At 44.9% G+C, this 144,179-nt stretch overlaps 1 protein-coding gene across 1 annotated transcript; it reads right to left on the bottom strand.

Moving 5' to 3' along the window:
- Positions 1-29,408: 29,408 nt before the first annotated feature.
- LOC144753601 (uncharacterized) lies at positions 29,409-143,282 on the bottom strand. Its single transcript, XM_078641242.1, has 8 exons — positions 143,184-143,282; positions 139,236-139,335; positions 118,590-118,697; positions 106,010-106,121; positions 95,320-95,457; positions 69,039-69,154; positions 32,680-32,847; positions 29,409-30,739 (listed from the first exon to the last, which is right to left on the bottom strand). The coding sequence occupies exons 2-8, from the start codon at positions 139,303-139,305 to the stop codon at positions 29,700-29,702; spliced, it is 1,752 nt and encodes a 583-aa protein (XP_078497368.1). The 5' UTR covers positions 139,306-139,335; positions 143,184-143,282; the 3' UTR covers positions 29,409-29,699.
- Between the last annotated feature and the right edge of the window lie 897 nt (positions 143,283-144,179).

Below are 144,179 nucleotides of genomic sequence, written 5' to 3'. Positions count from 1 at the left end.
TCACCAAAGGTTGAAGAAAATGGTCGCAAAACCTCGACAGTGGTTCGAGGATAGACCCGATCCATGAAACAATAGGTCTACCGGGGACCAAGGGGACCCCCTTATGCATTTTAGGCAAGGTGTAAAAGTATGGGGTCTTAGGATCTTTCGTAATGAGGAAATCTGCCTCCTTTTTGGTGATCCAACCTTCAGTCTCAGCAGAAACAACCATGGTGGAAATAATGGTGGTGAGTCACGGAGTAGGGTCATCTCCTATGGGTGTGTAATACCTCCGTGTTGGACTTGGCCCTTTTGGCAAGTTCACCCCTGAACTTTTTGCCTTAAGTTCTGACATGGTGGTAGTGATTTTAGGCCTCTGGGCACTTTAGCACTGTGGCCCAGTGTAAAGTGCGCTCACGCTTTGAGTGCTTGTAGTGAGATTGGCCTGCCCTCCCATAGGAACGCATAGGGGATATGTGTGTCCATGGTTACAGGAGACAGGGGGAGCCAGCCCAGTGGTGAATAGAGAGATCTGCATGTAGATGGGAGGGAGGAGTTGCACCTTCGAACTGAATAGGGCTGTGCCTTCCCTCCACAATGCTGGCTCCACCCCCTGTAGTGCGTCTAATCCCTGAGCCCCCACCTGACAAAGGAGAGTGGAGCCGAGCAAAACAAAGTGCTCCAAATCCCCCCTAACCCAGTTCTGACTAGTATCCCCCAAGACCTGTGCTGTGACACAAAGAAATTTACTAGTATAAATATAGGGGCTGTGAACCCATGAAAATGTTCAGTGTTCCTGACGGAGGGGGCTAGCTGCTGCTGGGGCCCAGGAGGAACCGCCATGGGGGCTGCCTCCCTGCTGGAGGGCCCTGTGAGCTGGCCCCTGGGCCCAGCTCTGCCCTGGAGACCTCTCATGGACTTTTCCTAGGGAGACCTCCAGGACCTTTACTGCAGGGCTTTTTGCCTACTCCTGGCACTTGGTGAGCCCTTTTTCTCTTTCCCCAGAGCGCTTCTATTTTTAGACTGGCAGCGCCAAGCTGCGATTGTTCCTTTTGAGCTGGCAGCCTGGAGCTGCGTCATCCTGGAGGGAATCCACGGCGTAGGGATTCCCTTGCATCGCTGCATTTAATTGTTCCCTAGCGGGTGCCTTCCCCGCTTTCTGTTTTTACCTTGAGAGGGAACCAACCCTCATTGCCGCATTGTTTATTATTTGCTGGCGGGTGCCCACCCCACTTACTTTTATAATGAAGACCGGAGCGGGAGCCCACCCCGCCGGTCTGTGACGCCCTGCATGAGGCCGCCGCCACCAAAGAACACTGACGGCCGCCACACTGCACACGGCGACCCGGAAGTCAGGCAGTCAAAGCCTGGTTGCAGGCGGGGCTTTGCGGCATCATTTCCGCTTCTCCTGCGCTGCCCAGGAAAGAAGCGAGGCACGAGGAGAAGCCAGCGGTAGCCCTCTGTAGCCTTGCGGGCTCCACATCCAAGCCGTGGGTCCCAGGAGGGGGCCCGGGTGAAGAAAGAAGTGCTGGCCGGATTCAAGGCAGGGTTCTCATGAGCAGAGAGAGCCCCACCAGTTCCTGCCCTGACCCGAAGACCTGCGAGACCCCAAAGGAAGCTACGGTGAGTATTAGGGGCTTGTACGGGAGTCTGAGCGGTCCCTCCAGGAGAGCGGGCCGCTCCACCGCTGTTGGCCTAAGTGCCTATCAGGGCCCAGAGGGGCCCATGCTTTTATTGTTTGAGGGCATTTCTGGCCATTTTGCTACAGCTGCCCCGTTTAGCTAGAGGGCAGCTGCAATTCTTATCGGGGCATATTTGGTTAAGGATAGCCCTTGTGATCCAACGCTTGGGGGACAGGTGGTGGCACCAGAAGAGCTCCCCGATGCACATTGTCGGTGTCTGGAGCAGTGTAGGGGTCATATGGTTTTTAGAGCCCCAGTGGGACTTGAGATGCACGTTTAGTGCAAGTGCTTGTTTTTGCTAGCCATCTTTCCCAGCTGCCCTGCGAGAGCGCAGGCAGCTGCAACGTTTGGGGGGTATTTGTGGACTATAATGAAAAGAGAAAGGAGTGAGGTACACTCCTGTCCTGCCCCAGCACTTTGCACACTGTTGCTCTGCTGCAGTGGCAGCTTTAGCCCTGACTTTATGGACAGAGGGCACAGAGAATGCCCAGGTCTACGATTCCTTCAGCTGCGCAGCACTTAGTGCCAGCTGCACCGTTTAGGTTTGCGCAATGGCACAATTGGATTTCGCTGCATAGGCAGCAGCCCTGACATTCAGGACACCGGGCATTTGAGCCCCTTTGAGATGGGCATGTGGCCAGGGGGACTGGGAGGTAAATCGGTATTCCAGGCAATTAACGTGATTACTGCATCTACTATGGTTTTTATTAGGATACTATGCGCTAAATGTGATTTATGTGGTGCTAGGAAATGTGATTCATGGAGTATGATTTATGCATCCTGCTTTATACCTCTAAATGTGTTTTTTATGATTATGAGGTTGTTCTGCATATTATGGTTTATGCTAGTGAGATTATGTTCTACTGTGAGATGTATGCCCGTAATGTGAGTTATGCTTAGGAGGTTAGGGTCTAATGCCTTTAGACTTATGAGAGGATTGCATAATGTGTTTATGCTGGTGAGGTTGGTGCAGAATGTAATTTGCGCCTAATGTGATACTGTGCATAATGTAGTTTATGTTACAGGATGATTCTAAGTACAGTGATTACCAATGATTACTGGTTGTACGTTTATGATATGTTTTACTTTTACTAAGTTCACTTTGTGATCGTTCTGACAGTGGTCCAGTGGGCTCTGTCAGGTGTATATAATCCCTTGTAAATATGACCAAGTGCCAGGTTGCCCCATGTATATTATGTGTTTACAATTCTAATGTGTTATGAGAATACAAAGGCTATTTTGTATATAACCTTGTGTGGAGTTCCTTTTGTAGGGTGCCTGGGATGTTGTTGCTGTGTGCGTGTGCAAATGCTTTACACATGGCCTCCGGGATAAGCCTGACTGCTCTTGCCAAGCTACCAAGGGGGTGAGCAGGGGTGAACTTTGGGGTGTAACTCTCTTGGCCTGACTAGAGTGGTGGTCTCTGCCTGGCTTTGGCGCAAGCCTTAGCCAACCAGAGATCCCATTTCCAACACTCCGGTTGTTCAATTGTCGTAGGCACTCCGCATCATAGTCAACAGTAGACATAATTACTGTCACCTCACCCTTATCAGCCTGCTAAATGGTGATTGTTGGGTCATCCGCCAGAGCCCTGAAGGCTGACAGTTTGTTTGAGGATAGATTGTGGAAAGATGCAGGTGTGGTCTTACTGTTAAGATCTTTTAGCACAGCCTGCTCAAAGGTCAGAACCTCATGTGGTACCATCCCACTATTGGGTGTAAAAGTGGAAGGTTTGTGTAGTCCAGAGTCACCCTCTGGTATAGTCGTTTTTTGTTGAAAAAAGGCTTTTAGATCTATTTTCGGCAGAAGCCTTGGATCTCACAGGTGCCGCAAAATTTGTCAGTCTTGGGGTGGGTACAAAGCCCAGCCCCTTCTGTAATACAAGCACTGCACACGGCGACCCGGAAGTCAGGCAGTCAAAGCCTGGTTGCAGGCGGGGCTTTGCGGCATCATTTCCGCTTCTCCTGCGCTGCCCAGGAAAGAAGCGAGGCACGAGGAGAAGCCAGCGGTAGCCCTCTGTAGCCTTGCGGGCTCCACATCCAAGCCCCGGGTCCCAGGAGGGGGCCCGGGTGAAGAAAGAAGTGCTGGCCGGATTCAAGGCAGGGTTCTCATGAGCAGAGAGAGCCCCACCAGTTTCTGACCTGACCCGAAGACCTGCGAGACCCCAAAGGAAGCTACGGTGAGTATTAGGGGCTTGTACGGGAGTCTGAGCGGTCCCTCCAGGAGAGCGGCCCGCTCCACCGCTGTTGGCCTAAGTGCCTATCAGGGCCCAGAGGGGCCCATGCTTTTATTGTTTGAGGGCATTTCTGGCCATTTTGCTACAGCTGCCCCGTTTAGCTAGAGGGCAGCTGCAATTCTTATCGGGCATATTTGGTTAAGGATAGCCCTTGTGATCCAACGCTTGGGGGACTGGTGGTGGCACCAGAAGAGCTCCCCGATGCACATTGTCGGTGTCTGGAGCAGTGTAGGGGTCATATGGTTTTTAGAGCCCCAGTGGGACTTGAGATGCACGTTTAGTGCAAGTGCTTGTTTTTGCTAGCCATCTTTCCCAGCTGCCCTGCGAGAGCGCGGGCAGCTGCAACGTTTGGGGGGTATTTGTGGACTATAATGAAAAGAGAAAGGAGTGAGGTACACTCCTGTCCTGCCCCAACACTTTGCACACTGTTGCTCTGCTGCAGTGGCAGCTTTAGCCCTGACTTTATGGACAGAGGGCACAGAGAATGCCCAGGTCTACGATTCCTTCAGCTGCGCAGCACTTAGTGCCAGCTGCACCGTTTAGGTTTGCGCAATGGCACAATTGGATTTCGCTGCATAGGCAGCAGCCCTGACATTCAGGACACCGGGCATTTGAGCCCCTTTGAGATGGGCAGTTGGCCAGGGGGACTGGGAGGTAAATCGGTATTCCAGGCAATTAATGTGATTACTGCATCTACTATGGTTTTTATTAGGATACTATGCGCTAAATGTGATTTATGTGGTGCTAGGAAATGTGATTCATGGAGTATGATTTATGCATCCTGCTTTATACCTCTAAATGTGTTTTTTATGATTATGAGGTTGTTTTGCATATTATGGTTTATGCTAGTGAGATTATGTTCTACTGTGAGATGTATGCCCGTAATGTGAGTTATGCTTAGGAGGTTAGGGTCTAATGCCTTTAGACTTATGAGAGGATTGCATAATGTGTTTATGCTGGTGAGGTTGGTGCAGAATGTAATTTGCGCCTAATGTGATACTGTGCATAATGTAGTTTATGTTACAGGATGATTCTAAGTACAGTGATTACCAGTGATTACTGGTTGTACGTTTATGATATGTTTTACTTTTACTAAGTTCACTTTGTGATCGTTCTGACAGTGGTCCAGTGGGCTCTGTCAGGTGTATATAATCCCTTGTTAATATGACCAAGTGCCAGGTTGCCCCATGTATATTATGTGTTTACAATTCTAATGTGTTATGAGAATACAAAGGCTATTTTGTATATAACCTTGTGTGGAGTTCCTTTTGTAGGGTGCCTGGGATGTTGTTGCTGTATGCGTGTGCAAATGCTTTACACATGGCCTCCGGGATAAGCCTGACTGCTCTTGCCAAGCTACCAAGGGGGTGAGCAGGGGTGAACTTTGGGGTGTAACTCTCTTGGCCTGACTAGAGTGGTGGTCTCTGCCTGGCTTTGGCGCAAGCCTTAGCCAACCAGAGATCCCATTTCTAACACTCCGGTTGTTCAATTTTCGTAGGCACTCCGCATCATAGTCAACAGTAGACATAATTACTGTCACCTCACCCTTATCAGCCTGCTAAATGGTGATTGTTGGGTCATCCGCCAGAGCCCTGAAGGCTGACAGTTTGTTTGAGGATAGATTGTGGAAAGATGCAGGTGTGGTCTTACTGTTAAGATCTTTTAGCACAGCCTGCTCAAAGGTCAGAACCTCATGTGGTACCATCCCACTATTGGGTGTAAAAGTGGAAGGTTTGTGTAGTCCAGAGTCACCCTCTGGTATAGTCGTTTTTTGTTGAAAAAAGGCTTTTAGATCTATTTTCGGCAGAAGCCTTGGATCTCACAGGTGCCGCAAAATTTGTCAGTCTTGGGGTGGGTACAAAGCCCAGCCCCTTCTGTAATACAAGCACTGCACACGGCGACCCGGAAGTCAGGCAGTCAAAGCCTGGTTGCAGGCGGGGCTTTGCGGCATCATTTCCGCTTCTCCTGCGCTGCCCAGGAAAGAAGCGAGGCACGAGGAGAAGCCAGCGGTAGCCCTCTGTAGCCTTGCGGGCTCCACATCCAAGCCCCGGGTCCCAGGAGGGGGCCCGGGTGAAGAAAGAAGTGCTGGCCGGATTCAAGGCAGGGTTCTCCTGAGCAGAGAGAGCCCCACCAGTTTCTGACCTGACCCGAAGACCTGCGAGACCCCAAAGGAAGCTACGGTGAGTATTAGGGGCTTGTACGGGAGTCTGAGCGGTCCCTCCAGGAGAGCGGCCCGCTCCACCGCTGTTGGCCTAAGTGCCTATCAGGGCCCAGAGGGGCCCATGCTTTTATTGTTTGAGGGCATTTCTGGCCATTTTGCTACAGCTGCCCCGTTTAGCTAGAGGGCAGCTGCAATTCTTATCGGGCATATTTGGTTAAGGATAGCCCTTGTGATCCAACGCTTGGGGGACTGGTGGTGGCACCAGAAGAGCTCCCCGATGCACATTGTCGGTGTCTGGAGCAGTGTAGGGGTCATATGGTTTTTAGAGCCCCAGTGGGACTTGAGATGCACGTTTAGTGCAAGTGCTTGTTTTTGCTAGCCATCTTTCCCAGCTGCCCTGCGAGAGCGCAGGCAGCTGCAACGTTTGGGGGGTATTTGTGGACTATAATGAAAAGAGAAAGGAGTGAGGTACACTCCTGTCCTGCCCCAACACTTTGCACACTGTTGCTCTGCTGCAGTGGCAGCTTTAGCCCTGACTTTATGGACAGAGGGCACAGAGAATGCCCAGGTCTACGATTCCTTCAGCTGCGCAGCACTTAGTGCCAGCTGCACCGTTTAGGTTTGCGCAATGGCACAATTGGATTTCGCTGCATAGGCAGCAGCCCTGACATTCAGGACACCGGGCATTTGAGCCCCTTTGAGATGGGCAGTTGGCCAGGGGGACTGGGAGGTAAATCGGTATTCCAGGCAATTAATGTGATTACTGCATCTACTATGGTTTTTATTAGGATACTATGCGCTAAATGTGATTTATGTGGTGCTAGGAAATGTGATTCATGGAGTATGATTTATGCATCCTGCTTTATACCTCTAAATGTGTTTTTTATGATTATGAGGTTGTTTTGCATATTATGGTTTATGCTAGTGAGATTATGTTCTACTGTGAGATGTATGCCCGTAATGTGAGTTATGCTTAGGAGGTTAGGGTCTAATGCCTTTAGACTTATGAGAGGATTGCATAATGTGTTTATGCTGGTGAGGTTGGTGCAGAATGTAATTTGCGCCTAATGTGATACTGTGCATAATGTAGTTTATGTTACAGGATGATTCTAAGTACAGTGATTACCAGTGATTACTGGTTGTACGTTTATGATATGTTTTACTTTTACTAAGTTCACTTTGTGATCGTTCTGACAGTGGTCCAGTGGGCTCTGTCAGGTGTATATAATCCCTTGTTAATATGACCAAGTGCCAGGTTGCCCCATGTATATTATGTGTTTACAATTCTAATGTGTTATGAGAATACAAAGGCTATTTTGTATATAACCTTGTGTGGAGTTCCTTTTGTAGGGTGCCTGGGATGTTGTTGCTGTATGCGTGTGCAAATGCTTTACACATGGCCTCCGGGATAAGCCTGACTGCTCTTGCCAAGCTACCAAGGGGGTGAGCAGGGGTGAACTTTGGGGTGTAACTCTCTTGGCCTGACTAGAGTGGTGGTCTCTGCCTGGCTTTGGCGCAAGCCTTAGCCAACCAGAGATCCCATTTCTAACACTCCGGTTGTTCAATTTTCGTAGGCACTCCGCATCATAGTCAACAGTAGACATAATTACTGTCACCTCACCCTTATCAGCCTGCTAAATGATGATTGTTGGGTCATCCGCCAGAGCCCTGAAGGCTGACAGTTTGTTTGAGGATAGATTGTGGAAAGATGCAGGTGTTGTCTTACTGTTAAGATCTTTTAGCACAGCCTGCTCAAAGTTCAGAACCTCATGTGGTACCATCCCACTATTGGGTGTAAAAGTGGAAGGTTTGTGTAGTCCAGAGTCTCCCTCTGGTATAGGCGTTTTTTGTTGAAAAAAGGCTTTTAGATCTATTTTCGGCAGAAGCCTTGGATCTCACAGGTGCCGCAAAATTTGTCAGTCTTGGGGTGGGTACAAAGCCCAGCCCCTTCTGTAATACAATCTCTTCTATGGGTGTTAAAATCCTAGAGGAGAGATTGAGGATCAATTTCTCTTGCCTCTTGTCTGGCTCCTCGTCTCCACTCAGTGTGTCATTTGTTCCTGCCACTGTATTTTCTCTTGATGACCTCTTCTGCGCCCTTTTCCTTTGCCTCAACCTCTGTCTAAAAAAGGGGGTTCGTTACCTTGTTGGAAGAAGGGCGGAGGCCCCTGATGGTATATCTGGTATTGCGAAATTTGGAGTCCCTGGTATGATGGCATGTTATAATTGGGATACATTGGGCGTGTATTATATCTCAAGTTTTTGCTGTTCCAGCTCCCTTTTTTGGAGTTGCTATTAAATGAGGAACCTCTTTTTGATGGGTTAGAGCTCTCATCAGATGAGTAGCTCGCACCTTGTGCGGTATAGTCTGCCTTCAAATAGGGATAAACCTTCTCCTTGTCGAACTTTTGTATGTCTTTCTAGAGTTTGGATATTTTCTGTTACATCAGGTACTCCCTATTATCTGCAATCTCGGCATTAATTTATGCTAGTTTGGTCTTGAACGCAGTCGTTTGGACAGTCACTTTAATTGCCCCTTCTGCTGTCTGAATTCTTATCAGCAAGGCATCTGCAATACTTTTAGCAGTATTAATGATGAGGATGCGCCAGTCACTAGTGCATTTCCATGCTACTAGGGACCACTCTTTCCTAAAAATAGCATCCTCTAAAAACAGACGTGGGAAATTATTAACCATCAAGCCATTCAGGGCTATATTAGCCCGCAGATTCTCTGTCATCATGTCACCATGTAGAGCTATTTTGAGCCACTCGCGTTTCATGGTTGAGAGGGAAGTCCAGTCATCAGACTGGTTGCCAGAAGCTGAACTGCCATCAGTCCGCAGCAATGATGGAGTTCTAAGAATCTCTGTTGCTATATCATTGCCAAAACTGAGCCCCTGGTACTCATCCATCTTGGTAATATGGAGGTACCAGTTGCCTCAACACAGACCTAGGAAAATATTATTTCCTCTGTCTTGGAGTGGGCCAGGAGAACCAATGGTATCTTCCTGGAACCTTGAAATAATGAGTCCCACCGGGTCAAACACAGATATTAGGTCAAGTAGGATATGAACAGCTAGCTCTGCCGCCCCTGTCAATTTGCCATCGGATTTCCTCCATGGCCATGACTAATGCAGACTCAGTGAAATGGCCAGAGAGAAAGCCATGTTGAGTGCTGTCAGGTAGATTATTAGAGTCCAGGTAATCGCTAAGTTCTGAGTTTATAGCTTTCTCAAGAATCTTAGCAACCAGAGGCAGGCATGAAATAGGTTAGTAACTTAATACGCCACATAGGTCGAGGGAGGGTTACTTTAGAAAAGGTCTAATGCAAGCTTTCATCCAAGATAACGGGAAGACTCCTGACCTCATAATAATGTTTAAGAGGGGGGCGAGTAGCAAGCTGATTTGGTTTGAGATACCATGGATGATGTCGGCAGGCATGGATTTTCCCGGGAGCCTGACTTGATGGTTAGTAGGAGATCATAAACTGAGTCCGCTATTTGGGTGCTTTTTGGACAATTAGGGGAAAAGATTTGGACCTGGGAGATCAGGTGTAACTTGTGCTTGGCCAAGGGAGGGCTGTGGTTCTTGAGGTATTCACTTTTGTCCGCAAACTATTGTTATTATCTTTGTTCCGGAGCCAATGTTGACAGACTATAAGGCTCACTTAGTCATATGTACCCCTAGTCCCATGTACCTCGCAGAGCTTCCCCTGGTCACTGGATAGCATGTGCTAGGAGCAGGATAAGGGATTTTTGACAAAGTCATAATTTTCCCTCTATCATTTTTTTCTAAAAGGGTTTCTCAGTGCCACCGGTTTCTTAACACCATTGGTATCTGAAAGGTTGGCCGCTTGGACCGCTGGGCATGATACAAAAGGTACGCTTGGCTATTCTTGTGATGATGTGGTGCTGTTAATTACTGAAAACTTTGTTTTGTCTTAAGGACTGTGCTTTTGTCGATGATCCAATGTTTCATATGAGGGTGCTGCTATTTCTAACAAACTGTATTTGATGCCAAGAGTCACTATCATTCAGATACTGTGTTTACTGACAATTGCACTTTTTCTATATTGCAACCCTTCTTATGCATAATTTGTGTTGATGAAATTTTCACGTTGAATTGTTGATACATGTGTAGATAGCGCTGAGCTCATAGTAACTTAATTCTAAGCAGTAGCCTTGTGTATATTTGCCCCATGATTAGATCAAAACCAAAGATTCCCTAAAACAAAGAAGCTGAGGTACTTTGTCCACTAAAACTACCAAAGCTATCATGGAGTCACCATTAAAACACATGCCAACCAGGTTTCCCACACAGGCTAAAACATGAAATATGTTTTTCTAAGAATGACACTCACATTAATTTCCCTGGCCAAAGGAGGGAACTTTTGAGACTAATGCAAATAAACACATGAGAATGCACATTCAAACCAAATACAGTGGTCAAAAGAAATACAGGAGAGAGGCATTCTTAGACCTATAGGCCCTCTTCAAGGAAGCCCAGACCGACAGTACTACCCTATAGATAACAAGCAAGGCATCAGATCCTTCCATACCATATGCAAATAGAAGGTGCTCTTGCTGGCTCTCACCAAATTGGGATATTCAAATCCATCAGTAGCAGAAACCGGTGGGCCCCATACTCACCAACAAACAGTGAGGCCCAGGCATGAGAGACTAACAGGCCAACAGGCCCAGAAAATCCCAGCGCAACCACAGTCCAGTGCGAGGACGCCCAGATGTTAAACCCTCCGTCAGTCGCATCCGACACATAGAATCCCAGCGGCACGTAGAACACGCAATTCCACTGGTTCATACAAACACACATGAGTGACAGGGAAATTTGAGGTGGTTCTAGACAGTGATACAGCTAGCAAGAGTGAGGAAGGGGGCCTCAGTCCCTCGGGATCTAACGGTGAGGGTAGGGCTACAGAATTTGCTCACATAGCCGTGGAAACAACAGAGAGTGGATTTGAGTGCAAAAAAAATCACCTGAAAAGAACAGCGCATAGCTCAGAGCAAAGGCGTTAATCTAGACAGGATGTTGAAGAAAGACATGAGTTAAGGAGGGAGGGAAAAAAGAGCTTGCACCCAGGAAGGACAGTGAGAAAACAGAGCAGTGCGCCCCACACCTGAGGAGAGCGGGATTAGTGCAGGGCACTGATCGGGGAAGGATGAGAGGTAGAAGTAGATGAGAGCCTTCTGGCTGGGATTTGCACCTCAACACATTTTCAATGTAAGAGAGGGCTGACCAGGAAATAAGAGACCTAGATAGCCTGTTGCTGACCGAACCAAGACGTAGGAAGAAAAAGAAGGCACCTTTGTGCGCACACATGGGGAGCAGCGACGAAGACGTACACTGCTTCACCCAAATGCACGGGATAAATAGACTGACGGCAAGGGAGGTAGTGGCCACTGAGGCAGGCGAGATCTTTTCACGGGCATTCTGCCACCTGCTGGCCTGCTGGACCGAGGGAAAAGAGCATAATGATAGACTTTGGCCACAGGAGGGATCCTTGGAACCATAAGAGATGGCCATAGTGGAAGATTGCATCTGAAATGGAGCAGAAGATCTCAAGTTGAACTTCTGCTACATGCAGAAATGCCTAAAGAAGATGGGAACGTCATGTTAGGGAGAAACCAGTAGAGCTACACAAAGTGAGAATGTACCCACTACTACAGAATGGCACTTCAGGGACCATCTATGTGCCATGGGCTTAGATGGATAAAGAAATGCTAAGGACAAAGTTACCCCCATTAATGGATGAAGCGGGAAAATGGATCTCATGTTTTGAAAAGAACACAGTGGAAATCAACCTAGCAGTAGGCGATATCAAAATTCTTCTAAGTAGTCTTATCGGAGAGCAGACTAACATGGTATTCACCCAAGCTCGCATCCCAGCAACAGAGATCGATGGGCCAGGGCCAGCCACCATAAAATCCTCATCCACAAAACCAAGCTCAGGGAAACCTGAATGCACCTTACATCCAGCTACAAAGAGATAAGTCAGCCGCCCCATCACCGCAACAGGGATGAGGTAGTTGGACAATCACGTGGCAACTGCAACCTCAGACAGGGAACTTGGTCCACCAGGGACCAGGGCCACAGCCCCAGAGGGGGGAAAGAGACACTGGGGAGGTAATGCCCTCACACAAACTCAGAGCCCAAATGTGCAATAAGATAAACCCCCAGAGTAAATACCACCCATTCACCCACAATCCCATAAAATTAACTGCATAAAAACAAAAAGAAGGACCAATAAGACAACGCTGGGAATACAAACTTTTACTTGCATCTGGGGAGTAGGTCTGCTGAATGTGTTCTTTCAATCAGGTATTCTTACTAAATATCACCATTAAGGGCACCTTCCGGAACCAAGGCCACACTGTACTGCTGATACCCCAGGGTGGAGTTGGCTGGTCACACCCCAGGTGGAAGGCAGCCTGACGAGGGTGTGGGGTGGCTCCATGACAAAGTACTTAAAAACAGGCACCCTGGTCCCCGCATCCAAAATCAAATCAAAAGGGGTTCCAATAACCAAATCGAAAGGCCCCCATTCTTGGACATCCAGCCTGGGACCTAAATTCCTTCATGTCTTGGAGTCCCAACACCGTTCCCAAAAACTAGAAGGCTCCAACCCAATGGAGGCCCCCTTTCAGTTCTAAAATGATGCTGTCCTCAAGTGATGAGAGCCAGGATTCCTGCGCGGTTGGGATAGTGAAGGCTCCACAACGTCCACAGCACACTCACAAGAGCCAATAAGTTGCAAGGTGCCTGTATTGTGTCAAATCAGACAGGAAGTTTGCCGGGTTAGCCAGACATCCCAGAATCGCGAGGCAGACCCGGTTTGACCAGGGTTCTGGGCTTTGGCCCCGGGTTCCCCATCTTCCTATGATTCCAGTGGTGCTTTCTTTTCTTTCCTTCTGGTTTTTCAAATCTCCAAAGTCTAGTCACCGTTCCATGCCCCTCCAAAATAACGACTAGCGCATGGCTGCAAGTTAGAAGTCCAGAGCCTCAAGCCATGAACAGCAGATCCAAATTCAGTGTAAGATGTGATCCAAGGGAGAGGGGGGTGCCTGGGAGAGGGGAGTATCGAAATTCCATCACAGCGCCAGGTGAGAGTAGAATGCAAAATGCGCTTACCCTCTTATCAGGCCTAGCAATTAACCATTCTACCAGGCCTCACATACACCATCCAGAGAAAGCAGTAAGCCCTGACCTGGAACACCACAAGATGGAATGATCAGGGATATATTGTGGCCATGAAACAACTTTCTGACCCCCTTTGCCTCATGATAAGTGAGATAGCAGAACATCTGAGATCTAGGGAAGCGGCCAGAAACCAGCAAAAGGAGCACAAAGGAACTGCATCATTAACTTTTTGATTGAACTGGTAAATGAGAAAACCTAATCATTAGAGGGTCGTAGACACCTTCCCATGATTCATATCCAAGATCTGCAATGTTCAATAACAAGTTATGTATTATTGCACTTTTATGAACCCTCTCTCTATTTTGTGTGATCATGGTGTGTACTGTGTGTGCTGTGCAATCAATCTGACATGGGTCTTTATACAATTCAGTGAACGCCATAGACAGTTCCAGCAATCTTTTTTTGGTAAGGAATGTAAACTTCTGTCTTTGGAGCCATAAATTAATGTATTTGATGAGGAATCCAGGTGGGCCTCGACCATACATAGACACAATATGGCCAGTGGGTAACCAGGGGAGGCTCTAGGCTCATGGCGGCCCTGGGCAGGGAGCGTAGGTAGGGGGCCCCGGAAGAGGAGGCCATGGAAGAGGTGCGGAGGCCAGTGAACTCTCTTCCCCTCCAGATAAGGACAGAGTCCGATTACCTTAGGTTTCGTAGACAACTAAAAACCTGGCTTTTTTAGCCCTGCCTATCTGCTATGTGGGTCTCCAGCTGGGAGCTTTTTCTTTCCGCAAGCGCTCTGAGACCTTTGGGTGATTTATGCGCTATACAAATGCAAATAAACTAAACTAAACTAAACACTAAAATTAGCAACCAAATAGCCTTTCATACATACGAAAAAGCTATTTTGTCGCTAACCAGTTAGATTGAGATTGTCGAAAAGCTAAACCTATGTACATCTGGCCCTAAATTTGGAGACCAATGGTAATTTCACCAAAAATTGAGTGATACACTTTGTCACACATACAGAAGTATAGACAGTGTAAAATACCCATAGTTATGTTTTTAGGCAATCCCTCAAATATGCTTATCTCCTGGGATTTTTCTCTGGGGTTGTCTTGCTGGGAAAGTCAAAGTGACAAAGTCAGGTTCTGCACAGACAGCACTATTTCATCCTTGTGAGTTTGATCCTGGTCAATGGTTTGGGTGGCATTTGCCTTGCCGTTTTGTATTACTGGATGAATGGTTAACACAAAATCATAGGAGATAAAAAAGGTAATAGATATCAGTGGTCAGTTATAATTGTAATCTTAAGTTGAGCCTCTTAGACATAGTGGCACCATTCTGTGAAGGCCGCTTGTTCAGTAATTTTATAACTGAGTTCACTTGGAGAAAGATGGAAAAAAAATAGAACACAATGGGATGTAATTCATATATGTCATGAGGCATAAGTATTCGTTCCAATTGCTTCATTAAAGACATCAACTTCCCCAATAAAATGTTGGACAGGAGATTAATGGATTAAATCTGGAGCAGTTTCAATAGAGCCAATGAGCCAGAAAGACATGGAATAAAACATCTGTAGGAGTTAGCGAAGCATATAAAACTGTGCACTGGCTTCATAGTGGTGGGAACTAGCCATTTCATTACGGTCTTGATTTTCTATGGCTCAACAAATAGATTGGAGATGAGTCTGGCACTTTTCGATTTTGGTGTATGGCCTAATGTTAGGATGTGAATTGCCAACGGCCAGTAGTTCCATGTGTTAGCCTGCCCTGAGTGTATGACTGCGAGTATCCAGATTTTGAGTTTTGGACTAGATGTCATGCTGCTCTAGTGTGAGCACATAGGCCTTATCCAGTCCCTGACTATGAGAGATCCTGCACTTGCCCTGTGGTCATACCAAGCATGACCCCATTCTAAACAGAGACCACTGTCATTGGGTTTAGAATGTAGCGGTGGGGGCAGCATGTCATGTTTCCTTTAGCGTGACCAGTATTTTTTATCTGAATCACTGGAGTGGAGACCTACAGTCCCAATGGTGTAAAACTCTGCTTTTTATGCATTTTCTGAGTGCTTTGCGCTAGCATCCAGAGCACACGTTAGGTGTGTTGATATGTGTAGTACATGGATCGTATATGTGAGTGAGCCAGAGTATTGATACTATTTTTTTATGTCCCTGGCCTGCCCTTGCATAAAACTGTGCTCACAGACAATGGAAAGTATTGCTCACCTTCCTGTAGCTGGAGGGAGGAGATCTCAACACTGAAGTGAGGGGAATGGGGACTGGGCTCCTTTAGATATTCTATGAGGCATTTTGGTTAGCAATTCTTGCTGATTAGTCTTTCAGGACATGTATGGGTAGCGGAGAGAGGTGGGTCTAAATACTCTGTTGCGAAAGATGAGGAAGCAATTCGGTTCGGCTGGCTTTGTGTATTTCACTGATTACCCCTTAGTTGGACTTATGACAGCCAGGTGCTGCAATTTCAGACCTATTTGTGCCTCTGTGGCCCTCGCCACTGGGGCGGAAATCTAACTATGGCAAAGTATAGGGATCATGTAAAAAGTTTAATAAACGTTATTAAAACAAATTGTAAAAACATTTTTATGTTAACTTTTAATGTAAATTAATTGTATATGCTTCTTTAAATGTAGAACGAAACATAGCACATACTACAGCACTATTGACCTAATTTAAATTAAATATGGAATTTTGAAGCAAGACCACTGACTCACTGTCAGTAGAACTGCTCTCCCACCCTCGCAGCTCCACCATTAAGAGAGGCCCTCTGTGAGCCCCTGCACTCCCGTAGAGCTGATGTTCGACGCCCTCCTTGTCTGCCTTCTGCCCCCTTCATCCTCTCCTTCTGCTTCGTGTCACCCTCTAGCTTCTTCACCCTTCCGGCTCTTCTCTCACTTTTTCTCTGCTTCCTGCTCCATTTTCACCCTTCAGCCTCTTGACCCTTCACGTTTTCTCCTCTTTTTCTCTGCCTTCTGCTCCGTTTCACTCTTTATTCCTTTTTTCTCTGTATTTCACTTTTGCTTTCTTTTTCTTGCTCTTTTGGCCTCCTTTTCACCAGTTTTTCCAACTGCTGCTGCCCCTGCGGCCCTCCCCCCAGTGCGACCAGCCCGATCCAGTACCTCTCCCAGCCGTCAGCCCCCCGTCTACTACTGAATGGCGGCCGCTGCGCAGTCGTGCAGCGGGCATGCACAGAGGGTGCGCGCTAGCGCGCCAAAGGCAAGCCTGTCTGCACCCGTCCGCGACCTGACTGCGGCCAGCGCCAGGAACCCTGAACCTCTGCCCGCCAACGCTTCGACCCAGCAGCACTCCATGCACTCAACCCAGGCCCCAATAACAACTGCAAGCTGGCATCACCAGCCGACACCCATGGACCCTTCAGCTGTCACCGCTGCAAGCACACCTGCAATGCTGCCAAGAGCACGGATCCAGCACAACCCGTCCACAAGAACACAACCGAACCGAAGACCCTGCAATGCATCCTCCTCAACATCCGATCCCTCCACAACATGCCACCGAAATCTGGGACCGCCTCGACAGCACCACCCCAGACATAGCGTTTTTCACCGAAACTTGGACCAACACCACCTCGGGACCGGATATCGCCATCCCCCAAAGATACAAGAACTCCAGGAAGGACTGCCCCACCTGCCCGGGAGGAGGAATCGCCATTGTCCACAAATCCACCCCCCGCCTGAGCACACTCCCCGATGAGCACACAGACCTGATGGAACACCTTCACTTCAAGATACTGGCCAGCCCCACTGCCACCCTTCGAGGAACCCTCATTTACCGACCCCTGGACCCCGCGGACCCTTCGCCAGCTCAATCATGGACATCATATCCCCGCAGGCCATCACATCCACCAACTACACCTGCTGGGGGACCTCAACTTCCACCTCGACAACCAACTGGACCCCAACACCGCATCCCTTCTGGACAACCTACACCACACTGGACTTCGCCAGATCGTGACCGAGCCCACACACTCAGCAGGACACACCCTCGACCCAGTCTTCACCACAGGAAACTCCATCACCTTCAGCCACACCACTAAACTCCACTCAACGGCCCATCGTTGCGTCCACTTCACCTTCAGAAAACCCACCATCCACAGATACTAGCACCTGCTCACAAGAAGAAACTGGACCAAAATCACCGATGACCAGCTCACCTCCTTACTCAGCAACTCCACCCCAACCATCACGGAAAACGACAACCCCAATACCACAGCTCAAACACTCCGTAGATGGATCTCGGACAGCACCAACACCATAGCCCCCCTCAAGAAAAACAACAATACCCGTGCCAAGAAAGCCAGATGGTTCACCCCCGAACTTCGAGAGTCCAGACACACTTGCTGCCACCTCGAAAAGGCCCGGAGGAACACCAAATCCACAGAAGCCCACGACAACTTCATAGCCGCCACCAACGCTCACCACCAACTCTTCGGAGAAATGAGGAAAAAAGCGATTAAAGACATAATCTCCACCCACGCACACAACAGCAAGGAACTCTTCAACATCATCAAGGAGTTCACCCAACCCACTAGCGAGGGTCACAAGACCTCTGCGACAAACTCAGCACCTTATTCCACCACAAAATCAAGAGCATCTACAACTTCGATGAAGGCAACCAACACACTGAACCCTCATCAACCACCCCGACATCCGGAAACCAGACATTGAAACTGGACAGCCCTCACCACCAAAGACACGCTGAAAACAATGAAGTCAATCCACTCAGGGGCCCTCACAGACCCCTGCCCCCACCACATCTTCAACAGAGCCACCAACACCATCGCACCCATGCTCCGCCACACCATCAACAGCTCTCTGGCGACCGCCTTGTTCCCTGACGACTGGAAAAACGCCGAGGTCAACCCCTCCTGAAGGAACCCTCAGCAGACCCCCCCGGCCTCAAGAACTACAGACTCATCTTCCTGCTCCCGTTTCCAGCGAAAGTCATCGAGAAAGCCATCAACAGCCAACTCGCCACATTCATCGAAGAGCACAACATCCTCGACTCCTCCCAATCCGGCTTCAGAAAAACCACAGTACGGAAACCGCCCTCCTTGCCGCAACAAATGACATCCGCACCCTGGTAGATAAAGGAGAAACAGTAGCCCTCATCCTCCTCGACCTCTCAGCGGCGTTCGACACAGTCTCTCACCACACCCTAATACGCAGACTCCTCAACGCAGTGATCCAGGACAAGGCCCTCAAATGGATCCGCTCCTTCCTCTCTGGCAGAACGCAGCGGGTCAGACTCCCCACTTTCTTCTTGGACCCTCCACCTACCACCTGTGGAGTCCCCCAGGGCTCCTCCCTCAGTCCGACGCTCTCCAACGTCAACATGGCTCCACTCGCAACCATCGTCAGAACCTACGGACTCAACATTGTGTCGTACGCAGACGATACCCAACTCATCCTCTCTCTATCCAACAAACCTAACAACGCCAGACACAACTTTCGAGAAGGCATGGAAGCCATCGCCAAAAGGATGTAAACGAGCTGCCTACAACTAAACACCAACAAAACAGAATTGCTCATCATGGGCCCAAGCCTCGACGCCTCGAGCGACACCTGGTGGCCCCCTGCCCTCGGACACCCGCCAACCCCCATGGACCATGCACGCAACCTGAGAATCATCCTGGACTCCGAGCTCAAAATGGACCACCAGACCAACTCTGTCTCATCTTCCTGCTTCCACACCCTCCTCCTCCTATGTAAGACCTTCAAATGGATCCCCCTCGAACACAGAAAGATCTTCACTCACGCCCTGGTCACCAGCAGACTCGACTACGGCAACACACTCTACGCCGGAATAAACAAAAATCTGACCGCAAGCTACAGAACATCCAGAACGCCTCTGCAAGACTGGTTCTCAACCTGCCAAAACACTGCCACATCTTCCAGCACCTACGCACACTCCACTGGCTCCCCGTCGAGGCGAGAATCACCTTTAAGATGCTCACCCACGCACACAAGGTCCTCCATGGCACCGGACCAGCATACCTGAACAGCCTACCTAAATTCCACGCACCCAAAGGACCCTACGATCAGCCCAGCTATCCTACGTTGTGGTCCCTGCACCAGCAAGACCAGATCGGGAGGTCGCTCCTTCTCCTTCCCCGCGGCCAAAGCCTGGAACGCCCTGCCGCTCCGCCTCAGACAGACAACATCGCTCCCCATCTTCGCAAGAAACCTCAAAACCTGGCTATTCAACAGACCCCCTCCTTGATGGAATAGATCCTGCCCCCCACCCTACCCCCAGTGCCTTGAGACCCTTACGGCTGAGTAGTCGCACTTAACAAACCCCTGATTGATTGATTGAATTTAAAAAGCTATCATTAAATTACAATTATTTTTTAAGAATCAATTTAAAAATTCTGACCTCAATGAAAGTTTATATTTATTTGTTCTGTATCAAAAAAGACAAAATTGTATTTATTGAATTAATTTAAATGAATTAAATTTGTTTCTAAAACATTAAAGTTACATTTAGTTTTAAATATATTAAAGGTAATAAAATATTGTACCATAAACTATATGTTCAGTATTTATATTTACCTAGTTTATCTGTAAATTATATATATATATATATATATATATATATATATATTGATCAGGCGTGTGTGCAGCACAGAAGCCCAGTGTAAACTAGCTCAGGAGGCCAGTAAACAAAGGTTCCTAGCTAGAAGATATAGGGAAAGCATTTTAGATGCGGCAATGACGAAAGCAAATGCCCTATCCCGAGAGGCCGCCCTGGTTCATAAAAAGATGCTGAAACCCACTGTCAATGAGAACAAGCAACCAACCAGATTGATCTGGACCTTTAACAGGCAGCATGGGGCTTTGAGAAAAATTGTGAACAAACACTGGGATCTAGTAAGATTTGATCTGGTTATTGGAGAGCATATGCTAAAGAAACCTGCGATCACATTCAGGAAAGCATACTCTATGCAGGATGCATTAGTAAAATCTAGTCCTGAAGTGATTGCGCCAAAAAATTGGCTTACAGCCAGCAAAGGTTTCAGGAAGTGCTCTAGCTGCAAGGCTTGTTTACACGGAGTCAGTAAGACCGAGTATATTACTCCATTTTCTCCTATGCCCCGTAAAATCACAAAACAGCTAACCTGTAAGAGTGAGTACGTGGTATATGTGCTGGAGTACCCGTGTGGCCTGCAATATGTTGGGAGTACCAAATTGCAGGTCCACAAGAGGGTGCTCCAGCACATAAGAGCCATCAATACAAGTGATACCACGTACCCAGTTGCTAGGCATTTTAGGGAGTGTCATGGTAACAACAGTGCACTCCTTAGATATTATGCGATTGACACAGTGGGTCCTCTGAGAAGAGGCGGTGACAGGGAAGGCATCCTCAGAGCTCTAGAGACAAAATACATACTAGAATTGAACAGTAAGACCCCTTGGGGTCTGAATTCTACGGAAGATCTTTATACTTGTCTATAAAAATGTCCCCCTATGTAGCTCATTGGGCCTCAAATATATAGCGCACCTTCTTTTTTGCCTTATTATTCCATCATGCCTAGTACAGGTTCCTATGACAGTCTCTGACTATACGTCCTAACCAAAATAGTATTTTCAGCAGGGTGGGTCATAGCTTGTCCAATTGTAATCTGGTTCCTGGTATTATATCAGATCACCAACATCAAATATGTAGGTTGGGAGCAGCCTACAATAACACCACAAACCATTTGTATGTTTTTTAACTTTTTGTATTTTTCATTCATTCACTTATCACGCATGAAATTGGATATAGTAAGTGTGTTTATTAGATTTTTCTGAAAACTCAGGCACATTAAGGAGAAAAGCAGATGCATTGTTTGTATTTATACAGTTATTGAATGGTGGGGATACACATCTGATGATAGCATGCTGACCATGTGCCAGAAGGGGTGGGTTAGCTGGTGGCAGCTGATTGTTCATTTATGGTACATGGGCCTATCCGTAAATTATGTTATTTGCATTTACCTTGAAAATATTATCAGGGAATGAGTTTCCAAACTGCAATTTTTCATGTCTTAAATTGTTAATGATATGAATCAAAACGGATTTAACTAACTATACATGTGTCATCTAAATTGGAATGATGTGTCTAGTTATTGGGATTATCCCAATATGTGCCTTGACAAGTCTGTCTTCTATGGTGTTTTCCTATTCACGCTGCTGACCAATCAAATGTTTTAAAATTCAAGCACTTGCACTTTAAATTTTGTCCACGCTCTCCATTGCGTCATGTGACCAAGGCCTCTGTGCAGGCCGAAACGTTATGCTGGCGAAGGTGCTATTAAAATAACAAGCTCACCTGATTCCTGGGTCTCGTGTTCTTTGCTGTGTTGGCGTTCCGGGGATTGCGGACCTGACCTACAGTTTTGAACTTCTTGATCATATATATATGTGTATATATGTTTTTTTAAGTCCCTGTCTCCATTATTAACTATGGGAGGGTGTTGCAGTATTTGTGGTTGGAGTTTACATTTCATGGCTTCTGATACAGCAAAGAAATCGAGTAAAATGTTATCAGTTGTTTCCAGCAGCAGTGCCCCCCATTTGGAATAATACAATATAACTCATGTAAATACTGCTGAAGAAACACCAGTTCTATGCAACATGCATTGAGGTTCAATTTATGTGTGGAAACTGTCTCTCTAGGAAAATATGGGGCGATTGGTGTAAAAGATATAAAAATACTAAAATTAATCAATATACAACATTTTGGAGCCCTCCTCCCTTTCCTACCATTTTGTATGAATGCACATGCTATAAATGGTTTATAAGTGGAATGATGAGTGCCGCTCAGCTCTTTGCAAACCATGTATTTCAAACATTTCCGAATTTAGAAAAGAGTTTGATTTGCTGCAACATCTTCTAATAGGTGCAGATCTGGGACTATTTCAGAAGGAATGAAAATTGAAATATATATGTCTAGATAGGCCTGATCTGTTAGTGCGTGTATATTTAGATAATATTAAAATTATTGTTTTAGAATTTATGGTGTACTGTCCACCTCAAGGGAGTATGATTTAGTATGTTTAGCGGCAAGATGGTCAGCAAAGCTCAGGACAACTATTAATTCATATGAAATTGAACAAGCATTTACAAGGGCTTGCTGACAGCTAATATCGGCTAGACTTAAATTTAAAAATTTAAAACTGTTTGTGTGTTACATTATAAGCTATCCAAACGGCCGCGGTGCGGGACGGAGAATGCATACATCATAAGTAAGTTTGCTAGCTGCCCAGTGCTGTATGAATATTGGTTGGAAAGTGCTGTTTGTTTATATCAAAGGTTTAATACCGCTGTTGAGCCCAATGCCTACAACATTATGTTGAGTACTAAACTGAGTGTGCCTCACTGATATACACGCATCGTTTTTATTGATACTGTCAAAGCCAGACTATGTATTGCCAGAGAGTGAATAAGTCCATTTCCACCTTGGATGAGCAATTGGTGGGCCCTTATGTGCCAGGAACTACGAAACTGAATCTGTCATTTTAAGGGTAAAAAGAAACAAGCATTTACAATGCAATGGTTTTGCCTTTGTTAAAGTTAGAGCTATTGGCATTGCTCTTGACACTCTGAAGCTCCACTCTGCACTCTGAAGCTCCACTCTGCACTCTGAAGCTCCACTCTGAAGCTCCACTCTGAAGCTCCACTCTGAAGCTCCACTCTGAAGCTCCACTCTGAAGCTCCACTCTGAAGCTCCACTCTGAAGCTCCACTCTGAAGCTCCACTCTGAAGCTCCACTCTCCACTCTGAAGCTCCACTCTGAAGCTCCACTCCGAAGCTCCACTCTGAAGCTCCACTCTGAAGCTCCACTCTGAAGCTCCACTCTGAAGCTCCACTCTGAAGCTCCACTCTGCACTCTGAAGCTCCACTCCGAAGCTCCACTCCGAAGCTCCACTCTGAAGCTCCACTCTGAAGCTCCACTCTCTCCACTCACAAAGACATCACTTCATCCATCCAAAAACACCAACACAACCTTTTTCGGTGACTTCTATCGCCCAACAACACAAGCTCAAAAAAAATTAATAAATAATACACACACACCCTTTAAACCTCATCTAAGCACTCGGTAATAGAGCACACCACCTGTCAACACACCACAAAGGTCACTTTTCAACCTGGTCTTTTTAGAATCCCAAACAATCCAACTCAATGCAAATCATCCATACTCCTGGACGGGACCTTCCAAGACTTCTCTATCGCCATCTTAATGCATAAACTCAACTCTCGTCCTGCCAATTCAACATCCAATGCCAACACCCTTTTAAAAAAGTTCTTGAAACACTCTCAACATACACACTCCTACAAAAACATGCAACTGCAAGCCAAAACCATCAGCAACCTGGATAAAACCTGGATAAAAGGACCGGGCTGACAATATATGCTCTATCCACAGACAGAAAAGAAAAGGGAAGAAAAACAGAGCTCCTGATGACCTCATGATACTGGAGTCCCCCTACTCAACATGGAGACTGCTCATCACACCAGCCAAAGGCAAATTCTATACTATCAACGAATCCACCAACAGAAGCTGATCACTTTTCAAAACAACCAAACACTGCATCATCCCTCTGAATACTCACTTATCTCACACTCCACAGAAAAGTGCCATCAAATTACTCTCTTCTTAAGTCAAACATACAGATCTGACAGTACATAAAGACCAAGCATGCTTCTCCTAATACACCCATCCATTCTCGTAGAATGCCACAATGGCCATCCTTCAAATCCCTCAGAACTCGCCAACATACTCAATTCCCTCAAAGCCACTTCCCAAAAAGAGTAGGTCTAACTTTTGTCCTTCATCAATGCACTCTCCAGGGAACTGCTCCGAGTCACTTCTCAGAAGCCCTCAAGACAGGTCAGACCCTTCCACTCCTAAAGAAACTACATTAGACCCTCACCAGATACCAGCCCATCAACCACCTACTCCTTATCAGCAAGATCACTGAAAAAGCACATTTAACTCCAAGATCACTTCAATGCTAACTGTTTCTAGCGGGGCTACCAATCTGGCTTCAGCACGAAGATCACTACTTTACGCATTGCAGACAACCACAAATGAAGATGCAAATGCCTCTGGATATGGCTGGACCTCTCAGCTGCCTTCAATAGTCAACCATCGAGCCTTCAACTGTCTTGGATGAGATTCACTGGAAAACTGCTTCTCCTGTTACCTTTCTAATTAACACCAGTTTGTTTGTATGGCCATCTCCAGGTCCTAAAAGATCCCAACCACCTAATGAGTCCACCATGGTTCCATACTGTTTTGTCATCATCAACCTCTATATGGAGCCCCTTGTGGCTTTATTCACAAAAAATAGCATTAAGGTTCACGAATATCCCGATGATACACAACTCTAACTGAAAGTCTCCTCTGCACCATACATTGAATGCATCAAACACTTCCTGGAGCATCTCATCTAGAACGAATTGTCAAGTACTCATCTGAAGCTCAACCCATTCAAGACATAGCATCTGCTATTTGCCAACAAATAGCAAGAAAGAGTACAAAAAGAGAAAACGTTTCTTTCAAGAAAACTAACTTCAAAACTGGTGTAGGGATAGTGGTAACATCCAGCTCCATTTCCTCCCAAAGTCCACATTGACACCCTTTAAAAGCAATTTAAATGCCAGAGCACATCCACATCTATGGCTTAAATTAATAAGATAGTAAAAACATTTTTTTCCCTAGAAAACCAAATCACACATATGAGTCTTTCAACCACCTGACAGCACTCTTATCACAACTCAGACATCTACGGTCATAAATCTGCACCACATCCACATTGAGTTTGCCCTAAACTTCAATTGTATAAAGGATAACATGCAACAACCCATTATTATAAAGTGCTCACATGGGATAATGTAAACTGCTGTTTACCACACATTTAAAAACATGCAATATTAAAAGATGGAGGCTCAACACATCCCCACTCCCTTCCTCTGTTTGCTCTCTTTCCTTCCATCCTCTCTATATCCTTTTCTCAGACCTCTTTCTCTTCACCTTTCTCTTTTTCTCTCCCTCTTAAAGCCTCACTCTGCTGCACTTAACTTTGGGGAAATTAGGGAAAGTAAAGAGGCACCAAGCACTGGGCTTTCAAAATCGGACTCCAGTGGTTCCAGCCCACAGGGGAAATGCCAGATGGATTAAAAGACCAGTCTGGCCTTTAGATCATTTAGCGTGGTGTCGAGTTCAAATAAATGGCTGAAACCAGAAAAATATTCTGCAACTATTTTGTTGTTCTTTCCCGTTCACGTTACTGCATATACAAAAGCACACACACTTTAAATAAAGAAATGAATGCAAGTGAAAGTAACCCAATCTAACTCGGTTAATGCAATCCCTGCAGATGTTTGTGAGGGTAATCAGAGGGTCACATTACTGAATCCTCGTTGATGCAATGGGGAAGTGTGACTTGTGTGTTTATAGTGCTATAAAGTCTAAGCCTGTGACAGAAAGCACCGAGTGGATACATATATACAGACACATTCATATTTATATATTTGAAAGTCAGCATTACATACAGTATAAGGGTAGGCTGTTGCACATTGATTTAGTCTTTAAAAGCAATTGTTTTAGCTTATAGTATATATTTTAGCAATAGTTACTCAGACCGTGCCTAAAGAATTTTTTTTATTTAAGTGTTGATTAAACAATGAATTGCAGAACTCAGCTGATAACCCTCTTACCTTATCTCTCAAGTAGAATAAATCTTTATCACCATGAAGCTTCAATGACTCCATAAATAAAAAAGTGTGTACAGGCACCCAAGCAGCATTTGCACTTGGTGATTAACCAATTACACATATTTACGTTTCTTTGAGGTACAAGCAAGGCCCAACTATCTGTTCCTCTCTTAGCTTCATAGCACACGAGATGCATCACCCTCTTCATTATCAGTCAGATACAACACAAGGTCCGCATTAGCCATACAGGAATGGTTGTTTTTAACTAAACAATCAGAACTGTTGTTGTAAAATTATATAGCATGGGCAGTCTCCATATACTTCAAAGTATTGGCCCAGGAGAAAGAGGAAAGGAGCCAGGTTCATGGAAGCCATCTAGGAGATGGCCTAGAGGATGGGGGCACAATGTGAGTGTGAGGGGGTGGACTCCGGGGTGTCATTCTTACCTGCTGTGAGGAAACAACAGCGACCAGACTCTGTCTCAAGCGGGGAACGGACTACGAGGGTCGGAAAGGAGGATAGCCACACCCACCTCATGTTTACCCACAGCCAGACGAGGAGCCAGGAAGGGGAGGAGCTAACCCAAGAAGCAGCGTCTCGTAACCACTAAAAATCGACTCACCTGCACCTTGCGACGGCGGCACTTCTCGATCGGTCTGGGAGGCGAGCAGCGACAGGCTGGGCAGCCCAGACAGAGCGGCAGGTTGGAGAGGCACTTCTCCGGTCTCCCCGCGGGCGCCGCCATAGTGCTTGCCGTCTTCCTCTCCTTCTTCCCCGGGCTGCGGGGGGCGGGCACTTCCGGCCGGCCGCGCTAGGATTGGCCGGCCGGCCAGTCACGGGGTTAGGAGAGACGCAGAAGTGCCGGCAATGCCGGACCAGACACGGGGGCGTTCCCGGCGTCCCGTGACGTCGGCAAAAGGCAAAGAATGTCAGGAACGCCCCCGTGTCTGGTCCGGCATTGACGGACAGGCCCCTCGTCCAATGGCAAGGCTCCGTTTACGGAGCCAGCCAATCAATGACGAGGGCCGACCCAAAGCACCCTACAGTTCTCAACAGGATTTCGCCTGCGCGAAAAGCTGCGCAGAGCGCAGCTTTCGCTAGGCAAAACCTAAAAAGGGCCCAAAAGATTGTCTGTAACATGGGAGCAATTATTTTGGGTATATACAGTGGCGTAGCTAGAGCTTTTACCGCCCAGGGCAGTCCCTGAGTTTGCCGCCCAGTGACAGCCAGTGCAGGTAAGAGCAGGGGAGGGAGTCGATAGACCATAACGAGGGGAAATACAAATAAAAAAAAAAGAAAAAACGTACTTTGCGCTCGCCGAAATAGCTCACCTCATCTGCCGCCCCACAAAAAGCGACGCCTGGGACGGACCGCCCCTAGCTACCCCACGAATATACGTAAGTAGTCTGTTATTGGTTTATGATATTACCAGTTGTCATAAGTTGTGTGATAATTTTATCTCCCTATTAGCAAGCTGTCGCTAACAGCAGTTAGCGACAGCTTGTAGGCGATAGCGAGCGGTTTGGGGCCCACTTTGCATGTCAGCGATATTTATCGCTAATGACATGCAAAGTGGGCGTACCCAACCTGTTAGCGACTGAAAGCAATCGCTAACATCGCTATCGCCTATTATCAACGCAGGCGTAACAATGGAAATATTCACGCTAAGCGCGAATATCTCCAAAACCTAATGCCTGCTCAGACCAGTTCTTAGCCTGTATATCCAATGGGAGGTGGATAATCAGGCTAAGACCCTGTTAGCGATAATGCCTGAATATCGCTGGATTACCAGCGATATTCATGCATTTCGCCGCTATCGCCGGAAATTTGATCGCTTTAGAGATAAACGTTGCTAATAGCACATTATCTCTGCGATAAAATCCGGCGATGCGCGGCGATAAAAAATATGTTGCTAAGCTTATTTAGAAATAAATATCGCTTGTTGTAGATAATATGCCCCTAAAATTCTATTCTCAAAGCCATTGGAACTACCAATAGAGCATGCCTTGTGAACGTGTCCACCTCAATGAAAAATCCCTATGCCGCATGCAAACACGTTCCTTCCTTCTTGCTCACCACCCTCCTAAACTTGATTTCAACACTCCTAATACTCGTCATAACTTTGCGGAAGACTTCATCTTGCGGTAAATCTGATTAATAGCCAGTGGTCTGCCATTCCCCACAGAGTAGACCTAAAAGATGCACACCTGACTAGCATGCTAAAGCATCACTCATTAATAGAGTTTGGGACCTTTGTGCCCCTCAAAGCTCTATGTGCACGTACTTCTGCTTTCCATTTGCTGATCTGCATAACTATTGCCATCAAAACACTTGCGCTAACACTCTTCACTCCACGCAAATCTTGCATTCTTTTGCATAAGTTCCCCAAAGAAAGGGTACTACGAAGTAACTGTGGAACAAATTTGGTATGACTTTCAGCTATTCCCAGAAAATAACTTAATGTTTCTGTGCATTGGGAGCCTCTCCTATGTCCTTCACCTAAATCTTGTTGGGTTGTATTGCTTCTTAGGGAAAAGGGTGACTTGGACAATCTACCACTCGTACTTTTACCCTTCAGAGTCATTCATTTTGCTTTCAAGATCATCAAAAAACTCTCCAATCTCTCATCTTGAAACACTCTGTTTTTGACATACACTAATACATCATGTTGAAAACGTGGCTCTCTATCCTCACGTAAATAGGGTATCTGTCATTTGTTTGACCGTGGTCAAACCTAGGTTAGATAAAATGGTATTCTTCTGCAACAGTAGGATCCTTTCAGAGCGATAAAATATATCAGGTGATACTAATCTTTATGCAAGACACTTTTGTGGTATGCAAATACCATAGCTAGGGTGGGATTCATACCTGTTTCCTAAAGTAACAAAACATCCCTGGTATGTTTAGCATCAAATCTTGATACTAAGGTCATGGAGGTCATCACACATCCAGAGTGTTCATTTGGATTTATTTGGTCGAACCACCGGCTCTATACATTTTGAACTTTTTATCTTTTCTGTTATGTCCTCCTTGCATAAATTCTCCTTCACCTCATTCCTCAAGCACTCCAAGCACTAAATGGCTGCTTGGGTGGGCATACATTTTAAGCATTATCTTGTGGACTTCAAGTCCTACTAAACTATCAATGAAACCATTAAGGAAATAACTCCAGGCAATCTCGTTATTCGAGGCCTCACTATTGATTATTCCCAATACTTTCATTGCATAGACTTAGGTCATCATCTAGTGCATAGGCATCAGTTTTGGTCGGAACACACATTCTTGAGCACCACTATTGATAGTTTCACCTAGAGTCTACAGAGGAGACACTAATAATGAGCCTTTTACATCTAAGGTGCTCCCTATATAAACTGCAACAAACTGCAGTCTGTTTGCAAACGCATACTAGGTAATAGAAGTTAATCTACCTAGAAAGATACACACATATACATGATTTTTAAACGTCACCTGGCATTTTATTGGCACTGCACATTGCATTTTTATATAAAAGGTAAAATACAAACGGTGAAGGCTGCACAGAGGTTGTGCACTTCACTGGTTGTCAGTGCATGAAGATGAAGATATGAATACATTCATTGCTGGGTGATATGGAGTGGATCATGTATACAACATAAAAAACATCACTAAATTACTCATAAGTAAATGTAGGGGTCTATGCACATGACTAGAGACTGGCCAGACGACCCCCAAATGATTTAAAGCTGCAAGGATGTGACGTTCTGCTTTAGCCACAGCGGATTGGTGCATCAGCGCTCACAATAATCTCGGCCACTTGCACCCCAATATATTCCCCCTTTACATCTTGAACATTGATGGTGTCATCTTCAAAGATAGTTCTCATTTTTCCTGTCCAGGGTATGTCAGCAGTGTACCGCGTTCCTATGACAAAGTATTCCACAGAGTACTTAGGCCTAGCTTCAAGTTTGGCATTAATACTGTCAGTCCTTGATTCCATCCGCCTACCTGCGGTACCCACAGTGAAAGTGGTGGTGACAGAAGTGGAAACAGACATGTCTCCAAGACCTGGGATGCCTGCACTTACCTCAACGGAAACTCCTATCTCAATGGAAGATTCAAAGCTCCAGCTAGATTCTGTTTCAATAGTAAAGGACAACTGCCTTTCAGCATAAACAGGTGGGCTATCTTTGGGAGCAGCACAGTTCTGCACTTTAGTTCTGGCACTCAATTCTAAGGGCTCCGTTCTCAATATTTTCTTATCATTGAAGTTATATTTAATATCATAAAGGACTACTTTTTTGGTGGGCTTACTATTATGGACTAAAACGTACTTGCTCTTCAGCACGTATGCTGGGATATCCATGTCCCCGTGCCTTTTAATACCAGACATAGCATTGAGGGTTTGACCTTCTGGATTTATTGGAGATGCTTTCCAGATGCTGACATCATCCCTTGCCCCACTTCCACCATCATTCCAAACCCAGGTCCACTGTGCCGGAGTTACATACTCTGCTTTAACACAGCGGAAGTCATCAGAAGAAGGAGCTGCATAGTTCCCTGTAGCTGCATAGCCAAGGGCTACATAACCGGATGGACACACAGGACGCCAAATGGCACCAGCCCTATTAGCTCCCGAACCCCTATCTGTCCAAACCTGGACAAAGGAGGTAGGCTTCACCAGAGTCCCTGCCTTAATCTCCTTTGCAAATACTCCAGATGGCTTATTGTAATTATCAACGGCGATGTGGCCCAGGCTGCAGCAGTGGTCAACTTTCCAGAAGGAGACATCTCGATCTGCTCCACTCCCTAAAATACAAGACAAATACACTTGAGTCCAAAGCTCATACATCCATACTCATACTGCAAACGTCCTTTATGTAAGTCCTGGCTGTTTTAAGAAGCTTCTCTTCCATATTTTAAGGCTTCCAAACCTTTTAATTACCGTTAAAGATCACATAATTCCTCCTTCATTGTGTAATTTTGCCAGTATGGCAACAAGGATTGTAAGCAATAGGAACTCACAATAGGGGTACGACTTGTGAACCTCAAATTTAGGAGATGTTCTTTAATTTTTTTTTTTTATGAAATGGTAAATAAGGGTCAAGAGGTAAGAAACGCTCAGAGTGTGCATACCTAGTAGACCATAACTGTCAAATACAGTTGCTCATTATTTGTGTCAAACCACAAGTTTGTAAAACCCACACTTGACACATTGATCTTCATTTCACCTTTGGACCTGTGTTGTTTTTTGTTTTCCCTTTGTCTAAACAGTGAATTATCCTCTCTTGGTGGAAACACACTTGCAGATGACCTAGAGGCCCGCAGCATATCTTCTAATTTAAATTTCACATATTTAGAATAAAGTAATGCATAAACAACTCTCATTCAGGCCTAATACCTGAGAACCTTGCCCAACTTGTCTGTGCACCCCTCCATAACTCCTCTAAAGGGAGCATGCATTCTCGTCCCAGGACATAAAAATATGCAATACTATTCTCATCAGACTATTTTACTGACGTGTTAGAATTCTTTCTTTTCCATCTAATGTTTGCACAATTCTTAATTTGTTTACTTGCCTTCAACCTCTTTGTTTTGTATTCTCTTTAATCTTTTAAGACGGGCTCTCTTCTTGGGATGAAAAGGCTCTTTGAAATATGTGTTTACAATCATTCATCCTTGGGTTAGTGAGAATTTTATGATTTGCTCTGATGTGCCTTTCCTGCTCTACAGCCCAACGCACAATTCATGCCCCAGATGGGAGCCATTTTTAAACATAGACTGTCTCGCAGTGCAGCTAGAAGTGGCCTAGGGAGCAAGCATTGTCAAATGAAGATAATGGTAGCACCAACTCCAGGAGGCTTGTGTGGGCTAAAGCAGATCCATAAACTTGCATTAGAATTTGACTTAGTTATCCCTTCATCTAAGCGACTGATGAAATGAAAATAGTCTAAAGTACTGAACCACAACAGTATAAATAAAATGAAAGTAGTGGGAGGTTGTGCCCTCCTCTGAAGGTGTTAGTTACAAGATGGCAGATCCCACTGAAATTCACAAGAGCAACTTATCTTGGAAGATTTGCTTTATGGAGACATGCTAGAGAGTTAGCAGATATGCATATTGAGTATGTGGAGTGGACTAACTTGGAACCTTGGGGAAGTGGGACGGTATGCACTCATAAAGATATTTAACATCAGTAAACACTCTTCTGAAAAACTGTCTATCTTTGGCACTTCTACTTATCTGTGTTAGACACTTTGATGAAGCGGCGAGCAGGAAAGAACAGCCCCCTTCATCACAGATAAAATATCAGCACACTGTATAAAAGAGCTTCAATGGTCACAAAAGAAAAGACCATCAGCTTCCTCAATGTCTGCTGTGAGACAAATACTGCATCAAAATCTTAAAACTCACACAAACACGCTGATACCTATACTTATTCATGTAGGATAGACTGCTTGACTAGATGCTAGTTACAGAGTGCAGTTTTAAGCGAATAATAGGCCCACCAAACGAATCAAAGGGCAAAACCTCTGGCCAAACTGATGCCTCTGAAAGGACTGGGAACACATTATTCATGTGTCAAAATTTTCTAACACGTGACTGGCTCTTCACTAACAATAGGAGGCAATCGGGGTCAGCAGAACGTCAGAAAATTCCCAACGTCCCTATATGCAAGCCCTCATCTGCTGTATTTAATCTGTGCAATGACCAAGGATTTATAGTGACCTTAAACACCTGCATCTTACCTTTGTCATCCCAGATGTTGACCATGTCTTGTGTCTGATAAAGAACCAGAGCAATGTCTGCAGAGTCGCCTTGTGAAGGGATTGTTATTTTATCAGATTTCAGGATGTACGGAGTATCCGACGGTCTGTTATAGTTGCTTACGGATAAGAAGGACTCAGAAGTTAAACCTTTAAATGGAAAACATAGACGATGCAGGTTAATTTCTAATCGTTCAACTTTGTCCCCAAAATGCTGACAGTTATAGAACATTCCTCATTTGCCTAGAATAGGCAAGATGTTATTGTGTGGGCCAACTTTGAAGCAAAGGAAAGACACTGAAGTAATTATGGGAAGAATACTACTTTATCACCCACAAACTTTGTAAGTGCTATACCAGTTCTGAATGGCTGGTGGGCTGACTAGAACTGTCAATGTTGGTGAATAAAACCTGGTCTCGACTGGCAGGAATATATGACTACTTTTACTTTGCAGAAGCGCTGTGGATTGGGGAGATGTCTGCTTAACAGGGCTGGACTGGGAACCAAAAAGCAACTCTGGTAAATATGATGAAATCATTCTAGACTGCACAAAGCAAGCAAACGAATATAGATTTCTAAGTACCATTCTACAGAAATGGCATAGCAAGAATATCAGAAAAAGGAATATCCAGAAAGTTAGTAAAATGAGCTAAATATAGGTTGACTATTCTGTAAAAAAAATGACAAACTATTAGAGTTTTTTCATTTCAAAGCAAGCAACATAAGGTACACAATCAAGGTTAACATTACTCTGTCAGGAGTTTACATGTACTGTCAATAATCATGGCCATTACTAGTCCCATTCTCCACTACTGTTCCCCTTTACATAGAAGACACATTTTCATTAGGCCTTGTCGGCTGTCCGATCGCCCGGTTCACTGTCCAAAGACCATGGCTCCCAAAGTACAAATCCAGGAAGCTACCCCAATATTGATAACATTACCTCCGGGTCTTTTTAGATTTGGTATATTTTACTCCACATATATGTATCTTCCCCATCCCCGTCCAAGTCTAATTCTCTAAAATTGGAGCTGTATCACTGACAAGGACAGGAGCAGCGCTCTCAAAACCCACTGACCCGAACACAACACAGTATCCAAAAGCCATCAAGAGTTTCAATAATTGGATTACGTCCTGTGTTGACTCCCTGCCCCAACCCCAACCCAGCAATACAACACGATCTAGATCCCGATCCCAGGCTAGTTGTTACACGGAGTAAGGAACTCAGACTGATGAATATCCACAACATACAACTGAAGCACAAATGGATATTGAGCCAGGATAATGTAGACAGGAGCATGTTCTGATGTGCCATGAGAAGCTACTAACAAATGATAAGGACCACAAAGCTCTAGTATATCGCATCAATGCCAACACCAACAGAAGCAATAATATCTTTGCCATGGTGAAGAATTTCACCTCACCAGTGGCCTCTTCCATCTCGATGACATTCTTGAAGGACCTCTGCCACAATATTCCTCAATTCTTAAGCAACAAAATTACTGCCATTTACTGCAACTTCAACCCACAACTGGACACAACACACCTTGCTAAATGCCTGCAGATCTTAGGCAGAAAACCTGTGCTAACCACATTGCCCATTATCACCCCAGAAGAAACTGCTGTCACCATGAAGTCCAGCAACACAGGGGCCCAGTCAGACTGCTACCCTCACCTCACCTAATACAGAGAACTGAAACCCATTGGCACCAGGATAACGGTCATTCTGAATGCCTTCACCGCTTCTGCAACCTTCCCAAGTGCTTGGAAATTTGCAGCTGTACTCCGATTGTTGAAAAGACCCTCAGAGGAACCTTCAACGTACACCAACAATAGACTGCTCTTACTGCAACTATTTCTGGCCAAGATCTTAGAGAAAATCTTCAACAGACACATCACCAAATATCTCAGTGGCCACTAACACCTCAATACCACTCAGTCTGTTTTCAGACCTTAACACAGAATAGACATTGCCCTCATCACTGCCAGAGTAACATCCACATGACTCTGGATAGAGGAGACATAGAAGCCCTCCTCTTTCTGGACCTCACTGTCTCCCACCCCATCCTCATCCAACGCCTACACGGCATCGTAATCGAAGAACACGCACTCTGATGGATTTGCTCCTTCCTGACTGGAAAGAGCCAGTCAATCAGCCTGGCACCGTACACCTCAGACACTAGCGACCTCTTCTATGAGGTTCCGCAAGGATCCTACATAATCCAGACCCTCTTCAACACATACATGATCCCTCTAGTCAGCATCATCCACTCTCACAACATTAAGTCCCCGTCTAGACCAATGACTCACAACTCATTCTCTCCCTCCCAGACAAGACACCCAGTACCCAGATCAAGTCCAATGCCTGCATGAGTGCTACACACATGAGCCTCCTCAGTTCTTGAAATCCACAAATAGTTGAAGATCTGTTTTTTTAAGGAGCCCCACTAGCCATAATTTTGCCTCATATATGTTCAGCACCAGGATGCCTTACCAGGTAATAGTGTGCTTTGCACAACTGTATACCATTACATAAGATACATTGACAATATGAATATATCTAAGGTATGTAGATGTGAAGTAAAGATAAGCAAGTATTTATATACCCATTTATTCTTATTTTCATAGTGGTCGATATTCTGACATACAAACCTCCAACTTCAAAGAAAGTTTTGAAAATGTGCAGCTGATCAATGCATGTTAAAACACACATTTTTTAACACAATGTTAAAAGAGCATTTTGCAACAATTCTAGAGAGAAACTAAGTGATCAACTCCAAAGGAAAAAACAGTAAACTATGAATATTCCTTTAAGGAATTTCTGAGCATGACAACAATATGTTTCCTCTCCTCCATTTGACATGGAGCATGTAAGTGGGAAACTGCATGGGCACAAGAAGGAGCACTCTCTCTGCCCAAAGTGCCAAGGGAGCTCTTATTTATTTCTTTAAAAAAATATAAGATTGCATCAAATGTAGTTCCATGAAAGAAGGCCTCTATGTTAAAAAATGAAATAGCTTAATTGCACCTAAGGTACTGGTAATTTTAAGTTCATATACATTTTTATTAGCACTTATTTTCACCCGCACAACTAGTACAGACTTCTGTGTGGTAAGAATTTTTTTGAAAACCTTGGAAACAAAAAAAGAAACTATCCCTTCCCCCTACACTCAAACATTGCTTCCTCTTATGAACCCCCTCACCTTATGATGTGCCTCCTGTCCAAGCAGCAAGTCTTTTGAGTTCATGACTGCACAGCCCAATGTTGTTAAATCATAGAATAATAACTATCTAATTTGGAGCCATCCAAAATGTTCAGGGCTTTTAGGCTCTTGAGGCAAGTGAGTTTTTTACAGTCATTACTAAAGAAGTCTAGCAAGCATCCCTATTGTTTGGAAAAGTCTCTTTCCATTCCCATTGTTGCTGTGGAGAGCTACTCCATGCCCAGGTTCAACCATAGTTACTCCAGACATTTATTCTCCAAAGGTAGTTGTTGTGGCCCCCAGAAAACCAGGATCGACTGTTTGGCAGCTGTGCTCTCGCGGCTGATGGGAGTGCAGGGCTGGACATTGGTAGACTTGTGTATACTGGGTCTGTCCACCTTACTCAAAAAGACTAAAGTGATGCAGCGCTTTGTCAGCCTTTCACTGCTCCTGGCCAAATGATTCATTATGCAGCAATAGGAATCTCCATGGGCTCCTAGAATAGGGCCTTGGGGGAGGAGGTGCTGGCGGTGGGGCACAGTCGAAGGTGAAGCACTAATCTCTTTTGATTGGAATGTCCTACTCAAACAGTTTCGAGTACAAGTATCTGAGAAATCATGGGGATGGGGTAAACTCTACTAGTCCACTGGCATCAATAAGGTTCACATGGGAAATCTTAGAACTAAGGGTGATGCTGATAGACACATATGAGACCGTGCAAGTGCTGTCGTTTCAGTGCTGTGTCCATATCCCTATGGGGGATTACCCTCCCTTCCCTGATATTGAACTAATTCTGCATATATTAGTTGGGAGGCACTTACTCAGACATGCTGACACCTTCTGGGTTACATTGGACCCCTTAAGCGCCCTGTTGTTTAATTATTGCTGTAAATTGTGTTACACAGTAAAATCAATGAAAATGTTTTAAAAAGAAATTATAAATAAGAGATAGGAGATAAGGCGACCTCAGTTAGAATTCTGATGCTGGATGTGCTAGATATGTCTCAGTGATATCACTTCGGGGCATTTGGCTAGAGCAGATCCAATGAAAGCCACCACATTTGTCAATACCAGAGCACAAAAGTTTGTCAATCTGGGACAAGACTAGAGCACATCAGTTAGTGATCCCTCTTCCCCACATCCCCTCCAGAATGCCGGACTCTTCCCACTTCCCATTTTCGCCAGTCACATCGGAGTATAATGTGATGCATATAGTATGTTCAGTAGGGTTTCCCTGCCCCCTGCTTCAGAGGCAAAATTGTTAGCTTGTTCCAATATTTCCCCTCATTGCTTCTGGTCTAATGTTATACACTGTGCCTTTTCCCAAGAGCGCTGGGATGGGAATGTATCTTTCCCTGCTTAAGAATCATGTTAGAAATGGGGTCTCTAGTTGGCAGAGGTTTGCACCCTGTCCAAGTAGGGACCACCACTCAAGTGAGGGTAAATCAGATACATATCCTATATTAACTTGCGCTTACCCTCCGGAAGCTTCGCACAAAGCAGCGAGGCTTAACTTAAGAGGCAATGTGTAAAGAAGTATTTGTGCACACTTTAATTTCAGTAACGCAGTGAAAACACCACACATAGACTCCATATAAGTTTAACAAAATAGAGAATAATAATCTCATTAAAACAAAACCAAAGCAAAAAAATCCAATAAGTAGAAGTCGAGATATTAATTTTTAAAGATTAAAGGCAAAAACAGTTCTTAAAAGCCAATAATGGTCATCAAGTTGGCACTTCGTCAAAGTTGGTTTTCTCCCACAATTAGGCTGATGCACCAGTTTTGAAGCAAAACAGCTGCAGAGCCCATTTCTGAGGCCTAAGACTGGAGGGGGACACATCAGGCAAGGGTAGGACTAACAGATGGCTGTGTCCAGCAGCACCAGCTGAGTGTCAAGAAGTCTCTTGTGTCCCTGAGACTTCTGAAAATATGGGTCAAGCCAGCATGTCCTTGGAGAATCTTGGGTTCAAGGATGTAGAGAACAGGTTCCAGTCCTTCTCACACCCAGGCAAGAGGCAGCACGCAGCAGGCAAACACAGCAGTGCAAGATGCAAAGTGTCAGTTCCTCCTGTAGCATAGCAGGCAGCATGTCAACACAGCAGAGCAAGTAGCTAAGTGGCATTCCCTCCTACATCAGAGCAGCTCTTCTTCCAAGCAGAATGTCATTGGGTCCAGTAGAGTTCTGATTTGGTGGTGGCAGGGGGCCAGTACTTATACCCAAATGTACCTGTAAAGTAGGGGAGAAATCAAAGAGGCATTTGAAGATTACAAGGACCCTACCTTTCCTGCCCTGGTTCCAGACACACTACAGGGGGTTATGCAGCTCTTTGTGTGGGGACAGGAACAGCCCTTTTCAGGTGCAAGTGTCCACTCTTCTATCCCACTCTACCTCAGGAAGGCCCTTCAGCCTCGTGATGGGTCATCAGGATGCAAATGTCACCCCCAGCTCCCTTTGTGTGACTGTCTGGAAGGTCTTCACAAAACCCAGCTGTAACACTAGCCCAAATGTTTATTCAGAGTAAGGCAGAGGCACAGTATGGTTCACATAAGAAAATGTCAACTTTTGAAAAGTGTCATTTTCAGACTTACAATCTGAAATCCAACTTCACCATCAGTTGTGATCTCAAATTGTGAGTCCAGAGACACCAAACCCCAAATTTCTATCTCCTGCCAATTGGAAATGATCCATAAAAGATGTTTAAGGCAATCCCAATGTTAACCTAGGGGAGAGATAGGCCTTGCAGTAGTGAAAAAGGAACTCAGCAGTCTTTCACTACCAGGACATGTAAACGTTAAATATGCATGTCCTATCTTTTAAATACACTGCACCCTGCCCATGGGGCTGCCTAGGGCCTACCTTACAGGTGACGTAAATGTAATAAAAGGGATGGTTTGGGCCTGGCAAGTAGGTTAGTTAGCCAGGTTGAAGTTGCAGTTTAAAACTACACACACTGGTTCTGCAATGGCAAGCCCGAGCCATGTTTCAAGGGCTTTGAGTTGGTGGCACAATCAGTGCTGCAGACTCACTAGTAGCATTTAATTTGCAGGCCCTGGGCACATATAGTGCACTTTACTAGGGATGTATAAGTAAATTAAATACAGCAATTGTGGATAAACCAATGTTGCCATGTTTAGAGTACAGATCATATTCACTTTAGCACTAAATCCAGAGCGAACTGACTCAACGCACACAAACCGGTGATTATCGCGTATTTTCGAACAAGCTGGAAAAAAATTTAATTGAAAAAGTCTAAATGAACTTTAACCTCCATGATGAAATCCTTAGTTTTAACATAGGTATTATGGCATTCACTATTTAAAACTACTGTGTTTTTTAGTTTTATCAACATGGTTTTATAAATTTGGGATAGATACTATGCCATATGTTGTCTAAAATCACTGGAGTGTGTGGAAGGAGGAGGACAAAACAGCACTGATTTGGCAGGTTATTAAGTGCGAGGAGTCCATGAGTTCATGTGTGGTCCGTGAGTGTGGGGGGCATTTGAACGCTGCGGGCCACTAAGCGTTTTCCCATGTGGAGGGGGAGGGGCACAGGAGGAGGACTTCAGTCTTGTCTGAGTTAAGCTTGAGGCAGCTGTCCTTCATCCAGGCGGCGACTTCCTTCATCTCGTTGTCGAAGTTGCTCTTTGCGCCTGTGGGTTTGTCTGTGAGGGAGAGAATCATCTGGGTGTCGTTGGCGTAGGAGATGATGTTGATTCTGTGGCTTCTGAAGATGGCAGCATGTGGGGCCATGTAAATGTTGAAAAGGGTGGGACTCTGCAGCATATCTCTGTGGGTTCTGAGTTGAACTGTTGAAATCTAACTCTCTCCTTGCTGCCGGTGAGGAAGGGGTGTATCCCTTCCAGGGCTTTGTCCTGGATGCTGGAGTTGTGGAGTCTTGCGCAGAGGGTGTGGTGGGAGACAGTGTAGAAGGCAGCTGAGAGGTTCAGGAGGATGAGTGAAGCAGTCTCGCCTTGGTCAAGGAGGGCATGGATGTCCTCTGTAGCAGCGAGGAGTGCGGTCTCGGTGCTGTTGTTGCTTCTGAAGCCAAATTCGGAGAGTTCGATGACGTGGAGCTGGGAAAGGGAGCAGGGAGATGGGTCTGTAGATCTTGAGGTCTGTTGGTTCTACAGAAAGTTTCTTCAGCAGGGGGTTGATCTCTGCAGGCTTCCAGTCATCCGGGAAGATTGTGGACTTGATGAAACAGTTGATGGTGTGGCAGAGTTCAGGTGCAATGGAGATGCCGGTTTTATTGAAGATGTGGTGAGGGCAGGGATCCGAGGGGGATCCGGAGTGGATGCTCTTTATGATTCAGAGGGTGTCGTCAGAGGTGAGGGTAGTCCAGTTGGTCAAGGTCTGCTTGGGTCTGGAGCCATTGGGTGCGAAGCATTTGGGTTGGGGAGTCTTGGATTGTGAAGCTGCCGTAGATCTCCTTGATCTTGCAGTGGGAGAAGGTGGTGAGGTTGTCCCATAGGTCTTGATCCGGGGGTATGTCTGCTGTCTCTGAGCTGGGCTTAGCAATTCTTTGACCACGGTGAAGAGTTCTTTGCTGTTGTGTTCATTGGTGTTGATGCATTTCTCAATGTCTGCTTTCTTGTTGTTTTGATGAGGCTGTGGTATGCGGTGAAGAGAGAATTTGAAAGTTGCGTGGTCTGCCATGATCTTGCTGCTCCTCCATCTTTTCTCGAGTCTTTTGCAGGGGCGCCTGGACTATTGGATGGCGAAAGAGAACCAGTTGGCTTTATTGGAGGTCTGCTTGCCTGAGGGTTTCTTGAGTTGGGCCAGAGTGTTAGTGCAGTCAAGATATACACGGGTGGATGTTGCGTGCTGAGGTGTTAGCTTCCGTGGATATCTGTGTTGCGGTTTTGCTGAGGGGAGTGGTGAGCTGGTCTTCAGTGACCTTGTTCCAGCTTCTGCAAGGATTGTGGTGGGTTTGGTGACGGAGAAGTGGACGCAGTAGTGGTAGGTCCAGTGTGGCTCGTAGGTGTGGCTGACAGAAATGTTAATTGCGGAGAAGATGGGGTAGTCGAGTGTGTGTCCTGCTTAGTGGGTTCGTGTTGTGACCAGTTAATGTGGCCAACTGCCCATGTGAATGTAGTGCTGTAGTTGCTTGACTACCGCTTTGGGCGTTGAGATACTTAGAGTATCTAAGTTCTCCATGACAGCAGGGAGAGAGCCCTGGGGGTGTATGATGGAAAAGAGGATGTCATCTACAAACATAGCCAGTTTAATTTCCTGGGTGCCAAATGTAATGTCTGTAATGTTGGGTTTGGCTCCTATGCACTAGGTTCCAGTGTCAGAGCAAATAGGAGTGGAAACAGTGGGCACCCCTGCCTCATACCTTGAACAATTATCACTGACTGTGGATGGAGCCCTTTAACATGTATCCTGGCCATGGGCTCCCGGTACTCTAGCAGACATCATTTGGTGAAGCCTTACAGCAGACCCATCATTCTCAATGTGCCAGCCATAAGCTCCCAGTCTACCCTGTTGATGCTTGTTCCGAGTCCAGGGTGACCAAGAGTGACAACCTAGTCCCAGTTGACCGAATATCCAGAAAGTGTAAGGCCTTTTAGGTATTGTCCCCCACCTGTCAGTCGAGAATAAAGGTCGACTTGTCATGATGAACCAGTTTCCTCAACAGCTCCTGCAAATGCATCGCTGTGAAAAACTTTGATCCCAATTCCTTAGATTCTTTATCTGGCTTAAGGATCAAAGAGATGGTAGACTCCGCCATAGAGGGGGTCAACTGGCCCTCTATGATCGTTTCTTGTTAGGCCTAGTGTGGCAGAGGGAGAAGTGAAGGCGTAAAGCATCTGCAGAAGGTATCTGTTAAGCCATCCGGACTTGGAACCCTTGAAGGGTGAAATTTGCATATTGCTAGGCGGAACTTCTACTTTGAGATAGGTTTTTTCAGGCTTTCCCTATTTGCCTGCTTTCAGTTTAGATGGCGTGACTCCTGCTGGATGAGTGGCTCAGCTCTGCGGATCAGTAAGCTCTGTCAAGGAAAGTTGCAAGTAATACTCGTGAAAGCATCTAGCCTTTTCAGCATCATGGGTAGATACTCATGGATTTAACACTGGAGATTAGGTTTTGGGCCTGGTGCAATTTGAGGAGGTTAGCAAAAAGTTTGCCAAATTTATTGTCCCCATACAATCCTAATATTAACTTGGGCTAAAGGATTTGCCACTCTATCCAATCAAATTGCAAAGCCCTAATCTGGCCTTGCACTATACAAATTTTTCTCCAGCGTTTTTGAGAATGGGTGTACATATTAAGTCTGTTCCAGCACTGAGCTCATCGATGAGCTTTATTATCAGTGCCGTGAGTAGTTTTCTTAAGCAGACCCCTTCAGAAAAACATAATACCGGTAGGTTCAAATATGATACTCTTGTTCCTTTTTTATCTATTTAAATGTTCCTAAAGACAGGTTGTAAAATCTCTGAAACATAAGGCACCTAAAAAAATGTACTCTCAAAGGATACAGCTCTAGAAAGGCTGGCTTGGTCGTATAAGGTCCAGTCTCTGCATGATTTCTAACTTTATACAAAACACAGCATGCCAGATTTGACTTAAACACACACTTCCCTTGTCTTTTCAACATGTCTTGGTTTCATTTATGCATTACCAAACCACAACACATATAAAACACTATTTTCCGATTTACAGAAGTAGCCTTCTATATTAGAAGAGCAGTGAATGCTTCTACTCCACTAGCATGGTGCCATCAACTGCTTCATTTTAATTCAGTTATCCTTATAGAATGTCAGCACTTTAGAGCTCTGTGCTAAAACTTGCAACAGAAGAAAAATGATATAGTAGGTCTGCTGAGATCTATCAACAAACTCTATCAGATTTGTTCCCAAATGCAGTAACAAAGTTCCAAAGTTCGCCTTGATAGTGTGCCCATTTCTACATCCACTTAGGCCACCTACCCAAAAATCACTGCGGGTTATGGTATGTGACCAGCATTGTGCTGGAAACTAAAGACGAAGCAGATGAGCTCAATCATTGGATCATGTCTGGCCAGGTGGTACTTTCTCGCTTCTACCATATGCCTCAGACTAGTATACATCAATATATAATCTACAAATACTGTTTTCGCTTTTCCTGCAGGAATATATCCATTTTTGTCCTTTTCAAATGTTGAATCTGCACCACACTGTTCAAATGAAGAAAGCACTTCAAAATGGGATCCTGACACGTTTAAATTCCAGTTGACTAATTACAAATGTTATCTACTGCTTGCAGTTTCAGTATATGGGTTTTAGACATTCTCTCTACAGCTGCTTTGCCGGCGTTGGCTTTTTGCCCAGCTTTGATCAGTTATTAGTCTTGAACAGCGACTATAGGGTTTAGCTATTATTTATATTTAACATAATATTTCTAAAACGTTTCTGCCAAATTTATATACGTATAGCTGAAAGTCCAAAACACAATATAGCGCCACAAAGTTTCCATTTTGCACCCTAGGTCTGCAGTGAAGATTTATTTACCACGAAATGTAGCTGGGAAGTGTAGAAACCTGTTTAAGAATCTCACTGGTAACAAAGCCGATTTTGTGGTGGAAACACTACAACACAACATTCAAATTGTGCAAAAGGCCACTTTATTGGGAGTAAACGAAGCTAACCCACAGAACCAGCGACTTAGCTGCACAAGCTAACATGTCCTAAACATCATCCTAACATTTTACTCCTAATTTTATTTACTCCATTGATTTTATCGACATTTTCACCAGACACTCCCTCTACTTGTTGGTCTTGCTCATGTCCTATTGCACATTTAAAGCATATGCTATGTGATTGTCCCCCTATACTGTTTTGGAAACTTGTTTGGTCTCAAATTCATAAGATTTTTAAATTTTGAATCCCTTTCTCCATTACTCACATCTTTCTAGGTTCTCTTTCTCCTATTTATCCTCAACCTTCACAACATTACATACTCATTGACCTTTTGATAGCTATTGCCTTTAATCTTATCACTTCCAGTTGGAAACAGGCTAATAATGTTACATTTCGCTCTTGGTGGAATTTGGTTTGCTTTCATCACCGTCTTGACACTAATTATTTTTCTCCCATCTCCCTGGCAATCAAAAGAGATCTCCTTTGGCTACCTTTGGTAAATTACTTATCCTTAATTGCCCCCTCAATCACCACCTCTTATACCAAATCAAATGAAGTACGGTAACCACCTTGATTCCCCCAATGCCTTTTATTATTTCTCTAATTGATTATCATTTACTTTTTATTTGTTATATTGTATATTTTCTTCATTTTTCAGATATTGTTATGCTTACGATGTTCTTTCTATATGCATAATTTGATTATATTTCTCATTTAGTCTCATATGCTTTGTGTTTCTTATAATTTCTTTTTTCATTGTATAATTTGTATGGCTTTATCATCTTGACTGTTTGTTTCACTTTTTTGTTCTTTAATAAACTCAAACTTAAAAAAAAACATTTTACTCCTGACCCTTCCCTCTCACGTAACAGTTTTCCACCCCGACATACCGATCACCTGTTTCCCCCGAACAATTCTGACTTGTAACATCCCTTTTTTTTTTTTTTTCAAATCTGTTTATATTAATTTTTTTTGCTTTGCATTACAAATTCTGAAAAGGCAACGCATCACTTCGAGAGCCATCGATACCTTACTCCGTCCAGCCCTGATACTGGCATGTCCTTCAATTTGAGCGCTAAACAGGATATTCATGGCTATACCCCCACAAATACTGGACCCGGACAAGTCCTCCAGAGCCGACTATGTCACGTAGAATGAGGGTTACAGTACAGTAAGTGCATCGTCTCATCAGCATGTGTTACAGAGTCTCTTCCATTCTTGCCTCAGATTCAATTGAACAGTTGTTATGGTTAGAACTAACAAAAATAAACAAACCATGGCAGCAGTAACACCTTGGCTGCTTGAGTTATTTTCCTCCTGTGCTGGGCCATAATGATAATGGGTGTGGTCATGACGAGCTCAGCTCGTCATGATCACCCTAGAGGTATACCTCATGACGAGCTGAGCTCGTCATGAGCATCGAAGGGGTTAACCGCATCAGTGTAATCATCCCGTCCCGTGCCCCCCACCATCCCCTGTGTCCCATCTCCTGACATCAGCTTTATACGAGTTTCCCCTCTATTAGCTGTGGCTATTCCCACCCCGGGCATTACGTGGAGTGCGTACAAGTATCTAATGGCACTACCAACTACTGGTGGGATGCTAAGTCTCCAGTGCACAGTCTCATCAGCTGTCCTCCAGCTGCCCCCCCCCAGACTATCCCCCCGGTCTGTTGCAGGGTCTGGAGTAGTCCCCACACTGGATGCTATGGGCTCTTTTCTCAGTCCCATCGTTTCTTCCCTCACTATAGTTAGTTCCTCCGCTGTGGCCCAAGCAAAAAGTGAGTATCACCATGTGTGTATGTGTGGCGGATCCCGTGCTTTCCACTGCTTCGTAAGTAGGCACTTGGCAACCACCAGTCCCAGGTCAAGGAACCTAGATGTAACTTTTGTGGTCGGAGTCCTATGGAACTGATGTAAGAGGTAAGTGGGCCATTCAAAGGGGATGTTGCGCCCTGTGCATGTATGCAACCACTCACTGACTGCCCCCCAGTAGGTGTCAGCCGCAGGCCGTGGAGGGAGTTACGGTGGGGCAGGGAGGCGAGGAGGGGGAGGGGCAGGGTGGAGGGACCTAAAAACTGGCATATGGATAATTGCAGGTAAGTACACAATTTAATTATTAAAACAAATTTCGTAGCACGCACTGCATCGCAAAATGCGATGCTGTGCGCTCAACGAATTTCGTTTTATTAATTAAATTGTGTACTTACCTGCAATTATCCATATGCCAGTTTTTAGGTCCCTCCACCCTGCCCCTCCCCCTCCCCGCCTCCCTGCCCCACCGTAACTCCCTCCACGGCCCGCGGCTGGTAGGTGTGCAGCTCGGGACAGTCCCAGAGCATATGTATCAATCCCGCTCCAAGCAACGCGGACATACCGCATCATCGCGGTGGAAGTATCTGTTAATCAGCTCAGGGGTAAGATATGATCTGTGGACTATAAACAGCTGTATCTGTCTAAAACGCACATTTCTGGGTATGCGGACTGGGCTCTTCAACATTTTTTCCCATTCCCTGTCTCCCAGCAGGCGCCCCAGATCTGTCTCTCACTTGCGGCGGAGTGGGTCGAGGCTGATCGCTGCGCGTGTTCGGAGTGGCGCCGCAAACCAGCGAATTAAATGCCGGCCTTGTCCCATAACGAAGGTGCTGGCTCGGTTCCATAGTCATGTCCCCCCATTTGGCAGTTAGCGTTGCGATCAGCGATCTATGTCTCAAGAAGTGCCCCAGTGGCAGCCCTGTGTTCTCAGTGAGGGATTCAAATGGTAGGATTTCTCCGTCCTGATATAGATCTCCCAATGTCTGCAAGCCCGCTCCGTGCCAGTCCTGGAGCTCCGCGTGTGTTAGTACTCCCTCTATAGGTATTGCTCGCGCATAGGGGGTGTGCGTTCTGGTGAGGTAGAGGCTGCGGCGGTAGCATTTATATGTGACCGCTAGAAGGAGTGGCCTCAGCCCAGTGACCTTAGTGGCTGGGTGGAAAAGCCTAGTGATTTGCTCCAGCAAGTAGGGAGTGAGTGTAGTCGCTGTGTCGTCTCTGTCCCTGAATGCAAGCCAGCGGGAGACCCGCTGTAATTGTGCGGCCAAGTAGTAGTGCACAAAGCAGGGCGCAGCAAGACCCCCCTGGCCCGTCGGCAGGCACAATTCTGCCAATGCTAGTCTATGTCTGGCGTTCCCACAAAGAAAATCCCTGAGCAACCCAGCAAGTGTGGTGAAAAAAGATGCTGGGATATATAGAGGGAGATTAGCAAAATAATACAGGAGGCGAGGTAAGATCACCATCTTGGATAGTGCCACTCTACCAGCGACCGACAACGGGAGCGTATTCCAGAAGAGTACCTGCGCTTTGTTTGCCTTGAAGGCCTGTCCCAGATTCAAGTCAAATAGCTCTGTTGGTTGACGGTATATCTGGATGCCCAGGTAGCGGAAGGTGCCCTCTCTCCACTCCACCCTCGTGCCATATAACGTGTACCCCGGGTCTCCGCTTCCCTCCCCAAAGGCGAAGATGCACAACTTGCCAGCATTCACTCGGAGTCCCGAAATAGCCTCAAACTCCTGCAGGGTATCCGCCAGCTGTACCGGTATATTCTCTATGTCTTTTACGTAGATCAAAAGATCATCCGCATATAGAGACACTTGGTGCACCACGTCATCCAGGGGTATTCCATCCCCCAGCGTCACAACGTAGCACTGCTGCTAAGGGCTCAATTGCCAGGGCGAACAGTAGGGGCGATAGCGGACACCCCTGTCTGGTGCCCCTGCGTATTGGAATGGCATCTGAGATGTAGGGCCCCAACTGAACTCTGAAAGTTGGATTCTTGTACAGGAGGCCAACCATCTGTAGGAATCCGGGACCCAACTCATATCTTGCTAGTACTGCAGCTAGGTAGCTCCATTCAAGACAATCAAAGGCCTTTTCTAGGTCCAGCACAAGGCACCCCGCTCTGGGCCACGTCCCTACACTATCCAATGCTACCCTAAAAAACCTTCGCAGATTTAGCGATTGTGAGAAGTTGGCCTGATGTGCAGTGCTCACTATTCTAGTGATCACTATATATCAGTCCATACAACCCTTATTGATGATTGGTTGTAAGTCAACCTTATAGACCAGCTATCCTAGTAGCATGGATACGAGCAGTCTAAGGCTAAGACTCTAGAGGGCGTGTTAAGCCAGCTGTTTTACCATCACATTACCCCTTGAACACCCAGTGAAAGGACACCACACAAGTTGTTATGAAAATAAACAGTGTATTTATTTATAACAAGTCTACCCTGGCTCTTTATGAGACAGGGAGCTAAGCACACAACAAAACTCTTACGAAAATACTTTAAGTCGCACAATTTACACAAATGCCCGAGGGGCACGAAAAACCATATACTCTAAAAGTGGAATGCGAATTACTAGCAGGTAAGTAACGATTCTCAGAGGCTTTAGAAACGCTAGGCCTACAATACTGAACACTCAGGTTAGGAGCAGGAGGCCTAGGGGAGCCACGTGCAGAGTGGGAACTCTCACGCGTAAGGCGGGAAAAAGCCTATGGAAGCTAGAATTCACAAAGTTACTGTTCTCGGGCGAACTCGACTAGGTAGGTCGAAAACGACAGTGGATCTGGACCCTTGGATAGTGAGGCTATGCTGGGGCACCGAAATGCCGAAGTTACCTAGCCCAGGGGCTGCGGCTGCATAGGTCTGAAAAGACGTCGGGATTCCTCGTTGACGAACCAGGAGCCTGAAGAAGAAGTTGCTGGCAGGCGGCCAGTGAAGAAAAGTTCGAAGAGATCCAAGCCTGGATCAGGGAAGAAGAAAACCTGAAAGCAGAGGGGACCAAGTTCTTGAATCACTAGCCAGTGATTAAGTGGGCACCAGGATGGCACTGGGCGAAGTCACCGCAGTCAGGTGAGTGGGCGCTGCTGACTCTGCAGTCTCTCGGACCAGGAGGCGTTGTCGGCGACCAGGATGGAGGTGCGAGCTGTCCCACGGAGGTTCTTGCTGTCGACGTCGCTGGACCCAGGATTGGGGCAACAAGTCTTGGCAAATGCAAGGCCCACGCGGTGGACCTAAAATGGCGTCTTGAGTGGACCAGGAGGGTCCAGGGTACTTCTCCGATGGAGGGAAGCAAGGGCCAGTCTGGAGCAACCAGACCAGCAGCAGTGATGTAGTCGGGCGTCGTTAAGAAGGCCACAAGCCAGCGGGCTAGTAGCCAAACAACGCGGTGAGCAGCAAAAAGCAGAAGGGCCCCACGCAGATCGTGGAGATGCTGGGAGGCTGAACTTCGGTGCTGGAGCTGCTCAGGGTCGGGGCTTCTCGGACCCCAAAGCACTCACCAGGGGATTCCTCGGCGGTCGTGCTGGAAAGAAGTCGTGCAGTCTTGAAGATGGCCGGTCCCTCGAGGTCTCGTCGCACCCACGGTTCTCAGCTTAGCTGTAGAGGTGGGTAGAGGTCAGAGGTGCCAGGGAAGCTGGTTCTCGTCGAGCTGGGCAGTCGGATTCCGGAGGAAGGACTTGCAGCAGACCGCAGTGTTCTTAAGATGGTGCCTGCGGATGCAGGGTGACTACTCCTTAGTCACATGGGAGAATCTTGAAGAAGAAATCTTGAAGTCCTTTCGTAGAAAGTCGTGTCTTGATTCCAAAGATGATCTAATTTGGAAGGGGGCCTGCTCCTACCTTTATCTTGGTAAAGGGGGCTGGCACGCGACTAAGTCCTGCCCTATGGGTGGGACTAGGAGGGGGGTGGTTACACCCCTCTCCTTTGGCGGGCTTTCCCCAGGCCAGGGGCTGGAGTGCCCCTGGAACTGGTTTCAGCCGGCCTATGCACAGTGAGCACCGGGGTGCCACTTGCAGTCACCTTCCTCTGAAGCCCTGCCTACCTAGAATACACAAAACCCTGTCTGGGACGGTGCTGGCACCGCCCCTGGCAGGAAACCCTTTGTCTTTGCCTCCTGCTCTGGGAGGACTCCCAGCAGCAGGAGGGCAGACTTGTTTCTCGGTGGCAGCATCCATTTTGTGGAGCTAAGGCTCTGCTTGACTTTAACCGGGGTTACAGGTTACCATCATGTCCTGTCCCTCTAGAAGGGTGGAATGCTAACCCCGTCGCCAGAATTGGCGAGGGGTTAGTATTCCAATTCGTATGACACCTTACTCGACATGTTTTGATAAAGCGATACCAGAGTTGGCATATAACCGCGAGGATTATAATGCACTTAAGAGTATATGGTATGCGATATCATGGAAACGGCTAAGGGATGGATCCCGAAAGCCGCAGACAGGCTCAGCTCATGCCAGAGCACCATCTCACACGATTCCAAGCACTCTGCCTTCAGGATTGTTAAGGCCTGCCATAGGAGTGACTGATAGGAGATCTGTGTGCCCATTTAGGTTTAGATATAGGAATACTATATCTATAGCAAAGGGTGATTACACCACCTTGCCCCAGCTGTCGTGCAGCCAGTTGTGTCAGATTTAGTTAGTCAGCCCAGGGGTGGCATAATACATGCTGCAGCCCCTGGGAGACTTCTGGGTGCACCTCAGCCCTGGGTACAGGGACTTGGAGAGGGCCCAGTGCCAATTGGATATGTACCTAGGGTACATGGAATCCATTTTAACAGAGAGAGCAGTGGGCCTGGGGTCCTGATTAGCAGGGCCCCAGGTCAACTAAGTCAGAAAACCAGCAAAACACCAGGCAAAAAGTTGGGGGCAACCATAGTCAGGGATCTACCTTCCTACAGCGATGTGCTGCGTTTTGGTACAAACCCGTTTTGGTCACTGTGAACCAGCTCGGGGACCACCAACGCCAGCCGGACTGACAAACACCTTGGCGAATATCTTATAGTCTGTGTTGAGTAACACCAGAGGTCTATAGGATCCCAGGGCTGTGGGGTCCCTATCACCATAGACTGAATTGCCTCTCCGAGCTCGTCTAAGGTAAAAGGACTGTTGAGCGACTCCTGGTGTGCTGCTGATTCTATGGGCAGCCGGACAGGCTCCAGGAATCTTTCCAGCTCTGGGCTTGGTCTCCTCGAGCGGTATAATTGTACATAGTGCTCCACCATCACACCATGAATCTCGCGTTGTGTGTACACCAGATTCCCTCCTGGCGTACAAATGGCTCCAATTGGGGCGTGTCGACCTTCCTGCTTCAGCAACCAAGCTAAGAGGCGGCCCACTCTATCTGCTGTAGCCTGCGTTCAAGCAGTGTGAGCGGCGTAGTTGAGACAGCGCAACTGCTCCATAAGCTCCGCGTGCTGGGCCTGTAGGTATTCCAGGTGGTCTGAGTGTTTGCCCCCTTCCTCGCCCTCACGCTCGTATTGGAGTAGCTGCGATTCTAGGCGGGTGAGTGACAGAGACAGATGCCTGCGGATGTTCCAAGTGGTCCCCAGACAGTGACCTCTAGTCGCTATTTTATGGGCATCCCATTCCACCAGAGCATTGCTCGCTGTACCTTCATTAAGTTCAAAGTGTGTGAGGACAACCGTTCTGAGAGATGCACGGAATTCTTGATCCTCTAGTGCGGCAGGCTGTAGGCGCTATGTGGGGAAGGGGGAACGACCAGCTTCCCAGGTGAGCTGAATGCGCAAGGGGTTATGGTCGGAGTGCGCCCGGCCTAGATATTCCGACATTTCTACCAGGTGCAATAGAGAATGTGAGCCCACTACCCTGTCCAAGCATACATGCAATTCATGCACGGCAGAGTAGTAGGAGTAGATACGTTCGTGGGGTGGAGAGTGCACCAGATATCTATCAGTGCCCAGTGTGATAGCCAGTCCATGAGCGTCTGCGCGTTTGACACAGCTGGTGTCCTTCGAACGGGGGGAAGGATCTGTGAATATGGATGTCGAGTACCGAGTTAAAGTCTCCACCCAGCATCCAGGGGAGTCCCGCGTGAGGTGTCAACACCAAGGACAACTGGCAATGATGGCTGTTCGAAGTTTGGGGCATATATTGACCCTAGTAATATTGCCTGGCTGTTAAGGGTCCCCTTTACCAGAGTGTATCTGCCATCGGGGTCTGTCATCACGTCCTCACAGACAAATGGAAGGCCCGCAATCACCCAAACAATCGTGCCTCGCGCATGCGCGGAGTGCACCGTGCCATACACCTGTCCCCTCCAACGCCTGCGCAGTCTGTCAAGTTCCTGTTGTGTTGTGTGCGTTTCCTGTAGTAAGGCGATTCCAGCAGAGTGCCTCTGGAGGTAAGCAAATATAGAGTAACGCTGCGCTGGTGTGTGCATGCCGGGGATGTTCCATGTAACTACATTAGCCCATGTCATTGCTGTTGCATTTGATCTCTAGGGTCGGTCGTCATGGGTGGAGTGCTCTGTGGTGTACGGGGGCTAAGGACATGCACTAATGATCCGGATTGCTGCAACCAAAACAGTGATTTAACAGGGAACCAAATAACAATTACGGCTAACACTGCGGAGCGGTCGTCCAAAATTCTGCTACAACTATAAAATACAGGCTAAGTCAGCACGTTGCCTTAGGGGTCACATGCACAGTTAGTGTGTTTCTGAGAGTATATCCCTCCATGTCCTCGTATTTTACGAGCCATCTAGGTAAATGCTCAGAGAAGTGTGCGAGTTCGGGCAGCCCAAGTTGTGGTGACCTCCCATGCATGCCCTCCCCTTACAACAACACACAGATTTTGGCCGGGTATGTGTGTAACAACAACCGCACTGTCACCCAGGGGGGCAGGTGTCATCAGCGATACTGCTGGCTCTCCCATCTCTGCAACCCACGGTAGGACACACCACTATTCAGTTATGAGTCTACTTGCATAAGCGTCCAGCAGCAGGGTTCAGCCTGTTAGTTCATTATCCTATGATTACATTGGCAGTTTGCGGCGTCACCACTGGTAGATCTGGGTCGTCGGATATCTCAGTTGACGGTGAGGAGGAGCCACTGACCACCGGGGTGTCTCTCGTACACATGTCTAATTGCTCCTTGGCACGAGAAGATCCAATGGTAGCGACCGCTGCCAGGATGTCTCTTCGCTCCCTCCCATTGTCTTCCGGGCTCGGGGTTGCCTTTTCCGAATTCACGTTATGTTGCGGACCTTGGCGTCTGTTCCTCCTGCCATTTGGGTTACTGCTGTCCCGGTCCGCGGGTCTCGCTCCCGTTCAACGCCCAGTCTCTTCCGGCCAGACCCAGACCTCCGCTGGCGCTTCACTGCCGTATAGTTACTTCTGCGGTGTTGCACCAGGGCGGTGTAGTCTGAAAAAAGCATAACTTGGCAGCCACTCGCTCTGAGATCATTCATTTTGCGTGTTTCTCGTAGCACCTTGTCCCCATCTCTATAGTTGAGTATCTTGAAGATGAACGGGCGCTGCCTGGCCCCTGGCTGGGGTTTCTGTGCCGGCACACGGTGTGCTCTCTCCACCATGAACTGCGGTGACAGTGTGCCTTGGGGCAGTAGGTTGCGAAGCCAATGCTCCGTGTATTGTTCTGGGTTCCCGCCTTCCTCACCCTCTGGCAGCCCCACCACGTGGATGTTGTTGCAGGGGGAGTTCCCTTCCGCATCCTCTGCTCGATCTCCCAGGGCATGTATGCGGTTTATCATGTCTTCCAGGACAGCTGTGTGATTTCGAGTGATGGGCTGTAGATCTCTGAACATGTGGCCGTGTTCCGTGACCTTCTCAGCCAGTTTACGGTGGTCCGCATGCAGCAGTGTGAAGTCTGTGGTGACTTTATCTATTCGGGTCTCCTGAGAGGTTCTGGTGTGCTCCAATGTCGCGCCTATTTACTTCACCACAGAGAGCACTGAGTCCATCTTGGCTGCCAGGGTTGTGGTCGCGGGCTCCATCTCATCCTCTACTGTGTGCACAGGGTCCAGGCTACTTGCACGTTGAGATCCTTGCTGCAGTTTGGCGCGCATTTGGCCCATCACTAATTTGTGCACCGTGGGCATTCACAGGGGACTTGTAACGTATGTCTTCCAGCGCCAGTCGTGCTATCAACGGTCAACTGTTCTCTTGGGTGGCGGGTTCGCAAGTCTGTATGTGTCTGGGTTCGCCTCATAGAGCCAGGCGTCAGGGCTTGCAGCAGGGCAGCAGCTCGCAACTCCTGTCAGTGACCAGGTGCCTTTGCTGGGTCTTTCCTCGCAAATACCCCGTCACCGCCGTGCTAGGGTCAGTGGGTCGTGCACGTCAGCGCCGCCTATGCTGTTCTATGCGTCCACGTATGGGCCTCAGCCCGTGTCTCCGTCCGTAGCAACACCGGATAGGGTGACGCGAATACTGCTCATTCTGTGCTAGGCACCTTCCTCGTTAGTGCATCACCCCCGCGCTCCCCAGGCCTCAGCCGTAGGGGCTGTGCACATGTCGCAGAATGTCTCCGTCGGGCCTCTCATCCCAGAAAGCACGACTCTCCACCCATAGGCCTGCACAACTTTCTGCGCCTCTGTGACTGGCCAGTTCCGGCATGCTTCCTTCGCCTCCTCAAATGTGTCAGGCATGGAATGCCTTGTGCTGCATCCTAGGGGCCCCGTCGTGCCTCACTGACATCACCCAACAAACACCTAACATCCCTGATTGGGGAGCCGTCTCCTCCACAAGGGCTCTGCGCTCACCACAGCACCTAGCCGCTCGGCTTTCACTGTAAGTTGGTGGGGTTTTTCTCTGTCCCGAGGGCCTTTACTCATTATACTGTGTGCCCACTCTCTACATGATCGCCGTAGGGCCACGCTTCTGATCACCGGTCCCAACAGGGTCACACTGCCTGCTCCTCACTGCACCTCACTATTGCCAGACCGCAGCCTGCATGAAATGGCGCCGATTGTAAAATGGCATCCAGTTCGGTACGACCTCCACTGTCAGGCTCCCACGCTGCTCGTGCCTCAGCTGCCACCTCTAGCTCAACCCGCGGTGCAGAACCTGGGATGCCGCGCTTCTTCTTAAGGGGCCTCCCGCTCACTCGGAATTTTCGCAATATAGAGTTCTCCAAGCGTATGCACAGGCTGCCACGCCGAGGTTGCCTCCCGCAGCGGGGTCTCGGCGGGATGAGCACCTCTCTGCTAGCAGTGGGGCATTACACCAGTAACCGCATATTTTGGCGTGGGGCCGCCACAGGGCCGCAGCTCTCACCAGTTGAGCTCCTCACCCCGCTACGTGACAGGCAGGACCGAACGACGCTCTGCACTCCAGCCAGCTCCCAGGCATCTTCAGTCAGCCCCGGGGCGTCAGTGTGTCACCTACGTCCCCCGGGGGCCCGTCGGCACCTCCGCAGGCAGTCCTCAACCCCGCAGGGACTCACCGCCAGCTGCGACCGCAGGGCGTAGCGAGTCCGGCCGCTCCCCGGTATCAGCCCTGCAGTGGCCTCCTCTGCACAGCTCCTGCCTGGTCCCGTGCCCGTCGTGGGCCGCACTTCGTCTCTGGACACCAGCCGCACTTCTACCTGGTGAGTTGGCGCTTTGCTGGTTGTATCAGCTGCCTTTCATGAACTGTGCTCCGGTCCAGCTGATTTTGGGCGTTGATGGCACCGTGTCAGGATCAGTAGGGCGGATAATTAGGGGTGTCGGCCAGGGCTCTAAAGAGTCGCGTCCGCCATGGCAGCTGGCTGGCCATGCCCCCCACTTGTAACACCCCTTTTGATTTAACTTTCTCATGCGCTCTCCTTTCTATTGCCTGCTAATTTATCAATAGCCTAGCCTGCAATCTCTTGGACTAGACCTTCGCTTTTGTTTTCGTTTCTTCCTCCCTCTTTTCCTCCTTCCCCTTTTTCTTGCTTCGCAATCTCTCCATTCTTTGAGCCATCTCTACAACCAGACAATCCCTCTCCAGAGGTGTTCTTTGTGTCTCTCCCACACCTACTCCTTTCCTGCCATCCATTCCCCTGTCTTCTCCATCAGTTTTTAAGGTGCAATCTGCAGCTGCTGAGCAGTGACAAATGTACTCCATCATGAGAAACAAAAACGGGAAACAATCTCACAATGTCAGATAACCCTTTCGCCTTTAAAAACTCTGACATTTCTCTGTTAATCTTCTGATAGCTTTGTCTATTGCAGATGTTTCCTTGCCTCTCTCTACACTTTGAGATCACAGCTGTGTCCAGCAATATTCTGTACCAATCCACCTCTAGTTTGGAAAACAGCAAACCGTCTTCATCATTTTAATCAATTCCATCCGTGTAGACTGAACCAAATCCTTCTCACCAAGGTGCAAGGTACACCTCCCATGGACACTTTGCTTGATAATCGCACCACTGTCACTTCCAATACATATCATACCTCCTACACTATGCATTATGAATATTTCCTTCGTCCAAGTCACCGGGTCAGTCTGGAGCCGCAGTGTGAGGCTGTGGGACTGTTCCAAGAACCTTAACCACTTCTGTAAACGTTGCCTTACCCTTCCTGTCACTCTTACACTGTGATGTGTTTTTGTTTCACCCTTCATGGCAAAGGCTAGCTGTCTGTAGAACACTCTGCCAGGGGCTATCACTTCTGCACAAAAAACTCAGATGTCTGAGCAGCTGCTGCATTTTCAGCAGCTCACACTTGTCTTTCCCAATCACCTCCTGCAACATCCTACTCAATAGCCTCAACTTGCCATCGGGTATTCTTCACACCATTACAACTGAATCTGGTTCAATCCCTAACAATGTCAAAAAGGTCATGGGCCCTAGCTCTTCTCCACAGGCAATAGTATGCCAAACTGGCCAGCCACCCATTCCACTGTTTCCATTAACCTTCCACAATCACCCCATGCAACCGTTCTGCCCGCCATGAAGATGTTGTGTAAATAGTGTGTCGGAGTCAAAATACAGGGGCCTTGCCAGCTTCTCTCTTGACCCTCACACAGAGTGGTACCGTCAGCATGGTTTTTGTAACAGAAGAAAGGGCAAGAGGTTTTTAGAAACTTCTCCTCAGGTTGAGTAAAAGGTATTAAAGACGGCGATTTTGGGCACTAAATCAGAAGCTTCCCCATGGGTGAATGCATCGTCACAGGGCATCTGAGGTAGTTCCCGATCAAGACTTCTGGCTGACTGTCAAGGGCTTCTCCTTTGAGCTGGCCAGAATGATGAGTGCATCTCGCTTGGTGACGTGTTCTCTTTATTTACTTTAGGTACATATTTCTTGAGTTAATAAATGTAAGTGTTTAATTTTAAATACACCTAAATCTTTTTCCTCGCCTCATCTTGAGAGTGCTGAGTTCCATTTCTACGTGTGTCATTGAAAGGTTCAACAGTACATTTGCCTCATCTTGAGAGTGCTGAGTTTAATTGTGTCTTAATGTTTTCAAATCAGTAGCAATACAATCACACAGAACCTGCCTGCCTCTTTCTTCAGCACTAAGAGGCAAAACAACGAAATCCACCTTTGAAGGCTCCAGAAATGGGCATGCCATACTGCCACTAACCACCTCCTTTAACATTTTGTCAGCAACCACTTGATTTTTTTCTTTACAAGATTTTAAATAGTCTGACCTCGTCCCCATCCTAGGTCATTCGTAAAGAATCCTGAAAGCCTGGGTAAACCCTTTCCACAGAAACCATCCTGCGTCCCTGTCAGGGTACAGTAGCAGCCGTGGCCTCATGGCCCCATGCGTCACCGGTGTAATTGATTTTTACCACCACACGCCTGTTCTTGCCCCAGCCAAAATTCTGCTCTCCTTGTTTCCCCCGCAATCATGCTGGAATCGGCATGGAAATTGGTGACAGGCCCCATTGTTAAAATTCCAGCAGGCTCCCGTTGAACCAATACTGGATGCATCTCCCACCTCACCATCACCCCAAGGGAGGGACACCCTTGAAATGGCAAGTATGGCAAGGGCAAACCACTCAGCATGTATACTGACAACAGAGGCCTAGTCAGGGTCATAGAGAGTAGCCACAGTTCATTGTCTAAGTCCCACAAAGACTTTGTAGGGGTTGCAAACTTCCTTGAGCGATTTTCCTTGTCACCTTGAAGCCACGCAAACACATAAAAAATAATGCTGGCTGGCCTTAACACATCCATGTATTTCCATAGCATTATGCCACGCTCTGGAAATTCCTCATAGACAATACTGGCACATATCGTGAAGGTCGCGGTCCTAGTATCAATATTCACTGATACCTTGGGTCATTTGGCCTGTACTCTCACTTTGGAACCCTCCTTTCACTCAGTCTCTCTGTGCAATAGTTTGAATATGTTAATGTATTCATTTACCCAAATATTTTCTTTGGTGCTCAATAAAAGATGCCTTCCTAATGTGTCCGCACCACCAAGTATGGAACTCCTGCACTCCTTCATGCTTCACCTATTTCTGTACCTACTTTGCTTGTCTTTCCGAAGCTGTCAACGATTGCTCTGTTACTCTTTGGAGGCCAGGAAGCCCACTTCCCATGTACTTATATTTGCCTCTCCGTCCCTCAAAGTTGCATCATTCCATTCACCCCTGCTTGAAACTCAGACCCATGGCTGCTTCCCTTCATCTGCACACAACGCTATGTGATCCTTTGTTTCTGTGCCAAAAAGCACCATACTCTCTGCATCCCTGTAAAACCCCACTGACTTCTACTTACTCTGCCAGCATTACCCCTATTTGCACTCACTCTGTCATGGGTCTCTCTCCAGGAACCACAGTTCTCCCCAAGCTTCCAATCAATTTCCCACCAAAATCACATTCCATTTCCTACTCTACTCTAGTCTCCAGCTATTTGATCTCCTAGGCCATTAACATCTTTCTGGCCTCACATCTTCCATCCTTCCAAATGAGCTTTGTGTCTTTTCCATCTGCCAAATATGTCTTTCTGACTAAGGGACTCCATAACGCCCCCCTTTCTCTCCTGGTATTTTTTAGATCAAGCCTAGGCAGCGCTCATGCTCTGTCTGCAAGACCTGTTGTCTTCAGTAAAGGACTTAGCTCCCGCCTGCTGCTTGACACTACAGGCATCACTGGGAGGAAGGCACATTGTGCACTACATGTACCATGATACAAAGGAGCAAACCTTTCTGGGATATATTGTAGCGTCTGGTCACACCATTTTCCTTGCCCAAACTGATTTTCGTGACCTCCTCTACTATTTATCACACATTCCTAATGTTCCCTTTTGTTAAAGTTGCATTCTGGCCCATTGATTACACTTCATCTGGCCCGAGCCAGAGAGTATGGCCTGAGCCACAGAGTACGGCCCAAGCCGGAGAGAATGGCCCGGTGCAGAGAGTACGGCCTGGGTGCGAAGAATACGGCCCGGGTGCAGAGAGGACGGCCAGGTGCGGAGCTTCTGGCCTGACTGTGATCATAAAGATATGACTCACAAATAATCTCTGTGAATACCAAAAGTTGTAAAGTTCGACTTTTGTCTCAGATTACTTTTGTGAATCGGAACCAGAATCTTTCCTTTATATTTTTTAAGCCTGAATTTAGCAGAGTTTTCACATTCCTTTGTATTACTCTGCTCGCTCTATTGAAACTGTCATGGAATTTAAGGAGAAAGAAAAGTGTGTGTGTACTTGGTCCTGAGTCACTAGACCAAAGTGTCATGACAAGTTAAAATTCTTTCAATGAAATACATTTTTGTGCTGGTTATTTCCTTTATGGTGGAGGATTGAGGACCAAATTGGTAGCTGGAGTCTGGTCGCTGTGGGGCACCAGCTTTACAAGAGGTTGAGCATTCATTTGCTGTGGAAACATCAGGTCCAGTTTTACCAGGAGTTGATCTGTGAATGTTGTCCAGAGGTTGAGTAAAAATGTTATGGAGCAAACCAGTGATTTACTGGAAAGGTACAATTTCTTCAGATGCAAACAAAACCAAGAGGAAACTATGGAAGAGTATATTTTGGCATTGGTAAATTTGTCTTCAAATTGCAATTTTGGTTTGCCCCAGATATTGACACAAGAGACCAATTTGTCCAAAGTTGCTCATCTAAAAAGATACAAGAGCTGTTTCTTAGCTGCAGAGAACTATCTTGGAGTAAAGTAGTGGACATAGCAAAAGGCATTGAACGTGCTATTGTTTCAAACAAATGATTTGCTAGTGAAACACTTAATCTCACCTCAGTTAATTTGTTACAGGATACTGCGTCCATCAATGCAGTCTCTTTTAACCCCTTGGCTGCTGGGCTGTTTCCCCCACTGTGCTCGGGGTGGGGGAGAGGCGCGCACAGCAACCCAATGCTCATGACTAGGTCAGCTCGTCATGAGCCACAGTGCTCTTGTGCTCATGACCTCATCAAGACCACACCCGTTTGTGTAGAACGCTCGCACAGCAGGGGAATTAGACCAGCGTGCGAGCGTTCCAAGGGTCATGACGAGCTCAGCTCGCCATGAGCACACAAGCACCGTGGCTCATGACGAGCTGACCTTGTCATGAGCAGAGGAGGGGTTAAAGAAAGGTCTACCAAGCCTTTTCAGAGCAAGAATAGCACTGCATGTCTCATGTGCGGCTCCCGATCACACCTGAGCAATAGTCCTACAAGCCATGCAATTGGGAAAAGGTGTATTAAATGTTGCAAATTAGGACATTTTAAAAGTGTGTGTAGTGGAAAGAATGTGATACAAGTGAGTAATGTTCATGAAGATGAGGATTGTGTGCATGATTGTATATCTGAGGTCAACAATATGATACTTTCTGTGGAAGTAGATTCTTATACTACTAAAAAAGTTAAAGGCCCATTTAGTGAAGTCAGGATTGGCAATTTAACACTGATCATGATGGCAGATTCTGGTACACATGTTATCATTATTTAGGATGTCTTATATACACAGCATTGGTCAAATGAAACACCTCTATACCCACTGATATTCCTCCCAAAGCATATGGGGACCAAGAAATTGTCATGCTGGATTCCTTTTTTGAAGGTGATCTGTTTTGATAGGCATGTAAGAACTAAGCTGTGAAACGTAAACATATAGTAGTATGGCAAGATCTTGCAAAGATAGGCTTATAACTGGTTCCTGGGTCAGACAATCTGGTACAGCTGAATGACATATTTAGCTCTTATTAATGATGAACATAATGATGGTTTAGACACAATTTTAGAATGTTATCCTGAGATTTTCAACACAAAAGTGGAAATATTAACAAGTTCAAACATTTAATTAAGCTCAAATAATCCGCCATCCCAGTGGAACACAAAGTTAGACATATCCTACTTAGTGTGAGAGATGACCATAAGAATTTGCTGAACAAATTAGCGGAAGAAGGGGTAATTGTCTCTACAGATTTTTCAAAGTGGATTAGCCCCATTGTAATATTCTGGAAAAAAGTGGAAGATATTTGCCTATGGGATGAAATATATTCTTTGACTGCCATTTACTCCCCAAAATACAAGACCTCCTAGCCAATATCGAAGCTGCAGAAATTGTCAGTCTTTTAGACTTAAGTTCGGCCTATCACCAAATTCCTTTGGCCCCAGATGATCCCACCACCTTTGTGACACAGTTTGAGCAGTGGCGTAGCTAGTCATATTCCCGGGACGGTCCATGACTTTCCCACCCGGGAGCAGGTAAGAGCGGGGCCGTGTATGGACGTTCAGCAAATGACTTGCTCTCGGGGAATGTAGGGGGGATTTGCCGGTCAACAAGTGACTTGTAATGGGGGGAGGTCGGATGACAAAATTTGTTCTGGCGGGGGAGTTGGACTTGGTCATCTCCATGGACCCAAAAAAGATTGCCACTCAGGGCGGAATGCAACCCCCCTTCCCACCCTCCCCAGTTACACAACAGCGTTTGGGGCACATACATTTCTGAGATCACCGGTTGGTTTGGCAAGCGTATTCCAGAAACTTATGAACACAAGGCTGGCAGTAATTAGTGGTGTTTAAGTCTACCAGGATGATATTTGGATATTTTCTAAATCAGTGATTGGACACAAAACAATCTTAAAGAAGGTTTCGGATATTTTTAAAGAGGTTAGAAACATGATGAAACATGATACATGTCAACTCCTATCTAGTAATCTTGATTACTTGCGTCAATGTCCCACCTTGGGGCATTAAACACAAATTTTTTCTTATAGAATCCATTTCTGAGGTCACACCACCTAAAGACAAGGATGCCTTAAGATCATTTCTAGATATGAGTGAGTATTGCTTTAGATGTATCTCTGGTTATGCCTAAGTAGTTCAACCACCATCGATTTTTAAAAAAAATTGAATGACATTTCAATGAGATACCATCACCAATAAAGCTTTCACAAAAAAAGTCAAGCAGTTGACTGTTAATTCACCTGCTCTTTCACATTTTTCATCTGTTCAGAAGTGTCCTATCACGTTGGATGCTAGCCAGTACGGCTTGGATGTGGTTTTATCTAAATAGATATCTCGTAAAGAAAATCTCATTGCTTTTGCATCAGTAAGTTTGAAACACGCTGGAGTTGACTACAGCATGTGAGGAGACCCGAAAGAGAATACTAACATCTACGCTCTCCCTTTGGGGTATTTTTTATAGACCGAATGGGGACGAAATACATAGGAACTCTGACAATTTTTTCCCTCTTCATACTTTTACTAGATTCCAAGACTTATATCCCTTGGAAGCGGTTGATTGACTGTATTCAGTAACAGCCAAAGGAGAAGGAATAGTGGTTGCACCAATAGAAATAGAGACAAAAGACACAAATGTCCCATTAGTCACTGTACCATGGATATATGTCTTGGTGCCGGAAAAGGAAGATATGGTCGAAGGGGTCCCGGCGAAACAAAAATCTCACTGATCTCGGGTGGAGAAGCAGGTCTTCCTGGAGCAAATATATGCACAAGTGATACTATGTTAGATGGTCCTCTTTTAGCTAGAAGTGACTGCAATTCCCCAAGTTTAAAATTAATTTCATGGAATATATGAGGAAAAATGTTAGCGACCCAGAGTGGTGTAGCTACATTGAAACAAGTGACACCTGTCTCCTGCAGGAAACTTGGGCGCTAAATACCCCGCATAGAGTGGGATATAGAACATACAACGTTGATGCAGTTCCCTCTGCTAGAGGCAGGCCCTCGGGGGGGCTTTTAATATGGGTAAAAGTAACGATTGAGATCCGAATAACAATATTAAACATTAACTCAATGGATATTCTTGGATTAAGATTAATCACGAAAGAAGGTAGTGTGTTACATTTATTTAATGTTTATACTAGACCATGCCGTTTATCCAAAGAGTCAGTGATACTGGAAAAGTTGGACTCCTTCTTAAACTGTATGGAGGAGAAATCAAGCATAATATTAGGTGGTGATTTGAACAGCAATTACGAGCCAATTATAGGTCTTGGTGATATTTTTGATGAGGAGATAGGGCTAAAAATATTCCTTTATTACATAATATTGATTCGGCCCAATGTACTGTATTAGCAGTCCAAATTATGAGGCTGACAGCTGCATATGGATTGAGAGCGTGTAATGGCCGACTTCCATCAGACACATTAAAGGCCCCAACCTTTATAAGGAATAATTCCCAAAGTAAAATTGATTATGTCATGGTTTCCCTTGATATTTGGCCTTATGTAATTGATCCAGAGATCATGCCCAGGATTGAGAGTGACCATCGTCCACTCCAATTGCTATTTTCCCCCAGTCTGTTGCTCAGTGTAACCACAAAAAATGAAGTACCCAATTTAGTAAATGTAACCAATGATGTTATACTCGTTAGTAATAATCGTCGTTCACTAAAATGGGCCCATATATTGAAGCATGGAGAAGTGTTAGCAGAAATCTATAGATTACTAGCTGACACGTTTGCTAGATATTTAAGTATACCACCAGAGGGTAGTACTTTTGTCGACCTACATATTGGGTTTTTGAAATCATTAATATCATAGGTAACTAAAATGCCCCCCAAAAAAAATCAAAATATAAATATTATATGAAGTAGGAAACCCTGGTACGACAAGGATTGCCGTAATGGCAAGGCTAAACTCCTAGAAGCAATACAAATTAAGTCTCCTGAGGAGATCAAGGAGGCCAGAAAAGAATACAAGAAGATACAAGAGAAGGCAAGAACAAATTGGGATGAGAAAAGTTGGTCCGATTTACTTACGCCAGCCATGATTAAGGACCAAGTGGGGTTTTGGAGATTGGTGGCAAATGGGAATCACACAGGAAGAGTGGTTAAGGACGTGTTTCTTGATGAAATGACTAGGGTCGAACATTTCTCACAGTTACACAGGGCTCCTGAACACATTGGGGTATTGCAAAAGGATACATTATGGTCCCGCACCAGTGTAACTAAATTAGAGTTTGAAATGGAGGAAACAGTGCTAGCAAATAATGCAGTTAAAAATGGAAAGGCACCAGGATTGGATAAAATCCCGGGCGATTTATACAAGCATGAAATAACCGTCTGGGTGCCTTATATCACTTCCTTGTGCAATGCTTTTTCAGCAGGTGCAGATTTTCCCGATAGCTGGAGGGGTGCGGAAATCGTTCTAATTTTTAAAAAGGGCGATAGGAATGAGACAGCTAACTATCGCCCCAATTTTTTTTATGGACATTTTACAAAAAATGTATGCAAGGCATATTTTAACACATGTGAATATATGGATGGAGGAAAGTTCTGTACTTACTAAGTTCCAATCTGGCTTTAGGCCCAGAATGAGTACTATTGATCAAGTTTTCAGATTTTGTTGTTTGTGTTGGAAATATGTTCACATAAGGAAAGGGCATCTTTATGTTGCATTTGTAGACCTCAGGGCTGCCTTTGACCTCGTCTCACATGATCTTTTATGGGAGTCTTTATATTCTCAAGGGCTTCCGGTCTTTCTTCTCCAACACATCATAAGGTTGCATGAAATTAGTTATGCTAGAGTAAGATGGGGGCCGAATGGCGAACTAACAAAAGCCATTCCAATTAAGTGAGGAGTCCGCCAAGGATGTGTGCTGGCTCACACATTATTTTCAATGTTTGTCAATGACATCCCATCTTACTCAGAGGGCTGCAATAATGATTCACCAAAATTGAATGGAGAAAGGGTATCAGCCCTTTTATTCGCAGAAGATACTATATTGATTTCTCAAACATCCAGAGGTCTATAATCCCTTTTAAACTCATTTCAAACATATTGCAACTGGAAAGGCCTAGAGATTAACACTAATAAGACTAAATATATGGCCATAAACCCCCACAAAACTGTTAGGGGGAATCTGTTTCTAAATGACCAAAAACTAGAATCTGTGCAGAATTTTACTCACTTGGGAGTTTCATTAGACTCAAAACTTTCGTGCAAAACCCAAGTAGAAAAAAGTAAAATGGTACTTAAACAGAATACTCTGCCTATTGTAAAAAAACACGGGGCGAGCCTTAGCAAGGCAGTTTCCCCGGCACTTGAAGTTTTTAAGTTCAAGGCCCAGTCAGCAGCGTTATGTGGGGCAGAAATATGGGGGCCAATGTGTAGGAATGTTTTCATGAATAGTGAAAACAAATTTTATAGGACTCTCTTGAAGTTGCCAAAAAGTACACCATTAATACCCTTAATGCTAGATTTAAACATGAAGCGCACAGATCACTATGCCATCTTGAGACCATTATCACTATGGGTGAGACTCTGGTGTACATCAGAGCTAGTAGATTACAGAAATGGACTCCAAGAAATAATAAGACTAGATTCGAATAATTTAAATTTCTGGTTAAAACAGGTGCGCACATGGTCAAATAGAATTGGGTCGCCACAGTTTTGGGAAGATCCTTTCAGCGTGACGCAAAACTCGAAAAAACTGCTGAAAACGACCTTTTGGGTATATATGGTTCATAGCTTGTCAAATGACCAAGTAGGTGGAACCTTGATATGCAATTTTCTTGTTTTTAAGGATATTCCTTGTTTTGAACAATTTTTAGACGAGGTTCAACCACCCCTGGCCAAAACCTTATATATGAAATACAGGTATGGAATGTTGAAAACTAAAACGACCATAGCCAGGTGGACAAGCACTTGTAAAACAAAGACTAGTGAGCTATGTACTTTGTGCCAAAGTAATACAAAAGAAGATGAGTCGCACATCCTCTTTTTTTGCCCAGCTTATGAGGCGGCTAGAAAAAGATGGATCCAGCCTCTCTGCCTTACCCTAGGAGTGCGCTCATACAAGGAAGCGAACAGGATTATTAAGACTGACACTAGGCAGTTGATTATTTTTGGTGTTAGTAGATTTTTATTTGCAATAAGCTTTGTACGCAATAAGTTGGGCCTGAACCTATAAATGGAACTGTGATGTCAACTCTTTTTTGTAGTTGAACTTAATGCTGCTGCTATTTTGTGCTCATTAACCTGCCTATATATATTCACAAATTCTAAAGCTATTAGCAATTTTGAAACTGGTGAGAATAACTTAAGCAATGTTTCTATGTACTTTTTATAAAATTGAGGCCTTTTTTACTAATTTATAAAGATTTTATTGTACTGATTTCCTAACTGTATCCATGCTATCTCTAAAATCATGTATTCTTCTATGCAGACTCCGTACTATGTAATGATTGTTTTTATGCATCTTTTATGGCTCTTTTGTGCCGAAATAAAGATTATAAATGAAATAAAATGACTACAGCATGATAGAAAGGGAAGCCCTTCCTGTTCCTCGGTTGTAGAAAAATGTGAGACCTTCCTATGGGGGATCAATTTTGAGGGCTTTACCAATCATAAACTTCTTTTACATCTACTCAATAGCAATTAAACTGGCAAGGCCTCAGAAAGGCTAGTGAGTCCTTTATCCAGATTGCAGGAATTTAACATTACCATTAAGTGCATTTCAAGAGGACGGAATATCAGAGCGTATTGCCTATCAAGGTTGCCTATTTAAACACAATCTCAGGATGAAGCATTTGATGATGTGGAGTGTGTGGTAACCATGGCGGAAGATATGATGCAATTATTTGGTGTTGTGCAATATAGAGAATGGTTAGCTGCCATGGAGAAAGATGAGGTGTTGCTGGCAGCCATGGATTTAGTAAGAAAGGGTTGGCCCAAGGATAGATCTTTACCCATGCCTCTCTAATCATATGCCCTGGTGGCCAATGAGCTGTCCTTTGTTGAAGGCATTGTGATGCGTGCTGATGTTTTCATACCCCAGTATCTCTTCGCAACAAGCTTATCAAAGCTTCTCCTGAAGGTCATTTAGGAGTGGCTGGAACTTATGAAAAATTAAAATAACGTTTTTGTGGCTTTTAATAGACAGTCAGGTATCTAAATAGATGAACAACTGCAGCACTTGTCTTTCCTCCGACAAACATAGGAAGACAAGTCAGACTCCTTTGCATGTTGGACAAATACCAGTTGATGCTTGGTGTAAGGTGACTTTAGATTTCGTAGGATCTTTTGAATTCTCACCGGTTGACTGAAAATAACTCATTGTACTAGGTGATTACTATTCTAAATATGTTAATTTTAAGTTTACTTCGGCACCCTCTACAACGGTGGTCATAAAAATGTTAAGTAACATTTTTAATTTGAGGGTAAAACCAAACAATGGCACACACTTCATGTCTGCACAAATGAAAGATTTGATTTTGTCTCATCACAGAAAACATCTAAGAATAGCAATTTTTCATGACATTTTCCAATGCTCTTGTAGAAAGGATAAACAAGTTCTTGAAAGAAGGGATTCAGACGGCCTTGTCTACAAAAACTCCAGTAGAAGTGTTTTTGAAACTAAAACTGTGCTCATACCTTATCCCACCTTATAGAACCAGAGGAATTTCTCTATTTACCCTGTTATGAAAAAAAGACCCCAGGTCCAATATATTTCTAGGACTGATTGTTGGGCCTGTGAAGATAAAACGAGACTGGTAGCCACTACATTACATTAACAGTCTCTATAGAAGAGGTATTTTGATAACACACATGATGTTAGTTATCAGGGGGCATATTAGCAACAAATTGCGATAATTATCGCAAAATGCGCCTCGCGCATTTTTTTTTATCGCCGCCTATTATTATTTTTATCGCAGAGATAATGTCCTATTAGCAATGTTTATCTCTAAATATCCGGCGATAGCGGCTCAATGCATGAATATCGCTGGAAATCCAGCGATATTCAGGCGTTATCGCTAATGGGGACCTAACCTGAATATCCACCTCCCATTGGATATACAGGTTAAGTCATGGTTCTGTCGATATTCGCGTTTAGCACAAATTTTGTAAGCGCTTCGCCTGCCTTGCTAATAGGCGTGTTAGGGACTGCTTTCAGTCGCTAACAGGTTGGGTATGCCCACTTTGCATGTCATTAGCGATAAATATCGCTGACATACACAGCAGGCCCCAAACCTGTAGCTATCGCCTTTAAGCTGTCGCTAACTGCTGTTAGCGACAGCTTGCTAATAGGGCGATAAAAATATCGCCGCTTTAGCGGGAAAAAGTCCCGCTAACGCGGCAATATCACCTTGCCCCCAGGACTTTAATATTGAAGACTAGGTAATGATCCAAAGCCCAGTTAAAGTTAAAAAAAAAGGAACTTCTTCCCAAAGAATTATGCAATACAAAAATGCACAAGATAATGAATTACTTTATAACTCACATTACTTTATAGCAAACTCAACCAGTGATGTATCAAGGCCTCCTCTTGTTGAGAGCCCTGGCGCCGGGAAACCCTTTGTGGGTATCTGTGCGCATTACAAGTGCAAAAAATAAAATAAATAAATAAAATAGAGGAGTGCTAGATCAGGTATGCTTAGTGAAGAGTCCTCATTTTCTTGTACCTCTAACTCCCACACAGCTTTGAAAACGATACATTCTAATGAGTCACAAGGGATTTTTGTGGAATGTGTACCAGTTCTTGAACATGCAATGCAAAATGAGATAAACTCTAAAACCAGAAGTTCTCTCAAAGTGTCAATGCCTGTTAAATATAAAGACTTTGTTCTTCACTAGGTATGTTGATGTGTACCTAGTTTTTGTTCTTTATTAAGCGGGAGTAAATGTAATTATGGGTACGTATGTATATTAGTCCTACGTTCATTTCCTGTCGTAATTGTCAACTTACAAGCAGGCAATAGAACTGTTATTACTTAACATGTATTGAATTGTTTATGCTTAATCTCTTGGCCCACGGTCATCCATTCACACTGTGATTCCAAAGGCTTCTGTCAGGTAGCTGGTGCTGGAAGTCACGGGATGAGGGTTATACGGATGTGGGTTTGTGCATCTTACTAAATAAACCAGATTCGAAAAACACATTTTGGTGCCCACCTGCTTCTTCACAGGCCCACAACCAATACTAAGGGGTAAACTAAATTTGAAACGTTCCTCGAGCTTCGCAGGAGCAATCACTGCCATCTGACAACATCGCCACATTGTGATCCACCATGGCCCCCGCTTCCCATTTGCCATCTGCTTAAAGTAAGTGGGAAATGGAAATGTAAAAGAGCCTTTTATTGGCCAGAAAAAGGGATATGTCTGTGGATATTGAACCAGTTATACTGGGACCACATGTTGTTCCACCTTTCAGGCCGAACAAGTCATTATGCCCAGAGTTTGGAGAAAGATACTGGACAGAATGGGTAATTCCAGCCCCAATATCTCCTTGTGCAAACTCTTGGTATCTCGCAATGGAGGCCTGTGACAACAAAAATCATGTGCTATACAAAATTTTAGATTAATTAATTTCTTTTTAAACAAAAATGAATACCTCCAGGCTGGACAGGATCATTCTCTATTCTCCAAAGACTAGCAGCAGCGCCTGATCCTCTGTTGTTCCAGATAGGAAAAAAGAAACCAGTTTGAACCAGATCTGACCGGATACACCTATGAAACATTGAAAGTTGGAGTTACAATTCTACATGGTTTTTCTAAAGGAATGTTTCACATTCATAGGACCCAAAAAATAATTCCAACCAATAAACATATCCAGAAAAAAGAGAGAATAAATAATAAGCTAAATTCACATACAATAGTGGCAAACAGGGTAATTCAACCCAGTAAAGGAATGTTTTACCGACAGAACTATGCATCCCAACCAGCAACCATTTCACAAATCAGGTGCAACATCAAAGCATTCATTTCTGCAAGCTTATAATTCAATAATACAATATAAGCATGATGGAGCAAGGTGGAGAAACACCATTTTGTGTACCCTTGTGAAATCATACTTCCATAATCATAATTTGAACTAACTGAGTGACGTATGAAATTAACCAATTTAGAATAAAAGTTGCACCTACACAGACACACGTGGGAAACTAATTATGCTTATGTTGCAATCATAATAAACTATTCTTGTGATTTTGTCATGTCCTAAACTAATGAGCAGGTTTAAGATAACGGAATGCAGCATAAATGTGATTTTTGTCTACGTATTTTGTGGGAAAACGCGAGGATAAGTGAGTATATTATGCTTAAGTGTGGCTGTTTGCTAGGTAATTACTAATAGGGAAAACCTTAGTAAGGGGGAGGTAAACAGAAGGGTTAAAATTCTTAAATTAACGTTCATTTGTGTTTGTTTCTATGATAGTTCCCATTTTTGAATCATGAGGCCTAAAAGAAAATGGAGTCACTCGATTATTGTGGCCAAAAGAAGTACGCATACACAAGCAAAATCCGAGTCCGAATGCGAGCTGCTTGTGCCTGGAGTGACTGAGGTTCAAGGACAAGGTGGCCTGGAAGTATAGATGGCTTCCAAAATGATGAGCACAATGGTTCAGAGCGTGAGAATATTCAGCAAAGTTACGAGTGGAGAAGAGGACTAGGCCGGACTTGGGCCAAAACAATGGACCCATTAGAAACTTGCAGACGGAAGGAAAAATAATATTATGATGACGAGATGATGCTCATCCACCCCAAAATTGTCAAATCAGAACTCGAATTTAGGCTGAAAGTTACACTTTTAGATAGATAGAGCTAGTGAAAAAGGTATAAAAAGTGCAGATTTTACTGAAGAAAAAAACTTCTTTTCAATTTCTACAAGAGATGCTGCCGGAATGCTGATTTCCTGAGATGTAAGACTCTGAATAATTTTTCTATTTCCTTTGACAGGGAGATGCACTTTAGTTGAGGGTTTAGTTAGGGAAGTTAGGAGAATAAATTATTATTTGGGAACTATCTGTCTTTTGCTAATACTTGCATTATAAAATAAAATGAAAATATCTATTTCTGATTTTTCTTAAAATAAAATAATTTTTACTGTTTTGAATTAAAATCCTTATTCTAAAAAATGTTGTTTTTGAAATAAAGAAATAAAGTGAATAAACTTTGGACATGCTGAATTTGCTCTTAATAAAAATTAGATAAATGAAGAATTAAGCTGGTCTTGAGTTTTCCTATGCCTAATTTTTTTACTAGCAGATCCATTGATCTCAGTGGTGGTGTGTCTAAATAAAATGTTGCGATTAAATTAAAACCATGGTAAACTTATCTAGACTGCAGGTGTAAATAGTATAAATATTCAGTTTTAGTTTAGATACTCCACTATGATACAGCAGCTTTTCCTCTGAATTTCACCGATCCATGAAGTAGGGTGGCAATGTTTTATGAGCGACTCGCAGTGTTATGGGCCCCACTGACGAGTAGATGTTTGAGATTGTACTTCGGGGAAAGGTGACATGGTATTTTAAATTATTTCCGGAGAAGAGCTGCATCAAGCACACCTCACCAGACCATTGCCTTCTTCATTGATAGCTAAGTTCGTTTTGGATGAGGCGGGCTGACAGATCTCAATTTGACTGCCATGTTAACCTTATACTTGCGGAGCCTGAGGAGGAGATTCGGGGGCTATAGGTACCTATTGTATATGGCAGTGATAGCAATTAGACATGCTCCTTTTAGTAGCTGCCTCCTCTTTGCATGGTCCAAGCCAACACTCCGGCCCATTTTGAATCAGAATCTCCGGGATATTAGGCAGGAAAAAGATGCATTCCTGGAAGTTCAAAGGTGTAAAAATCCAAAGCCCGCAAAGGAGTAAACAGAGAAAGCCAAAGTCAACCTCAGCCTGTGGTTCTGTAATTCTCAAACCTGACTGCATTTTAGTTTTGCCCTCACGTAGGCCAGTGAAGTAGGCCCAACAAACAAGTGGCCTTGCCTTCTGAGTTTGTGCATATATTAATTTGGGTTTCTCTGACTCTGAATGAACTGCAGAGAGGGTAACCTTTTTCACCTGAAACTGACCTTTTGCAAAACCAGTTTCACTAGCTGATCGTTGTCTGAGTTTTTCAATCACTGTTCAGGACCTCGTTAACCTTTAATTTCCTTGCGCATATCTTATCTTAAACAATATCTGAATGGTTTCTTTCCTTAAAACTTTCTTTTCTGAAACATGGGTTTTTGCCATGTGTCGTGACTGCCATCTGGTGTTACTTTTTATGTAGGCCTCAGAAGTTAGTCTGTGAGCAAAGCCGTCTGACCTATTGTGAATCATATATATATATATACATTAACCAAGGATTCCTTCGTGCATTGGAGTTAATTTCAGAAGCTGGCCTTTCACCTAGGAATTGACCCTGCCAAGCCAATTTCCCTGTAAGATCGTTATTTACTTTTCCAATCATCATCCAAGACATTTGTTAACTTTTAAGTTTCTTTACGTATCTGTTATCTTGCACATTATCTGAAACTACTTTTCTTGACTGTTACTTCATTTCATGGGTTACGCTTTCAATTAAGGGTTTGTGCGGGCCTTCCAGATTATTATTTAGATATGCCTAAATATTAACTTGTGGGTTGGGACACTGTAAAATGAGCTTTACTGTGTGATGCTGTGTGATGTCATGTATTTTGTATTGGTTGAATTTTGGTGCAGGGGCGTGCATTTTAAATGTACCTTTTTGTGTATAAATAGGGATGTCTCGCCTTAGTAAAATTGAGCAGTTTCTTGAGTTGTACACCGTGTTGTATTACTGGGATTTCTGCTACTGGCTGCAACTAATAAATTTGATCTCTGACGCCACATAGAAGTTTCCGTGTCTCTGTATACCAAGGCAAGGGAACCTAGAGGACTTCGGGCGTGTCCCTGACGCCGCTGGGTACTTGAAAGCCCGGTTCTTCAAGCCCAAAAAAATGAAAAGCTAAAAACGCCATGAACTACGCTCCCTTACTCTTGGTATATCTCAGTATTAAGCATCATTCGCCCTAGAGATGTGTCCTAGAATAATGAAGTTCCATCACTGGCTAGATGTCAAGTGAAAGTGCAGTTACTTCCCGGCAAACTTGAGGCACTCTTTAATCATAAATCCGTGATACATAGGATCCAATGTAATGCTTGGCATTTGGCCAGTTTTTCCACCAGGGCGATAGAGTAAATTACTCCATCGCCTTGACTGAGATGCCTCCCACCACATTTACAAATGTCAGCTGGCCCAGTGGACATTTCTAGCATTGGCAGAAACCACTGTCATGGCAGTTGCTATAATGCATTGTTAATTTGAGGGACTTCTCCTTCAACATTACACATCCGTATGGGAAAAATACAATGTTTTTTTTGCCTAAACCAAAGGGATTTTCTCTTTGAAAATTAAAAACAATGCCCACCTCGCCATGGGAGTTTTCTCCCAAGGTGAAGGGGACATTGAGCATTTTGTAGTGCCCTTTTTACAGCTTTTTGTGCAATCATACAGCCAAAGGAGTTTGACTATGGCAGAGGTATTCCGTGTGTTCAACAAATCTATATTCTTACCAATTCTAAATTGGGCAGGAGGACGTTAATGGTTAGGGAGGGTGAACTTCCTTGCTGTTATTACAGAGTTCCCTCTCTGCCAACATTTAAATCGGGTCCTAAATCTAAGAAACATTGAAAACGTTTGTCTCAGGTCAAACTTTGAAGATTACAAAATAATATTTAAAAGTATGCAAAACTTCATTGTTTCAGCTGGTGAACAACCATCCTCCTTCTGAAAACGTGTATTCTTAACACTGAGTTATTTAAAACTCAGATATGTGATGCCAAGGAAAATTAACAGTATAGTTTGTTGAAGTCTCAGAAATAGAACCTGTGCTTTTCCAAAATATTCTATGTTTGAACTGCATTATTTTCACCGCAAGTGAGTGCAATCTGTATATACATATATAGTTTTAGGTAAACAACGTTTACAACAAAACTTTTACCACGCACTACCATTACAACGCAGGCATTACAACGCAAACCATTACAACGCATTGCGCTGGGGGGCGCTCTAGGATAGGGAATAAGTTTAATTTTCTATCCAACACCTTCCCTAGTGTCCACGGGGACTGGAGTTGGAATAGAAAATTATACTTACCACTATCCAGCACCTCTAAGCGCTATGCGTTGTAAAGGTTTGCGATGTAAAAACCGCGTTGTAAAGGTATGCGTGGTAAAAGTATGCTTTGTAACGTCATACATCCTTCAATAGTGTTGTTTCAAAGGGTGAATTTTTTCATTTTCATTTTAAGTGGTTCATATGTCGCACCTAGAATTTCGGATTAAATTAGCATTAATATATCAAGACTTATTCTTGCTATATATGTGTATTAATCTTTCAGCATATGTAGAAAGGTCTTCATCAGTTCATTCAAGATGATTTTCACTGAAATGTAAGTTTAGGCAATACACAGATACTGTAGTATCTGCGTGCACTTGTAAAATACCGATATAAATCCCATTTGTTCTCTTAAAATGTGGAAGACTGGTGCCATAAGGGTGGTACAAGCCTGACGAACAGCACACTAGAACGCGAGTTTATGCTTGGAGGCGATTCAAGCATCTATGATCTGACACAAAACCAGATGCTGAAGCATTTTACTTCAGGTACAGTTGTTTATGTAGTTCTTTTCTTTCCCTTCCTCAACCACATACTAAATTAGAGAAACAACACATCATTGAGTAAGGTTAGGCTAGACAGAGGGTAGGACCAATCCTGATGAAAGCTGTGAGCCTAGATAAGGCAAGGAGCAAAAGGGCAGAAACATATCTTCTACAAAAAGGAGGTCTATTTACCAAATTGCCATGCATGTAGTGCAGCAGGCAAATAAGCTGTGCTACGCTACGTGAGAAGAAGAGGGCAGGAGAGTGCCATATTTACAGAAATATGGCACGCTCCTCCCCTCTCCAGAGTGACGGTGCTGAAATTAGCTGCCGCTTGCCACACACACACCTTTGCACCATAGTGCAAGGGTGTCTGCGTGAGTCTAGCATAGGTTTTGTACTGGAAGGATAGCCTTCCAGTTCAAAATACTATGCTCAGACTAACTTTAAACTTTTCCCCACTTTATATGTGTGCTGTACAGTGCAGCACCTATACAGAGGAGAAATAAAGTATTTCTCTTTCTTAGTCCCTAAAATAAATTTGTGCTATTTTCTGATGCTAAACCCTGTCTACTTTTTTGTGAATGCCTATGCACCACCCATGGTACGCCCCCTTGGCTCTATGTGATGTGAAGCAGCACCATGCACTGCTTTGTGTTACTTTCAAGTGATTTTCCAGCACTAAACACGTTTAGCCCTGGAAGGTAAATAGCTCAAAATGATTTTGCATAGACACAGCATACCATCTTAGTAATAGACCCCAAGGTTTGTATTGTACAGGCACTTCAGTATACTGTTTTCATGTATGCTTTAGGGAGGCTAATGAATAAAGGGCTCCCTCACACATTTTTAATCTGCATAGATCTCAATTAGTACACCAATAGCAATAGCATTTACTCTCTAGAACCCCCCTGAAGAACTCTGAGAGACCTCTCCTTGGTGACCTCTTTGAAACTACAGTGAGGCAGGGCCTTAGGGTAAAACATGCAACTTTGATGGGTGAGGACCACCTTTCTTGCTGAGGAAGGACCTCCAGTATAGAGCATTAGTTCGGGGAAAAGACTCCTTTTACTTTTTACCCTCTCTTATTATATAAGTGAATCTGGTACATCTTGTGTGTGTGTCATGGTATCTATGTGACCGATGTGGTCTTTGGGAGGATATATCAGTGATACCTACACATATCTTGTGGTATCTGGCTATGGCTCATGCTCCAGGTTCTATGACTGTGCTCATGTTCTGGGTTCCATGTTTTATGGTATTGACGGCTGAAGCTGACGAGGAAAAGATTGGTTGTTGGAGGCTGAATTCCATTCATTTGAATAAAATCCACTTTCTCTCACAACTTCAAGGAAGACTTGATCCCTTATTCCCGGAATAACACACCACAAATTGGCGATGAAGGGAGAACTCTTTAGTTCTTTTGGACTCTAACTCCAGCAGTTTCTATTTTTCATACTAATTGTTGGACTATATGATTAACTTCTAGAAGAAAGGTATGCTGTGCCTTCCATCACAATATTCTCTATTGTGAAGTGATTTATTTTTCCTTGTATTTCCTATTATTTTGGAATATACTCTGTGGGGTCGAGTGAATTTTTTTTGCTTGCCTAAGATTTACTCTCATCACAAAGAGGAGTAATTATAGGTTGACTCTGATATTCTTCTTCCTTCCCATGGATTATATTTTTGGGGGATTTAAAAAAAAATAGCAAAAAGGAAAAAGTTTACAGTTGTACACTGGTGATGGCAATCATGTGCATCCAAACTTATCTGCTTCATGAGCTCCACTCATGCTTCGGTGCTCGCCTACCTTGCCAAGACCATCTTCCTTTTGAGTATAACTACACGCACTGCCTCTGATGCACCCAAGTTCATATGTCTTGTGCTCTCAGGCTTGGGTTTCTTCATTCGGATGCTCTGCTCCCAGCGTCTTCTAATGATAACGGGTAAACACACTCTCTTCTTGTCTGCATTTTGGTTAACATGTGGAACGCTGGATTTTTTGGCTCTCCACCAGGGTTTTGTCAGGAGTGGCTCCTACATTAGACTGGAGAAGTGTAGCCCCACTACCAAAAATGCTCCCCAAAAAACCCAAGAGATGAGAAATAACATGGTAATAATATTAATTTATTACCATTTTATTTTTCACCGATCCGAGTCCAAACTGAGTGTCAGGTCGTGGGTGGCCATTACCGCAGCAGGGAGGAGTAGTGGGCTGTGCACTTAGGTTTAAAGTGCGCTTGTCTCTCTGGCCAGCTGTCTTGTGATGGCCAACCAGACATGTGCATTTTAAACCTTTGTAGACCAGTTGTCATAGACAGCTGGGTTAGAGAAAGCACAGGCCTCCACTGCAATTGAAAGCGCGGAGAGAGGCCGCTCCCTCCAAACCTGACGCTTGGTTCATGCTGATTACCAGCATGACAGCAGCACCAGGATTGGTTAGGGGAGTTGTCTGGAGCTCGCGCTGGAGAAGAGAAGAAGAACACAGGTGGGAGCGAGGCGGACATCATACGTGTCATGCAGCAACTCACAAGCAAGGTAAGTGAATTTGTGTTTTTATTTAGTTTACAGACACCACGCACACCACCTCAAAATGTACCTCAGAGAGGAAATTTACTGAGGCTAATGGCTAGTTCAATGAATCTCGAGGGCAATTTTAGGGTAGAGTAATCAAGGGCGGCTGGCAAGTTTATGCATCAGTGGGGTGGGCAAATAGGTAGTGGGAGGATGCATGCATGTAGGCAAAGCAAGTGGCAAATAATACAAAATAAAGTAATTTACCTTGCCTGCTGCACGTCCGAATTCCTCCTTGGTCCCTCTTCAACATCGTGAAAGAGCTCTCCAACCCCAACACCGGGAACAACGACATCACCCCTTCGCAAGACCTCTGCAACTCCCTCACCTCCTACTTCCACAACAAGATCGCGGACATACACAACTGCTTCAACACTCAACAGACGCACGCCACGACTGAACCGCCGCCCCCCACAACCACCCTCCGCGCCTGGACCCCGATCAGCACCGAAGACACCGTCCACACGATGAACTCCATCCACTCCGGATCTCCGACAGACCCCTGCCCTCACCATGTCTTCAACAAGGCCGACGCTGTCATCGCACCCCACCTGCAGGACATCATCAACACCTCCTTCGACACCGCCACTTTCCCGGAGAGCTGGAAGCACGCCGAACTCAGCGCTCTACTTAGGAAACCATCAGCGGACCCCACCGACCTCAAGAACTACCGCCCCATCTCGCTGCTCCCGTTTCCGACAAAAGTCATCGAGAAGACCGTCAACAAGCAACTGGCCACCTTCCTCGAGACGAACGGCTCCCTCGACCTCTCGCAGTCTGGCTTCCGGGCCAGCCACAGCACCGAGACCGCCCTGATCGCAGCTACCGATGACATCCAAGCCCTGCTCGACAACGGAGAAACAGCGGCCCTCATCCTCCTGGACCTCTCCGCGGCCTTCGACACTGTCTGCCACCGTACCCTAGTACAGCGCCTCAGCAACGTCGGAATCCAGGAGAAGGCACTGGAGTGGATCATCTCCTTACTCGCCGGAAGGACACAGAGAGTCCGCCTCCCCCCGTTCAGATCGGAGACCACCAAAGTCATCTGCGGCGTTCCTCAAGGCTCCTCGCTCAGCCCAACACTCTACGTCTACATGAGCCCCCTCGCAGCCATCGCAAGCCAGCACAACCTCAACATCATCTCCTACACCGACGACACCCAGCTGATCCGCTCCTTCACCAACAACCCCGCCACCGCCAGAGCCAACCTGCACGAAGGGATGACAGACTTAGCCAAATGGATGTCGAGCAGCCGCCTGAAACTGAACTCGGACAAGATGGAAGTCCTCATCCTGGGATCATCACCCTCCGCCTGGGACGACTCCTGGTGGCCCCCGCCCTGGGCAGCGCACCCAAACCCACAGACCACGCACCCAACCTGGGTTTCATCCTGGACTCCTCCCTCTCCATGACCAGACAAGTCAACGCCGTCTCCTCGTCGTGCTTCAACATCCTGCGCATGCTACGTAAGATCTTCCGATGGATCCCCACCGAGACCAGGAAGACGGTCACCCAAGCCCTCGTCACCAGCCGTCTGGACTATGGCAACTCCCTCTACGCCGGAACCACCGCCAAACTCCAGAAGAGACTCCAGCGGATCCAGAACACCTCAGCACGACTCATCCTGGACATCCCCCGCCGCAGCCACATCTCCGGACACCTGAGAGACCTGCACTGGCTCCCGGTCAACAAGAGAATCACCTTCCGGCTCCTCACCCACACACACAAAGCCCTACACAACCAAGGCCCAGGATACCTCAACAGCCGCCTCAACTTCTACGCTCCCAAACGCCAGCTTCGATCGACCAGCCACGCCCTCGCCGCCGTCCCCCGCATCCGAAGAGCCACCACAGGAGGAAGGTCCTTCTCCTACCTGGCCGCCAAGACTTGGAACTCCCTTCCGACCCACCTCCGCCTGACCCAAGACCACCTCGCCTTCAGGAAGCAGCTCAAGACCTGGCTGTTTGAGCAGTAGCGGACCCCCTCCCCCCAGCGCCTTGAGACCCTCCGGGTGAGTAGTGCGCTATACAAATGATTTGATTGATTGATTGATTGTAAGCTCCGTGGGCTCCAGCCTCAAGGAAAATTCTGCTAACCAATCATGGTGCTACTCTCACCAACATGAGAACAGCGCCAGGATTGGATAGAGCATAATGGCTGAATGCTCCTTCAAGCCCTTTAGGCCTCTGCTTGGTCTTCAGCAAGCTGTTAAGATAGCTGGTTAGTGAGTGCAAGACCGCCAGCCAAAGTGACATGCGTACTTTGGGGCATCCAGTCAGCCCTGATTCACTCCTCCTCTGCTGCTAGTTGGCAGAAACAGCTGCTGGGAGAAATGCTTAAAGACTGAAGAAGTATTAGCTAGTAAGCGATCTGTTTGATGATGAGGTGTGAAGTTCAACAGGTAAAATGCCTGTTGTTTCTAGAGTACTTATCTGCAACTTACAAGTTACTACAATCGCATCACAAAATGGCAACCAACAACATGAAAAAAGGGAAAGTAGTGCTAGGAAATGTTTTCCCATTGCAACAAGAAGCCACATTTTTCTGAACAGACATGCTGTGTGTTCTTAGTCAAATTCCTTTGCATACTTGCCCAGGTAATTTATCCTAAAGCTTAGAGTGACAGTGCTTGGAAGTGGTGAGTCGTCACAGAAAAAGCTATGTGACAAAGTATTGTGCAGCCTCAGGACTGGCCCCAAATGAAAACAAATCAAGAACATATCTGAATTCATCTCCAGAGGCATTGTGGGGGGCTACAAAATAGGTTTGGGCAGTGAACTCAGCTCCGTTCATGGAGTTTGTGGAGTTTTTGCACTTTGTACTCCAGGATTTTTCCTCGCTCCCACTTACCAATGTTAAGTTGGCGAGAGTTAGCAGGGAAAATCCACACTAGATTACTTCCCAGTGAGATTTTGCAATGTGGATGGTCGCATATGGTCACTACCACTCACGTTGAGAAACCTTCCATTCGTGTTGAGGAAACTGGTGCCTGAGTAGAACTTCTACTGGAGTGGCAGAAAGAAGCAGCACCCTCTTGCGCTGCGTGTGATGCTGTTAACGCTAATTTTACAGCATGGGTTAAACACCCGTTGCTAAAAATCAGTATGAACTCAGGTAACGCACTCCGACGCTTGAGGAACTCCACGTAGCATATCAAATGTTTTTATGTCACTTCGCAAACTCTGCCCAGGCGTACTACAAAATTGTGGTTCAGACACTGGACAGCAGTAGTGTTGAAGAAACCTCCGGACGGTCTTCATACCCAGAGTAGTCTAGAAATGGTAACCATGGCTGGGCCTCGTTGATGGTAAGTTCCCACAAATTCTACTCCTCTGCGTTATTTAGGGTAAATAAAACCACTTCGGGCTTTCATTTTCTGATAGTGTATTTCTTATCTTATACTGACACCCTCAAGAGTCGAATAGGGATACAGTATGGATGGACATACTTCGAGCAATTAATGTAACGTAAAATACATATTCCTCTTAACCCAGAAATACAAATCTACTATGGTTAGTAATAGCAAATTGGGGAAAAAATTGTAAGGGTAGAGTGCTTTGAAACCACTTACTTCCGGCTCAGACTGGAAGGGACATGCTACTGAGAACTTAACATCTTTTGCAGAGATGCAAGTAGATGCTCATGCAGTATTCCTTTCACTGAAGTGCCCTCTTTTACCACTCACCTTCAATACATGCACCCACCCACCAAAGATATTGCTCAACCATGTAGATGATGTAACCAGACTTGCTGATGTAATATTGTCTGTCACATTAAGACTGTTTTATTAGTTATTGATATAGCACTGCGAACTCCTACCACTCTTCCTAGTTGCCAGCATGCATTCCTTCTTCATAGGATAATCTCTCCGCAAGTAACAAGACTTCTCCTTTTCTTCGGAAAGTGTGGGAGCTGATGATGAACTTGTGGTCGTCTTTTCCATGTTATCAAAGGACAGCCTGTTACTTTACTAGTGTTAGATTGCTACCTGCTGGTCTTTTCTTCCTAATGACTATTCATCTTCATCCATTTTAGGGTTTTGTTTAATAATTTGTTTTCCAGATACAAACTAAAGTATTGTATCAGATACTGGCGTAGTCATCTGTTCTTTATCATTTGTTAGTATGAAGTGTAGTGTTACTCGCTTTATCATTATCAGTGTTGCTCAATTAGGCACAATCATGCAGAATATTTCTCCTCCCCCTTTCTTTTTGCTGGCACCAGGTGAGACATTATTAAAATGGCCTAAATGGAAAAAGGTTTTTAATAATGAATTTAAAGTATGTGGATAGAAGTTGTGGGCAGAAACTTGTTACTTCATTGTCTAGGATCAGAAGGACAAGACTTTTTTGAGCATCTCCCAGATTTATAGGATGAGAAAGAGGGAGATGCAGTTGTCTATCTTGAATGATTATGACATATATATAAAGAAACTTGATAAACATTTTTTACCTAAAGTTTCACTTGAGAGATATACTTTGGTGTGCGATCCCAATGATCTGATGGATCAGTAGAAGAAGACGTTACTGCTCTAGGACAATTAGCATCCACTTGCAATTCTGGAATTAATACTGAAAAACGGATTAGGTGCCAGTTTATATTACGTGTACTCTTGGCAAGGAGAGGGAAGAGCTGTGGCAGAAAGGGTATCCAAGGCCTAGTGAAGTATTAGTTATTGCATTGCATGTTTGTTCACAGACTAACATATAGTAACGCCCTAACCAAGCCTCTTTGCCTGTCAGCACCTTAAATTAAAATAAAAAAATAATTCTAACATAACACTACAACTATATAAAATCAGTGTCTTACTACCTTACTATCTTTTCTTTCGTTCACCACACCTTTACTTCTGTCGTGTGCTATGAACTCCCCCACCTCCACCTTCCTACCTTACCTTTTAAAACCATGCAGCCTTTACCACTCCAAATAGGAAGTGAGTCACTGCCACTCTTTGAATGTTTCACACCTTGCACCCACTGGTGGTTTTCCTTTAGGTCCCTTAATTCCAGTTTGACCTAAACCACTATATTGCGTTTTTCACAACCTTGAGAAAGGCCTGGTCCGATTGACCACTTCAGGGCGAAACACGTCGGCTGTTCATTCCAACTACAATATTACAATAATCAGGAACAACCAGGATGTAATTAATACAATTCTTACTAAACACAACTCAAGCCAACTGTTTTCTTCAGTACCTCAGAACCTCTAAGGGAGTGTCAAAACATTTGTTAATTACTTGCATTATTTAAGGAGGAGCACACGCTCAATCCCTCGCCACAACTGCCAGGTAGCAGCAGGTCTGGTTGGACTTCTGGGCAGTACGTGTATTTAAACCCACGTCCGTTGACCCGACACTTCTTTGTCTGTCAGCACGATTCCAGAAAGCTGCTATTTCGTCCTTTGGGGGAAACAAAGGAATTTTCTGTACAGCCCCCTTGTGGAGAGCACCTGCTCTGCTTGGCAAGGTCGCTCTTCGGCGGCATTTACAGAGCTGCACACAAATTTTTTCCTAACTACCTTGGTAAACGCATTTGTAGCGCATATCTGCAAAAACCCTTCATCTCATCACTGTGAGTCCCAGCTCATGGAGCGCTTATATTGGCATTTATGATATGCGGTTGGGGGTCTTACTTCAGCACATGTAACGTGCATGGATCACTTGTATGCATGCATAAATAACAAGGGTATACCCAATTAACCCTTCAATACCTGGGTATGGGACGTAATATAATACATTCAAAATTGATATCAAAGGAAACAATACTCAACACTTTTTGAGAAGAGTACTATTAATTACCCCCTCAATACAAACTCATTTGTTCAGAACTAATCAATCTCTCGCACATACAGGGCAGAGACGCCTATTCAAAGCGCAACATAAAGCAAAAATTACCTAATATTTTACAATACAATATTCAACAATATGACCTGAGACCATGAAAAATAATACAGGAATGAAACATCCAAATGATAACCCCACAAAAATATATACACTCTTGTCTCCCTCTAATTATAGGAGAACCACTTAGAGGAAATCTTCATGGTGTCACACTCAATGGCTGTAAATCAATTCGCTTGACTCAAGTGTAACATATCACAGATCACAAAAAATTGCTGCTATTCCAAGATTCTTCGAATGATGTGTTGACGTGACCACGTTTCAGCCAGATCTTCTTTGGCTTCTTCAGGACAGGGTTAAATATAATATTTTCACGCGCAAACAGAGATGGTCTTTTGCATACTAGTACAAATCCCAGCAGCCCCAATGCTAAATCTCCTCAAAGTCGGAGATATTATCAACTTCTAAGCTTTCAACATGCCGGGGTCAATGTCTGCCAGCAACTTCACTGGGTCGGGGACGCGAGGAAACTAATCCCAGCAGTAGGCACAGTCTTGCTCCACTGGCGTCTCGGCTTCCATTTCAAAGACGGTGGCATTTAAGGAAGGAAACGGACTCAGGGCACAGTTCTCTGGACCATCACAGTCTGTAGTTTCTTCTTGACCTGTTGCTTTTAATTCACTTATTTCTGGTGCTAAGTTTTGATTTTTTTTTAAGCATGCTGTGGTGTAAACTGGTGGGGTTCCAGAATTGATTTGTGTCCACTAAGGAATGTCATGATTATCAGACAGCAGTCATTTACAAGCCACGTTCCTACACTCAGTAGTCTGTACAGTGCCTTGTGTGCTCTACTAACAAGTTTCCATAGCAGTGATAGCCTCTGGTGACCTCCCTTATAGCCTTAAGTACAAGGCTTCACCAACGTCATAAAGGAATTGTGCTCATGCCCCTGCATTTCCAGTCCTACCATGACACTGATTGCCTGTTGCTAATCACTGTGCCTTCACTGGGTGTTTAGAAATTGCTCTCTGCATGACACGATTCATGCATCCGCAACACCCATTGTTTATTGAAATGTCTTTAATGTGAACCGTTTCTCAGCTGGAAGGTGGTAGCTTGAGAGATGCAGGTGCGAGGCCATCCCAGAACGTGAGGCGGTAACTCCGCTAACTCGTAGAACTCTGCGGAATTTGGCAGAGTTTTCTGGTAACTCAGCAGAATTATGCAGATGGGAAACTCTGCAAGCTCTGCCCAGGTCTAGAAAACATCTCCATGCTGAATTTGGACATCTGTGCATAACTTGAAATTGAAAGCCCCTGATACAGATTTCTGAGGTAAAGCTGTCAGATTTCTTTCACAATAAAGTAAAAAATTTACACAACGATTTCTCAAGCTACCGAATTGTCTGTAGTCCAGATGAGCTGGTTCGCCTGGATCATAATGATGATACTAAACAGGCTTGCTTAGAAAAGTTTGATCAGTTAACGCCTGAAAGAGTAGAGAGACTTATACTATCAACCAAACCTGGATCCCCACTGGACCCTTTTCCGGGGTTGGTCCTTCACATGGTTCCTAGAACCATTGCATGCCATCTTGCACCCATCCAAAATAATATTCTTGACTCAGGGTCTTTCCAAAGCAACTGGAAAAAATCATTAGTACGCCCTATCTTTAAAAAAAACCTTGCAAGACCTTACAGAGGTTAAAAATGATCGACCAATCTCCTGTCTTTCATTTCCATCTAAAGTCCTAGAAAAAGCCTTAAACGAGGCTCTGGTACACTTCCTCGAATCAAATGACAAAATGGACTTATCACAACACGGATTTCGGCCTCTATACTGCACAGAGTCAGGACTAATTGCAGCCACTGAGGAGATTCGTATCCAGATAGACGGGGGAGGAAAGGCAATACTTATTTTGCTAGACCTCTCAGCCATGTTCGATACGGTAAACCATTAAGTACTCATTTGGCACATATCCGAAATGGGGATCACAGGTGGGTCATCGAACACTAGTAGATCATTCCTAGCAAATAGATAGCCAACTGTAATGATTAGAGGACATAAATCCCATCCCTATGCTCTGCCATGTGGGTTGCCACAGGGATCCTCGTTATCCCCAACTCTGTTCAATGTTTATGTTACCCCACTGGCTAAATGTATCTGCTCTCAAGGACTTATCGCTATCTGCTACATGGATGACACACAAATAGGGGTGTCATTATTATCAAAGCCTGATGATGTGGCAATGAATTTTAATAACTGTATGGTCCAAAGCATCAGATGGATGCAGGACAATTGTTTAAAGCTAAATACTGATAAAACCGAGGTGCTACTATTTGGTGAAAATACTACATTATGGAACAAGTCCTGGTGGCCCGAGGTTTCCGGACCTGGTCCATCCCCAGCAAGGAAGTTAAAAAATCTGGGAGGTACTCTAGACGACCAGCTATCTTAATCTGACCAGGTCAATTCTATCACATCATCCTGCTTCTACACTATGAAGATCATAAAAAAAGTCTTACCTTTTATCCCGATGGATTTATGGAAAACAGTGGTCATAGCCCTGGTACTGTCGACGATAGATTATTATAAAGCCCTCTACTTGGGAGCAAAAAAGAGGACCCTACACAAGCTACAGTCACTTCAAAATGCAGCAGCACATTAACTGCTTAAATGTAGTCTGGTGTCCCAAAGTACTTGGTATTTGCATTGGCTGCTGGTCCAGGTGAGGGTCCAATATAACTCCCTGTGTATTGTTCATAGGGCCCTCTATGGCACCGGCCCTGCCTATTTCAGCAAATTCCTCAGTTGGTAGGTTTCACAACGCAACCTTACATCATCCACCGCTTGCCTGTTAGTCATCCCTAGGGTAAAGACAGTAAAATGGGGGGAAGAAGCTTTTTCCATCTGGCCTGTAAACTCTGGAACACTTTGCCTCTTACACTGAGGAGCCAAACCAACAGACAGTTGTTAAGAAAATCTTTAAAACATGGTTGTTTGTACCTAAGTCTTAAGCCTGTGCTTGTCCCACTGCTTGATCACAAATACAGCCCTAGTGCTAAGACGCCTCAGCATACATGCGCTTTATGAAACATTCATTCATTCATACAAACATTGCCATATTACACCTGGCAAAAATTGTGCACGGAAATACTACACTCTGAGTTTTTAAGTTTGAAACAGGTGAATCATAGTATTACAATATTACCTCCAATGCAAGGTGCAAACATTAGAATAGGAAGGATATACCCTACCTGGTAAAGACTGGTAGAATTTGAATTACGGGCCCTGGGCACACAAAGTGCACTTTACTAGGGACTTAGCAGTAAATTCAGATTTTCCACAGCAGGGATGGATAAAAAAAATCATGATTTTATTAAAGACACTGAGATGATATTATGCATATCCTCACTATGCCAACTCACAGCAGCAAATACATGAAACATTTAGAACTTAGAATAGGAATCATTGATCATTCTATTCCTTATATAATCCCTTGTCTGGCAGCCTTCTTGCTTCTTTTTGCTGCAAACATAAGATCCTCAGTCCATCTAATGCATGAACATCTCACATATGAACAACACACCAATCTGCAACAGCATTCTTCCAGTTCTTCTACCACTATGTTACTTATTTCCTATAAGCGCCTCAACCTGAAATCACATAAAAACAAATTATAGGGTGGTTACAAAACAGGGCGGGATAATATTAGCCTCTGTATCTTCAATAAAATCATGATTTTCTACCCAACCCCTACTGTGGAAAATCTTAATTTTACGACAAGGCACGGAGGCCAATGTTATGCATGTTTAAAGCCTTGCCATAATTTTCTTTACAGCACAATCCACTTGTTTAAGTACTGAAAAATATAAACACCAACTCTGTTGACTGCTCTGCTGCAGCGAAAATACTTGTTAAACCACTTTCTGTCAAGAAAGCTTTGGATGCCATAGCATCCCTCACTAATTGTGCCCCAAATCCAGCAAGATCTATTCCTGCTTTATTCAAAACTTCCTTAACCCAAGTTTCTAAAGTGGGTGTTGACACAGCTTTAAAAGGATGTCTAAAAGAAATTATTAATTGCGTCTCAACCCTACTTCTCAAATGTTCTCTTCTTCTTTCATACTCATGCAAACATCTCACCACACCCAATGTTCTATTTTAATCCAAATTTGGATAAAAAATGACCTGAGACATAGTTATAGTTCTTCTGACATTAAAGCATACCCCTAATGGTAAGTATCTTTGTGTTGTTATTTCTAACGCCTTAACAACTGCCACCCTCATAAATGAGATCAGATAAAGTAGCATGACCAATTCAAAAGACAGCCTTTTTCGATCCAAAAATGCATTCACCATCCAGTTTGCCAATTCTCTCAAAACAAGATTCACATCCCACAAAGAAGAATACATCTGACCCGCGATACCCTTAACTGCACACTCCTCAACAGCCTTTTAAATACATAATGCTGTCCCATTGGTAAACTATCCGTCAATTCATGACCTGCCGAAATGGCAGCTCTACTAATATTCACAGAACTGTATGATCACACCTTTAAGAAAACCTCTGTCAAGAAATGAACCACCTCTACCACAGGTGCTGATATGGGATCCAAATTCTGTGAAACACACTAACAAACCCATCTTTTCAATGCCAACCTGTATGCCTTTGATGTATTTGAGCCCAGGACTCCTTGATGAGTCTTGAAGCTTCCAATGATAACCCTGACACCTGCGAGGCTCTCCCGAAATCAACGATGCCATGAACCTAAATTGACCTTTCAACTCTAACTCATATCTCTCCCCCACTGCACTCAATAATAGGTCTGCTAAATTTAGCAGAAGAACTGGATTGTCTACCAACATCTCCGTGACATCCACCTACACTACCTAGGACAGCCAAATGGAGCTATCAACACTTATTCTGCCTTCTTACTTTTAACAATAATCTCTGTATTAAAGCAAAAGAATGGAAAAACATAGCCGCAAATATTTCCCCAATATTTGCGAAACGCATCCACCGCTTCTGCCTCCGGTTCTGGCCTCCAACTATAGATTCTGTGTATTTGAGAATTTACCCTGTTGGTAAACAAGTCTACCATAAACTGACCACACCTGTTGCTGATCATCCTGAAGACTTCCCTGTTCAGCATCCAATCACTGAAATCCTTCAACTCCATTGAATTCTAATCTCCTCTTGTCTTGCTTATTCCTGGTATGTACTGTGCTTTTATTATAATATCCTTGCTCAGACAAAAATGCCAAAAGTCCCTCGCTCACTACGCTAAAGCCGTAGACCGAAGTACCCCCAACTTGATGGCATAACATACAGCAGAGATATTGTCTATCTTTAATAGAACACAACATTTCACATGGGTCCTGGCAAAACTCTTGATTGCAAAGGAACCTGTCAACAACTCTAGATAATTGATGTGCAACTCCTTTTCCTGAACTGTCCTTTTTCCTCCATTGTCATTGAGCCACAACTTGCTCCACAGCCTTGCAGACTGGCATCCAATGGTATAAACCCTTCTGATATACCTCCAAAAATGGCCTTACCTCCAAATCTTCCAACCACCATTGAAACTCCCCTCTCGTTTCTGGATCTACCTGTACCTTTTGAGAATACCTCACCCCTCTGTGCAGAACCCTTGCCTTCAACTTCTATAGTGCTTGATAGTGCAATGGGGCTGGAGAAAATGCCTAAATAGACGCAGACAACAGGCCTTGCATCCTGTCTATCTGCCCTAAAGTTATCCATTTCCACATCAGCATTCTCTGTATCTCCTTGTGAATCTTCTTCACCTTGTCCTCAATATACGTTCTAACATCCAAATCTGAATTCCCTACAACACCATCTCCTGTGCTGGTTCTAGACAGGATGTACCCTTGTTCACCACAAAACCTAGTTCCTGCAGCACTCATACTGTAAACACTCTATGCTACTGTGCTAACTCATTGCTTTGTGACATAATCAAGATGTCATCTAAATACACTATTAATTGGACTCCTCTTATCCACAAGCAGATGACCATTGGTTCTTATCACTTTTATGAAGCACCAAGGACCCATCTTCAAACCAAATGGAAGATTTCCACATTATCCCTTACCAATGAAACTTCATGAAATCTCTCTGATCTGGGGAAACTGGAACTGTCAAATATGCAGGTTTCAAATCTAGACACATTAACTAGTTACCTTTCCTTAAGAGATCTCTCAACATATGAATCCCTTCCATCTTGAAGAGACTGTATTGGACATAGTCTTACAACTCCTTCAAGTTTATGACAGGTCTCATGCCCTTCTCCTTTTTCTCTACTAGAAGCAGATTCCTTAGAAAACCAGGTGTTAAGGCTCCTGCTCTATCTATGGCCCCCTTTCTTGTCAACACCTTTACGCCCTGATCTACCATTCTCTCTTCGAAAAACTTAGCGCCCTTGGTAGTATTTCTGGCACCAGATTTTCAACAAAATATATCCAAGAATCACTCACCAGTTGCAACACTCATGGATCTGCTGTTACTTCTTTTCACCTGTCTCAAAAATTGGCGCATACACAAATGATCTTTTTTTCAAACATACCTTGGTGCCTTGCCTTTTTGTCTCCTCTAACTCTTCCTCTTCCTCTCTGCCATTGGGCATAGAATCGTGGTGTCTGGTATCCTGATGACTGATTTCCACTGGGTCTACTGCCACCTGAAATGGAAGTTTGTGTGATTCCAAAAACACGGCTGGGGAATCAACACCACATTCTCCCAGCTCACCGAAAACCTTCCTATTATACCTCTGCACCTTTTGACAGGAATATAACTCCCCAGCATATTTTGCCATCTCCTTAACAAATTCATCTCCAAATTGTAGGCCCTTAGCCTTTTGACCCTGATTATTTGCATGCTAATTCCGATAAATTCAGATTTATTTTCATCAGAAGGCTCTTCATACTCTCTGCGCACACAGCTGCATTTATGTTACAGAGTAAACACACCACTCGCTGCACCCATCTACTGCTGTCTCCTGCAAATATGCCTCCTCACACATGTTAAACATCTTTGTTAAGGGCCCAAACACATCAAGAAGGCAGTCTTGACACCCTTTAATCCCTTCTCCAGACCAGTTCTGGGATCTCTCCCTGATTTGTTGAAAAAAGCTAGCATCTTTGAATCTAGCTCAGGTGAAAATGCCACCTTATTGGCTAAATAAGGTCTTGGGCATTCAGAATGAGGTCTGACTTCTTCAGGCATCTCAATATATTTAGCCACATGCCTTGCCTGGACCCACTGAGGAGATATGGATGTTGTATAGTATGCGGGTCAAACATGATTCCTCAGGGGATCCTTAAGCTGTTTCACCTCTACTCTTTTACCTTTTTCCTTCTTAACTCTTTTCTTCTCCAATTCCTCCACCTCTGTGTCATCTATATCAGATGAACAGGGAATCACAATATCCCCACTGCTGGAGTATTCATCACAGGCCACTGCTCTGTTTTCTCTTGTACTGGCCTTTATAGTCTTCTCACTCAGCTCCAGCCGAATTGCCCTCTGACTGTCTTTTGGAATGTATTGTCCATTTGCCTTCAAGCCCTTCTCTCTTTGAATACGTTTTCTTTTCTGAGTCGCTATACAACTACTCTTTCCTGCTGTCGGCTTCCCTACGACCTCATCAACAGACCAATACTGCTCATTCTCCATTCTGTTTCCAAAGTTTCCATGCAATCATCAATTTTCTTTCTTAATTGTGTCGCCCTGACAGACATAGCCTTACTTACACAATCCTGGACCTTGTCTTCAACACTTCTTTTTGTGACACCATTGTTTACCATTATGACAATCAGAACTGACCAGAACCTCCAATATCCCTGAAAATAACCTAAGTGACACTTGAGAAAGTTAGGGGCTCACTACAACAACTCTGGACCTCAAGTACCAGCATTCCTCTGATTACCTTACTGGTGTCAAATCTTACTGGGAAAAAAGGATAATTATGACCCCAAAATATAGCTGCCACAACTGACTTCGCTGATAATGTACTAAACCCAACTCAAAATGGGTGCCTGCATCCTTTGTCGCTTTCACGGCAGCCAATAGAGTCCAATAAGCCTGCCTGGCACAATCAAAGAACTAAAGGGCAGCCAGCACGCGAGGGACAACCACAACGCAAGATACCAGATAAATCCCCCAAAATGAAACATTAGCATTTTTCTATACATTCCCTCTAGACCATGCTGAATAAACAAGCCTGTAAAAGCGTGCAGCGAGCAGCACAGCATGCACACTCCGGGCTCTTCCAGTTGTGCGCCTGCAAGCTCTCTCGTCTTGTGTCCACAACCACCTCAGCCTCAACAGCCGCATTTAGTTAACGAAAAACCCTTAATACTTTCCCAAACGGAATCCACTTGCCGATCAAACCACAAAAGGCTAACATTTAAATTTCCTCAATAAATGAAATTTTTTATAAATACTCTCCTACTCTAAAGATGTACAAAGATATACTAACCAAACTTTCTGCTACCATATCATCCAATTAAAACTCATTCTGCTCACACATTTAACGTATTATCAATGAAGAGTTCAAAAAGCATGTACTTATCTTAGCTGTGAGCAGCAACAAAGAAGGAAGATGTCTGCCAGGGGGGTTATGTAAAGGATAGAATGTTCGAGGATTCCTATTCTAAGTTCTAAATGTTTGTTGTAATTGCTGATGTGTGTTGGAATGTATAAAGTTACAACGCATACATTTACAATGCATGCACTTACAACACAGTTTTTATATCGCAACATCCACTACAACGCATTCTATTACATCGCATGACACTACATTGCATATTAAAAAACTACCTTTTCAATGCATTCCATTACATCGCATACTACCTTTACAAAGCATACCATTATGAAGAATGCCATTTAAGGTAAGTATTGGATAGTATAGGGGTATAAATTACTATTCTAACTCCAGGGTGTGCAACAGTAGGGTAAGTGTTGGATTGTGTAGGGGTTAAAATTACTATTCGAACTCCAGGGGTGCAACCCTACGGTAAGTGTTGGATAGTGGTGGGATACAACTAATATTCTATCTCCAGGGGGTGCAACAGTAGGATAAGTGTTGGATAGTGTAGGGGTACTATGCATTGTAATGCATGCGTTGTAGTGACATGCAATGTAGTGTCATGCGTTGTAATGTTATGTGTTATAATGCCTGCGTTGTAGTGACATGCATTGTAAAGAATGTTGCGATGTTATGACTGCATTGTAAGTGTAGTGTGATGTAATGACTGCATTGTAAAGGTTGCTTCCCGTGAGTTGGCAATAAGAGGATATACATAACCTTGGCCTCTGTGCCTTGCCATAAAATGAAACCTACCAATCATGGATAACCAATCACAATCACAATATACGCAGGGAGCACTTGCAGTTAGCACTGATCACCAGTAGTAAAGTGCCCAGAGTTATAAAACCAGTGAAAACTAAACGCAGCACACAGTCAAAAACAGAAGGTCAAAAGCAAAAAAAGCAGGGGAAATCACGCCGAAGATGCCAGGTCTAACACCATGCAAATTAACTTAACTCATCCACCGCTTCTGCCTTCGGATCCGGCCGCCAACTATAGATTCTGTGTATTTGAGCATTCACACTGTTGGTAAACAAGTCTACCATAAACTGACCACACCTGTTGCTGATCATCCTGAAGACTTCCCTGTTCAGCATCCAATCACTGAAACCCTTCAACTCCATTGAAGTCTAATCTGCTCTTGATTAAAATGATGTCTTTTAGTTGCACATATTCCTTGTCAATGCGTTACATTAGGGGATTGAGGAGGTTAAAGGTTCATTGCACAGTATACCTGTCCTACCCTTCTTGTGATTTCTCCATTTCTGTCTAATCTGGCATTTTTTCCTGCTCATGTGACTAGTAGCATAAGTTCCATTCGAAATGCTGTTATATTCCATATAGGTACCCGAATATAGGCTCAGGTAACATCATAACCTTTCACCTATGCTCACCCCTACATTGCACACATAACGGTTCTTGGGGACTGAACTTTTGCTTAGATACAACACTGCACACAGAACGCAGGATTTTCCATGTAAAGCCTGTGCATTATGATGAGGATTCTTGGAAACTCGGCAGGACTACCATCTGCTGCATAATAACTATGTATAAAGTTCATTCCCGATGTCATCCTAAGTCTGAAAATTGGCACAGCAAGGTAGAACCCCTGGGTAGACCTTCAGGTATATAAAATTCACATCTTGCTGAGAGAAGGAGAGGGGAAACAAAGACTTCAATGCTGACACACTGACGTAAGACGCTGAGGCTCCTGCATGCAGATACTCCAGCTTGCTGTGGTCTAAAATCCCTTGCGGGTGTCGAATTCAAGACCAAGACGGGGTCCCACAGTCTCTCACTTCAGGTGATGGGGTTGACTGTGTCCTAGAGGGATTCTTGGCTTAACACCTACACACATGCCAGGTACACTTAGGTACAACTAGTTAGGATTGCATCGTAGGGGTACGCATTTTATTGACATGTATTTTATATACCTGCCTGTATTCATGATTTTAGCTTAATGGTAGAAATCTACCATCCTTTTGCTTTCCTATTGCTTCTAATCATTTACATCTGTTACTGTCTAATGGTTGTTTCAGCACACCTATTTTTTACACTAGAATGACGAATGTTCAATAAATGTTTATTGAAAACGCCCATATCGTTTATTCTGTGTATCTCTCTAAAACTGAGTAAGCGCGAGTGACTGAGCGAAAAGTTCTGTACTGTTTCCATGGTCTTGAGAGATCAGGTTTGTCATGCTTGATAGTTGCTAAGAACTATTCTCTCCTTGGTAAGAGGAGTTTCTAGTGGCACTGTAAGCTAGGTGGCATACGGGCTAACATACCCGTTAGGGGTGCTTGTGTGTAGTATACTTGTAAAGCGCACAGCTGCCCCAGCAACGGGGCGTCCCGGCACTGTATAACTCTGGGGAACCCGTCCTGGCTTTCCCTGTGGGATGGTCCCTGCTGGGAGTCCCCAAGGTGGAGCCAGGCATCCCCGGAATTGGTGGGGCCGTTGTGGAGATTAGGCAAGCTAATGCCCAGAGTTGCCGAGTGTGATCCCTGATTAGAGTAAGCACCGAAGTGAGAATTATCGAGTCCGCTGACCAAGGTCCACGACCCTGCCGCGTCGGGAATCGAACCCTGGTCCCGGGCTGACTTCTGCTCTCGGGTCTGCTGCCTCTAACCAGTGAGCCACACTACTCCACTTGGGTTATAATCAGTTTTGCACCAATCCTACTGTGTTTGTTGTCTAAACGCACAGATCTTATATAGTTTTTATAGGAACTACACGACAATGCTCTTCAGTGATTATACATTTTTGTCTCCAGTAGACCCCTCAACTGCTGGATATTGAAGCTCTACACAATGTTAACCTCCTTCCAACAGCATAAAGTTAAAACCCACAGGCCCTGACAAAATCTTTACTTGAAGGCTGGAGGTTATGGTTTTGGGTTGTAGACTTTGTAGGGAAACTGTATACTGTTCCTCTGTGGTAAAACCCATTTAGCCTGCAATGTCAGGGAACCCTTACTTTCACAAGTGCAAGATGACTTAGTAAGCATACATGAGCTACTGTGGTATCCCAATAAGAGGTCTATGTTTTTTTCAAAAGGCATAATGATAGGCTAACGTGCAATACAGGCAGTTGTTAACCTTTCTGCTACATGTCTTATTTTACCTCCTGTTGCACAGCTTCACCTTCCCTTCACAGAGAAGAGTACTTTAGTGTTTTATGTGTCTAATTTTGATTTCAAAAAAGGATTTAAAGCATAGAAGAGACCTATGTACTCACCTCTAGGTTTTTAGCAAGATACAGAAGGTCATCCTGTAAGGAACAAGAGTGACATGTCCAAAAGAAAGGCAAGGACATGATCCCTTACCCTCAAATTAAACAAAAGATTTACTTTGTGGCCAAACCCCCATACTCTCAGCTCAGGAAAATGAATTACAGCCCTAACAACAGCTTTAATTACAAACTCAATTCCACCCAGTTTCGGTTGTACTACTGAATACTGACACCAACAATATTGTGGTACAAGAATATTAAAGGTAAATGCATAGTTGACAAGTATAGATTCACCATTCCAAATTCCACATCTACGTACCTTGAAATAACAAGTGCACCAAAGATATATACATGTTGATTTAGATATAGAAAATCTAGGTTTACTTACCTGTCAATATGTTACTTTCGATATTCTCTCCTCAATATTGTGTCCCATCGACACTTTGCATCGATATTCAAGGGACACACTCTCTAATTTTCTTCTTTTTTATGTAAAACTATTTTTTTTTTAAACAATACGCAACCAAAGACAGTGACAACCATCGGCATAAGCTTATAAAAGACATGTTGTATACATTTTAGGACATTCACTTTTCGACTTGTGATATACAAACCAAAGTAACTTCTTACTTTAACAAACCCCTCCCACAATCGCAAGGACTCAACATAGTATTAGTATGTTCTCTCTCATTTATCTTCGGATAGGCAGGTATTCCTTACCGGCAGACAGAGCATCCCCCTACTCTCGTTCCATCTCCCCCAGATCTTTGTCCATTTGTGGGGGCACCCCTTACTCTCGTAAACCATCCTCTCGCAAACTCTAATTTGAATCTCAGTTCCACCATTTTACAAGATGAGCTATTTACCTGAATTGCTTGGTTTCCATGATCCATTGTGCTCTTGTCCCACATCAAGCCTGAATACTGGAGGCCAGCACATTGGTTTCACCCTTCACATCGACTTACCTGTAGGCATTGGCATTAGGCAGTTGGTTGTAGTTGCCAACGGCTACATTCCCCAAGCAGGCGTATCCAGAGGGTGGTATCATCTGATAAATGGTGACATCTTTTGCTGCTCCACTCCCTGTATCTTTCCATATAGCTCTGAAAAAAGCAAAAGCAATAACGTGAAAATTAATTGCAAACTTTTTTTAGTGACGTGCTTAGAAGTGGAACTTACAGATAAGACACGAGTTTGTGATATAGAATTTCAGTTCCAAGATTTTATCAATTTGGTTAAAGGAAATTTTACACAATCCAAATAGAGACTGCTCAGTGGCAGGGGCTTCATGATTTTGTTGTAAATATCTTTATTGCATTTTGTTACATTAACACAAGGAAACAAGCAAGCAAGCCTCAGGCAACAGCTAACCGTGAGGACATAGCCAGGGCAGCAAAAAAGGATTAACAGTACTGTACAGGGAGCCACAACGACACATGTCAGCAGTACTCACCCGTTACAGCCATTCACATTTAAGCCTCAATGTCAGTGTGACAGATCACAGCATTTGATATCCAGACCCTGGTATTAAATACACTAAGACAAGCTCCATAACACACCACACTTTCTAGTAACCCATGACAATCCCTATTGCCAAAAGCACAACCAGTCGAAAAGGCTTCCAGCCTACGTTAGCCAGTCATCAGACTTATTCTCCAATATGCAATGTTAGATATGGGGTCTCTAGTGTGCAGAGCTATTCACGCTTTACAAGTAGGGTCCACCACTCTACTCAGGGTAAGTCAGATACACACTTTAACTTATCCTGTGCTCACCCTCTGGTAGCTTGGCACAGAGCAGGCAGGCTTAACTTAAGAGGCAATGTGTAATGAATTTGCCAACACACACACAGTAACACAATGAAAACACCACAAAAAGACTTCACACAAGTTTAGGAAAATAGAGAATATTTATCTGAGCATTTTCTATTTTTTATTGGGAGGGCGGAGGAAAGTTCCACTGAGTTTTTTTTTTAACTCCGTGGAACTACGCGGAGTGCCACTATACGTACTCCACCCTGGGTTAGTCTTGCGCATGCAGAGTCTGAGCCATGGGGTTAATTATGCCAAATCTGAGGTGTGCTAGAAGAGTTTGAGGCCTGGGCGCACTGTATGCAGACTGAAGCTTGCTACACACAAACATCCATCCTCATGGAGGCAGAGTCTGAGAGAAGAGACCTGAGGCATGCTATCTAAGATCTGCAGTCACGAGTCTGTCTGCAGTCTGTAAAGTTGTGTTACTAATTTAATTTACTTTAGATGAGCGTGAGGGTGTAATTCTTGATATTTCTATGTTTCCCTTGTCTTCATTGCTTGATTTTGCATGCGAGAACGTGTCACTCATAGTCGTTGAAATGTCACTCATAATTACACTGAAGTTATGAAGATGTCACACATAGCAATCTGAAACCTTGGTAGTTATGTGGATAATCCACGCTCACTGTGAGGAGTTCCACCGGGTCGTAGGCTACAGGATGTTATTGTTCCAGGGCTTTAGGCAGGCCAGACTCTGCCTGCAGTGTCTCGAGCCCTGCAGGCTTCCCTAACACCCTCTGCCCCCAGGTGGCCGTGGCCACCAGAAATTGGTACCGGGCCCAGCCTGCCCTCGCTGTGATGTTAATTAATGTAAATTAAATTTAATATTATAGCGTGTGACTCACCCCTATGGATTTCTCGGCGCTGCAAGTATTTAACAACCCCGGTCCGGCTGAGTCAGAATTGTAAAAGCAGCCCTCTACCAATGCGGCCCCAGAGATCGGCACGTGGTGAAAACTCCAGCCTCCTGCCCATAGCAGTACACCATTACTCCTGAATGAGGTCCGAGCAGACCAAGGCCATCAAAAGGACACAATCAGAGAGAGCAGCTTAGCGTGGTGGCAGTGAGTGTCAGTGCATCAACGAGGCAAGCCAACTCTCTCAGCAGCACAGACACAGCCAGTCAACAGCACTACTACCTGCAGTTTGAGTGACCCACTTCCCAACAACCTGGCTAAAGACTCTCTCTGGACCAGCCTGGCACTGCAGGAGGACACGTTATGGTGGCACAGGTGAGAAGCAACAGTGCACCTAAGTAGTGCAATGGGATGTCTGTGAGTGGCAGAGCGGGGGCAACATATTCTGTATTGTTCAGTAGCACATATCGGGGATTTATGGGCCTTGGAAACAAGGTCGGATTGGGGGGTCGGGCATTGGGCCAGTAGATGAGGCCCAGCAGTTAGTCGGAGTGTTTTTACCCTCAGTGCCTCGTCTGTAAAACCACCTGCCAAGAACACCTCATAAAAACCAAAGCTGCCATAGCATTAGAAAGCTGTCAGCCTGCACTGGCCACTCTTATGCACAGAACGACAATGGACCGTCCTGGTTGTGCATCCTCTAGAGATGCTTGGAGCGATTCTATGTTTGAGGAGGTGTGGGCGGTAGGAGACGAGGTGGAATAAGCAGTTCTGTTGTACCTGTGCCCTAGGTGCTACAAACGTTAATTGGATGGTTAGGAGCATAACACCAGCTTCTTGGGTTTCAAGCAGTCCATAGGAGTGTAACGGCTGAGGCCAAAGGTTTATGTGGGACAGTAGTACCAGTTAAAAACAGTAAAGCGCCTACCAAGTATATTTATCTCCTTAATGTTGGAAGTAAAAACTCTTTTTCAACAGTATGTACAAGAATTCTAAAAGTAATAAAAGTCAGCCATACAGTTGCATTTACATTTTACTCGTTGACTTCATGTTAGATGGAATATCCAGTCCTGTTTCCTAAGAGTATTTTATTTTCCTAGATGTGCTTATCAATATATTTTTCCAAGCAGCTTGATTCTTGTGCAGCGTATCATGTGAGTTGTTCCTAAGCATCAGGGTTGAGGGGGACTGAATGCGCACCAGTTGATGTTCAGGTGCTTTACAACAAACCATACTTTGTGTCAAGGGAAGGTTACACAACCGAGCATGTGCAAAAAAAAAAAAAAAAAAAAATCTGCAAAACTGGAAAAAAAGAGCTCGGATTTAAAAGCATCACTCTCGGCATACACTGATTTTACACAATGTGTGCATTGCAGCGTGTGAACAGCTCACACTGAGTGTGGAAAGAAATGCAGCACATAAATACTCGTTGACAGGAGTTATATCTTTTGCCTTGGGGTGCAAAATACATCTCCATCGAGATCAGGGTGCATCATCCATTTATGGGGGATGTAGTAAGTGCAGGTCTGCATTCGAAAAAAGTGCATCAGGCCAAGACCTGCCCATACAGAGAGTTCAGGAAACACCATTCAGCACATCAGCTCTGGGAAATGTCCCAGAAGAATGATTCTGTCAGTCTGGAGGATGCAGGAAGCACACTCTGGTCACTGAGGACAATGCAAGAAGCACAGTCATGTCAGGAGGGAAAGAAACAGGTCTACTTGGTGCCAGTGGGTGTAGAGGGAGAATGACTGTGGAGAATGGGCAGACTAAAGTCTTGTGTCATTTCTGTATTTATATATATATTTCCTACTTTATTTAGCTTTATTCAGTAAATTGGCAGTTGATATTTACCAGCTGTTTTCCCCCCACCTTTGTATCATAGTTCCCTGCCCCATGGAACTTCTAGAACCTAAGGGAGCGCAGGTTAGAATGTTGTGGGTCTTGTGAGAGTTGATACTGTGTAGTTGAGTTGTTGGTAGCACCTGTTTATGATAATAAATCTTCTTACCAACTTCATATCATGGAGTTCTTTGGATTTCATTTCAACATGAACATATCAATGTTCAAAACCACTGGTGATGCATGATGATTACCGCGTCCCCTATACTAAAGAAGAATCCAAGTATTCACTCTAATCATGTGTTTTTACGTTTGGGATTTTGCAATGTGCTATCCAGTGGTCGACTATACAATCTACTGAAACTGGTGCAGGTTTTCCTCAATAATAACAGCCAAACGATTGTATTATACAGGATACTTGCACATTCGCAGACTGTAATCTATTTATCACCATTCCAGAGTGTAAGCACTCAGGAAAGAAAAGTAATTGTTACATGCAGTCTGTGAGGCGGTAAAAAGTGCTTTCTCCTGCCAATATGTCAATGTTGCTGTACTGTAGTAATAAACTCAAATTTGAACTTTGCAAATAAAAGTATGAACGTGTATTTATTAGTACAGTAGCTCCAAATAGTGTGTAATTGGGACACATTTATTTTTACTGCTAAAGCACAAACAGGGTTACTTTCATGTTGTTCTCATATTGAGTATATATTTAGTGGTTGGCATTATGCTGGAGAGCAAAGCACTTGCCGTACACATTTTGCTGTAGCCTGTTACCCCTTGTAAAAAAATATCCTAGATTGTATATAAACTGAACACGTTGATTTTGGTCCAACCGTATTGTCATGTAACATATCTAGTGTGTTTCCTTTGCACGCTACATTGACATATAACACTTCAGATTAGCTTCCTTTGTAGCTGAGCCTGGACACTAATGTGTCACAAACATAACACTTATCAAACACTTGCACAAGAAGAAATCTGAAGGAACCATTGCACTTCTGAGCAAATTGACCCTAGCAGACACATAGATATGTATGTTATCCCCGTGACCGAGTGACCTCATCAAGATTCTATTGGTAGGATCAATAGAAGAACTGACATATAGTGATGTGCCATGCATTCCAGTATAAAAGATTGGCCTCTAGATGTATAGGAGTAAATTCACAATGCAACTAACAATATTGAGTTTGACATAGTAAATTAATGTGGCTTTTCAGCATTTTTATGCAAACTAAACAATTCAGACAGATCTCAGAGTCATGTGTGCATCGTGGTAACTGATAAAATAGAGCAAGAAATCCATTATTAAGAAGATAATGTTAAAAATAAGACAAGAACCACATACAAAAATATTTGCTTACCCACTGATGCCAGTGGTATAAAGCTGATTTGTTCTGTTTTTAAACTACTTGGTAGTAGACAACATTGGCTTGCAAACTGAAAGTTCCAAGCTGTTTGTTTCACAGAGGTCTACCTAGCAACATATTGACCTTGCTAGCCCTGCGTTAGACCCGAAAGCCTTAGGATGGTCTTCCCCCAAACTTTTTGCTTTCCCCCTCCCCTTTTCTGACTTTGGTTTTGCTGGTATTAAGACTCTGTGCACTTTACATCTCATAAACAGTGCTCAAGTGCTTGTGCTTTCTCACCTAAACATGGTAGTATTGGCCCATACCAAATTGGCATATTTAATACAGTGCTTGATTTGTAAAAAACATAAGTGCCGGGGCTCTAGCCAGGAGGACCCTGCAGCTTGCGCCACATACTGCCCCTGCCATGCTGCCAATGATAGTAACAACACAACTGCTAACCATCACACTCCTACAAGTGTAACAGTTCAGACCCCAAAGCTATAGGAATGGCTTTGATGGCAGGTAATTGTAATTTTTAATGTATATTGAATTAATAATTCGCTGTTGTTGTGGTTATCTCTTAATTAGCCAGAAAGCGCCGCCTTGTAGCAGACAGTTAAAAGCACTGGTGGCAAACACTGGAAACCACCTGCTCAAATTAAGCCATGCTTATAAATCCCTAGTAAAGTGCACTACATGTGCCAAGGAACTATAAAGTAAATGCTACATGTGGGCCTGCAGCACTGCTTATGCCCTCCACTTAAATAACACTTGAACCATGTCTAGGGCCTGCCATTGCTGAGCCTGTGTGTGCATTATCCAGTTCCACTTCTACCAGGCACAATAAACCTTTGACTAGGCCCAAACCTTCCCTTCTTATACATATAAGTCACCCCTAAAGTAGGCCCTGCACAACTGATAGGGCAGGGTGCACTGTATTTAAAAGGCAGGCTATGTACTTTTACGTTTTACATATCCTGGTAGGTGAAAACCCTCAAATTCATTTACCATAACTGTAAGGCCTATCTCTCAAATGATAACATTAGGATAACATTATCACATTTTACAAGTTTTATTTCCAATTGGGAAAAGATAGATCATTCACATCTGGTGTCCCTGAAATCACAATCCAAAATCGAAACTTACGGTGAAATCAAATTTAAATTGTAATTCTGAAAAGACCACTTCTAGAACATTTCTAGCCGGCTATTATGAACGCTGCCACTAATTTAAGCAGACTCTGACCAAGCTAACTAATAAGATGGTCAACATCATTTATCCTAACTTTTCTATTTCTGTCTGTTGCTATTGACTGGTGCAATCTGCATAACTAATTGCAAATTGATTATCGCTTTAGAATTTGCTTTGATGTCATGTTATTTGTGAAGTGTTTTGCTTTCTGTCATTCAAATATTTATGAAAATATGAAAAAATTAAGAATAATCATTAATACATGATGTTGACCATCTTATTAGATAGCTTGGTCAGAGTCTGCTTAAATTAGTGGCAGCGTTCGAAATAGCCGGCTAGAAACCTTTGTATGTTTAGTAGTTACCGGTCCATTCTAGCCGAGTGAAGGGCCTAACGCTTGTTTATATAACTTCTAGAAAGTTGGCATTTTCTCGATTTAGCCATTTGGTGCCTGTAGCCTGCCTCTGCTCACATGACTGAGTGCAATTGGCAGTTGGGCTTTGTGTATTCCTCCTAGACAGCCACACCCATTGGGAGCTTAGGTGTGTCACAATGGGCCACCTCTGGCATGATGGGATGTAGGATCTGGGCACAGCCTCACTTACACTGGAATAGGCTGTGTTCTGTCCACGCACAAAGGGCTGCATACCCCCTGTCGTAAGCCAGGCCTGGAAGGGAGGACCTCTGTGCACTTCAAAGGCATGTATTTAAAGCCTCCCCATTTCAAGGGCACCACTTGTTATAAGTACTGGACCTCAGACACCACCACTTCACAACACGTCTGGACCTGTGGAAACTCTGCCAGGAAGAAGAGTTGTTGTATTGCGGAAAGACTGCAACTCTGCTGGAGTGCACTCTGCTGGACTCCTGCTCTGCTGTACTGATCTGGGGCCTGCTACCCTCTTGCCCGGGTGGGAAGTACTGGACCTGCATCTTTTGATCCAAGAACCCAGAAGGGCTCCAAAGGCTAGTTGGCTGGCCTCCTTATCAGAAGCCTCAGGGACATAACAGGCTTCAAATACCTGAACCCGGACTCTGCCAGATGTGAGTCTACCCTGCCAGGTGGTGTCTCCCCAGAAGTCCTGGACCCTTGGAAGTGCACTTAAGGTGCTTGCCAGTGGAACTGGTGGATCTTCTCTGCTGAGTTGCGCATCTCCGAGCAGAACTGATGCATCTCCTCAGCTGAGTGTCACATCCCTGAACAGAACCGATGCATCGCTGATGCTGCATGGATTGACTCTTCGCAAAAGACTTTGCATCGCTGCCACCACCTGCATCTTGGGACCGACACATTGCCTTTGAAACTACTGCTGCGCAACACTTTCATCAGTGCAAGCTCCTTGCATCTCTCATTGACGGCAGCCTTGACGATGAAGCTGAAAACGTGCATCGCAGCTTCACTGCTCATTGGAACCGATGCATGACCTCTGCTGCTTCTCGCATTCTCAACACCGTACTTTGCATTGTAAGCCCTCTCAACATGATCCTTGCCATCAAGGCAGCCGGACTTCGCACTGCAGCCTTGTTGCGTTTCAGAACCAACGCATCGCCTCAGTTGCACGACGCATCTTCGACGCAGACTCATGCCAAGCTCCGCAACCAGAATTTAAGATACTATGTTCAGCTGGCCTTACTGGGTCTCTGTGGCCAGCCCACACTGCATTGCAGTCAGCCTGAACATATGACTTTGTCCTAGTCCGATGCAACCAGATATCCCAAATAGCACTTTGTGCTTTTTGGTGCTATTTTTCACCATAAATGTAAAAAATCAGCATAAATCGGTTCTACTAATTGGATTATTGGCATTTTGGTCTTGTTTTGTTTAATCAGTGGCGTCACAAGGCGGGTGCGGGGGGTGCGGACCGAACCGCGTGTCACCCCATCATGGGGTGACACCAATCTGGTTAGTTATGCTGGCTGGCTCGGGCGCTGACTTGGGGTGGGGGCACCATGTTCAACGCTTTAAAAGCACCAGATGCCGCATACTTTGTCCCTGCAATAAAAATGACAACTCCAGTGAATAATGTTCTTCCTGGAGAGAGTCTGGAGCCTTTTCTACTGAAAGTATTGACAGATCGTAGGTCAGAGGTTTAACATGGCTGCTGCAAAGTGCGTATCCCATTAACATCACAAAGTGCATATAATAAAAAAATAGGTCAATGGGTTACCAGTTTGGTCTGAGATCCTTTTCTTACTTTCAGTTTATAAGTTACAATCTTATTATAGAGCAGTGAGCTATTAACTGCCATCACAAGCTGCATGCAAACTGCAAGGAAAATATTAAAGCAATATCATTTTTGCCCAGACTTTCGTTGTCCTAATATTGCAAATGGGTGTCATTTGGGTAAAAATCACTACTTTTTATTAATGAAAACCCCTAACAATGGTGTTAAATTTTAAATTCTGAATTTGTGCTTTTCCAGTCCAAGGACTCTTAAACTATACTGCCTACCAGTATAGATGACATGTGACTCCTACTCCTTGTAGGTCTCTGTCTTATGTAACATTTCCTATATACTGATTTTCACAGCGATGATTGTTCCTGTGCAATGCATGTGTGATGTAAAAAATGTTGACATCTTAAACTGGCATGAGTGGTGCTATAAAACGAAATGAATCTAAGAGATAGTGGTTATGGAGACTTGAGGGGCACTATCAAATGGTGGAAGTTAGGGAATCTGTGGTAAAGGTGGTCATTGGGGGGGCGCAAACAAACATTGTCGCACAGGGCGCCACCAGTGCTAAAGCCGGCCCTGGTTAGAAATGTGGCAGTGCAGGCACACAATCAGATTCAGATCGCGGCAATCGCATTACTCCCAGACAGGGATGTATGTCATTACAATGTGGGCTTTACACCGCGCTACCATTACGACGCAGCTTTCACAACGCAAGTCGTTACAACGACTTGCGCTGGAGGCGCTGGATTTAGGAATAGTATGATTTACTATTCCAACTCCAGCCCACGTAACAGTAGGGAAGGTGTTGGAACAGTAAATCAATCTATTCCTTAGAATATAGCGCCATCCAGCGCGTCGTAATGGTAACGTGGTGTAAAGCCCGCGTTGTAATGGCTGTTTCCCCCCAGACAGTCCCCAAGGCCCGCCCAAGAAGAGACAGACAGTCACACACACAGTGCTATTAAAAAGGAGAGCTTCATCTTTGAAAAGACGTCTCTAGGAGCGATCTCTAATCATGATTTATTTCAGAGCTGGTGTTCGCTACATTATTTATGTGTGACTGCACGAAATGTTCCAAAAAAACAAGCTCTCTTGCTTTGGCTCTTTCTTAGAAGGTTTCCCACTGATCTGTTAAACGTGGTACTGGTACAAGAAAAAAGGGAAGTCTAAAAACAATGATTTTCCATTTTAATTCCCATTGGAAACTGTTCTCTGATACTGAAAAAAACAACTTGGATGAAGTTAGGATTTTACTCAGAAGGAATGCTATTACTTATGGTAAATCTGTTTAGCAAGTTTAAAAAATATATGTTGAAATAAGTCCTTGGTGTGCTTATGAAGGGGTAAATTTTTCAGAAAAGGTAGTGGTATCTGGACCGTTATGCACTAAAAATAAAAAATTACTTGCTGAGGGAGCATTTTTTTCCAGTCAGTCAATGGGGTACTGCAAAACCTGGTATGGTACTGCCGTGATTGACGTTCTGATTGGCCAGCCGTAACTTTTCATGAAAATGCTGTGGTGGTCATGTCAGTACTCTGGGAATTTGCCATCTGTGTCCACTGGCGGACTCGGAGCGGAGGAGGTCTATGCGGTAAGTCGTGAGGGGGTGACACCATGAGTTACCCGCACCGGGTGACACCAACCCTAGTGACACCACTGTGTTTAATAAAATAAAATCTGAGCTTTTTTTCTAACCTGGTGTGGAATTATTTTGTGTGGTGTTTTTACTGTTTTAATGTTTAAAGTGTTGCACAAATACTTTACACACAGCCTCTAAGTTAAGCTTGGCTGCTCTGTGCCAAGCTACCAGAGGAGGAGCACAGGTTAATTTAGGGTTTGGCTGCCACGTACCCTGACTAGGACTGTGTTTGTTGCTTGGTTAGGGCTTACACCCCAATTTCTAACACCACTTGTTGAAAGATGGAGTATGGCATGTTTCCATGAAGTAAATGATCTGCAGAGACAAACGTCACCATTCTTCGTGCTTGCCATTGTCTCTTTATGCAGGTGGTTGCAGATATTGGACACTGGAATACTTTTCAAACCGGGGCTTCATGTTCATCATCAGAATTTGAGCAAGAGCTTGAGAGGGGAAAGAGAGTAAAGAATGAGGAGAAAGAGAAAGATAAGAAAACTGGCATTTGGAGAAAAAAGGGGTGAAAATGTGGGATTAGAGGCATTAAGTGAATGGCGTTGGAAGAAAGAGCCATGGGGCAGGTTCAAGACAAGCAGCCTTGGTATTCAGCAACCTTGGCTTTCGTAAAGCAACATCTGCTGATGGCGCTTTGGAACCTCAATTATTTCTGGTTTCACAACTTAAGTGCGGGTGCACACTTGATAACATCTTTGCTTTTTAGGGACCAAAGCTCACCGCATGTAAAGTCTAATTTTTGCTGTTCTGAAGGAAAAAAGGGGTAATACCTGAAACTGGAAGGTGGTTGGACCATCCCATTCCCAACATCCTTCACTATGACGGCAGCATTCGGAGGAGGTGAATGGTTGTCAACGGCAGTGTCACCGACTGGATAGAAACCTAGAACGTGGTAAAAACAGGAGGGATATGGTTAGCGGAAGCAAAAAATACTAGGCTGAGTTTAAGCTCAGAACGAGGTATGGTAAAATTATTATATTAGCATTGTGCTTGTAAAATAAGGAATACCCTGGATTCGAGAGCTTGTGAAGGCCATTCTCTGACTGAGTAAAGAAGGGCATCACAGATCTTCAAAAAACACGAGGATGCTTCTCTTTAGGAAATGTTACAGCATTTATTGAATCTCGAGACCTGTTTTGTATCTCACCTCTTGGTTGTATCTGACTATTTATATTGTGAGCATTTATATTTACTGTTTTTATTCCTTTGCTCAAACCTATATCTGGGACATTTGGTCCACGTGAGCTGTGACATGCATATTGGGCAGCACTGGAGCCACACAAATCGATGGATACACATATAAATCGTTGCACATAATCGAGTTTCCACAGATTCAGATAAAATAACCTTTCATCTTCCATCCACCCTGTGATCCTAGCAATTGGCTGGGACTATTTGGAGAGTCTTTCTCTGAGGCAGAAGCATGCTGTTGAGGAGGGCTGTGAAGAGAGGACGTTTGTAATAAAGCAAGCTTTAAGTAAAGCCAAAGGGGGTGTGGGTTCTACAACACATAGATAAGCGTTTATTAGTAAGATGCTGTAATTTCCCTAGGGCAAGTGAGTCACTGGCCTGATATGCAGTGCCTTATTTGTAAAATATGAAGTGCAGGTGTTCAAATTTTTTGGGGAGGCCACACCTACTTTTCTCCGGCTCCACCCATTTCCTCCACTGGCTCTACCCACTTACTCTATTAGCTCTACCCACATCCTCAACTGGTACCGCTAAAAGTCAGATGTAATACGAGGAAAAAACACCTTTTAGTAATATTTCAGGGAAAGGGTGGAAACAGTAACATGACTATTGCAACGATGACAGCGTAAAAAAACCAAACCTGTGTGCACTGGAGTGAGTGTGATGCCGAGGCATATACATGCATTAAGTAGAGGGGCAGGGGCTGCTGCAGTAATATATAATATTATACTAAGAGGCATCGGGTGAAGTGCAACAAACAAGAAATAAGGACATGCTAACAACTGTGGACCAACAGCACTACTGTAACGTACCGGAACATTAAGCAGACTGTCTCGAGAGTACAGTAACCATAACTTCCCCATCCCAAGTTTCACATCAGACCCGTCCCTCCCCCACCCAGACAAATGAGTAGCTTACTAATGTGTTATGATCTGCAAATTGCTGCTCTCCATGTACAATGTAGCCTGTGTCTCCCTCTGACCCCCACCCCGGGCACCCCCAGCACACACCCTGTCCCGGGACTGTCATCTGAAAGCAATTGTACTTCACTGTCCTCTGCTCCTGAGGGCTGAGCGGACTTGGACACAGCTTCGGCTTGCCCCGGTGCTGCATAATGGAATGCAGATAGCCGGGAATGAGGTGCATCGGCAGAGCTATCATTTGGACTCAAGACGGGAATATCCAGGGCGAGGCACCAGGAATTCACGGTTAAGGCGAATAGGCAGAGCACTGTATGTGGAATCTAGTAATGGAATACACTGAGGGTCTCTGGGAAATTGGTGGGTCTAAGCTTGGACACTAAGATGATGAGGCAGAGCAGACAAGAAGTGGGGGGCACCGGCAGGTCTGTGTGTAGTTTCCAGATTGGAAAAGAGTGCTTTGGGGCAAAGACTGAGGTGCATTGGAGCGCAATGCTTGATCGTCAGTGGCAATTTAACGGTGAAAGGAGTCTGCGAGCACCGTGTGTGTAGCCAGTACTGAGTTAGAGGGGGTAGGGTGGGGAAGAGGGTCGCTGTAAACATGACTGTCTGAGGTATTCTGTTACCCGTGCTGAGTGTAGATCCAGTGCGCTAGTAGGAAGGAGTGCTGTTATCGGTGATTGGTAGAAATGTGTATGGAAACAGTTCTGGAATGAAGATGCTGAAGGCTACAAAGAAGTACTCCGGCAGTTGTGCATGACTTTCAGAAAAAAAAATCAGGTGGGAAAGGGAGATGTTTGGGTGCACTTATAGAAAGAACTAGGGGTGGGTATCAAGAGAAATGGCACGCCAGTCACTTCTGTGGTGAAGGCGAATTGTTTAACTATTCCATAAATTGTCAAGAGTGGCGGGATATGTACCTAGAATCCAACATTGCATGTTTGGGGCAGCTTAAAGGCTACCTGTAGGAGTTTGCTGTAAAACCCCCTTTGGAGCTGCTGTATGCCATGCAACACGTGCAGGGTCATCTCTGCATCATCATACCCTGCCCACATGAATAAGTTGTCTGATTGCATGGGGGCTGGTGTAGCCATGTCCCTGCAGCCCTGGTGGTGCAGTAGGGACACGCACTTCAACCAAGAGCCTATGGATGCTTAGTTAGCAGGGCATCAAGAGCCCGCGGGATGTCAGGGTATCCTAGCCTTAGGGTTTTAGGGCTCAGTCCTCCCGCGGTTGCGTCCACTTCTTTTGTCCCTGGGCTCCCTCAGCCCAGGTCCTTGCCTCTTTCCCAGCCCCTGGGTTGAGGGTCTCTTCCTGCTTCAAGGGTCTCTCGCTCAGTTCCCCGGGGGCTCTCGCCTAGAACTGCAGCTGCTCCCGGTGTACTCCTCTTGTTTCGAGGGCTCTGCCCAGCCTTCTTGTAGATTAAATCTCTCAACCGCTCTTGCGCAGCTCTCCTTCAACCCTTCTTGTCCCGGGGAGACTCAAACGGCCGCAGCCAGCCTGATTCAGGGCTCTCTCGCAACACTCTTGTCCACAGGGCTGGGTCCTGACCCCTATGGCTGCAGACTTCCTTTAATTCCTGATTAGGGCTGGTGCTGCTTGCTACCACAGTACTGGCTGATCGATGCCTGCCCTCAACGTCGTCGTCGGGTTGGGCTGACTTGAAAGACGAAGACTCGTGGTTATGCTGGGGCGTGGCAATCTGAAAAAAATCTGCGCACAGCCCCTAACACCGCAGAACCAAAATCCAGCCCAAATCAGTGTGTCCCGTGGCCCGCCTGCTGGCAAGTGGCAACACTGACTGAACTAAGGGCCGCGGCCACCTTCAACATATTATATTTATTAATTCATATCAATGTCGGGCGTGGCCACGCAAGCGACCAAGATGGCTGCTTGTTGCTGAAGCTCCGTCTGCCGGACCAGCTTGTAGACCTTATCCCCATAGCTGCATACATTAAATGCCCCATACTCGACAGCGCCGGAGAGCTGAAGCTGATCGGAAAAGTGTGCTGACTCTGGGGCCGAGGAGTGCATCCACCGCAGAGATATGATTCTGGCGAACTGAGGAGCGGAGAGGAAGCATGCAGGACCCTGAGCGCTTCAGGCTGATTAGTGCCGCAGGACGAGGAACCGAACATCAGGAGCCGGGGGTGATCTGAGGCCCGCTGCTGCGGTGGGGAGGCGGATAGCAGAGCGGCAGTGGAGATTTCCCCTGCCCGCTACGGCACGATATTTGAACAGAGTGTGGTCGTGCCTCATCGCGGCAGGCCTGCAGGTGAACGGCCATCACTCTCTGAGACCTCGCAGGGACAGGGCCCGCGGTGAACCTGCGAGACACCCATCCAGCGGCAGCACGGCGTGAGAGATGGGGGGCGCCTAACTGCTAGCTGCCCACCGAGTGCCACGACCGACCTCCATGCGACACAGCCTCTTCCCCTAACAGCCGGGACACTTGCAAACTAGCAGGCACAGAGACGCCCCCGGCTCCCTGAGTAGTTCGGGGCCTGCAGTCGCCCGCGCCTTGAACTCTGGCACCAGTGACGTTGCATACATCCACTGGGGCCCTACCCTCTGGCTGCACCTGCCCCACCTACTGATGCTAGGCTCCTGCGCATCTCCTGCAAGGGCACACATCCTCCCTACACTAGCACCAGATTAGAGTGCCGCCTGGCCCCTGGAAGAGGGCCTACCATTTGCAAGGGCAGCAACATAAACTTGGGATCCGGGCCCTCCTGATAACTGGCTTCCCACTGCTTCACCTCAGGCGACGACCCTGTGATCTGGGGAGACGCCCAGGCTACAATGAGGGGCCTGCACCCTCCTGCACACACTGCTTGGGAGCTGCCACCAACCACGCTGAGAGCGGCTCGGGTTACGGCGCTTCCCCGCTGCTTGCTGGTTTTTCTCCCAGAGCCCAATTCGACAAATGCTTAGTACCTAGCGGTACTGGACTGCTCCACGGTTCGCCTGCGCTGCGGCCCCGCGGAATGGGCCGAAAGGATCCTAAACAGAAGACCCTGTCTTTTGAGAAAATCGCAGACAAGGCCTCTGAAAAAAGGCTCTGGAATGGCGGAGAGGCCCAATCAAGGAGGCCATCCCAGACCCATCATTGCCTGTGTTATGAACTTCAGAGACCGTGACACAGCATTGCGCCGCACCACGGAACGTGGGACAACACCTGGCAGGGTTATAAACTATCTCTTTATGCAGCCTTCACTCTAATGGTGCAGGAGGCCCGCTGGAAGTACAATGGGGTGAAGGCAGCCCTCCGGAACCCGGGTTCAAAATATGGCATGTTATACCCTGCTAGGTTGAAGGTAGATGTGGGCGGCAGAGCCCGCATATTTGACACTCCTACTGAGGCCCAATAATTCTGTCATATGTATAAACAAAATAATAATCGGTCGGAGCTGGGGGGTGCCTTCTCCGCCGCGCAGCAGTTCAGATGCAAGTGTCAATCTTTTCTCTAGTTCTGCTACTGGATAACTTTGCAGTGATGGTCATACATAACTTATATGCAAATGAATGGGGATAATGTACTTGATACTACTGTTATGCTTCAGGTAGGTGGTCAACAGACGTGGCGTTGCACCCCTCATGGTGTATACCTGGAATTTGTATTTGTTTTCTAGGATGTACCCTTCTATGGGATTTCATCTCAATGTAAAGTTAATTGGTACTTCATGTTCTGCTTTTCATTATGGTTTTGCGTTGCTTTGGGTCTAGAGAGGTTGGGTGGGGCATGGGGGAGGGTCATTTCCTATTCGTTGAATGTTTCAAGAGGTTTATCAGTCATGGTCACTGTCACAGTTCCCTGTTATTCATTCTTACTTGTCTACACTATGTTCGACACGTACACTAGATGACCCAGCTAGGAAATGTTGAAGGTCCCTCTGGCCTGTCCTTAATGTCCGGGAATGTTCGAGGTCTAAATGGCAACCGCAAACTAAGACAGGTGGTCCACTATCTATTAAGACACAACGTTAACATTGCATATTTGCAGGAAACGCACTTACCCAAATCAGACATGGCCCACTTTGCTGCTTGTTGGGGGGCACATAGGTATTTTGCCAACTATTGCAGCTATGCAAGGGGCGCAGCCATCCTTATACATAAGAGGGTCCCTGTTTGCCTCAGCTCTGTGGTTGAGGATGATGAGGGCAGATACATCATTGTCACAGGTATGCTCATGGAGCATTGCACGGCGCTGGTGTGTGTATATGGCCGAACACAGACTCCCCTGGTTTTTTTCATTCACTATCTGCCCACTCGACGAGTTTAGAACCTTGCTTTCTCTTGATTGGGGGGGACTTCAATCTACTTCTTAACCCTAGCCTGGACAGCACAGCCACTTCTCCAGGCACCAAACCTAGAGCACAACACGCTTGACTTGATCTGTGCAAGCAGCTCACTCTGCTAGATATTTGGCGACAACGTAATTCTGCACATATGGAGTACACTCATTATTCTGGTCAACACAACTTGTGGAGCAGGATAGATTTTTGGCTAGTATCCCCCGGTGTCGCGGGCTGGTTCCGGTCGCTGGTGAAGCTGCCAAGGACCTATTCTGACCATTCCCCGGTACGACTGCACCTTGGAGTACCTTGTCCAGAGGGATATGAGTGACAGTGGAGATTGTATAACACATGAAACACAGGGGGTCTACCAGCCAAATTTAGAGGCTGCACTGTCGATACTGAGTCCACAGGATCTCAAAATATCTTTATCACACACAAACAACGTATTAATAAGAAAAAAGGAGGAGAAAAAAGGTGAACACTACATGCATAGAGGAGACCGGTACACCATCGATTATTCGTATATGGCTGATTAATCCACAACAGATTGTGAAGGGTTTCCATCAAAATAGACTCAATGATCAGTCCTATCATTTGGCCAAACCCTGGTGCAAATGAGGCTGGTCCCCTGATCAGTGGGACACTCAGCTCCGCACCTTATTGTTGTATTAGGATTTGGTCCACCAAATACACAAACCGTCCATGATGACTGATCTTTTAATGGTAAAATGGAAAGAACTAGTGCAACAAACAATGAGTGATTTAAAACAGGATGGAATGTCCTCCTTCTAACTACTTTATTCTGCGGACCAGACACGCCTCCTAATTAAAAAATAGAACAGTGCAAGAAAAGACAGTAGCAAATATCTGTAAGATTCGGTATTTACCGATTCGGTATTTACAGAATCGGTAAAAATACCGAATTGCTAAGGGGGACAGGGTGTCACTTTGACACCCTGTTGCACCCCTGTAACTGGCTTTTGCGCCATGTGGCACACAGGGCATGTCTGTGTGCCACGTGGCACAGGTGTACATGCACAGACGTGCATGCACACATGAATTCGTAATTTACCATGCAATTGTATTGCATGGTAAATACCGAATTCTTAAGGCCCTGTAGCACTGTTAGAAGTGCTACCTACATCTCGAAATACATATTCGGTAATTTTACCGAATGGTAATTTTACCGAATCGGTAAACTTTACAGAATCGGTAAATTTATCGATTCTGTAATTTTAACGATTCGGTAAAATTACAGATTCGGTAAAATTACCGAATATGTCCGTTTTTTGTGCCCCTACATCTCCATAGCCCTTTACCGGTCGGAAACGGCCAAAAATCCGTATTTTCGGCAGATTCCGTCCGGTAAAGGGCTACCTACATCTGGCCCTAAGTCTCACAGCCGCAACACTGTTAACCGCTGTGACTCACTCAGGTGACGAAAACAACAAGGTGCGGCCTAATAATGGGCGAAATTTGCAAATTCGCGGTCCGCGAATTCGTGCGAAATTGCAAAAAAAGTCCGCGAGTTCGCGAATTTTCCTGCGAACTCGCGGATTTTTGTGCCATTTGCAAAAATATGTGACCACGTGTGCCTGTAACTTTGCCAGCGCGCCAAAAGGCGCCAAGGTCCCTTGAGTGAGCTGGCCATTATAGTGGGGACGGGCGGGAAGACCTTTCATACCGCTAGTGTGTGGTGGAAGGGGCCAAACGGGCGGGGCTTCTATGCAAGTTCACATGCATCTTGTTTATAAAGGGTCAGAGACCGAGCAGAGCAGCAGATGAGGAGAAAGCAGCCTCCTGGTCACAGGAGCTACACGGGGATGGTGCTCGGGAAACTCATGGATGCAAAAATACGTTTGGCACAGAACCCCAGAATCCTTCAGATGTCCAAGATAGCTCTGCTGCGCATTTGGGTACAAAGCCATTCTGATCCTGCTCAGTGGGTTCAGGCGCATGCAGCTGCTGCTGCTGGACAATGTCCCATCTCATACTAAACTGCCCGTACAAGCATATGCTGGCGCTGGGCTGTAGGGTGCAGTGGCATGCGGGTGCTCCATGCCTGGTACATGCGCATACCGGTGCCAGGGGGGACACGTGTTTATTGGTGCTGTGTAGCAAGTTATGACTTTACATTTTGACTGCACCAGACGGTGGTACCACCTACACGAATCAGGAGCATCCAGGCACCAGAATTCTTGGTGCAAGAGCATAATGGTGCTGTGCGGTACGGGTATATATGTACTGGGGGCAGGGGGACACTTAGCACAATGTGTGCTCACACCCAGAGGGCTCCCAGGCAATTGAGCACAAATGATTTTCAAACTGAGAGGGCTCCAGGGCAGTTCAGCAGCACGGGGGCTCACACCCACTGGGGCCCGGGGCAGTTCAGTAGTGCGTGGGCTCACAACCCCTGGGCAGCTCAGCAGCACAGGAGCTCACACCCACAGGGCTCCCGGGCAGTTTAGCAGCGCCACCCTCTAGTTCATCACTGCCACCGTCTGGTTCATCACTGCCACCCTCTGGTTTACCACTGCCACCCTCTGGTTCGTCACTGCCAACCTCTGGTTCACCACTGCCACCCTCTGGTTCACCACTGTCACCCTCTGGTTCACCACTGTCACCCTCTGGTTCATCACTGCCACCCTCTGGTTCATCACTGCCACCCTCTGGTTCACCACTACCACCCTCTGGTTCAAAACTGTCACCCTCTGGTTCATCACTGCCACCCTCTGGTTCACCACTGCCACCCTCTGGTTCATCACTGCCACCCTCTGGTTCATCACTGCCACCCTCTGGTTCATCACTGCCACCCTCTGGTTCACCACTACCACCCTCTGGTTCTTCGCTGTCACCCTCTGGTTCATCACTTCCACCCTCTGGTTCACCACTGCCACCCTCTGGTTCATCACTGCCACCCTCTGGTTCACCACTGCCACCCTCTGGTTCACCACTGCCACCCTCTGGTTCACCACTGCCACCCTTTGGTTCACCACTGTCACCTTCTGGTTCATCACTGCCACCCTCTGGTTCATCACTGCCACCCTCTGGTTCATCACTGCCACCCTCTGGTTCACCACTACCACCCTCTGGTTCTTCGCTGTCACCCTCTGGTTCATCACTTCCACCCTCTGGTTCACCACTGCCACCTTCTGGTTCATCACTGTCACCCTCTGGTTCATCACTGCCACCCTCTGGTTCACCACTTCCACCCTCTGGTTCATCACTGTCACCCTCTGGTTCATCACTGCCACCCTCTGGTTCATCACTGCCACCCTCTGGTTCATCACAGCACCCTCTGGTTCACCACTGCCACCCTCTGGTTCATCACTGCCACCCTCTGGTTCATCACAGCACCCTCTATTTCACCACTGCCACCGTCTGGTTCACCACTGACACCCTCTGGTTCACCACTGCCACCATCTGGTTAATCAAAGCACCCTCTGGTTTACCACTGTCACCCTCTGGTTCACCACTGCCACCCTCTGGTTCATCACTGACATCCTCTGATTCACCACTGCCACCCTCTGGTTCATCACTGCCACCCTCTGGTTCACCACTGCCACCCTCTGGTTCATCACTGCCACCCTCTGGTTCATCACTGCCCCCCTGTGGTTCATCACTGCCACCCTCTGGTTCACCACTGCCACCCTCTGGTTCACCCCTGCCACCATCTGGTTCACCACTGCCACCCTCTGGTTCACCACTGCCACCCTCTGGTTCATCACTGCCACCCCCTCTGGTTCACCCCTGCCACCCTCTGGTTCACCACTGCCACCCTCTGGTTCACCACTGCCACCCTCTGGTTCATCGCAGCACCCTCTGGTTCACAAGTGCACCTTCTGGTTCATCACAGCACCCTTTGGTTAACCACTGTAGATTATGGGGAGAATGCACACCTGCCCAGCCTCAACCGGGGGCTGGTTAATGTGTTACTGAATTTGAGCTTCAGGTCCGGCACCTGCTTCCTTATCTGTAAGTGCTTCCTGTTCTGGTTTAAGTTTTGTGACAGCCTGGAGCATTGTGCCATACTTGTAACTATTCTCTGACCCTCCTTCGAGGGTCAGAGCAGGGTCAGAGAATAGTTGCAAGTAGGCAACAACTCTGGAGGCGCAGCTCAGGAAGCACTTACAGGGTTACAGCAGGTGCCCAAGTTGAAGTTAATTTCTTTGTAACCATTTGGTAAATGGTTACAAAGAAATTAGCTTCAACTTGAGCACCTGATGTAACCCTGTAAGTGCTTCATGTACTTCAGTTTTTGAAAATCCGCCCCGAACGCGATTTCGCAGATTTTTCTGCAATTTCGCGAGATTCGCGGACTGCGAAATTGCAGAAAATCTGCAAATTCCGCGAATGGAACATTGGATATTTCACCCGTTCATTTTCTGTCCATGGAGCAGGATTGGAGCTGATCCACTGCTCTATGGGTGGAACAAAAGGCTCAGTTGCTTTTTGAAGCATTGTGAGAAGCTGGGCAATGTATTTACAGTAAAGGGTGTGCACCTTCAATATTGACCTAAGAATACAGATGGGACACAAAGTTGAGGACAAAATATAAAAATAAATATTGACAGGTAAATCTAGGTTTTCTATATTTACCTCCACATATATATACCCACGCTGTACGTATATCTTTACTGTACATACATGTGGAGTTGGCAGTGGTAAATCTGTACTTCCCTCTATGTACTAACCTTCTGATTTTTTTCCCTTCATGTTCTGTCCTAGATATTCTCCTACCACAATATTCTGGGGCTTTATTCAGTAGTACAATCTCCTAATGCAAGCCTCTTTAAGATAAATACATCGCCTGGACCTCTGACAGAGCACTTCAAAGCATCTTCACCACAAGATATGTATGTGTACAATGCCTGACTGCAGGATTCTCCTGGTAGGCAGGCATCACACACAAGCTCTGCAGCTGGGAAACGTTTATTTGGAGAGGACTGAAGTAGGTACTCACAAATTGCACATGTAATTTCAAGGGTGCAAGGAGGCCAAAAGGCCACCCTAATGCACCCTCAAAAAAGGTAGTATGCACATGTAGTGCACACACATGCCCTAAGGGCATGTGTATGCACCAGAATGCACTTTGAAAAATACTTTTTTTTGCATTTTTCAAATTACCATCAACTTGAAATTGATGGTAATTTGCGATTCCAAATTGCGAAAACGCAATTTGCGAATGCATAATTCATCACATTTAGGGAATTGCTATTTGCGATTTCCTAACTGCATTCGCAAAATAAGTAATCACAAAACTTGCGATTACCTATTTTGCAAATTGCTTTTGGGTTGATGCATCCCAAATGGCAAAATACTGCTTGCAAAGGCGCCGATTCTGCAAATTGGCCCGTTTGCAACTTTTTTTTTTTTGAACCATGTGGCCCTATGCTTAATATAAATTGCAAATCCCTATGAATACATATTCGCAATGCATCATTGGGAAAAGCTAAGCATTAGGTGGCTATGGATGGGAATTCCCTAAAAAAATGCAATTAAAACATTGTTCTGCAATGTCAATAAGAAATACCATACTAAGAAGAAATTTACTGGCAGATGCATCAACGTAGCCTTTTGCTATTCCTAAATAGCGATTTTTAAGGAACACTATTTAGGAATAGCAAAAGCCTATGCATGTAGGAAACGCTATTAAAATAGCGATTCCTAAACATTCCGTATTTGCTGCTCGCAAATTGCTAGTGCAATTAAGGAATGCTGTACCATTCATTCCTATGTGCCTACAGGCTCATAAGAATGAATTGGAGATTGCATGAGCAATTTGCGAGTACCAGTAGGTACTCGCAAATTGCTCATCCAATTTCAAGGGTGCAAGGGTGTCAAAATGACTCCCTGTTGCACCCCTGAAATTGATCTCTGCACATATGTTGCACATACACATGCCCTAAGGGCATGTGTGTGCGCAACATGAAACTTTGAAAAATGCACAAAAGTGCTTTTTTCAAAGTTTTAGCAAATTACCATGAAGTTCAACTTCATGGTAATTGGCTACTCCTATTAGTGAATTCGCTATTTTTTTGACTTTCATGCATTGCATTTAAGGAATCTCAATTTGGAATTCCTTAAATGCAATCGCAATTTAAGGAATCTCAATTTAGAGATTCCTTAAATTGCGATTTTTGCATTTGGGATGATGCATCCCAAATGCAAAAATACCGGTCGCAAAGGGGCAGATTCTGAGAATCTGCCCATTTGCGACTGGTATTTACTTTGATGTATATGTCTGCTAATGTCCCAACAGTATTACAAATCTGAACCCGAACAAAGTGTCTATGGACTTCTCAATACATAGCTTTTATAGGGTAGCTTCTGCCCTGATTTAGAGTTTGGGGCGGTATTACTTCGACACAAACATGACGGATAGCCCGTCCACCCTAGTACCATTCCATGATATTATATAGATAAGTAACTCATCTGCTAAACTCTAAACCAGGCCCTCAGTCTATTTTCATACCTAAAATGTATTTTTTCTAAGAATTTATCAAATTTAAGTTCCGAGTTGTGCTAGTTTTATTTATGCCACTTACCCTGTCATTTAAATAACTGTTTTTGTCCGTTAATCTGGCCTTGCACATAGCTAGCAGTTATATGGGTGACACATTTCCAATAAGATTTTACCCAAATGCACCAATTAGATTTTATCTGATGTGGCCAGTTTCGTTGATCTCTAATTAAAAGGGAGTAATTGATGCACTTCATGTACAACTGGGGGGAAATTTGGGGGAATAAGCGCTTTGGATGATTGGGCTAGAGAAATTTGAGTTTTTACCTTGGAAAGAAGACAATTTGCCAGCCGATACCAGCGTTTTTTCACTTTGGAGGGGATATCAAGGTTTCCATGTAAACAGTTTTCTGCCCACTTGAGTCTCGGCTGTACCTAGTGAGTATAAATATCTCTTGTTAAGCTGGATCTTTCTTACCTGCTTGAAAGGGCACTGGTCTCCAAATGGACACGTCATCCTTTGCACCACTATCTTTGTCATTCCAGATCGCCTCAAATTGGGTGGTGTAGGCATAGATCAGTTTATCTGCATCATAAAGACAAAAAAGGAATCTATCAGAAAGAGATTCAATAAATAGATTCCATCCACCAATCCACACATACCCTAAAGAGTTCAAGACAGTGTTAACAAAAGACTGCAATGTTTCAAATTCTGCTGTCCGGAGTGGTTGTCCGTCACATTCAGTGGACACAGTCAGGAAATGAGAAAGAGAGAATCCAATGACAATGTAAACCAACTTTCCCAGCAGGGTTCAACATTTGTGTATTTTGTTTCTCCAGATCCAGCTTGTGGACAGAGGTAACCATCCACCTCGTCCAGGGGCAATTCAGTAGTGAATGGTATGGCGGAATTGATCCATGCATCCCTCATGTAATGTATGAGAATACAATTAAAGATCACTGACCTGTTTCATGATGCGGTGGTGGTCCACCAAGCTAGGAACTGATGTGAAAATCACCCCTTTGCTGTGACTATAATAAAAGGTCACAGGATGATCACCATTATCAAGTAGCATCCTCCTACATTGCCATAAGGGACTTTTCTAAAGGCTGTGACTTCACAATGATAATTAGCTATTCTGTCAGATAGGTTCGAACAATGGAGCATGGTCACTGGAAAGGTGATAAATGAAAATGCAAAGGTGAACATTTTACTATTTTGTGCTGTAACAAAGGGTTTAGAAATCTGCCTTTTTGTTTGGAGCATTGCAAATTGTTTTTAACCCATAGGTTCATCACCTTTTGCAAGATTTTTATTTACTCAAAGTCAGATACCTGTAGAGTGGGGGCCCGGCCTTTTACTTTTTATATTGTATTTAGAAAAGACAGGATATAGGGCCGAATGTTGCTGGCATCTGCTCTACTTGACTTATATGAGCTGCGAACATAGTGATCTGCACAATCATTCCTGAGAACAGGCCATAGAAGAGCTGAAGGTAAGAGACAGCTTTTGGTTTAATGTTAGCCTTGGAGGAAGGGTTAGTGGAAGGGTAGAAGCAAGAATGGTAGGATGAGGGTAAAGGCTACGAGGCTACCACTTGATTAAAGGTTGAGGGAAATGGTTATAGATACATTTAGGTTCAGGGTTAGATTGAGGAAAGACGTAGGCCCTCATTATGAGTGGGGTGATATACTCTGATGTGTGTGGTAACTCCTGGATGGTCTGAATAAAATGTTTGAGGACTGGAGACATGCTCTAATCACTGTGTGCTAATGGGGTAGCTATGCATAAGCATGACATAATGCAGAAGAACTGTGAGAATAATACTGAAAATGGGGGATAGAGGTCTTTTTATGAGCACTCCAAGTTGTGGAGGTTTCAGTTGATGCAGTTGTAATTTCTTGAAGTCCACAAAGCAGCCATCCACCCCTTCCCCCACAGCCCACCCAACATACACACTCACACCCGCAGCACCCCTCCCAACCCCATTCACACCTGCCCCAAACCACACACGAGGCCAGATCTCACTGCATGCATCTACACCCATAACACAGCCCCATACTCCACTCGTACCCGCACAAAACCCCAGACTTTATGAGATCATGATCTTTTTAAATCAGATCAAAGAAGAACTCCAAGCACTCAATGATCGGATTTCGAGACAACCGGGGGGAACAAGAGCTACAAGATACCTCAAATCTAGCTGACCTAGAAACTAAATAACAATCAACTCGAATCTCTATCGTCCCAGCTGGTCTTCAGTCCCCTCATGTAATAATTTATCCTGACCAATCAGAAGCACCAACCTGCTCTCGGAGAGTGATTTACTCTCTCTGGTGCACTCGTATGATCACGCTCCCATGAAGCCACTCACTCCTGCCTCATCGATGATCCCTACTATCTCCCCCAACCCTCATAGGACCACTAAACTAAACACTAGAGGCGTCATAGACAACAACCATAGAAGAGTCTCAATCACTCAGGAACCTTCTTCAGCCATCATCACGCCCAAACTTCAATGTATACTCCTAAACTGCAGATCGGCCTCTAGACATGCAGCTGACATAGCTGACCTCATCCTCACACAAAAACCACACCTGATAATGCTAACTGAAACCTGGTTAAAGGAATCCTCCACACCAATCATTGACATTTTAGTACCACCTAACTACAACATCATCAGACTAGACAGAACTGATAAGTCGGGTGGATGTATCGCCTGCCTACACTGTAGCAATATTTCAGTAAACAGAGACATATCACCAGCATTCCCGTCTTGCGAATACCTATGCCTTGACATCACCAGTAACGGCAAACCTGTTTGCTCTCTTCACATCATCTATCACCCACCAGGCGAGAACCTCGCCTTCACCGAACACTTGATGGATATTGTATCAATGAACACTGGGCGACAAAATACCTAAATATTCCTTGGAGACTTCAATCTCCATTGGGATGATCACAATGATACAGTGGTCAACAGTCTCAAGAACTTCCTAGATGACCTAGACCTAACCCAATTCTGCAACATCCCCACACAGGATAAAGGTTCGATCCTGGACTTAATAACCTCTAAAAGAGACTCCATTCAGCTAGAGTCGATCCAACCTTGCGACTGGTCAGACCATCACGTTATTACCTTCTCCATTACGGAAATTGTGAAACTGAACTCAGCTCAATCCACAAGACTAAAAGTGTGGAAAATAGACCTGAAAAAAATCAACCCCAACACTTTGCCATCCTCCTGTTACAACCTACTTCTGCCCCCCCTGCAGGGTCTTCCGAAGTACATGATCTCACCAATCATTACCTCTCTGCCATGACCTCGATAATAAATGAGGTTGCACCTCTTCAACTAAAAAGAGCATCTATAAAAGATTCTAAACCTTGGTACAACAGTATACTCAATGAGGACAGACGTTAACTCAGAACTTCTGACCGTGCTTGGAGATCGGTGCCATACGCCAATCACCTCAAGATTCTCAGGACAAAGAGAAATGCATATTACAGAAAGATCAAGTGCACCAAAGCTGACTTTTTCAGCCTTTAACTTGACCAGGCAAGAAATCGTCCCCAAAAACTTTTTGAATTAATCAAAACCCAAACTAAGGAGGCACCTCAAAGTCCACAAGACATAGCGTGCCCGCAGCCAAACTCTGAAGAATTCTCCACCTTCTTCACTCTGAAGAGCAACACCATCAAGAAGGACCTTTTAAATGATCTAACCTTACACGCGAGACAGCATACACAGCCCTCCCCAGCACTCCCAATTGCGCCATGCCAACTTCCATCAAAGCCCAACTTAAAAAACGATGCAGCCTGGTCATCATCTACCACCTACTATGAAGAAACCATAGGCAAAATACTCAGTGCCCTGAACCCTGCCAATCACTTCACTGACCCGCTCCCCGCAAATGCAGTCTAAGACCTAACCCCACTGCTTTTGCCTCTCTGGTCCAAGATCATAAACAGTTCACTTCAACAAGGTTGTATCCCAGATACCCTCAAAGTAGGTCAGGTATCACCCATTCTAAAGAAGCCCACGGCTGACCCTACGGACCTAAACAACTATCGCCCTATTTCCAATATTACTACCTCGGCCAAGCTTCTGGAAAAATGTGTTCATCTACAACTAATAAAGCATATTGATCACTTTGACTTCCTTAACAAACACCAATCAGGCTTCCGTGCAGGCCATAGCACTGAATCAGCCATGACACACATAAATGATGACGTGCATGAACAGTGCTAAGTTGGTTTACTTCATTTCTCCAAAACCGGACACAGCAATTCAAAGTCAATAATTCCCTGACCAAGCCCGCCCCAGTAACTTTGGGAGTCCTGCAAGGGTCCTCACTATCCCTGACATTGATTAATCTTTTCATGGAACCACTCGCCCAAATTCTACATGCTTCTAATGTGCAATATCACATGTATGCAGACGACACACAACTATACCATAAGATTCACACCCTAGACAATATCAAATCGTTTAATACAACGCTTAGGAATATCCAAACCTGGCTGGCAGAAAATCATCTCAAACTAAATGCTCTAAAAACGGAATTCCTTCTAATAGCTGCACCCCCCCAAATCCCCAAAATGCAAGAATGGATCAAACATTTTACGGCATTCAATGTTCAACCTACCATCGTGGACTCAGCGAAGTCACTAAGAATAACTGGACAGTAACCTCAACATGCAAAAACATATCAGCAGTGCTACAAAGGGAGCAAACTTCCAGATAAACACACAGAGGAAACTGAAACCGTTCCTACCACACAATGACTTCAAGCAAGCAGTACAAGCTCTAGTTATACCTAGAGTGGAATACGGATGTGTCTCTCTCTCAGTGGCCTACCCAAAGCATCAACAGCACCGTTAAGAGCCTCAATCAATGCAGCAGCAAGACTCATAACTGGCTCTAAACGAAGTTCCCACATCTCCCCGGACCTACAATCCTTGAACTGGCTACCTCTGGAAGCCAGAATTCATCCGAAAATAGCATGCATGACTCACAAAGCCATGCATCACAATGCACCCAGCTACTTGGCACAGAAACTGACGATCTCGGGTGGGATCAGACCCTCAAGAAATGCAGAAAAACTACTATTGAAACCACAAAAATTCAATAAGAAGAAAACTTATAACCGATCCTTCTCTGGGATGGCGCCTAGAATTTGGAATGTCTTACCCCCAGAAACCAGACGTAATCCCTCCACTGCTTCTTTTAAAAAGGAAGTCAAATCCATTCTCATGGCCAAATTCACATGAGTATGGACTATAGAAATGTCGAGACGAAATGCACACGCGCTCCCAACCTGACTTTGATAAAGGACCATCTAAGCAACCTAGTCATTATATCGTCCTTCTGTTTCACGCTACGAGATTGACTTTATGTTGCATCTTACTATGTTGTTTTTACAATATGTTTTGTACAAGTGTTTTGATTCACTCTTATTTGCTGCATAAGTAACATTCACTGACTGTATAGCGCTCTGATATCCTCCAGGATCTTGTTCGCGCTCTATAAAACTTTCAAAATAAATAAATAAATAAGTGAAATAAATGTCAGATGGCTTTGCGTTCAAACTCAAGATCTCTGCCAGGAGATCAGTTCATGACTTGAATGTGCGGGAGGTGTGGAAGTCAGCAGATGGGCTCCTCAAGCACATGTATTTAAGGAAGACTATTGGTTCTGCAGGTAACGCTTTCTGACAACCTTATCATTTCATCAACTACAACATAAACATAACGGCCCTCCATAGTAAATCCATAGAAAATCTGTCTAGTGGCAACTCTCACATCACCCACATCTTCGGCAACCACACAAATCACAGTTCTTTCATTTAAATATCTAGTTACTTATTCAAAAAACACATTTTTTGTGTCCAGTAAAGCCACCCTCAGAGAACCATGATGCTCTGGACCTGTAATTCAGTGGCATCAAGATATTCTGTTTCTTTCGCTCTGCATATTCTACACCCTGCAGTGATTATCAGAATTCTACAACTATGCTGTTGATACCTAAACCTTTGTAATATTTATAGATGAGATCTCTGAACGACCTGAGCTTTCAAAGGCTTGATTGAGGACACTACAGACAGATCAGTTACAGTTTCTTAAAGATAAACCGAAAACAAAAATCTTTGTTCTCATTGTCAACTCTGGAATAAGAATTTCTGGCCTTCACTCTTGGAACCATTCGGGGTCTAGCTGTAATACAAAAGACATTAGGAGTTTTCTATCACATCAAACTGACTTTAATTCCTTACATATCAGTTTTCTGTGAGTACTGATAGAATCGTCTTAAGTCCCTCAAGCAGATTCTTCCGTCTCTTGCCTTTTCCCAGAGAACGCATTGGTGTCACTGAGCTAGATTCTTCGGTGAGATGAATGCTCAAGTGCATCCATATGTCCTTCATCGAGTACACCATATTCGCACCCAGTAACTAAAAAATGCAGCCGTTTGGCGTTTCCACGGCTCACAACCCAGCAGCGCCTGACTTACCGCACTAGAAAGCACAGTTAATTGTTGAAAGGACACTGGTCCTTCCACATGGAGGGCATTCCTGTCCTAAGTTTTGACTCCATGTAAGACGATTGTTGGCAAGCATGCATACTGAGCTAAAAGCCCACAAGCATAAAAGAAGAATGGACCACACTTTTTGATCCTCACAAGACCACCTCATTGTTGAACTGCTCAATAGCAAGGCATGCTCTATGGTAGTACCTTGTGTTATCAGCAGTCTCCTGCCCAGCTCCCTGTGTTACATTAGACCAAAAGAGTATGTAAATAGACACCAACAGTCAGATGTACTAGTTACTGGTCGCAAAACACTGGTTGCAATTTGCTACCAGTATTTTTCTGACGAGTAAATAATTGTTTTTAATTATTATAATAATACCTGATAAATATTACTGAGGTAGGTCACAAATTGTGACACTATGACTGGAGATCATTTTTATATTGTTTGGGGGACCTCTTTCCTTCTGCAAATGCATCACCACCTCCTTTGAGGTGTCTGTAAAATGTCAATGTTTTGGGCCCGGTTTTATGTCTCAAAATGATAAACAGACATAATATCAAGTTATTTTTTCCGTGCTATAGTAATATAGAGTTTTTAATATCGAGGTACAAAAATATTGAAAGGAATAATATCATGGACCAGAATATCGACAGTAAGATAAAAAATATTGAGTTGTTTAATATCGAAGACAGCAATATCGTTTGTAAAAATATCGTTGTTAATAATATTGATGTTTATATTAGTGTTACTTATTTTTGTATGTATTTTAAATGTATGTGTTCAATATTTTTGTTTAAGTATTGTATTTATTTTTTTATATATGTATTACATTTTTAGAAGTTATTAATTATTTTTTAAGTAAATTTTGCGTTTTAGTTCCGTAGCGGGTTGTGGGTTTATAGGGGAATAGGGTTGGAAGTAAATTAATTATAATTAATTCATATATTTTATTGATTAATATTTATGTATTTAATATTTGATATTGTTAATTGTATTAATTAATGTATTATTAATGCGTTATTAATTGGTTGTTATTTATTAATTATCTATTGGTAAATATCTTAATTGTTGTTTTTTTAAGGGTATTGGGTTTGTCGGAGAATAGGGTGGGAAGTAATTTAATTATAATAAAGTAATTATTTATTTTTATTTATTGGTTTTGATAATTTATTGGTAATTAATTAGTAATTGTAATTAATTTTTATTAATTGGTTAATTGATAATGAGATTAATTGTGTTATTTTTTTAAGAGCGTGTTGTGCCTTTATAGGGGAATAGGGTGGGAAGTAATTTAATTTTGATAAATTTCGAATCCTGCAATCCAATAATCTCCTGCATGATACACAGTCTGGATTTAGATCCGGATATAGTACGGAGACAGCTCTTTTGGAAGTAACAAAGACTATAAGGGAGAGCGTGGACAGAGACGAGGTTGCCATGTTAGTGCTCCTCGATCTGTCCGCGGCCTTCGACACCGTCTCTCAGTCCATATTACTGGATAGACTCAATGATATGGGGATACGAGACACTCCATTGGCATGGATAAAATCATTCCTATCTGAAAGAACGCAACAGGTGTGGTGTCGACCCTACCTGTCCAAAGACGAGCAACCCCTTGGATGTGGAGTCCCTCAGGGGTCGGCTCTCAGCCCTCTCTTTTTTAATGTTTACCTGTCACCTCTGGCGAGGGTTGTTGAGGCCTATTGAGTCAGAGTGGTCGCATATGCTGACGACACTCAGCTGATATTCTCATTTAGAGACCACTCTGACAATGGACTCGCCAATTTCAAATCTTGCCTCACTGACATTGTTTCATGGATGACGTCGAATACACTAAAATTAAACACCGATAAAACTGAGGTGTTATTCTTCAATCAGAAATCCCCACTGTTGCCTTCCACGTGGTGGCCGCCCGAGCTGAACCCACCCCCGTTCCCCGTCAAATCTGCTCGGAATCTAGGCTTTCAAATCGACAACGAACTGTCATGCAAAACCCAAATCCAAAAAGTTACCTCTGCCTGCTTTGGCAAATTACACATGATCAAAAAGATCTCCCCCTATCTGTCCAGGGATTCGATGAGGACTGTCGTGCACGCCCTCATCACATCCCACCTGGACTATTCTAATAGCCTCTATGTGGGGGCTCCTGCATACCTACGCCAACGATTGCAGATTGTCCAGAACGCGGCGGCAAGATTGATATGCCACGTCCCCTATCGCCATTCTATCTCCCCATACTTAAAGAATCTTCACTGGCTTCAGATATCCCACCGTATCCAGTTCAAAGCCCTGGTTCTGACTTTCAGGGCACTGAATGGGAAGGGACCAGGCTATCTCAGAAACAGATTGAAGCAGGTCCATTCATCTCGTGCCCTCAGATCCAACCACCTCCGTCTCTTGCTCCCCCCCGTTTCCATTGATTGAGAAGAGGAGGCAGAGCTTTTGCGGTGGTCACTGCTAAGCTATGGAATTCCCTCCCGCTAAACCTCAGACTGATCAAATCAGAATCTCAGTTTAGGTCCAAATTGAAAACATGGCTGTTCTCCAGCTACTAACCTCCATGGTCACTACCGCTGCTGTCCATAGCGCCGGGACACCCCCGGTGGGGGTAGCCGCTCGCTTAACAAATTTCATAATAATAATATAATAATAATAAAGTAATCATTCATTTTTATTTATTCGTATTGATAATTAATGTACTGTTAATTAGTTATTAATTGCTAATTAATTTTCATTAATTGAATAATTGATAATTATATTATTTGTGTTTTTTTTAGGAGCAGGATGTGGGTTTATGGGGAATAGGGTGGGAATTAATTTAATGTTAATAAAGTAATTAGAATTTGTTTTTATTGGTATTGAAAATTAAATTATTGTTAATAACTTATAAATTGGTAATATTTTTTTATAAATTGATTAATTGATAATTATATTAATTCTGTTATTTTTTTAGGAGTGCATTGTGGATTTATAGGGGAATACTGTGGGCAGTAATTTAATGATAAGTAATTTGTTTTTATTTGTTTTTATTTATAAAGAATGTATTATTAATTAATATATTTTTTTTATTTAAATAGTTATTTAATTGATAAGTATGCTAATTTTAACCCTCTGCTATCCAACACTTTCCCTACTGTTGCACTCTCTGGAATGGGAATAGTAATTTTTACCCCTATGCTATCCAACACTTTCCCTACTGTTTCACTCTCTGGAGTGGGAATAGTAAATTATACCCCTTCGCTATCCAACATTTTCCCTACTATTGCACTCTCTTGAGTGAACATGGTAATTTTTACCCCTACGCTATCCAACACTTTTCCTACTGTTGCACTCTCTGGAGAAGTAATAGTAATTTTTACCCCTACTCTATCCACTACTTTCCCTACTGTTGCACTAGATTGGAAGTAGTAATTTTTACCCCTGCGCTATCCAATACTCCTACTGTTGCACTCACTGGAGTGGGAATAGTCATTTTTACCTCAACGCTATCCAACACTTTCATTACTGTTGCACTCTCTGGAGTAGGAATAGTAATTTTATCCCCTCCGCTATCGAATAGTTTCTCTACTGTTTTATAGTTAAACTTATAATTATAATTTTAAACATTTAAATACATTTTAACTATGTTTATTGTAATTATATGTATTACTTACTTAATTTTACATTATTTTTTGAACATTAAAAACGATTTTTTAACAACAATATATTTGTTAACAGTATTTTTTTTCTCAAACTTTTTGTACTCACCTATCTGTAGATAGGACTTCGATATTCTGGACATCGATATTTCGGGTCCGATATTTTTGTTGTCGATATTCTTGTCGTCGATATTCTGTCAGTGATTTTCTCAAAATATTGAAAGATAGGATAATAATTCCATATTTGGAAGGGATGCTTACAACACTCATCCAGATACGGAATTAGGATCCATTCCAGAAATTCTTTCCAATACCTTAAATGGGATCAGTACATACAAAAAGCATTCTAACGGCCATAAATGTCGAATTGGGTCATTTGTTGCCATTAAAATGCTTAGTACATTTGGCCTCATGTGCTTTTTAAAAATTAAATAATATTCACACTGAACAATTTGAGCGCCTTGTGCCCCTTTGTGTTCAGGAAGACCAAATAATTTCCGGCCATATGTGTCAAAGTAGTTTGCATTCCCAAACAGTGCGAATCACTAACTTTGCCCGTATGGAATGCAAAATGCTCTTTCTGAATGTATGAAAAGCTTTGGGATTCGCAGTTTAGGTAGTCACAATTTTTAGACATTACCTAAATTGTGAATGCAAATAGTGAATCGCAATTTGTGAATCCTTAAACCACATGTAAGAAGCCTTTCCTAAATGTAAACTGTACATTTAGGAATCAATATTACCATCACTTTTATTGAATTGTAACAGTGGGATTTTGGAAAATGCAATAAAAGCCTTTTCCAAAATGTCATGTGTGACACACATGCCCACAGGGCATGTGTGTACTTTACATGTGCACCCTTATTCGGGGGCACTTCAGGGGGGGCTTAAGCCCCTGTGCACTCTTTCCTTTGCATTCCCTAATTTGTGATTTACCAAATAGGTAATCGCAATTTACGTAATGCAAGACCATTCGCACCTATGGACCTTGAGGCCCAAAGGACCGAATGGAGTGGCAATTACAAATAGTAATTCCTGATTACCAATTGCGATTTTTAAGAAATCGCTATTAGGGAATCGCTATTTCCAGTATGTTTTGTTACATCACATTTAGCGATTACCTATTTGCGATTCAGTAGAAATTGCTAATAGGTTATTGCAAATTATGAGTTTCACACATGTGGCCCTTTAATTTTTAGGTCAAACCAATGCCTTTATGAGGACTCTTGACTATGAATTTTTCCCAGTCACATAGATCATCCCCTTTCACAAGCAATTGTGCTCATATATGATAAGACTATAATAAGTAGTGGTGGGCGGGATGTTTGGTTCTGCCCCCGTAATTAGTGGAATTTTGGTCACTCCGCATTACTCTTTAACCACTTCGACGCTAATGACAAAGCCAGCTCGTCATGGGCGTTACCTGCCCTGCGCTCATGACGAGCTGGCTTTGTCACAAACAAGCCATTTACTCCTTTCTCAGCGCACAGCAGGTAAACGCGGTAGCGCTGAAGCAGTTAATGCAGAGTTCTGGCCAAATTTCGCCAATCATTGCATGCTGCATTTTTTTTTCCTGAGAGGCTACAGAAAATGCGAACTGGTGAACTCAAGACAGATTTGGCTTTCCCTAGCATGATTCTCTAATGCGGGCAGTCGTGGGCAGTTGCGGGTAGTCATGAGTGGTTGCAGACAGAGAGCGGCCATTCAAGTAGATTTGCTGCAGTTTGAGTCAATTTTCTACTCGATTGGCACTGAAATCAACTCGAATGGCAGCACTTGTGTGCAACACCTGGTTCCGTTTGCACTGTTTTTTTATGTAACTCTGCAGAATTCCGCAGAGTGAAACTCCACAAAGTTCCAGCCAACACAAATAATAAGCCATTTGTTGTCTTGCCAAAGAAGATGGTTTTTAACCTGCCATCCACGAGGCATGGATTTTGAAGGACATACCCCATTTGGGGGCTTCCATATGGGAGAATTTTAGAGCAAAGTATTGACAGCTGCCAATTTCATTGGGTGCTATAGATTGCTGAGGGCATTAACCATCTCCAGGACTTTCCGCTTTGTGGTCCCTTCAGACTTAATAAAGTCCATTCTGTTTGCACATGCTCACAACAATGGAGATACCTTCAGCTTTCAAACTGCTTGAGGAACCCACCTTGGTATGTCTCGTTTTGGTCTACCGGTATCGCCAATACTTGCTGAATTGAACTTATGAGGCCAGCATAAGGGGCTCTCAAATTCCTCTGCAGTACCCTGATGAATAAAATATTCTTCAAACCCAGAGAGGACATGCTGCACTCCTGTTGACAAGAGAGACTTTCTGAATCATTTTATACCTTAATCTAAAGACACCTCATCTGCTCTGCTCCTCATAGACAACAAGGGCCGGCCTGAGAGAGGCCTATCAGAAGTGCAGCATCTTTCAAACATTGCTCTAATAGTATGAAATGGTCTTGATTGAACTCAGTAGGACTTAATCCTAATCGTTCTTGCATGAATTGTTGGCAAACTGGCTCTGACACAACCCATGTACACAACCCATGTCATCTAACCCTACCCAGAGTAACAGCTCTATTCTAACTAGGGGGCCGATTAGGATTGCAGTGAATCCGCATCCTCCGGGCCGGCGGAAGCCAAGGCCGGCCCGGAGGATGCGGATTCACCGCTGCGGTGAGAGAAAAGACCCCCCGCCAGATTAGGATGGCAGGGGGGTCATCTGCGGACGGGGAGACCGTCCGCTGCTTTTCCGCCGCGGTCCCGCGGCAGAAATGCTCTAATATGGTGGCGGTGTCTATCAGACACCGCCAGCCATATTAGGATGCATGGGGAAACATGCTTTACCACGGCCGGTTTTTCGCCGTCGGTAAGCATGTGGTCTTTGGCGTTTGGGGGCCCGTTGCGGGCCCCCAGGGTTTCGGGGGTGGGGGTGCACATGGGGGGTACCTATGGTACCCCCCCAGCATTTACATGCAGAAAGCGGCAGGCACCGCGCGGTACCTGCCACTTTGTGCATGTAAATGTTAAACATGCATTTTTAACCTTGCTGCGGGTGCTGCTTCAAGCAGCACCCGCCGCAAGGTTAAAGATACAGGATGTGACCACCAGGGTGGCGGTCACATCCTAATTTCACAGGAGGGACCGCCGCTGCCCCTGCGGACGGTCCCTCCACCTTGGGGGTGGCGGACGGACGCAGGTCCGTCCGCCATCCTAATAGGCCCCTAGGTTTGGTCTATTATGAGGGGTTGAATCAAGTCGCAACCTCCATTGGTCTGCTCTATGACATGTCAAAAAATACCGGACTGGTGAACAACTGGAGCAGATAGTTTTCCATGTCTCTAGCAATAACAAAAATCTGTCAAATCTGTAGGTGGAAGTCAGCTGTTTTGTCTACACATTATGGGGGTCATTAGGATCGCGGATGGACTCAAGTAGGAGGGAATGTCCGCATGGGCTGCGGCGTTCCCTCCGTGCAGATTAGGATGTGACCGCCAGGGTGGCGGTCACATCTTCTTTCTTTAACGTTGCGGCGGGTGCAGCTTCAAGCTGCACCCGCCGCAATGTTAAAGATGCATGCACTGCATTTGCGTGCACAAAGCGGCAGGCACCGCACGGTGCCTGCTGCTTTGTTCACGCAAATGCAGGGGGGTACCATAGGTAACCCCCATGTGCACCCCCACCCCATCTTCACCAATGGGTCCCGCAACGGGCCTTTAAGTGAAGGTCCGTATGCTTTTCCACGGCGGAAAAGCCACCGCGGAAAAGCATACATTCCACACCATCCTAATATGTCTGGCGGTGTCTGAGAGACACCGCCACCATATTAGGCCTTTTCCGCCGCGGTTGTAAGCCAAACGCAGCGGAAAAGCGGCGGACTGAAACCAGGACCCACCAGCCATCCTAATGTGGCGGTGGGTCTTTGGTGGGTCCGCAGAGGATTTTACGCATCGGAAAATCCTCCATCGTAATCAGCCCCTTTGTCTGGTTGCATTAATAGATGTTGATGGTATCTCTTTAAAGGTTGATCCCTAAGCTAAATAACATTCTCCTAATATTTGAATGAATCTGGGGTCCTCTCTTCTGAATAGAGCTGGTCTTTGGGATAAGTACATATGTGGCCATGTTGGGCTCTGTGCCCCACGCACTGGGCTCTGGGCACTTGGGCACCTCATTTATGCTTTCTGTCTTCTATTCTTTTACACACTCCTTTTCATACCCTTTCCAGGTCTCGGCTAGAAGTGCAGCTTCTTTCAAACATTGCTCAAATAGTATGAAATGGTCTTGATTAAACTCAGTAGGACTTAATCCTAATTTGTTCTTGCATGAAATGTTGGCAAACTGGCTCTGACACAACCATGTCATCTAGTCCTACCCAGAGTAACAGCTCTATTCTAACTAGGCTTGGTCTATTATGAGGGGTTCAATCAAGTAGCAACCTCCATTGGTTTGCTCTATGACATGTCAAAAAATACCGGACTGGTAAACAACTGGAGCAGATAGTTTTCCATGTCTCTAGCAATAACCAAAATCTGTCTCCCCCATTCATTCTACCCCAATCTACTAAATCTATCCCATCTACCCCACCCAATCTACCCCACTCCAATCTACTCCTACCTAGCCGAACCTACCCCACTCCAATCTACTCCTACCTACCCAAATCTACCCCACTCCAATTTACCTCACTCCAATCTACCTCAATCTACCGCACTCCAATCCATCCCAATTTACCCCACCCATACAATCCCAATCTACCACATTCCAATCGACCCCAAATCTGCCCTACCTCAATGAACCCTGCCCCAATCTATCCCAGTCTGCCCCAATGTACCCTACCCCAATCTGCCTACTTCAAATCTACCCTGCCCTAATCTACTCCACACAAGTTTTACCCACACAAATCTACTGTAACCTACCCTACCACAATCTGTCCCCATCTCCCAAGCCCAATGTACTCTAATCCATTCCCCCCAACTTACCACACTCCTATCTACCCCACCTCACTAACTTTTAGCCAGTATGACCACCAGTCACACTGGTATACATCATGGCTAAAACACATTGCCAATAGATCGAGGCAAGACCTTTTGGCTTTGCCAATGCTTGCTTAGTGTCTCGTTTACATGTTCTGTTATTCCATCTTTATTCCCTCTTTACCTAGCCGCCTCCAACTATGTGCCAGATAGCTGTATTGTGTTTTCTTGGTGAATGGGTACATTTCCAATGTTCTATTGATGTAGTGAATGTACACTGTGATGTCTGAAAGAAGCATGTCTGCATGATGGCATTTATGCCTTATATTTTACATTTAGTAAATCGTGCCCTATTTGCTACTCTTAATAATTATGAGACATAAGTTGTTTAAAGAATAGAATGCCATCTCACATTACAGCGTGAACACAAAAGTTTACTTTAGTTAGTTTAGGTTTAGAAAGGTACTATTGGGCATGTCAAGTCTGAGTGCATCAATGTTTAAAGTATACCACACCTCAAAGCATTAACAGTAGACTGCTGCTCCCAGAAACTAGGGAGCATGTTGTCAGAGAAAATTAGTAGCAGTGGTGTAGAAATATTCCGCACTTCCCAAGAAAAACAGGGTATGTAAAACAATTCATCGTCAAGTGTGCTCGATAGACTGGGAAAACGATGCCACCATAATAGTGTACAATATACATAAAAAATAGGAATTTTTCACATAACAAAGCTGTACAAATGCACCCAGTGTAGAGTAGCGCTCTAGTGTTCCTGTCATTACATGACGACAGGGAACGCTGGGAGCGCTGGCAGCCATTTGAATTGGTAGCCGGCCGTTTTACAGGCTGGATGTTTCCCGGCGCTCTCCCTTAGAATAAAGGGGCATATTATCAAGGGGGCTTATCTCCGTTTTTTTGCTTTAAAATCCAAGAAAGCGGAGATAAAATTATCTCCCTATTACCTTGCTGTCGCTAACACCAGTTAGCGACAGCTAGTAGGAGATAGCGACCATCTTGGGCCCCACTTTGCATGTCAGTGATATTTATCACTAATGACATGCAAAGTGGGCGTGCCAAGATGTTAGCGACTGGAAACAGTCGCTAACATCGCTATCTCCTATTACCAACTTTTGGAGATATTCGCGCTAAGCGCGAATATCTCCAAAAACTAACACCTGCCCTGAGCAGTTCTTAGCCATGTTATCCAATGGGAGGTGGATAACATGGCTAAGAGCATTAGCTCGGTAATGCATGAATATCGCTGACTTTTCAGCGATATTCATGCATTGCGGCCGTTTTTTATCGCATTTGCGATAAACCTTGATAATAGCAAGGTTTATCTGCGATAATTTGTGACGATGCTTAGCGTTAAAAAATTCGTTGCTAAGCATCGTTAGCGATAAATATCGCTTAACGTTGGTAATATGCCCCAAAGTGTCTTCAAACCGCCCACAGTGTCCACCTCTTTGTAACCCCAGAAGCCTCACCACAAATTGGTGACAAGGCTGGGGAGGCAGACACTCGACCATCGGTCACGCGCCATGCTGTTCACCGGCGTCAGTGGCATTGGGATCAGGAGGGAGAGCGCGGCAGGAGAGCTGCGGCCTGACGGCTTTGAAACGCAGGAGCCCGGAGCAACTCTGCAAAAGCAGTGAGATACAGCGACGCTGCAGGACCCCCCCCAACCCCAGTGCACCGGCCTGCTTGTGACCAGCAGCATCAGCACGGAGGCGGCAAACCCCGCCGGGGGGGGGGAGCAATATTAGGCGCTAATCAGGCAGATGCACACACGCGCCTGGAGAGTGTTGTGGAGGCTTGGAAGAATACGGCCCAAGACTGCTGGCTCATTGCATGCACAGGGACAGGCCGGAAGAGTGCTGCAAAGGCTGAGGGGGATACTGCCCAAGACTGTGGAATCGGACAATAGGGAATGAACATTGGTGTGTGCACACGTACCCACATACTGAAGTCCAACACAAGGAGCCTTGCAGTCCAGGGCCAGCGCCCAAAGGGAGCAACAGCTCAGTGAGGGGACCTGGCCACATCCCTTGTGCGCACATAGGAGGCACTGTTGACCACTGCCATGACCAGCCACGTACTAGGCCTGCCATAACCCACGACTGAGCACTAGGTGGCCGCACTAGTGCCCAACATTGTAGCGCAACCCTACAGTCCCAGCCTCACAGGTGCTCAGGCAGCACGCCGGAGTCACCCAACCTTTAGTAGTGATTGCATCAGGTGCTCTTCGCTTCAGCAACCCAAACAAGCCAAGCAGTTGCTGGACATCTGACCCTGGCGCACCAACAACGACACTGCGAGGGCGAAGACCTCACGTCCCAAGCGGAGACTGCAAGCCAGCACGAACAGGGTGCACCGGGGAGCCCTCCACCCATGACGGACGAAGCGCATCCTAGAAGGCAAGCAGCCATGTGCGCCCAAACCTTTTCCCTCACGAACCCGGTCTCCTTCCTGCCCAAACCAGGGGAACCGGCCATGAAATTGGAAGATTGGAAGGAGTACTTCCTGAACTATCTGTCGTCGCTGGAGGATGAAGGGGACAACGTTTTTCCAAGTAAAAGGAAAAAGAAGATCCTGCTGCATAACTTAGGTCCGGAAGGCTTCAGAGTATACATGAACTTGGTGAAAAAAACAAAGACAAGATGAAGAAGACAACGTATTACAACAAGCCATTAAGGACCTGGACAGCCATTATCAACCTGTGGTATGCACGGCAATAGATCAATTCAACTTCTTTCAATGGAAACAGATCACAGGGGACTCAGTAGACGATTACGTGGCAGCACTGAAGAGACTGGCAGTCACCTGCAAATTCGGAGCACTGCATGATGATCTCCTACGAGACCAGATCATCATGCACACGGTGAACACGTCCATACAAGAGAAGCTGTGGGTCAGTGGCGATGCTCCACTCAAAGAGATAGTGGCCATGGTCAAAAAGGCGGAACTTTCAAAGCGATGTGCAGAAGCTGCCAAAAAGGACAATGCAAGTAAAGCGACAGTGAGTAAGATTACAGATGCCACCCCCCAGGAGCAGAAGCCGTCGTTCGCAGGGAATAATAGACAGCCCAAGAAATACGCCCCCAAAACGGCCGCAAATTTGAGACCCCATGGGGAGGACAAAAACAGTTGCTACAGGTGTGGCAGCAGGACACACGCAGCCAATGCAAACGATGCCCAGCCTTCAGAGCCAAGTGCATTAACTGCGGGATCATGGGACACTTTGAAAAAGTTTGTAGACGCAAGCCCCGGAAAACATCAGTGAAGTACGTGACGCAGGGCTCGGAAACAGAAGAAGGAGGAGGCAAAGAAGAAGACGACAGCCTGTTGTGCATTGACGACCAGGTCTTAGGTATAAACTGCTCCCGATCACGGAAACTGTTATGTGACCTATCCATTAGAGGGATTCAAGTCTCCATGGTGGCCGACTCAGATTCCCCAAATACCATCATACAACGTAGTGTTTGGGACTGAGACTTCGCGCAGATCAGAAGCATGCACCTTCGTCCCCTGTACATTCATCTAGTCACCTTCACAGGGGAACCCATTCCCATGGTGGGATTCCGTCCGCTGCTATTTGAATTCAAAGGCCGCAGAGCAGATGGGAAGCTGCATGTTGCTGAGAAAGGACCCTCAGTGTTGGGATGGGTGGATCAAGGTGAATTAGGAATTCAACTGAACCCTGGGGGCACCACACAAGTCCTGAAGACGAGCTCGGCAGGAATATATGACGGCAATGCATGGAAATCAGACTTCCCGACGGTATTCGGAGGCACCATCGGCAAATTGACAAAGTTTACTCACAAAATATGCCTCAAGGAGGGGGCCAAACTGGTGAGCCATAAAGTACGGAACATTCCCTTCAATTGTAGAGATGCAGTGCAGCAAGAACTACAACGCTTGGAAGACAATGGAGTGATAGAGCCCATTGAGAGCGCAGAATGGCTGGCGCCTTTGGTTGTCGTCAGGAAACCAAAGGCGTCTGAATTGCTGTCTCTACCTAAAGTTGCATTGAAGAAAAGATATTGGGAAATGGTAGGGCTAAATAGCAGTAGAACGAGCAATGGTAGCATGTTGACTGGGAAGTTTGGCAGGTTAAACCTCGACCCCATCTTGTATCTTATTAGGACATAATATCAAAGCCCCTTGACTGCAAATTCTATTTCCAATTTAGAGTTGGTACCCTGCCCCTAAAATATTTCACTGCAAAATGGTCATCATCTGGAGACAATAAGTGCCTACACTGTGCTGAACAAGCCGAAACATACCCACATATGTTCTTTGTGTGTCCTGCTTATGTTACACCTCGAAAGATACTGATACTTGTATAGCGCACTACTCACCCGCAAGGGTCTCAAGGCGCTTGTACGAATACCGCTGTGGAACCAATCCTGGCTTTCCCTGTGAGGTGTCCATTCCTGGGCACCCCCAAGGTGGAGGCCAGGCATCCTTAGCGTTGTGGAGGTTAAGCAAGCTATTGCCCAGAGTTGCAGAGTGGGACTCCATGATTGGATTAGTCACCGAGGCGAGAATTATCAGGTCCGTGGAATTTTTTAGCTCAAGATCCGCCGAGGCGGGGAATTGAACCCTGGTCCCGGGCTAGACCTCTGCATCAGGGTCTGCCGCTCTAACCATTGAGCCACACTTCTCCTCCTGGTTAGTGCCAATGTGTAAGAACCTGGGTACCGGGCAAAGCAGTGAAGATCTAAGAATCTTGAGGACCGAACCCCTTGCCTTGCTATGCTATTCCTCTAGCCAAATTCTTAAAGTGGATGTGGTGCATCAGATCAAAATCTGTAAAAATGTAAAACAATTTTGCTCCTTTGCAAGCTGGTTTCTCCTCCAATGAAACATCGATCTGATCTTTTTATTGGGTGCTATTTAAATCCTACTATATAGAGTTGCTGTCTGTTTGCATTTTAAAACATGTTTTATCAACTTTTTAACTTTCTAACATTTTACCAACGACCAGTTTTTTACTGTATGCCTGATTTTACTTATTTTATTTGATCCCCTGCAGCAATAATATGGATAATTATGTATCTCGAGGTTTTCCACCCTCTGAGTTGTGGCTTTTTAAAAATTGCAAACGATGTTATTATTGTATATAGTGTATTCGATGTGATTTACTGGTGCCATCATTGATAAGGTTTTCGATTTTTAAACTTTAATGAAATGAGAATTTTTTATATCCTTCCGAATATAGTAATTTGATAGATTAACTCTTCTGATGAAATTTGTACTTCGTGCTGTACTTTCTTTTATGACAACATTGTCGAAATAAAGCTTTTGGTAAAAGCTTAACGCCTTTCAAAAGGAGGCATTAATGTGGTTCATCAAGGAGAAATACTTTTATATCACCGAGTTTATTGCTCGGTCTGTGTGTGGTGAATTCTGAGGCACAAATAGAAGGAGCAAAACACCACCATGGTGCATGAGTGTCTGAGTTGGTGCACTGCTGCTGTTTAAGCACCAGCCCTAGGGAGAGCGCAGGGGTGCAGCCGTATTCTTGTAAATACAGCACATCCCTGCTCTTTTTAACCCTTTCGCTGCTGCGGCAATTCCGCCGCAGTGCTAAGGGGCGGGGGGGGGGCACGCGGCGCTCCGACGCTGCTGACGGAACCGCTCCGTCACACCCCTCTGGCGGGCTGTGCTTGTGACGGAGCGGTTCCGACACAGCCCCGCCCGCTCAATAGAACGCGGCGCGCAGGCGCGGCGAGCGGGCCCTGACGGAACCGCTCCGTCACCAGCACAACCCACCCGAGGGGCGTGACGGAGCGGTTCTGCCACCAGCGTGGGAGGGGTTAAATGACGCAGCTCGGTGCAGCAAAATTGCTTGCTGGCTCCAGCTGCCTCTACTTACTGTCACTTGTTCATAGTAAGTTTGCCTTTGACCCTGTACAGCCCTCCCATGCATTTAGGTTCGGTTTGTGCTATATATACACGACATACATACATACATCTTACCTGCGCTGGATGCTGAGTGAATGCAAAGGATGCCGAGGAACATCAGTGGCAGCACAGAGGAGCCTCCCATCCTGGCCAACGGGTTACTCTGAAGATGTGTCTAGAAAAGAAGGAATGGATTTAAAGGGGAGTTTTAAAGAACAAAAGGAACTGAAAAGTGTATCTGATTCATGAAATCAAAGAATGACAGCTCGGCGTGGAATGACCAGGATTGAGGAGTGAAGAGAAGCAGGGCAAATGAGGGCCTAGGGAACAGGAAGGAAGGGGGAAGGGGGGGGTGTAAAGCAAGTGTGGGTGGAGAAGGGAGAGTGGAAGAAAACAGGAAGAGAGAGGAGATGAATGAAAGCATGACGACAAAGGGGGTAATGTATGGAGGGCAGAATTGACGAAAAGATGAATATGTGAGATAAGGAAAAGCAAAAGAGTGAAAAAGGGTTGTATTGAAGGAAGGGAATATTTGTTTTCATACAGTAGAACCAATACAAGCTGCTTCACCAAGATCTTATATACATATCCAGAAAAAAATTCTGAATGATTGTGCAATTCACACCAATATCACTTGATGCACATGGGGTCTTTCCTGTTTGTAATTTAGAGACATATAAGTGAAGTGAACTTAGCCCTTTTGAGTAGATAAGTCCTTCATTAGCTCTGCCTTTATTCCTTTATTGCAGGATCGTCTCTATTAAGCCGATTTCCTCTGCGCTGGCCAGTAATTCGGCGGCCAGGACCCGTCCCTCTTAATAATGACAAGAGGGATGAATCCAATCCCAGAGTGAAAGAGTTTGCGCATCTGTCTAAAGCGAATTTACGAAAGAACCACCTCAACGTGGACGGAATGGGCAAACTAATGCATTGTCATTGACAGTCACAAGCCAAATGAGGCCTTTAATATTAGCTCTGGAAGGAAACATTTTCAATTTAGCTTAAAATTAAAAGATGCGAGGATATTTCATTGCCGTGTAATGCGCCAGACGGGCATAAAGAGAAAGAGTGAACTAGGGGGGCAGAGAGGAAGACAAAGGAAGATTCAGGTCCCCAGTCATAATGGCAAAGAGGGAAAGGTTAGTCATTTGCTCCCATAGGACTACCCATACATATCGGGCACATTCTGGAAAACTATGACAGAAATGATTTTTCTAGGCGTACCCCCTAACTTCAGGCGTCCTCCCCAGCAGCCTAAGGACCTCAGCCATCAAGATGATAAAAGAAAAGAACTCTCTATAACACAGCAGACAGAGACAGCTACCCACGGAGCTCCGTTCAGCAGTCCCTTGGAACTCTGATTGAAAGAGCTCTTCTGGAAAGTTAAGACAGACTGAGACAGGCACCACATATGTTTATGTCCCCATACTAATCTGTGGGAGAGAAAAGTTCTTTAGCGAGGGAGCAAAGGGAGACATTTTGTCACAGTTCTCATGTTGAAGGGTGAGAAAATGCTTGTAGTAAACTCTCCCATTTATTCGCCCTATTCAGTTACTCATTCATCCGTCTCATTGGCCATAACCTTGCAGGACGTTTCTTGTACTAATGCAGGGTGCAGTTTGGGTGCAGTTGGCATACACATTGATTCATTTTCAAGGTCACTCACTCAGATATATTCCCACAAATACAAACACACACTCACTTGCCAAGCAATGGAGAAGTACTTTCATTTTTATAAGAGCCAAACCCATTAAAATGATCAAGCTTGGCTAAGGGCCTGATTACAAGTTTGGCTGTCCCGAGACCACCGTTGCCGAAGTAGCTGTCCAACCGCCCCGACCTCAGCGGTCTGACCGCCCTATTACGAGATTGTCAGATTGCTGTTGGAAAGACTGCCGGCTAACCCTGATACCGCCAGCCAGCCGCAGACTGCCACGGCAGCGATGGAAGGAAAGCAGCAGTCATAGGGTGCTACAGAGGACCAGCCACCCATATATGAAGAGTTGGCTTTTCGAAGACCTGACCATGTCGGTCGGACCGCCTGCTTTGAATTGGCAGACTGAAGGATTTTTGGCTTATAGTCACTCAATTCCTGTTCTTCCCATCAGACTCCAACGTGGGTCCTTCCTCCAGGTCCCCCTTTACAGCAGCACCTTCACCCCAAATATCACGACCCTGTTTGCCCCGAAAAATAGGTAAGGCTTTTTGTAACATATGCCCATTGACTGGACTGCCAACATAAGGGCCCGACTTCAGCAATGGGTAGGTGGTATTGTTACAACTGTTTCATGCAAATGTGCACTTTCGAGATGTGTAGTTGTAATGTAACACATATGCATCGATCAATATGGAAATACATAGACCGCCACCAGGAACACTACAGTTGACATATCAAAACCTAGTAATACGGCGGACAGGAGACCTCGTGGGGCTGTGTTTTACAACATTTGGTCATTTTGTTTACCTTTGATTGGGTGGGGTCAGAGGTAGTTTGTGCTGGGAGAGTGGATACAGGAGATGTAGGTTAGTGGTTACAAGCAACACAACGTGGATTTTAGATTATACATAGGTAAACATGACATCCCTGCTTAAGAACTACATGGCCTGTCCATGGAAGTGGCAGTTAAAGGAATTGATGAGGAGAGGCAATACAATCTGGGAGTCTTGATTCCTTTACATTCTTAGACCAGGTATTTTTAATGTGCTTCCGTGATTGGCTATTTCACAAGCAAAATAAGAATGTGTGGTGGTTAGCGAGATGTCCACAGCCCCACCAAGGATATGCCAATTTAAGAAATTACGTGGTGAGATAAATAATGATATACAGACTAGGTCAAAACGAGGCACTGGTCACCATTAGCTGTAAGAGACTTACTGCAAAGTTGTGAAAGTTTGTCTATTGCAGACTGTCCAAGTTTACCTGATTAAATATCAAATTACGGGCCACACATTTTTGGTACTTAAGTATCTCAGAAACAGGTACTATTACATCAGAACCCTCTGAAATATTTTCAGATTACTGCAAATAATTCTAAGACTTTCAAAACACACTCTAACATGAAATGGAAGAGAATAAAGAATGTGTTGCCCATTATTACCACAGTTGCCATCTGGTAAATGTATACCCCCTTCATCCTGCACTGGACCATAACTCACCAAATACCCTTGGTATTCCCACTCTGGTATGCAGTGGAAATCAACCATAGAATGTTCCTGTGCTGTGCCCCTCCGGTCTGCCCAAGGCCATCACTCCAAGAAGGGTACTCTAATATCCAATCTCTTACCTGCACTAGACTCTCACCCATACAGTGCCACTTTGGGCTGCCTTCTCTTTTCTGCACTCAATCATCCCCCTAGAATGCCCACTTACCCATCACCCGTAGAATGTCGCCCTGGTGTGTCCTCTGTGGTAAGCCCCAGACATCATCCCAGAATACCCATTGATAAGTCTGCCCCTCTGGTGACCCTCTCTCTTCTGCATGCAACAGTCACCCACAGAATGCTCCCCTGCTGTACTCTCTCGCCCTCTCTGGACCATCATCCCTAGAAGGTCTGTCTCATGCCCTGTTTGGAATTCACAGATCCACTACCCACTGGATTTCTCTAGGGAATGCCTGCTCTGGTCTGCACTGGCGCATCACGTCTAGAACTGCCACGTTTGTGTTTCTTCTATGCTCTACTATCGATCACCACCCCTAGAATGCCCCTCGAGGTTGCCCTATCTCGTCTTCACTGGACCATCTTTATGAGACCAACACCCCTAGCATGCCCCTAAGGCATGTTCCTTCTGGTCTGCACTAGACACTCGACCGTACAATGTCTCCCTGGTGTGCCCTCTCTGGTCTGCACTCACCATCGCCCATAAAATGTACCCCTGGTGTGCCCTCTCTGGTTTGCACTCAACCATCACCCATAAAATGTCCCCCTGGTGTGCCCTCCCTGGACTCCACTGGGCCATCACCCTTAGAATAACCCTCTGCTGGTGTCCCCTCTCCAGTGCACATCCCTCTGCTGGATACTCACGCCTGTCACTGGAGATCTGGTAGAACCTCTCCACGTGCGGCTGTCTCTGCTGAGGTGCAGTGATGGGGGATGGAGCAGAGTCTAGCCGCACCTGCACTCAGGGACGCAGGGGCACCAGCTCTCAGCTCAGCATCAGCGGCAGCAGCGCCCTATTTATGGAGAACGCTGAAGCGGCAAAATGCAGAAATTCCTGTTTTGGCACTTTGATTCTAATCTCGTGTCTCTTCTTGGGAACAGGGTGTGGACATCGGTGCAGAGACGGAATGATGGATTGACCGGCTCCAGTGTCACAACAATTATATGTCTACACTATTTGCCTAGAGGCTGGCTTTATGTTCGTGACAGATACCTTATCACCTCTCGTAGGCGAGAAAACATAAAACATAAGGGGACAAGGTCATGACAAACCGTCTCTTTGAACAACCAACGCTTGTCTCTTAGGGCTAATTCCAGATGTTATTACTATTAAACCCAATCTCCCTTATTCAAACGACATTAAGAACCAGCGGCAAACCTCCGAGTAACTCCCGCACATTTGGAAGATGCATTAACCTATTGAGCTACCTTACCAGCTCAGCTGATGCGGTCCCCGGTACCTACCCTGCAGACTCATTACAAACGTCTGTGGCAGGAATATGCCGTTTTAAATGTGTATATGACGAATTAGAAATGTATTTAGATGATAATTGCATTGTGTTGCATAGTATGATTGTTGGTTGCATGTTTTTTTGGTTTTTAACCAAAGTCTAAGTTATTCTACAAAAAATGTTACTTAGGGAGCATGCATGACTTTATTGTGTTAGTGCTGGGAAAAGGCTGAGTTCTAGCAAAGGAACACCGGAAGGATCGTGTAGATTCAGTACCAGACAGTCCGGGGTCGGACAGGAAAATGAAATAGGCCTGGGCACCGAAATAAAAGTGGCCCTCATTAGGGAATTAGATAGCTAAAAACTTGACCCATGTATGCAAATTGGGGCATTTTTAAACTTGCAAAGA

This window comes from Lissotriton helveticus, chromosome 5_1, assembly GCF_964261635.1.
Source record: "Lissotriton helveticus chromosome 5_1, aLisHel1.1, whole genome shotgun sequence".
NCBI lineage: Eukaryota > Metazoa > Chordata > Amphibia > Caudata > Salamandridae > Lissotriton > Lissotriton helveticus.
This window is presented reverse-complemented; position numbering and strand designations above follow the sequence as displayed.

What these genes read in the sequence shown, in the direction of transcription:
- LOC144753601 (XM_078641242.1), bottom strand. Translation starts at nt 139,305, where the DNA reads ATGGGAGGCTCCTCTGTGCTGCCACTGATGTTCCTCGGCATCCTTTGC. An exon ending in TCACTCAGCATCCAGCGCAG is followed by an intron (nt 118,698 to 139,235) that starts GTAAGATGTATG and finishes TTTATGATGCAG; the next exon opens with ATAAACTGATCTATGCCTAC. An exon ending in ACCAGTGCCCTTTCAAGCAG is followed by an intron (nt 106,122 to 118,589) that starts GTAAGAAAGATC and finishes ACCACGTTCTAG; the next exon opens with GTTTCTATCCAGTCGGTGAC.